We start from the raw sequence: 144,179 nt of genomic DNA on the forward strand, positions 1-144,179 counted from the left end.
CATTGTTGGTACGGATACTCTGGCCGAATACAGTCCAGTCACTTGGCGCCCAGAATCCACTGATCCAAGTTTCTTTAATATAATCCATTAAATCCCGGTGTTACACTTCCTGTGTTGCCAGCGTTCACAGTTATCGCCCTGAATGGCATGCTGACGAGGCCGAACTTCACTCGCCCAAACAACAGGGGCATATTCCATGATGGAGAATGATAACAGAAATGGATAATCATGAATTGTAGGGTTACTTTTGAAGCATTTTGAAGCTTCATTTTAATGAGTCCCACACGAAGCAGACGAGTATCAACCCGTCACCCAAAATTGAGGCTCGCCACTAAGTGTATAATTGCTAGTGATCGTGAAAATATTTAACTGAGCTTCTTCTTTGTTTCTTGAGAGAGAGAGAGATATTGACACGTGCTCTCTCTCTCTCTCTCTCTCTCTCTCTCTCTCTCTCTCTCAAGAAACAAAGAAAGCAAAGAGAGAGAGAGAGAGAGAGAGAGAGAGAGAAAGCAAAGGAGAGAGAGAGAGAGAGAGAGAGAAAGCAAAGAAGGAGAGAGAGAGAGAGAAAGCAAAGGGGAGAGAGAGAGAGAGAGAGAGAGAGAGAGAGAGAGAGAGAGAGAGACAAAGGAAGCAAAGAAGAAGGAGAGAGAGAGAGAGAGAGAGAGGGGGGGGTACCACTGTAGTTCTTATATTTAAGTTATCATCTTGGGAGGCCGTAGTGACTAGGGTCGACGGTGAGAGAGGCCGTAGTGTCTAGGGACGTAGTGACTAGGGCCAAAGTGACTGGGGCCGTAGTGGTTGAGGGCCGTAGCAATGCTTATTGGAAACTATTCCAAATCTGATCTCTTCCCTGTCTTGGAAAAGACTCTCCTAACCATGTTTCATAGAGATCTCCATGCTTTCTTCTTAACCAGAAGAGGATGTACAGAACACTTACTAGCTGCTGCTACGATCAGGCATGAACCTAGAAAGCTGATCGATTCCAATATCTGGAGAGAAAACCTCTTCCCCAAGAAATTGGTTAAGGTAGTCATGGACAAAAATTTGCATCAGGACAACATGGCTATCTCACCAAAAAATAGATTTTTCCTATGTCAAAATCTGTTATTTGGGTCATAAGGCAAAGCCCTAGGGCCTGGGGGACAATTCAGCACCCACGTGCTATGAAATAAGGAAAAAAAAAAGATAAAAAGACATGTTTCCAGAGTTAAAAATGAGGAACTGAATAGGTCTCCTTGTAATATGCTTACCCGTTTTGTTGAAGCCAGAGCAAATAGAGACAATTTTCAGGGTAAGGCCCTAATACAAGGCTACTTACTTACTTTGATGACTGCTTTCCTGGTCCCATACAGCAGGAGAACCCTACTCTCTACAGGACCACCGCTGTTGTTTTACCTTGTTCGTTCTGAGTATTTATCGTTTCAGATCATGTATTGTTCATTTGCTTTTAAATCGTCACTGTTGTAGGATTTTTTAAACAAGTCTTCAGTTTCCTCTTGAAAGCCTTAATGTCTTCAATCATTCGAATGTTCCGTGGGAGCTTATTACATAGGCTTGGGGCCGCATATTTAAAGACTCTAGAGCTAAAGTAGACATATATCTAGGTTCCAATAGTTTGAAGCCGTCTGTAACTATTCTCGTGTCGACACGATTTGTTGGCTGCGCAATATGTGGCAATTCTCTAAAGTATTTTGGACGACCGGTTCTGATATCTTGGTGGGTTATTGTACATATTTTAAATTCAATTCTCACTTTAATCGGCAGCCTGTGTAAATCGATTAGTATAGGGGTGATCATTTCCTTAGGTGGGACACCTTTTATCAGTCTTGCTTCTTTGTTTATCATGTTTTGTAATTTCTTAAGTTGCACTTTTGGTAAATTGTAATAGTTGCAGTAATCAATCCTTGTAATAACAGTTTATCACAAGTTTATTTACAGAATTTTCGTCCAGGTACTTTTTTTTATAAACGCACTATTTCTTAGATGATAACCAGCATTTGTTATTACATATTTATTTGGGCATTTAGAGACAGGTTACGGTCAAGAAATACACCTGAATCTCGAACTTTACTAGATATCGGCACCGAGTCATTATTTATGTTCATTTGAATATCACCCAAGTTTCTCACGCTGTTTCTCTTATCCACCACCATGAATTCAGTTTTGTTCTCATTTAATTTTAGTTGTTTAAATGCCATCCATTCTCTAACACTGTCAAGGATTCGGTTTAGAGTTTCAGAAGCGTCATGTATATCATTTATGAAAAAGTAAAATTTTGTGTCTTCTGCAAATAGTTTCAACTTCACACCATGCCTTTGTAGTATTTTTGATAGACCAATAGTATAGATGCAGAATAAGATTAGGCCAAGTACACTCCCCTGGGATACCCCTCTGTTTAAGGGTTCATATAATGAATAAGAGTTTCCGATTTGTACACAGTAATTTCTACCAACTAAGTAGTCTTTTAGGTATTCGAAGGCTTGATCTTCAACACCGATGGACCGTAGATAATTTAGTAGTTGTTCATGTACAACTGTATCAAAAGCAGCACTGATATCGAGTAGTATCAAGATCCAGTTTTCTGTAAGCAGATTGGTTGTCAGGCAGAGCTTCTATTACTTCTAAGTGACTTACTAGTTGTTCAAGAATTACATATTCAAGAACTTTTGAGACAATGGATAGATTTGAAATAGGTCTATATGAGCTTAATTCCTGGTAGTTCAGTGCATTTTTCAGAACTGGTGTGACTATAGCCATTTTTTCAGATTTAAGAAACTTTCATTCATCAATGCTTGTATTTGCTTTTCTCATTATTATTTCGGCTAGAGTAGAAAAGTCTCTCTATCCAATTACTTGAGATACTGGCTTAGGATCGATCGCGCTGTTTTTCTTTGCTCTCCTGCTAATTCTGGTGATGTCATCTTGTGTTATATTGTTAAATTGTATTAAGTTTTTCTGTGTGCCTGGTGTATCATTAATCTGATGTTGAGTATTTACAAATGACCTGGTTATATTTTCTCTTTTTTTATTAAAGAATACTAGAAAATTATTTGCTAGTTCCTGGTCACTGTAGGCTATCCATCAGGTAGCTTCTTTTCTTTTACATTTCCCATTATACCATTCAGGAGACGATATAACTTATTTATGTCTGTTGCTGCTTCGAGGATCTTTCTCTTATAGTATTCACTTACTTTCCTTCTTAGTAGGTAGTTATATTGACACGCAGCAGTTTTGTATTCTGCCCAAGTACTTTCAGTTTTTAACCTATTCCAAAGTCTCTCCATCAAACCAAGGAGATTGGTCTTTAACAGTTAGTCTTTTCCATCGGTGAGCAAATGGTATACTCACTTTTACTCATTTTATTATAAGTGATCGTAAGAGAGTTAGCACACTTAGCTCCTAACAGACGTTGGTCATCATGATCACAGGGAATGTTGATAGCATCTTTTTTTTTCTTTGTAACTTCTTCAATAAATACAGTAAAAGAAAAATTTGATTTATGTCTAAAGTTTATTTACTTTACTAATTCATGTTTCTGTAGAGGTAGACTAAACGTAATAAGTTTGTGTATTGGGGAGATAGTACATTTCTCTTCAACTTTTTATATCAGATACAATATTATTCATGTCATCCCTTAGAACAAAGTCTAAGCGTCAGGATTTGATGCGTCATCCATCCAAAAATTGAAGTCTCCACAGATAACTAATTCGTTTTTCTCCAAGATAATCATCTCAATGAGAGCACCGAATTCTTCAAAGAAGAAAAAAAAATACTAGTGTTTGTTCTAGGAGGTTTGTAGATTGTTACAAAGGATATTCTTTTTTTGGGGGGGGGGGCGTAAATTTTATTATATTCAAAGCTTATTACACTAATTCTTTTCAACATTTTGAGATTTGAGTAACTTATATGAATGAGTCCGACACCCCCACCAGACCTACCTTCTCTTGGTATGTGAAAGAAGGCATGTGGGGGGGGGGGCGTTATTTCAGTGATCTTTGCCTTTTTCCAAGTTATTTAACCATGTTTCAGATAATGCTAGCATATCCAAATATTCCTCGTTTATCAATTCTCGAATTTGAACAGTCTTATTACCTACAGATTGTATATTTACATAGCCCCAGTTTATGACATCCCTAGTAACTATGATCAGTATTTTCCGCTAGTCTTTTCAATTCCAAGTCATAAGCTTTGCAGTCTCTAGAATTTACTGTGTGGTCACTTGGTTTCTTTAACTTTGTGCAGTTAATACACTTTGACACTTGCGAATTACTCTCCCTGGTAGAATGTCTCCCTGAACATTTCCCGCAGACTTTATCATCATTCTTAGACTTGCAATCTTTTTCAAAATGTCCATACCTCTGACAGTGGTAGAAGGTGATCATGTGGTACCTATCACGTATGTTATAGATTCCCCATCGTAACTAAACTTTGTCCCCATTATCATGAATAGCCCTCCGAACTTCAGGATCCCATTTCAGCACTTAGTGGGTGGTCCCCCCATCCGAGGCATTTTTGCTTCAGGACTACACTTATCTTATCTTCTATATTTTGGATTTGGTCCAGGCAGCGATTTCTTTGAATCAAAGCATTTACTACAGCATCTTCATCATTATATACATTGCATATCATTATTTTTGGTTTTAGTTTTCCGATTTTTCTCGTTCCAGTGTCAGCCACCAATGTCTGAATTTTGTTTGCCACCTCTTCTCTGATCATATTGTTTGCAAAGTTTACAACAACATTTCCATTAGTAGTTAACCTCGTGTTAAGTATAGGAATGTCTTTAAGTGCTTGTTCAACCTCACGTTTTCTTTCAGTATTTTAGTTATGTTAGTTAATTTAATTATCAACAGATTTTTCCTTAACTTTGTCAGCAAATGTCGGTTTCTCAGGTTTTGGGTCTATAAATGTTTGAAGTGTTGCTTTAATTGATTCCATATTCATGGCAAGAATATCCACTTTCTCGGTGAGGTCGGTATTACTAAATTGTTTTGTCTGGCTTCAAGTACGCAGTGTGGACATAACCAGTCTAGGTTATTCTGTTCATTTTCAGTGATGGCTGTCACTATATGCGAAGTGTAAAGAAAGAAATCTGCCGGTGCGCTGATTAAAATTTAAAGGTCGCGGTCAGTGACGTCAGTCTAGCCATCCCAAAAGTTGTATTCAGTATCCAGTAAACAATATTCAGGGACTGAGTCCAAGAGTTAAAGATCTACTTATTATATTTGTCTCCCAGGGATATTGTTTTATCATTATTCTGTTACTTTTTCTACGAAAATACCCAACAGCTGTTGAGTCTTTGGGTGTTCTAGTAAAAACTTGAAACAAAATGTTGAGACATCGATTATTTCAATTTTCTAAAAGATGGCAATTTTCGAGTGCGCTGGAAACAAGCATGTCGTCGAGCTCATAAAATGAATTCTTGAAATGATGTGGTTTGTTCTGTTCATTTTGCAAACAGTGATTTCATGAATGATATGAAGTCTCATTTACTGCAAATTTAAGTTAAAGTAAGACTTCTGACAAAAGACGCAATGCCTTCTTTTTTTCCTGTATGGAGGTAACTTTTTTGTTACAAATTATTCTCCACTGCTTCTCAATGGAAAAAAATATGAAAAAAAGAATCAAATCTATTATCATCATTACGAATGATAATTGTTAACTGATTAGTTAGCACATTGCGTAAAAGAAAAACTTGGTAAAGAATGTAGATTATATTTGAATTCACGGTGGTGTTTTTTTTTTTTTTTTTTTTTTTTGTCAAAACAAACCAAGATGACAAACTATCTAAGGAAAAGTATTTGAAAATAAATGATTTGATAAAAGAAGTGTAATATGCAGGTTATTTAGAGCATGATCTGGGGCCTTTTAATCTTAGGTTGTGAAAAAAAAATTTAATTGACCTTTTGTGAGTAAACTTCAACCCAGAATCTTAGTGCAGACATACAGATATTCCTTTCTACAGATGATATCATTTACTCAAGTTGGTCAGGACTAACCTAATAGATTCTGGGGTTATGTTGCCAAACGGAGATCATCGGATAAGGATGATCTGAAATGCTTAAGACGTCTTATCCCAACGCAGTAAATTTCAAGTAGTCAAAGAATATTTACTAAGGAAAGAAGTAACCCAGATAAGTGAAAAATGTAATAGTAATACATGCAATGAAAATCAAGACTGCCTACCTCATACATTATTGGTAATAAAACGAATAAAGTACGATGAATTGCCATGGACTTAAGTCTCGGAAAAGAATGATGTGACGATTTGTGCTACCCCAAGACAGTGGAAGACCATGGTACAAAGGCTATGGCACTACCCAAGACTAAATCTAGGACAATGGTTTGATTTTGGAGTGTCCTTCTAGAAGGGCTCTTTACCATAGCTAAGGAGTCTCTTTTACCCTTGTCAAGAGGAAAGTAGCCACTGAACAATTACCGTGCAGTAGTTAACCCCTTGAGTGAGGTAGAATTGTTTGATAATCTCAGTATTGTTAGGTGTATGAGGACAGAGGAGAAAGTGGAAAAGATACAGACTGTTTGGTGTCTGTATAGGCATAAGAAAAAGAGCAGTAATCAGAGAGAGGGGTCCAATGTACTACTGTTGGGCTAGTCAAAGGACCTAATTACCATCTCTAGTGGTAGTATCCCAACGGGTAGCTGGTGCCCTGACCAACCTACTACCTATGAATATTGATGTGTGTATGTATACGTATATTGATGTATGTATACGTTTATTGGTGAATGTAGAGTTGGTAACTGTGTTACAGATCACCTAGCCTGACAGAAAAAAAATCTTCATTTCCAAGATTCGATGGTAAATATTAAGGGGATCCCTAGATGAAATCCCTATCTATGTCTGTTTCCTTTTATGGATCAGGTATGACTCGGAATCTTAAGAATAGCTAAGTTGGAAATTATGCACTTCATTCAAGTGTTTTCCGATAGGCGAAGGTGCCCATCAAATTGATGAAAAAAAAAAAAAAAAAAACTACTGCGGGTTCACCTTATTTCAAAAATATTAACGCATTACTGTTCAATCAAGGCAATGATATGTCATTAACTTACTGATGGCGTCTTTATCCAAGCATGATCCCAGTTGTCTTTGAAAAGTTCTTAAATGTCAGGAAATGTACTGTAGTATGTATGTTCAAGACGTATAAGTATACGTACATTATATGCATGCATACCAGATTCAACCCCACCCCTCCCCGCCCCTCCCCGCCCCTCCCTTGAAGTCCCGCGACTCAATCAAGCCACCTCTTAGCCAATACTGGTTTGTTAGCCGGAACGTTGGTGCCTTCGTGGTGAAAAGCTGGAATAGTATTTAAGCATTTGAAGCTGTAATTGTGAACTATTCCAACTGGAAGTGAGTAACTATTCGCCAAGAAAATGGAGTTTGAGTACAATGCCTATATGGATTACAGATAGTTTTTGAGAAGTTTAGTGAAGTTTGATATTCGCTGGTCAATACTGTAATAGCTTTATCGAGTAAGGTCCACCTTTGACTCTTATGTTTGAGAATTTTGATAGAAATTTTTAAAATGGTCTCGACATTTAGCAAAGGCTTTAGATAAAGGTTTATAAACACATACAATAACTAGAGGGGCACTCAATATAGAGCATACTTTCGCCACGGCAGCTTATTTCTCGAAACCCTTTTGCCTTAGCGTTAATGCGGTCGACCTTGACATTGACCTCTGACCTAAGACTTTCAAAATTGAATCACTTCCACGTCTCGACGCTACAATTAATCCCTGAAAGTTTCACTACTCTGAGTAACATTATGGCCAGTAAGTTGTCACAAACAAACATCGGACGAAAACATAGCCTCATCTCCAACTTCGTTGGCGGAGGTAATTGACAAATGATGTACTGCATAGGTGCAACTCGTCACCGGTATTATGTTTGGAACTTGTAGTTTCCCCTCATTGAATGTTGCTCATTATCACGCTAATTGATATTTTATATTTTTTATGAAAAGCTAGTAGTCGCCAGAACTACAAAAGTTTTGATAGGAATAATTTGAAATAAAACGCACACAAGGTAAAACATTTTAATTATCTGGAGCCAAGTTGAAATCCGAAATAGAAAAGTATAATATATATATATATATATATATATATATATATATATATATATATATATATATATATATATTATATATATAGTGTGTGTGTGTATATGTGTATATGTATATTTATCTGACAACTGTATTTTCTATTGCAGATATCAAAATCAAAATTGGCAGGGTCAGAGAAAATGTTTTATATCAATCCCTGAAACTTTCATTTATATGTAAATAATTTAGGAGCCATTCTCTACGTCGCCGAAAATAACCATTACACTCATGAGAAAAAAAAAAAAAAAACTTCTGCTATGGCTGTTCTATAGGAGATACAAACGTTAAAGTTGGCATAGACAAATTAAATGTCGGTCTGATAAATTCCTGAAAATTTCATTTAGATATGTGAATTAGTCTAGGAGATATTTACATCACCGCCAAAAATCGGCATCCCGACCGTACCGAAAATGGCTGCTGTGACTTTTCTATAGTATATATCAATATAAAAATTGAAATTCAAGCAGTTCACATAACTCCCAATGAACCCTGTGAAAATCATTTTGATATCTGTAAAAATTTAGCAGTTTATTGCCCCACACGTTCTTTTTTTTCCCAGCGAAAAATTACCACCAAGACATGACTATAGCAGGTATGAACATGAAATTTGTCAGAAACAATTATGTAGCCTAACAATCCCTGAAAATTTCACATGGATATCCGTATTAGTATAGGAGTTCTTGACCCCGCTGTTGATAATATCAGCTTCCCCCACCCCCGCCCTCCTTCCGAATTCTACAGCGAAAAGGAATGACCGGGCGATGGGGTGGGGTGAGTTCTAGTAGTTATTTTTCCTCCAAGGACGAGTTAAAAAAAATGGTGCTTCATATAGGGTCACTCGCTTCATTCGCTACAACAAACTTATGATTTTTTGGGTTGTTTTTAAATTGAGTGACGGTAGAAATGAATCTTTCCAAGTAGACCTACTTGGAAGGTTCAGTTTTAACTTCTTTATAAATCATATAAAAAAAACCCAAGTGATAAACACTAGGATTTTGTAGAGTATGTCTGTCGATGCTAATCTACATTCCTTTCCCTACTTGGCCAACTAGTGATTACAAATTAACAGACATTTCACTGTGGAATCTCGTATGGCCTGGTTGGTGGTGAGTCCAACTATCATAAACCCAAGTTATTCTGGCCTTACATACACAAGCCATACCCGGTGTGGAGAAATTCTATCTTGCTTTCATGAGTCTTAGCTCAAATCTACCAAGTTGGGCATTACTGGCCCGATTGCAAGACTTTACATATGGATGTTCCCTTTTATCACCATGTGGGAAATGGCAAATATGTCAACAGTAAATCATTCTGTTGTAATCGAAAGGATGTTTAGAAAATCAATCAACAGCAGTTGAATCATAGAGATTTGGGGCGTTACAAATTAACTCTCCTCACAGTCTTGCCCATTCCAAGATTGGACGGCAAAATGATGCAAGTGAAAGCTAAAAACCATGATTTTTATAATTTTTCCTTTCTTTGGTATGACCATAATTGTTTCGCAGATGCCAGTGGAATTTTGTTATACAGAGAACAGAATTTTTTGTTTTCTTTAAATATTTTGACTGTTTTGATTCTAGTGAACGTTTACTCAATGATGTGCCACTACGACGAATAATAAGACAGCTCGATGTTTATGTTGACATAAGAACTTTTATGAGGACGGAGTAATCTGTCGAAATTAAAGGATGGAACGTATAGGTTTCCTATTTGACTGTTTGAATATAGAAATTTTACTTTTAAAAACCAGTTGGTAGCTGGTGCAAACACATCTTGGATCCCTTAAATGATTTACCGTTATATTTTGAGGAAATTGGTGGTGAAACCAGTTCAACTTGAGCATCTCTTCAACAGTTGGGTCAGTGGTGGAGAGTTGTGTTAAGTTACCAAAGTTTATCTATATTTCGACAAGAAGAAAAAAAAATTCTTCCTTGGAGGATTAGATTTTTTTAGCGACTTGCTCATCTAGTCAATGAAAGGCCAATTGCCTTCATATAAGCCATACGTGGAAACATTGACGAATTATTTCCTCAACTTAATACTCTAACGAACATAGTTCGGGGATTTGACCTTTCTGTCGATGTAATTCCAGATTTGTGTAAAACTCCAGATAATGTATAGATCCAACTCGGAGGGTTGAAGACAGCTATTGCTAACTGTGAAAGGTTAGAAATAACCTAGTAGATTTGTATCATTCAGTTTCTAGTTACTTTATCACACTAGGCAGTTAATACTAAACATGGGTATATTTGTTAGGCATAGGGATATTATAGTACTGATAATGGAACCATATAGCAAATTCACTTAGTATCATATGGGAGTGGTAAACGAAATTGTAATAAATTATTTGGTTAAAGTTGAGGGTATTAAAGTGTGAAGGATGGCTACAAAGTGACATATCTAACTTTATATTTAGTCATTAAAAGACTAACGAGGAGTTTCAGGGTTACAGAACTTTAGATGTTGAGATTATCGAACAACCTCGAAGCGCCGCTAGAATGAGCTGCGGCCGAAGTTTGCGATAAGAAAAACATGAAAATTTAGCATACTTGTTCATTGTTCTTTTATGTATCTGTTTTATATAAAATCTAAGAATTTTTGTTAATCGATTTGTGGTTACTTAGGTGATTTTGCTGGGAGTGAACAGAAATGTTATTTAAATATTTCACACACGTGCACATGAATTTTCTTTAGGTATTTCCTTTTCCTATTTTCAGTGGGGGAGCTTACGAATTTGTCTTGTCAATAAATATATATTTCCAGTAAATGAAAAAAAATATTTATGTATATACAGTATCTTCTGTAAATTTAGCTTCAGTAAAATAAAGGATCTTGCTGTATTTCACTAAGCAATTATACAAATGTGCCTTTATAACCTGTAACTACCATTTACTGTCATTCCGAGCGTAACTATCCTGCTTACTGGTTACTCTTGAAATTTCCTTACGAGGTGAAAACAATATTCACGTTTAAAGTTATCCCAAACTAGCTGACTAGGTAGCAGATTACTTTCTGCCTCCACTTCGAACGTTGCAGAATTCTAGCCATTTGCCGTAAGTTTACTTACAGTGACGCAATAATATTTCATATATTCCTAGCTTGGACAAACATTCGGGGCCCTTATTCTGGATTGATAGATGGCGTGTAAGGTGGACCCCAATAACTTTGTTCATGGAAAACCTAACTGCCAAACATGAACCTTCTCATGGCGAGGATAGAAGCTTTACAAAAGGCACCTGCATCTTAGGCTCCTGCAGCTGCGAGCCTACTAGAATGCACAGTTAAGAACCCTTGGCATTATGCTGAGCACATGGCCTTAAGTGAGGAGTACCTCCACATCGGACGGTGTTTGGGTTCCAAGCCAGTCTTGGAATTGGAATTCTTCCCATCGATCGATAGTTATCCCTACTGCCATGTAAGGCTTAACTCAGAAGCATCCTTTACAGTTGTACGATCCTTAAGGAAACAATCATCTTGGACCATAGCAGGGCTCAGTCTCTCTTGGTTAAGAAGCTGAAGACGGCCGAATTCACTAATACCCAACTTTCTGGTTTTGGTAGGAAGCAGGCCACTTGAGTAGCCCATAAGGATACAGTCTTCCCTTTGCCCTCTCAAAGCTTATAGGCTGTAAAGAAAGCTGTAGTGGAGGGTAGACCATTGCCAGTTCTAGATGAATACAAACCCGTCTCCCTAGCCTTTCCTTATGATTCGGACAGTTAGGAGGATGTCCAACATACCTTTACTGTCGGAAAATTAGATAAGACATCGGAGGCAAGCAGTTAAATGAGAAACTGCCTTGAATTCCCGAACCCCTTTTAAGGAAAGAATTAGAAGCTAAAGAGAGACTAGCTGTCTCTTTATCCTTCCAATCTTATCTAGTGATGCTTATTGGAAACTGTTCCAAATCTGATCTCTTCCCTGTCTTGGAGAAGACTCGCCTAACCATGTTTCATAGAGATCTCCATGCTTTCTTCCTAGCCAGAAGAGGATGTACAGAACACATACTAGCTGCTGCTACGATCATGCATGAACCTAGAAAGCAGATCCATTCCAATATCTGGAGAAAAGACCTCTTCCCCAAGAAATTAGTTAAGGTAGTTATGAACAAAAATTTCCATCAGGACAACATGACTATCTCACCAAAAAGTAGATTTGTCCTATGTCAAAATCTGTTATTTGGGTCATAAGGCAAAGCCCTAGGGCCTGGGGGACAATTCAGCACCCACGTGCTATGAAATAAGGAGAAAAAAAGATAAAAAGACATGTCTCCTTGTAACATGCTTACCCGTTTTGTTGAAGCCAGAGCAAATGGAGACAATTTTCAGGGTAAGGTCCTAATACAAGGTTACTTACTTACTTTGATGACTGCTTTTCCGATCCCCAAACAGCAAGAGAACCCTACTCTCTACAGGACCTCCGCTGTTGTTTTATCTTGTTCGTTCTGAGCATTTATCGTTTCAGATCATGTTTTGTTCATTTGCTGTTAAATCGTCACTGTGGTAGGATTTTTTAAACAATTGTGCCTTCAGTTTCCTCTTGAAAGCCTTAATGTCTTCAATCATTCGAATGTTTCGTGGGAGCTTATTATATAGTCTCGGGGCCGCATATTTAAAAGCTCTAGAGCCTAAAGTAGACATATATCTAGGTTCCAACTGTTTGAAGCCGTCTGTAACCATTCTTGTGACACGATTTGTTGGCTGTGCAATATGTGGCAATTCTCTTAAGTAATTTGGACGACCGGTTCTGATAACTTGGTGGGTTATTGTACATATTTTTAATTCAATTCTCACTTTAATCGGCAGCCAGGTGTAAATCGATTAGTATAGGGGTGATCATTTCCCTAAGTGGGACACCTTTTATCAGTCTTGCTCCTTTGTTTATCATGTTTTGTAATTTCTTAAGTTGCACTTATGGTAAATTGTAATAGAGTTGCAGTAATCAATCCTTGTAATAACATAGTTTATCAAAAGTTTATTTACAGAATTTTCGTCCAGGTACTTTTTTATAAACTCACTATTTCTTAGATGATAACCAGCATTTTTTATTACATTATTTATTTGGGCATTTAGAGACAGGTTACGGTCAAGAAATACACCTAAATCTCGAACTTTACTAGATATCGGCACCGAGTCATTATTTATGTTCATTTGAATATCGCCCAAGTTTCTCACGCTGTTTCTCTTATACACCACCATGAATTCAGTTTTGTTCTCATTTAATTTTAGTTGTTTAAATGTCATCCATTCTCTAACACTGTCAAGGATTCGGTTTAGAGTTTCAAAAGTGTCATGTATATCATTTATGAAAAAGTAAAATTTTGTGCCATCTGCAAATAGTTTGAACTTCACGCCATGCCTTTGTAGTATTTTTGATAGACCAATAGTATAGATGCAGAATAAGATTAGGCCAAGTACACTCCCCTGGGATACCCCTCTGTTTAAGGGTTCATATGATGAATAAGAGCTTCCAATTTGTACACAGTAATTTCTACCAACTAAGTAATCTTTAAGGTATTCGAAGGCTTGATCTTCAACGCCGATGGACCGTAGATCATTTAGTAGTAGTTCATGTACAACTGTATCAAAAGCAGCACTGATATTGAGCAGTACCAAGATCCAGTTTTCTGTAAGCTGATTGGTTGTCAGGCAGAGCTTCTATTACTTCTAAGTGACTTACTAGTTGTTCCAGAATTACATATTCAAGCACTTTTGAGACAAAGGATAGATTTTAAATAGCTCTATATGAGCTTAATTCCTGGTAGTTCAGTGCATTTTTCAGAACTGGTGTGACTATAGCCATTTTTTCAGATTTAGGAAACTTACATTCATCAATGCTTGCATTTGCTATTCTCATTATTATTTCGGCTAGACTAGAAGTCTCTCTCCAATTACTTCAGATATTGGCATAGGATCGATCGCGCAGTTTGTTTCCTTTGCTCTCCTGCTAATTCTGGTGATGTCATCTTGTGTTATATTGTTAAATTGTATAAAGTTTTTCTGTGTGCCTGGTGTATCATTAATTTGATGTTGAGTATTTACAAATGACCTGGTTATATTTTTTCTTTATTTTTTAAAGAATACTAGAAAATTATTTGCTAGTTCCTGGTCACTCTAGGCTGTCAATCAGGTAGCTGCTTTTGTTTCACATTTCCCATTATACCATTCAGGAGACGATATACCTTATTTATGTCTGTTGCTGGTTCAAGGATCTTTCTCTTATAGTATTCACCTATTTTCCTTCTTAGTAGGTAGTTATATCGACACGCAGCAGTTTTGTATTCTACCCAAGTACTTTCAGTTTTTAACCTATTCCAAAGAGTCTCCATCAAACCAAGGAGATTGGTCTTTAACAGTTAGTCTTTTCCACCGGTGGGCACATGGTATCATATTCACTTTTACTCATTTTATTATAAGTGGTCGTAAGACAGTTAGCACACTTAGCTCCTAACAGACGTTGGTCATCATGATCACAGAGAATGTTTATAGCATCATTTATTTTCTTTAACTTCTTCAATAAATACAGAAAGAAAAATTTTATTTATGTCTAAAGTTTATTTACTTTACTAATTCATGTTTCTGTAGAGGTAGACTAAACGTAATAAGTTTGTGTATTGAGGAGATAATACATTTCTCTTCAACTTTTATATCAGATACAATATTATCCATGTCATCACTTAGAACTAAGTCTAACGTATGCCCAGTTAAAGTAGTTGTACAGTCGACATAATTCAATAGTCGATATGATTCTAGTAACTCACTAAGTGCCAAAGCATCAGGATTTGATGCGTCATCCATCCAAAAATTGAAGTCTCCGCAGATAACTAATTCGTATTTCTCCAAGATAATCATCTCAATGAGAGCACCGAATTCTTCTAAAAAAAGGGGAAAAAATTACTATTGTTTGTTCAAGAAGGTTTGTAGATTGTTACAAAGGATATATATTTTATTTTTTTTGGCGTAAATTTTATTTCTATATATTCAAAGCTTATTACACTAATTCTTTTCAACGTTTTGAGATTTGAGTAACTTTTATGAATAAGGAGTCCGACACCCCCATCAGACTTTCCTTCTCTTGGTATGTGAAAGTAGTCATGTGTGGGGGGCGTCATTTCAGTGGCCTTTGCCTTGTCCAAGTTATTTAACCATGTTTCAGATAATGCTAGCATATCCAAATATTTCTCGTTTATCAATTCTCGAATTTGAACAGTCTTATTACCGACAGATTGTATATTTACATAGCCACAGTTTATGACATCCCTAGAAACCATGATCAGTATTTTCCGCTAGTCTTTTCAATTCCAAGTCATAAGCTTTGCAGTCAATAGAATTTACTATGTGGTCACTTGGTTTCTTTAACTTTGTGCAGTTTATACACTTTGACACTTGCGAATTACACTCCCTGGTAGAATGTCTCCCTGAACATTTACCGAAGACTTTATCATCATTCTTAGACTTGCAATCTTTTTCAAAATGTCCATACCTCTGACAGTGGTAGAAGGTGATCATGTGATACCTATCACGTATGTTATAGATACCCCATCGTAACGAAACTGTGTCCCCATTATCATGAATAGCCCTCCGAACTTCAGGATCACATTTCAGCACTTCGTGGGTGGTCCCCCCATCCGAGGCATTTTTCTTCAGGACTACATTTATCTTCTATATTTTGGATTTGGTCCAGGCAGCGATTTCTTTGAATCAAAGTATTTACTACAGCATCTTCATCTTTGTATTCATTGCATATCATTATTTTTGGTTTTAGTTTAACGATTTTTCTCGTTTCAGTGTCGGCCACCAATGTCTGAATTTTGTTTGCCACCTCTTCTCTGATCATATTGTTTGCAAAGTTTACAACAACATTTCCATTAGTAGTTAACCTCGTGTTAAGTATAGGAATGTCTTTTAAGTGGTTGTTCAACCTCACGTTTTCCTTCAGTACTTTTAGTTGTTGTGTTTTTTTCCTTAACTTGTCAGCAAATGTCGGTTTCTCCGGTTTTGGGATTTTCAATGTTTGAAGTGTTGCTTTAATTGATTCCATATTCATGGCAAGAATGTCAACTTTCTCAGTGAGGTCGGTAGTCTGGGTGGAATTTGCTGCGTCTGCGCTAAGGTCCCCAATTTTGTTTTCCAAGTTCGTTCAGGGCCTGATCTCTCACGTTCACATCTTCCTTTAATTTTGATATTACTAAATTGTTTTATCTGGCTTCAAGTACGCAGTGTGGGCATAACCAATCTAGGTTATTCTGTTCATTTTCAGTGATGGCTGTCATTATATGCAAAGTCCAAAGAAAGAAGTCAACCGGCGCTCAGATTAAAATTTAAAGGTCTCGGTCAGTGACGTCAGTCTAGCCATCCCAAAGGTTGTATTCAGTATCCAGTAAACAATATTCAGGGACTGAGTCCAAGAGTTAAAGATGTACTTATTATATTTGTCTTCCAGGGATATTGTTTTATTATCATTATTCTGTTACCTTTTCTACGAAAATGGCCAACAACTGTTCAGTCTTTGGGTGTTCTAGTACAAAACTTAAAACAAAATGTTCAGACATCAATTATTTCAATTTTCTAAAAGATGGCAATTTTCGAGTGCACTGGAAACAAGCACGTCGTCGAGCTCATAAAATGAATTTTTAAAAATGTGGTTTGTTCTGTTCATTTTGCAAACGGTGATTTCATGGATGATATGAAGTCTCATTTACTGCAAATTTAAGTTAAAGTAAGACTTCGGACAAAAGACGCAATGCCTTCTTTTTTTCCTTTATGGAAGCAACTTTTTTGTTACAAATTATTCTCTCCTGCTTCTCAATGGAAATAAAATGATGAAAAAAAAAATCAAATTTATCATCATCATTACGAATGATAATTGTTGACTGATTGGTTATCACATTGCGTAAAAGAAAAACCCGGTAAAGAATGTAGATTATATTTGATCACTTTTTTTTTTTTTTTTAAACAAACCAAGAGGACAAACTATCTGAGGAATAGTATTTGAAAATAAATGATTTGATAAAATAAGTGGAATATGCAGGTTATTTAGAGCATAATTTGGGGCCCTGTAATCTTAGGTTGTGGGAAAAATTGTAATTGACCCTTTATGTGAGAAAACGTCAACCCAGAATCTTAGTGCAGACATACAGATATTCCTTTCTACAGGTGATCCTCATTTACTCAAGTTGGTCAGGACTAACCTAATAGATTCTGGGTTTATGTTGCCAAACAGAGATCATCCGATCTGAAATGCTTAAGACGTTTTATCCCGACGCAGTAAATTTCAAGTACAGTCTAAAAGAATGTTTACTAAGGAAAGAAGTAGCCCCGATAAATGAAAAATGTAATAGTAATACATTCAATGAAAATCAAGACTGCCTGTCTCATACATTATTGGTCAAGTGTTCATCTACACAGGGGAATAAAACAAATAAAGTACGATGAATTGCCATGGAAATTTGTCTTACTAGTCTCGGAAAAGAATGATGTGACGATTTGTGCTGCCATGCTTACCAGTACCCTATGCAGTGCAAAAGTTGTATCCAAGATGAGGGATAGGGCATGACAAAAACTTACTTACTTTTAGGGGTTTATTTCTCGCCCTCCACCAAACACTAAAGGTCTGTTCAGGCGGGCCTTGGTGTGTGAAAAAATAATTTCTTTCCAGTTAATATTTTGCTCTGTATCGTTATCAGTTATTTCGCTAGCATTTGTATTCGGGCTTAATAGTTTTCAGGTCACTATTATAACACTTTCTAAAAAGATAAGTCTTCAGGTTTTTCTTGAAAGCTGCCACATTATTGGTATTCTTGACATCGAGTGGAAGGTCGTTAAAGAGTCTCGGTGCAGCATAACTGAACGTTCTTCCTCCTATTGCATGATTCACACTAATTTCGAATAGTCTATGTGGGTCATCAGCATGTCTAACTCTTACAGCGGCGCTGGTAGCTTCAGGGTAGGGGACCAAGCAATCACGAAGATATTTAGACTTATCACTTGTAAGTGCTTTGCGAGTCAACAAGCAAATTTTAAATTCAATTCTAGCCTTAACAGGTAACCAATGTAGATCGATCAATGCAGGAGTTATTCTCTCCCTTAGTTTAATGCCTTTTATCAGTCTAGCCGACCGGTTTTGCACATTTTGAAGCTTTTTTAGTAGTGTATTGGGCAATTTGTAGTACAGAGAATTGCAATAATCAAGCCTTGATATTACATGACTCATCACTAAAATTTTTGTACTGCCCTCTGTTAAATATTTTCTAATAAATGCTATGTTTCTCAGGTGATAGTTACACACTTTCACTGTGTTCACAATTTGGTCCCTCATTGACAAATTACAGTCTATCAGTACACCCAAATTTTTCACAAAAGGCACAATCCCAACATCACCAATTTTTATACTTTGAATTAACTGGTAATTCTTCAAAGCCACCTTTGTGCCAAAGAACATACATTCTGTTTTATCATCATTTAATTTAAGCTTTTTCCTCTGCATCCATGTTTTTATTTCAGTCATTATCTCATCAATTTTCTTCTCTATCTTGTGTTGTTGAAATTGAGAGGTAAAACTGAGTATCATCTGCATATAGTTTAAAACCCACTTTTTGTTTTTTCAAGATGTGTGATAGCTCGATAGTATATATGTTAAACAAGATAGGGCCCAGAACACTACCCTGTGGTACACCCTTCATAAGAATTCTCTCATTGGATCGGTTTCCAGAAACTTCTACAATAGTCTTCCTATTCACTAAGTAACTTCGCAAAAATTTCAGTGCTTCTTCTCAGTCACTCCAATAGACTCTAAGTCGTCAAGTAAGTACTCGTGCACAACAGTGTCAAAAGCAGCACTAAGATCTAACATAATCAAAATTCCACACTTTCCCCCATCAAGAAGACCTATCACATCATTCATTATTGAGCACAAAGTAGTTTCTGTAGAATGATTAGCTCTGTAGGCCGATTGATTTTCCGGGAATACCTCTAACTCGTCAATATGCGCCCATAATTGCTCACTTATGACTTTTTCAATAATCTTTGACATGTAAGATAAATTTGAAATGGGCCTATATGAAATTAGCTCGTTTACATCACCTTTCCCTTTGTAAATTGGTTTGATCAACGCAGTTTTTTCACAGCTAGGAAAACAGGATTGTGATATACTTAAGTTAATTATGTTCAGGTAAATATTATATACAACTTGCTTGTTTGGAGCTTCACTTATTGAACTGTTTGGGAAAGGGTCGTTTCCACAATATGTATTCTTCATCTCTCTCATAACCTTTAACAAGTCGCACATATTTATTTCCTTAAATTTTATTAACTTTTCCCTCCTTCACTGGCATAGCTGACTGTCCTTCCAAGTGATTTTGGGGAAAACCTCTATAGATTTTATCAATTTTTTCATTAAAGAATATAGCAAAACTCTCTGCACAAACATTGTCAGGCAAGACATTTTTTCTTTAATCCCATCAAATCGTCAAGATTTTTGTGAAAGTCCTTCATGTTATTGGTTTTTTTTACATTCGCCGTTGTAGAATTTTCTTTTTGTTTTTTCTAACAGGATGTTATAGTCATTTCTGGCCTTATTATATAGATTTCTGGCTTGTAAGGATTTGGCTCTTTTCCATCTACCTTCCATCTTACGTCTGTGTCTTTTTGCCTCTAATAGCTCACTATTATACCATCTAACATTTTCGCGTACCACTATTTGTTTGTTCTTTATGGGACACATGGTATCGTACATTTTTCCAAAATTGTCGTTGTATTTCTTGGTATAGCACCCAATACATTCTATGTCTACCATATGTTCACATTGTGTGTTCACACAAGACATTTGCGCTACACTAGCTTCAATAAAATTCTCAGCATCAAAATTTTCCCGTTCCCTATATGTGATCCATTTTTTCAATACTCTGGTGCAATTTATATTAACATTAAAGGTGATGAGTTTGTGTTTTTGAGATCTCAAAGTCTGGTTCCACTTCAAGGTTTTTTATTAGGTCTGAGTCTTTTCCACATATGACCAAGTCGAGTGTATGACCACCTACTGACGTTGATACCCAAACACTGTTTATTAAATTAAACATCTCAAATACTTCCTTGAGTTCTTTAGCCTTATTATCATTTTCATTATCTACCCAACAGTTGAAGTCTCCACCAATTAATGTATTTTTAATATCGTCCACCACACCCAGAAATGGAAAATGTCTTATTTCTGTGGATCGAGGATCAGCATAAAAAAGGAATTGCCATTGACACGTGCCATACAGGGAAAAGCAAAGTCTTTGCTCCGCTCTTTCACAGAAGATGATACAAGCATCCATCAGCCAAGATGCCACATCCCTGCATGCGCCTCTCCAAGTGATAAGTTTAAACAGGATTTTGGCCTAAAAAACGTGAGAATTACGGAGGAGTCGGCCGGATGAGCTTCAAAAGCTGCTTGTGGAGAAGCGGAAGCCAGAACATCTGGAATATGGATGAAACTAATTTTAACATTTTCATAGTATAGTTCACCTTATTAATGTTTATATCTTGTTTAATTTGAATTAGAATTTGGTACTTAGAGTACCTGTATATGATTTATTATTTAAATATTTTAATTTCTAGTGTATGTACGCTTAGCGTAAATGTTAATTAGTGTGCGTACTTTTTTCTTTTAGAATTAGAAAATGTAGTGTACCCTAGGGATGCGTGTCCATGGTACAAAACTATGGTTTTGAAAGTTGAATTGGTTTTTGGTACATACAGTAACTATTTTATGATTATAATTATTATTATTATTTTTTTTTTTTTGCATTATTAGTGTGTGTACGCTTAATTTATATGTTAATTAGTATACGTAGCTTTTACTTAAATTTACATCTATAGTGCAGCAAATTACACTGTATTTTACTGCACAGTACATAGCATATGCTGTATTGTACATGTTTTAATATGTATAAGTTTTTTATTGCTAACAGGTTTATTTTGGAAGATGTTCCAAAAACGTTCATTGCCAAGGAAGAATGACGTGCTCCTGATTTTAAGGCAGCAAAGAACAGGTAGGCTAATGGCATAATTTTTTTTTTCCAAGTCTAATTTACGTGTAAGATGCATCTTTTATTAAAGATTTTTTTTATTGATCACTTATACACAGCAGTAATTTTGGGTGTCTCGTCAAAAAATAGTTCTGTATGAGGGCCGGTATGGTACAGTATTTAGTATTGAGTGCAATTTTCTATAAAATATTACTTACAAAACCCTATTCTAGTAACTATTCTAGTAACTGTGCCTTTTCTGTCTTCCGCATGTGTACGCTGATTATGTGTGGATACGCCGCCGGCCACATTATTAAACGCAGTTTCATTTATAAGTCGGCAAGGTCAAGTGCACTTCATCGCAACATGAATTTGCTGCCTATGTACTGTACTGTATGTATAACACATGGCACGGACGACGAAGGAGCTCTTCCAGAGTTGGTTTCAGTACTGCTGCTCGTTAGAGGTGAAGGATTACCACGAGAGAAACAGCATGGAGATTTAGGTCCTCCTTATCCTTGACAATGCTCCTTGACATCCATTCTCTGTTGGGCTACCATAATGAGCAAGTGGATGTTCTTTCCTCTGCATGCCATTGCTCTAATCCAGTCTATGGACCAGGGGATCATCAAGAACTTCAAGGCCCACTACAGCCGACGAGTGATGGCGTGACTCCCAGTAGCCGGTGATAATGACCCTGACCTTAACATAATGGAGTATTGGAAGAAGTTCACGATTTCAGAGTGTCTGTCTGTTGTCAAGGATTCCTGCCACGACATCAAGCCAGAGACCATCAATGCATGCTGGAAACGTGTGGCTATGGTGCATGAAGGACTTTGGCGGCTTCAGTTCTAGTGAAACCTTCAAGAGACTGTAGAGAAGATCGTGACTTTTGCTTGGGCAGTTAAAGTCGAAAGCTTCACTGAAGTGGCTGAGGGTGATGTCTTGGAGTTACTAAGTGGTTATGACAAGGAGCTGACTGACAAGGACCCGACTGAATTAGTCCAGTCTTAAAATGAGGACAAGGAGGATGAAGGCATCCCGCTTGAGAAGATGGCAGAGATGTCATGGTTAGTGTTAGATTTGAAGCAAAGCAAGTACAGCATTCATTGGTACAGTATGTGTCCGGAAGTTTATCCGTTCCATGGATGAAACTTTCTCCAGTTACAAACAAGAGCATTTTGGATGAGATTAAGAATTCATTGAAGCAGCTGCCCATACCAATGTTCTTCCCCCATCATGAGAAACTGCCACCACCACCGCCTCCAATCGCCAAGCCTGAGCTTGAGCCTCTGTCATCGCTTCCACCATTTCCAACCCCAGATTCTCCTGATCCACTGCCACCACCACCACCGCCTCCAATCGCCAAGCCTGAGCTTGAGCCTCTTGTCATCGCTTCCACGTTTTCCAACCCCAGATTCTCCTGAGCCACTGCCACCACCACCGCCTCCAATCGCCAAGCCTGAGCTTGAGCCTCTGTCATCGCCTCCACTATTTCCAACCCCAGATTCTCCTGAGCCGGAAACCACTCTTCTGGAAACTATGATGGAGCTCAATAAAGATGATGGCGTAGATGATCCTCCTCCTGTTACATAAGGACGATATATATTTCTGTAAATTTTCTAAATGAACTTTTCTTTTAATTTTACATTAAAAAATTAATTATTTAGTAATCTATGGTTTTTAACAGTTTTAATTTTTCTCCATGCTGTTTAGTGTTAAAATTACTGTAAATATGGGTACAGCTTTTATTTTTGTACTGTACAGTTGAGTATCCTAGTTTATTTTTTTCTTATACTGTACATGCATATACTTACACAGTATGTACAGTTCTATATATACTATACTGTATATAGTTTTTATATACTGTATTATCTTAGACTAATCCATTTTAAATATTTTTTTCCTTTGCAACAGTGATGGCTTGTCTGCATAGATGTGTTATGCTATGCAGTTATGTCCCTTCATCGTTCATAGTGTTGTTCATTAATTTGTAACTGCATGACATGTCCTCCATCCACCTTATCAACTGTTCCTTTTTGCAGAATATTTTCCGGTAAGTTATGTACTATTATGTACTGTACTTTAAGGGGCCAAGCCGGTATGACAATATATGGGGGTATAGGACGAAAAACAAAATAGCCTTAAATAAATTAACTGAACTTCGTATGGCAATGGAGAATGCGTATACAAAATATTTTGTCAAAATTCCTCTTACTTTCATAGTTACAGGGTAATTAGTAAAAGTAACTTTATAAACCGAAAACATGATCCCTACAAGAAAATGCAATATTTTGTTATCGTAAATTTTGATAATTATTCAGTATCGCCGAAAGGGCGAGCCATTTAAATTTAGCCAGGGTTAACTACCCATAATGCTAGTTAGCAGGGTTGCGGGGTAGCTTGCTACCCCTCCCACTAACACCTGTGATTGATTGTTTTCACATTTATTGTTTACTTGATAGTATGTTATTTCTCTCTTATTTACATAAACTCCCGGATACCCTTTAAAATATTTTGTTTCTTGTTAAGCAGGGGGTTTAGGAGTTTGTTTTGAGTTCCTTCTACTTCTCATGAATCGTAATCACCAAGTTGTAATTAGATATTCAAATTTACTATTATTACTTTATTGTGGCTAATGTTTATGTTCATAAAGTTAATTTGGCTGATTCATGGTAAATGTTTTCTTGACTTACCTTTTCAAACCCAAAGCTATAGACGAAATAACAAAGTTTAGCATAGGCGACCATATAATGTCTTGAAGAAGAGGCGATGATATAACTGCCAAAAGTTTCAGAAGAGCAGTTGTGACTCGAAGACCAGAACGACAACACCTATAGTTGAACCATCCTACACTTTTTTCTTTATCAGCCGATCTGCTTTATAGTTTTCATGGATCACAGAGCTTAATAGTATCATTAATATGAAGATTTACTATTAAAAAGTTTGTCGAGGACAGCTGCCATTGACGATGAAGGAGAAATTCAACGTAAGTACCGAACGATTTGGGGAGAGAAGGGTGACGGGTTTTTAGCAGTTTGGAGGTAAGAATCGAGTTAGATTTACGCGTGTTTCAGTCGATTTTCAAATTGCTCATATTTGAACTTGGTCAGTTCATTAACCTAACTTGCACGTCCTATAAAATATTACCTGATAGTTCGTGATATTTAGAAGGACCTTGATGATTGTCATTTCACTGTTATTATCTCGTTAACTTTGGCAAAACTTACTGAGGTTTAAGTATGACAATTTAAGCTAATGAGTAACTCAGTTCTTTCATATATACGTTAAAAACATTCTAAAAACTTTAGACTGGGTTATTGAGCTTGCTTACATGATGGCTAAGTAGACTAAGCACTGGAAAAAACTTATACTAGATTTTAAGCTAGCCACTTAACCTAGTAAGGAACTTTAAATTTGTATCAGGCTAGCCTAAAACTTAGCTATCCTACAAAGCTAAATACTAAGAATATTACGGTCTTTGCTATCAAACTTATTACATTTAAGTAAAAACATTAAAGGCTTACACCTTAGAAACCATAGATGGGTATGACCTTTATTACAGGTATTTCATTGTAATTGTCAGGTTATGGAAACCTTCAGTGGTGACCATGTTGTGCTGGAGTGGTATCTGGCGTAAGGTCACCTCTCCAAGAATAGCACGGTTTGGAAGGTTTACAGTGCACAAAGGACAAGGATTCTATCAAGCAAAGGGATTACATTTAATTTTCCTAAGTTATAAATTTTTTATTTCATTTTGACTGTTGTAATTAGATATAAATTAAATGATTTCTTTAATTTACCCTGTCACCATTAAATTGTATAGCATTGCATGATTCAAATAAAAAAAATTTTCCATAAGGCGACCGTGGTAGGATACGTGCAATCCTTAACCTCCCTGTCCTTTGTGTTGTAAGCCTTTTATTGTGGGTGGGGCTGTCCTCGGATTCTTTATTTTTCATATTTGATATAGGATTATTGGTATATGTAGTGAAAGCATCAAATTTGTGCTCGGTATTAGAATATTTTTATTGAAGTGAATATATCTGTCTTCTGTAACACAGCCAAATATTCGTAATTGTTAGAAACTTTGATTTGTGTTTATCTAGGCCTGGTATTAGATTAACTTTGTAGAATTATTAACATGTCTGAGGATGTATTGAAGAAACGGCGTTCTTACGCTCGGCAAAGAGTAACAATGATATATAATACAGTTCAATCGAATCTCGAAGGATTGTCTGAACAAGGTAGACTTTTGCACATTCACAAACTTGAACAGTTAGAAAAAACTGTTAGGGTTAGACCAGGAAATATTGAACTAGTCATAGATAAGGAAGACGAAAGATCTATTGAACCAAAGATTAACACAGATGAAGACTACCAGAAAAAGATAATGTCGCCTTTAAGTTTACAAAGGCAACAGGCTTCTAGTTTAGAAACTGTAGCCACGCCTACCCGGTAGTTAACCTTAAGAACGAGTTAGATGCCTCAAGTTCCTTTACCTGAATATGACAACACCAAGGGTCAGTGTTTAGTCAAGTTCTTTTATGAATTTGAAAAATTGACTGACAAACAAAATTGGTCAAATCACTTAAAGTTTATGTATCTACGAAATCAGTTGTCAAGGTCTCAAAAGGCACTTGTGGATTCTCTTGATATTGATAACTAGTCATATGAAGAGGCAAAGAAATTATTACTGCAAGCATTTGCAACTCCATTAACACAAAAATATGATGCAATTAAGAAACTTGTAGAATTGAAGTTAACTCTATCAGGTGATAAATATGCCTTTTTAGCCTCAATTAAAACTTATGAATGCATTCAAAAAGCTTAACGTCATAGTTGACGATTTTCTCCAGTACTTCATATGGCATGGTCTTAATGATCGCTTTCAATCTTTACTAATTCAGATAACAAATGAAAGCAAACCCTCATTAAATGAAACTGAAAGTAACATATTTGAGGCTGTTGCGAGGTATAACAGAACAAAAAGAAATTTTGAGCAAAAGAAGAAAACTAGGACTAAGAATATAGAATCAAGCAAAACTCTCGCTACCAAAGTTAGTGTTAGCCCTAAATATAAGTCACGTATCCTATGTACAAAAAGGATGGTAAGCAAGATACCGCACATTTGCTCGTAAATTGCCCAGTTTTTGAGAATCCTAACATGAAAGTAGAGAAACTTGAAGAGCTGAATGCTTGTTAGGTGTGGCTATCATAATCATGTGACTCGTCAGTGTAAATTTGTTTACTCAGTTATAGAAATTGCAGTGGATGGCATTTTACATACTGTGTGTTGCTAAGGAGAGGCTTAATAGTCCCAGTACTAAAGCTTCTGATTCTAGTAATACTGAATCCACTGAAACCTCTGTGCATACTAGCGGGAAAAAGCCTGAACCAAAGCATACTTTAAATAGCCTCACATTAGCTGAAATTTATCAAAATGTTACTGGTGGTGCTGCAATTTTACCAACTTTTACATGTTCTTTGGCTGAAGAAGATAATGTTGTGCGAGTTTTACGAGATTGTGGTAGCCAGCGAAATTTTATTTGTGGTAAGCATGTAAACAATATGAAGTTCCCTGTCCTAGCAAAACACTTCTATATGACCATCCATGGTTTTAATTCTACTAGGGATCTTGTAACTGATATTGTAAATGTACTTCTGAAGTTAAGTAGGGAATGGCATTCCATCGAAGCAGTTGTTGTACCCAGTATTGATATATAGTTGAAACTGGAGGGCTTGAATGTCATTGTTAAAGAATTTCAAGATAGGCATTACATTTTAGCAGATCAGTTTCTTAGTGGCAGTGTGGACATTATTGGTAACATTGGTCTTATCTTGGGAAATGATGCTGACTTTTTGCTGTCACTAACTACACACAAGTTTGGATTAAGCAATCCCTCTGTGTATCTTGACACTCCAGTTGGCCTCATGCTCACAGGTAATATTAACAGAATGATGAAAAACTTGGACTATTGACCTAACTTGAATATTGGAAATATTTCACATACTGCGGTTAGCACTCGAGGAAACACACTTTGTATGGTAGGGGAAGCTGCCCAGACTAATAAGCAATTACAATTCCTCGATAGACATAGCTTTTGGGCAGTCTCTCAGTCTGAGCTTCGAGATGACGATGTTGACTTTATTTCCAATAGATTACCGGCGAGTATCAAAGTTCAAGAAGCCAACACTAATTCAACCTATGCTATTTTTAACGAAAAGGGTAAGCTAAAGCAGTCTGAATTGATTAAAGCTACGGAAGAAATGCTTGAAAAGCAATGCATTGAATATCTGGACTATGAAAAATCGCAGCTCTCTGACGATGACACAGAAACCAGTAAAAAGCTAGTTGAGTATGTTCTTGATAATACAGAAAGAGGTGAAGAAGGTAGATTAGTAATGCCACTGATGTGGAACAACAAGATATCCTATTTGTTAGGGAAGAACGTCAATTTATCCCGGATGGTACTGAAGTCTTAACTTAACACTTATGAAGAATAAACCTGAGCATTTAATGATGATTAATGATGTATTTAAAGAGAAACAAAATCTAGGAATTATAGAGTAAATTGAAGATATTAATTCTTTCATACATGAACATCCAGAAGCTAGTTTCTTGCCACATATGCCTGTGTTCAAAATGGTCAGAGACACGACTAAGTGTCGAGTCTTGTTTCTGTCTAACTTGTGTGAGAAAAACAAATCTGCGAAAAGCACTTATAGTCACAATCAATGTATTCTTCCAGGCCCTTGTCTGATTCACAAATTTACAACTTCCCTGATTATGCAGAGGTTTGACTCCCATCTGATTTGTTTTGACTTTAAAAAAGGCATTTTTGATGATAGGACTCGAGGAAGAGGATCAGAATAGATTGTTGTTTTTATGGTATCGAAATATTTTTAAAGGTGACTTTACTGTTGTGGGCTATAGGAACAAGCGTTTTAAGTTTTGGCCTAAGGCCTAGCCCTTGTCATCTCATGCTAGCTTTGCTCAAAATCTTGATATTGGATGTTGAGAGTGACAACGAGGAAATGGTTAACTTAAAGAAATCACTTTATAATACCATTTACATGGATAATGGGTCATATTCTTGTAACTCTGCCAAGGCTTTATATGAAGCGTACTACTATCTCTCTAATATCTTTGGACCATACAAATTTGAATTGCAACAATTCGTAACAAACAATGCAGAACTGCAAAAAATAATTGACCTAGATTTTGATTGTGAAACACCCAAAGAGGTAAAGTTGCTCGGCATGGTTTGGGATAGGGAAGCAGACACACTAGGCCCTGGTAAGATTTTCCTTGATATGCAAGCCAGCACAAAGAGGTCAATTTTGTCAACATTAAATAGTATCTATGATATATTTAATATCTATGGACCAATTTTGAACAGGGCCAGGCTGTTCCTTAAAAAGCTTCAAGAAGACAAGACTATCACATGGGATAGCCGTCTCTCGGAAACATTATAAAGGGAGTGGACACTTATTGGAAAACAGGTGAATTCTACTCCTAAGGTTGTAATTCCTAGATTCCTGGGTAGGAGAGATGGTACTTATAAACTATTGGCATTTTCAGATGCAAGTAAGGATATCTATGGAACTGTAGTGTACATTGTAAATATCTTCAATGGTAATACAAGTTGGACATCCAAGAGCAGGGTCGTTAACAAACAGTAAGAGAAGAAAACCATTCTCGTGATTGAATTTCAAGCTTTGGGACTAGCCACAGAGACAGTAATCAGTTTATTTCGAGAACTTGCGGGCGGGTCAATCAGTCGTTACACCAATCAAAATTGTGAGCATGGCGATATATTCAAACAGTATGGTTGCTCTTAATTGGCTTTACCCATACATATAAGTATGATAAATTGCAGAAGAAATTAGTTTTTATTCTAAATAGGTTGAAAGCTGTAGGTGACTTGTGCCAAGTCTTCCCAATGAAATTTTCATTTGTGATGCATATGATAATCCTGCAGATTATAGAAGTAGATGTGTCTCATACAGGAGACTTCTGAAGACTGCGTATCATAGTCGACCTGAGTTTCTTAAAGAAACCTAATAAAGATGAGGTTCAGTTTAGTTTCAAGGTGCCAAACCCCCTTGAAAAGAGATGGAGTACCCGACCCTGAAAGGGAAGATACTTCCTTAATCACTGTCTCAACAGTTCTGAAAGTAAATAAAATAACAGGAAAGACATTAATAGCATTGAACACTTGATACCCCTGACTAATTTTTCCAGTTTCCATAAGCTAGCAACTGTTCATAGGATGGTGATAAAATTCACCAAGAACATCAGAGAAAAACTAACAAATAGAGGAATCGACATTCATTGGGGATATTGTGGCAAGGAGAAAAATCTTTATGCTTTAGCTTGTAGGCAGATAATAGGTAGAAGAACATCAGGGCGTTAGGGGTCTTCATTCACGAGATAGCAGACTTCCTGGCCTATCTCAGTGACGAAGTGGGCACGTTCATCCCAGCCATTAAAGGAATCCGGGCAGTGCTGGGCCAAGTCTTCCTCCTGAAGGGCATCGACCTAGGTGCCGCCAGACATATCTCAATGCTCATCAAGAGCTTCGAGCAGTCATGTTCCCCCCAAGCCGCCAGAGTGCCCCAGTGGGATGTGGCTAGGGTAGACGATGCTTTCGGAACCTCCCTTCGAGCCTCTCAAAGACATTCTAGACAAGGAGCTCACCTTCAAGACAGTCTTTCTGTTAGCTCTGGCATCGGCAAAAAGAGTAGGTGAGATTCACGGCCTGTCTTACGAGATCTCACACTCGAAGGGCTGGCGAGAAGCTACCTTCAGATTCTTACCCTCCTTCGTAGCCAAGACGGAATCCAGCTGTTTGGGACCCCAAGTTTGAAGGGTTCTCAGTGCCAGCTATCGCGCGTTCGGACAACCCGCAGGACTTGCTTCCGTGTCCAGTCAGGGCAGTACAGAAGTACCTAGAGAGGACGGCCAAACTTCGCCCCGAAACCAAGTCTGTTCGTCTCCTCAGGACTGGTGAAGAAGCCGGTCTCCAAAAATACGATCTCCTTCTGGCTATGCCAGGTGATCATGTAAGCCTACAGCAGTGCAGGGGGTCCCTCTTCCAGGAAGGCCTAGACCCCACGACATTAGAGGACTGAGTACTTCGGTGGCCGTTGAAAGAAACATGGCAGTGGGCCAAATCCTGAGGGTAGGTATATGGTCTAGACAGTCTACCTTTACGGCTCAATACTTAAGGATTGTTCGAGGAGATCCTTGGACGTGATCTCTCTGTCCCGCCATTTCCACGCTCCAAAAGATTTAAAGGTGTAGCCCCGGGGAAGCCGCGGGCGGTAAGTCCAAGAGACACAGGTTCCTTCCTTAACCCTTTTTTCCCCCTATCACCTTTCCCTATATGACCCTTAAATCCTTTTACTGCCATGAGGTACAATGTCAGTGGAAGAATGCATCTCCAAGGATTTTTGCAGAGGTGGGTAACTTAGACACTAGAGAGTTTTTTGCGTAGTTTTCCCTATTTTCTTGTGTTTCCTTTGGGCTCAGCAGAACCTAGCCTCCTATCTAGGTTCCTTTTCTCTCCTCAAAACGGTCTCTAGGTCCGGAAGGCCACTCCCACCTCCTAAGGTGTAAGTCTCCTAAGAAAGTAGTTCGAGGTAAGTACTTCATGTTGGAACAAATAATAAATTTTAAGTAATTTGTATTTTTCCTAACAGTACTTACCTCGAACTACTTTCGGGTTATGGCCCGCCCATCCTGCCCTGAGTACCTTACAGGACTTTGTAGAAACCTATCTGGCAAAAACTTACTGGAGATCGAGACCTGAGCAAGCATGCTCTCTGACCCCAGGTCACCTCATGGTGCGTATCACTCTGCATAGAAAACGGGAGTAGGGTAAACTACACAAAATTCTGGTCGGTTGGGAGGCGATCCCAGATACTCCTAAAAAAGTAGTTCGAGGTAAGTACTGTTAGGAAAAATACAAATTACTTAAAATTTGTGATTTTCATAATAATCATTCTAAGTTTGCTAAGCATGCTTATTTGTTTTTATTTACAGAACTTCTTGACCTAGCGATCTCGACCGAAATCTGTTTTTAAAGTTTTCAATTGTTCTGTAAACAATGAATTTTCTCACCGTTTTTAATGTACAGTATAATTTTTCATATTTTCATCTGTATGACATATGATACTGTAAAAACAGTATATGCCCTACAGTATCATTTTCTGCAAGATATCTATTGGAAATGTAGTGAAATAACCTTTATTCCAAAGTAATTATCCTTCATATTTAATGAAACAGAAGTACTGGAATTTAGAAATCACCTAGCTACTTTGTATTGTTACAAATCTTTATTTTAGTTGCTTTAAAAAATATATTGGTAAAATATTAAGAATTATGTCAAAAGGTTAAATAAATAATCATATAAACAAAACATAAAAATTTAATAATCAATTACTTATAGAGAATGGTAAAAATAAACAAAAAATATACATTTAACAACCTGTACATTTTACCCTTCAGTAAAGATCCATTGTGTTAGTAAGTGCATTAATGATAAAAATGTCCAACAAAACTGAAATAGTAACCTCTTTAGTAGCATTTTACTACTGCATATGAGAATTGAGACTCTAAAAAACATATAGGCAATTTGCTGAATTTCATTCTTAATTAAGATTTTAACATTGATTATATGCATATAAGTTCTCATTACCTTCGCATAAATTAAAGATGTATTATAAAAACTTGAAATAGTTGGAGTATGAAAATTTTGTACCTTTGTTTACGCACAGCAATCATGGACGTTGGTATTGAGCAAAATTAATGTTTTATCTGTTGTCTATCCACAATTTTAAAACTTCTATAATTGTCCATATATTTTCTAAAAAAGAAAAAAAACCAAACAAGTCAACACATTCAAAAAAACATTTTTCCAATATAGGTTTACGCTTGAAGTCCTTTACTGCGAAGGAATGGTTCCAGACTAGGATCTCTACCCAAGAAGTCTCTAAGGAGAACGGCTGCATCTTTCGATCCACCTGGCTGAAGAATAAGCTTACGATAGTCTGCACCAATGACTGGATTCAGTATTCCTTCCTTTTTGAATCGGCTGTCATACATGTCCATTGAGAAAACTTCACTCCACTGAAAATTAAGGATTAAGAGGCTAGTAAAAATTTAAATATTTTATTGTATTTGTTACCAGAACAGGTTCAAAATCTTACTTATTCTATGAGACTCATGGCTAAATGCGGAGTAGATTTGGCATGGGGATAGAATTGTGGGGAAAATTCATGAAGTAGGTTGAGGCAGCCGGCCAACAAGATCAGATGAAGGGAAGTGAGAACAGAGGTAATGCAAGAAGCTGAAAATATGCTGTAAAAATAAGTTTCGTTTAGCCTACAGTACATATCAAAGTGAATAATGCTAGACATTTTTTTTTTTTTACTTAAACAAAAATTCCAATGATTATATTACAGTAGAATTCTTTTCACAACGTACATTTCACTATTTGGTCATTTATATTATTCTATTTACAACATACATTTTACTTTTTGCTCATACACTATATGTAAACCATAGTCCTTAACCTTAGAGAATACATAACTGTATATCTCTAACAAGGCTGTTAATAACAAGGTTTTATGTAAACAACCAGCAGGTAGTTACATCTTATAGCTGGGAGGCAACAGTCCCTTCCCCGCTCACTGACAAACCATATAGAAAATCTAACTACTGTATTTTTATTTTCAGCATGTTTGGTTTGAGGGTGCCACTTGTTATGCATTAATGTCTGAGAGAGTTGCCGAAGACCTGCATCACTTTTACGAATTCTCCTGCGACTGATCCTAATCGGTTGTGCCCTTCAAGCTGAGGAAATGCTTGCTCTCAAGTATGTCAAGAGGAGGAAGAAGCACAAAAGGAAATCAACATCAGGGGCATCCTTGAAGACGAAGCAACTGTCCAGGCTTCTTCCAACCCTGGTACTGTCTACCTTCTGACTCATCTCTTAGCTTCCTACGGGTGTCCGTTTAACTTCAGGTCAATCCCAGGGGGCAAGGAGGTCATTCCAATGTCCCTAGTGACCCTACTTTGATATTCAAGGTTCCTCATCTCCCCATTGAAGGAGAGACTGCAGCAAACCCTTAAGACACTTACCAGAGATCATCGCCCTTCAGTGTCTCCTGAGAAGTCCCCAGTTAGACCTACTTCACCGGAACTTTATTCCCACCCTTCTGAAATTTGAAAGCCTTCAGTGCAAGTGGATGACCCTTGACATTCCAGCATGTTAATTCCTGTTGAGCACTATAGCTCTTCAGTGTGTGTTCTCTGGGCTGCTCCGCAACTTTGGTCTGAGATCCTTCCTCTCCCAAATTAAGTCGTAGACCTCTCTCTCTATCCAAGACAACAGACTCCTAGGATTACAGTTTCCAGACCGGGAGCCTCTTTCATGAGTACCTCCCCTCTCACATAGTGGAGCCTCCTCGCAGCCCCAGAAGCAATTCTTCTAGATAAGCTTGTTCAAGCACTTTTCCCATCCCTACTCTTTATTAATGCAGAGCAATCTCCATGTACACATCTCCAGGAATCTCTACTTCTTGTCATGCTATGCTTGATCTAAACACAACAGCTACACGTGCTTTGAGACCCATCTACTCATCGGTCTTCGGATCAACGCCACTGTCTTCTGGACAATCTCCTGCAAGCTCTTTTCTGGGTTATCTCGCTACTAAACTCCTCGTGATGCCCATCAGTCCAGGTACTCTTCCTCTAGCCATCCATTCTCTACAAAGCAAGGTTCTTCAAGGCGTTCACCACCTCACAAGCACTCTTTTCCTCACGTGTGGTAGCAAAGCTGTCTTTGGTCCATTCCTCTTTAGAGGATAATGATCATTCCAGTCGTGGACGATTTAGACCTCCCAACTGATTGCACCTAGCTTTCATCACAGTGCACTTTTTCATAGCTCTTTACACCTATCTTTGTAGATGCTCATCTCTTTTAAAGGTAAATTGGAGAAAAGGGATCATTCTAATCCATTTTCACCTAACAGGTCTTAAAGATCATGTGCTCTGGTCATACAAGGGCTTTTCTTCTGGCCACATTAGGCTCTTATCAGCATCAGCCTATTGATGCCAAATGCCTTGGTTAAATCTTGGGCTTTTGTACAGAGGATCAAACGAGGCTTACCAGTACAGACCAGTCTCCAAATCGTGCGAGACACCTCGGGTAAGCAATCGTCTTAGGATCTCTAAAGCAGCACTCCACAGCTAGAATAGTATTGTATAAGTGGGAGAATCCAGTTTCTACACTTTTATCCCTCATTAAGCTCAACTCCAGATTACATAATAGGGGTCAGGTTCTGGTTACACCCTGCCCAGAGGTGTGACCCACACGCGATTGGGGGGGAACACACTTTCCTAGTTGAACAAATATCAAATTTTTGGTAATTTGAATTTTTCCTTGCATACTTACCACGGACTACTCTCTCAGGAGTTATTTTTTGGTTTAAACTTGCAACCAGAAAATTTTTCCCCCAACCAGGACTTCCATTCCAGGTTAGAAGCATTAAAACCTCAGGCCGGTAACATGCCCAGGGTATGTTCCCTGCACAAAGCGACCTTCCACTGTCTTTGACCCACAATGCACCAAGAAGAAGGACGTGTCAGGCCTTGTAAGGACAAGGCAAATTGCCATTCGTACTCAATCCAGGTGCCACCGTTGTCTCAGTACCTGCTACTTCTGGGAACTAGCGGGGTATGTAGGGTGGGACATACCTTCAAGAGTAGTCCGTGGTAAGTATGCTAGGAAAAATGCAAATTACCAATTATTTGATATTTGTTTCGATGCATTGTAACCACAGACTACTCTCACAGAGATTTAGGCTTAGGAGGTGGGAACTGAAATGAGGAAGGGGCAGAAGACAAGGTGATATGGAAGGCCTGTTAGGGACAAAACTTCAAGAAACCTGCAATAATACTCGCTCAAGTTGGGGGACATCCATCAACGTAAAACTGTCATACATGCCATGTAGCAGGAGAGGGGGGTATGGAACTCACCGCATCTCCCAAACCGGACGTTAACACCTAGTGCAAGTCGTGGCATTAATTCCCCTGTTGTGCCACCACGATGGGGACGAGTCTGTACTCATCGCGAGACACTTAAGGAGCAGTCTTTCAGGTAATGGGAAGTGAAGGTGTTCTGTCTCTTCCACACACCTGTGCCACTGACATACTTTGAAAAGGCCATCGATGTACTGATGGACCTGATATCATGGGGCCTGGCAGACGAGGGCACCGGCCTGCCTTTCGCTACATACGCCCTTCGAAATACCTCCTTAAGCCAGTAGGAAATAGTGTTCTTCGAAATCGCCTTCCTCACTTTGCCCGTGAATACAAACAAATATTTCACGGCGGCCCTCAAGCGGGACGTCGATGCCAGGTACTTTCGGAGAACCCTAACCGGACACAGCAGAAGATCATACGAGTCGTCTGACTTAAAGATGGCTGGGATCACCACCTCCGAGAACCTCGGATCTGAGACAGCTGGGTTCTGGGTCTTGGCTACGAAGGAGGGAACAAAGTATAGCCTCCTTCCAGCTGGAGTGACTAACATTAGCTGCCAGCCCATGCTATTCTCCCACCTGTTTGGAAGAGGCCAGGGCGAGGAGGAACACTGTCTCCAGGGTCAATTCTCTGTCCAGAGCCTGCCGCAAGGGCTCAAACGGTGGTTTCTTGAGGAAGTCCAAGACCAAGAGAACATCCTACTCCGGAGCCTTCAAGGAGTGAGGAGGGCAGGTATGCTCAAAACTCCTGATAGCATGGACAGTTGCCTGGAACCACCCAGGTCTATTCCTTCCAACCATGCGATCTGTCCTAAGGCGGCTCCGACCCTTTGATGATGGCACCGGCATGTTTCTATCTAGGTGAACCAAGTAATCTGCTATTGTTGGGATGGAGGCTCCTATGGGCTTATGATCGTTCTTCGACACCACTTGTACACAAGCCAGTTAACTTGGTATATGGCCCTCGAGGAGGAGCGTAGGAAGCCCGTCATCTGGGAAGCCGCCCTTGGGGAGAATCCTTCCCACACGTGAAGGAATAGGTTTCCGAGCCCCTCATGAAACTTCAGAAAGTAAGGCTGCCTGAGAAGATCTCCTCTGATGTGAAGGGGCCACGGCTGGGCCACTGCTAGGTCTCGTAGGTCGGGGAACTACTCCTATTCCGGCCACCAGGGGGCGATTAGAGTCGGCTGAGCCTTTTTGGAGGTCCTTAGTCTGTTTAGGGTCTGCCGCAAGGGTTCGAACGGAGGGAACACGTAGGCATCCACGCCATCCCACGGATCTTGAAAGGCGTCTTCCATGACTGCTGTTGGATCCGGGACTGGAGAGCAAGAACCTGGTAGCTTGGCGTTCAGCCTGGTTGCAAAGAGGTCCAGGGAGGGAGACCCCCCCCCCTCGCTATGACACTCCTTGCTACTTCTGAATGAAGGGACCACTCGGTGCATAGGACTTGGCCTCTCCTGCTCAAGCTGTTCGCCACTACGTTCCTTTTTCCCGGAATGAATCACGCCATCAGGGTAGTCCCATTTCCCTCGACCCAGGTCCTGCAGAAAACAGAACCTCAGGCCGCCCTGTTTCTTGATGTAGGCGTCCACCGTGGAGTTGTCCAAGATTAGGGAAATTTTTCTGCCCGTGACTTCGTCTGCCAGGGACAGTAGGACCTTATGCGCTGCCAGGAGTTCTAGCTCCCTCCACAGTCCCGATACCGAGTTGTTCTGCAGGTGAGCTCCCCAGTCCTCCTTGGACGTGTCCGTGAATAGTAATACCTCCGGAGGAGAGTCCAGGAGGGATACCCACGCCAGCATATTCTTCTTGTCCAGCCACCACTGGAGAGCCTCGCTTGATGCTTGCGATAGGGACAGCTCCTTTGGTCGATCCCTGGTCTGAGGAGCTAACAATCTCTCCATGTCTCACTGGAATGGACGTAGACGTACCCTGCCCAGAGGGATCAGCTTTTCCCAGGACACCAGGTGCCCCACAAGCCTCTGCCACTGACAAAAGTTGGCCGTTTCCCCCCTGAGGAACGGTTGACTGACTTCTTCCAGGCGTTCAAGCCTCTCTGACGTGGGGAAGGCCTTGTTGGCCTGGACCGAACATAAATGCATTCCCAGGTACACTGTCCTCGTGGAGGGGGATAGGTGGGACTCCTCGCAGTTCACGACAATCCAACACTTGGGGGGGGGGGGGGCTGTGGAGAGACCAGGCAGCGGGTGCAGAACTGGAAGACCTTTTCTCCCCACTTGAACTTGACGAACTTCCTGCTGGAGGGGTGTAATGGGATCTGGAAATAAGCATCCTCTAGATCTATGGACAGCATGAAGTTTCCCTGCCTGATACCAGCCAGGACAGTGCGAGGGGTTTCCATCTTGAAAGGCATCTTCCTGATGTATTTGTTGAGGAAGGAAAGGTCTATCACCTGTCTCCAACCTCCTGTGGCTTTCTCTACCAGGAAGAGCCGACTGAAGAACACCAATTCTTGTAGGGATGCTCGTTGGACAGCGCCTTTCTGTAATAATTCCCATATCTCCTCTCCTAGCCTTGTCCTTGTGGGTAGTAGCCTGGGCCTGTAAGCCCGTTATCAACGGGGGTAGGGCGTCCTCGAAGGGCATCTGTACCCATCACGAAGGACTTGAAGAATCCCATAGGTCTGCACCCTGGGCGGCCCATGCTCCCCACCGATGATCGAGGCATCGCCCCACAGAAGGGAGCGTGGAAGAGGAGGGGGGGGGGAAACTTGTTGGTGCGTGGTCGTCAGTTCTGTCCGAACCCCGGCCGACCGTTAGGAGGGGCGCTTCTGCCTGGGACGGAAGAGGGCTGTGGTGGAAGCTTGTGAAGAGGGAGGAGGAGGCCTGTTAACTGCTGTAGGAGGCCTTGGCCTTGGAGCCTCCCTATTCCCATGATTATTATGTCTGGAGGAGGAGCTGGAAGCCCTATGGAGAACAGCATCTCGGTTGTCCCTACCCCACTTATTGAGGGCTTCTTCAATCAACCTGTCATCAAACAGCACCTCGTTTGAAAACGGCGAGTTTCGCAGGTTCCTTTATTTCCCTCGAGTGAAGCCTCCTCGGCATCCTGTGAAGAACTGTGTCCCTCCAACGAAGGACGATGTTGGAAGTGGCTACCAGGGGCTATTCCGCTAGGAAGGAGATGAACCTCCTGACACTGCAAGTTCCATAAACTGTTCCTTGGCCTGGTCTGACCAACCCAGCTCTTGCAGAGCCAAGGAACCCATGGCCAACCACAAGGAGACAGAGAATGAAGACCACAGTGCTGACTTGAGAGCAACGATCTCCTGGATAGAAAAAGCCTCTAAACTCCCTGTAACCTTATCTTCCAATAATCCTCGGGACAGGGATGCCAAGTTCCCCTCCACAGGTCTAGCTGTCTGTGGAATATCCTCCGGGGCATAGAATCTTCGATGCCTTACCCTCAGGTAAGGCAACAACTTCATTGACCCCGAGGCCTTCAGAGAATTCTTGGGGTCGGCGACGGCTACCCTAATCCACCCCAGCTTTCTGCCCAGAGATGGGGCCAAGGGGAGAGACATAGGGGGACAAGCTTCTCGAAGGTTGCCAAACTGCTCCTCAAAAAGGAAACTTCCCCTGGAGGAACAACAGGGTTTGGCTCAGGCAGGTTATGGAGGTGCCTGATGAGTGCCAACACCCTGGAGAAGGAGGAAGAGTCTTCCACCAAAGGGTTCTCTTCTGCCAGACCCTCCGATGACTGGTGGACATAGTCTACGAAGAGTCTCCCCTCCGGAGGTCCTGTCCACGAAGGGGAGGATGAGCCCTGGGAAGAGCCTCTGCTCTACGTCCACTTGATGAGGTATGATGGTCTAGGGGACCTCTACAACCTTGGGAGCCCCTTGAAGAATTTGATGAAATGGTGACAGCCTGTCGCATCCTCCAACCTTCTCTTCTTGAGGTCGGGGTCCACCACGACCGATGCGAGAGGGGGAGAATCTGTAAAGGTCCTCGAAGAGCGTGTCCCCCCCCTTCTCTCCTCTCTCTCCTATGGTCCTGCGAGGGAGGTTTGAATGACGACAAGGGCATCCCCTGAAGGGTTTGCTCTTCCCATGGTGGCAAAGGATCCTTTGTAGGGGACTTGAATGGGGTCCTTGGAGTGTCTTCCCAGTGTTCCTGATCCAAAGGGGAAGGATCCGAGAACAGGTCGCCCCAATGGTGAGAGACGTCTTCCGATGATGGGCGGCAGTCGCCAGTTTGGCGGATGCAGCAGGCGCCGGGTTGGCAGCGGCGCAGTGGCGTGAGCCCATGACGAGGCGTATGAGGTAGCTCCAATAGATGGCGCTGGTGGCTGAGGGGGTGCCCGGTATCCCCGAGATTGTCATGAGGTAGGGGGGAGGCTGTGCACACGTGTGGGAAGACCAAGATGGTGCTCTGGCAGCCGGTCGGAGAGCACCTCGTGTGAGCCACGTGGGGCGGTCGACTCGCTCATCCTGTTGATCTTTTCCTCCAAGGGATATGAGTGCCGAACTCACTGAAGGGGATGGGGGGGGGGGAGCCGATAACAACGGAGAGTCTGGTCGAATCGGCGTAGTCCCTTCTCCCTCGCTGATTTGCTGTAGTGATGGCGACATCGATGGAAGGGAAGGAATTACCGAAGAACAGCTCGACGAAGGTCTCAAACCACTGCCTTTCTTCAAGGAAGAACGTTCCTTTTTCCCTTTCTTTTTCCTCTTCGTGGCCACAAGAGCCCATTGGATTTCAGCCGACTCGATACACTCACTACACGTATCGCTCTGAGTACAGGCACGACCACGTCATGAGGTACACAAAGAATGGAGATCAATTTCCAAATGTCAAAGGAAAGCCGAACATGCTTTCCCATTCACACCTGGACAACGACATTGAACACGAGTGTTATCCATCTTAAACACTTAGCACACACAAGTTGAAAACGCAAACGCAGGTCACAGTGTGAGTCGCGAGCGAAAACTATGGGTCTACACTGGGCAATGACCAGAGTACCAATATCGACCATTGCCCTGTCCTTACCAGGCCTGACATAGCCTTCTTCTCAGTCCACTGTGAGTCAGTCAAAGACAGTGGAAGGTCGCTTTGCACAGGGAACATACCCTGGGGCATGATACCGGCCTGAGGCTTTGCCTCTCGCCTGGAATGGAATCCTGGTTAGGGGAAAAATTTTCTGGTCGCAGGCTTAAACTAAAAAGTAACCCCTGAGAGAGTAGTCTGTGGTTACAATGCATCGGAACAACAATCAATTATTCCCAATTGAGTTCACAGCAGAATATCCTCCTTCGAAGAAGCTGATGATGAACCTTCAACCTAGTTATCCCCCTCAAGACTGTATTGCTCCAGGAAGATTTTAGAATTTCAACTAGCTAACTCTCTCCCTTTGCAGCTGGTGCCCGCAGGAAGGAGAGCAAGCACTGGAAGGCTGTCCAGGAAGTTTAACCACTATCCGGATCCATGACTGGTTCAACAGCTTTAGGTTGTCAGGATCTCAGACCAGGCCACGGACACATCAACTGGCTGCACCTTTCATCTATCCTGAAAGGACAACCCATCTTGTGATTGGACAGTGGTGTTCCTAGAGTTAGTCAGAGAATTCCAAAGGGTAATTTTCTCAACCAGCTGTGCCAAAACTCAGATGCGGAAGTCGAGACAGATTTGACATTTTAAGGTGTTACTCTGTATCAAAAAGGTCATCGGCCTACGAGACGTCTTCCCACCCTAGAAGGGGAGGAAGGTAGCCATTGATCTTCTGTCCTACCCACTAGCAGCGCGAGCTCTAAACTCGCACTCCCTTGGTCAGCCTTAGCCAGAAAATAGAGTTTCTGGTCTCTTTGAGGGTGGGGGGAGATATTCCTGCTTGATTCTTGCAGTCTTTACGAAGTAAATGAAACATTATCGTACAAAGGAGAGAATACCTTCCTCTCTTCCACTAGACCCCGCAGTTGTAGACTTGTTACCATGTTGCTCAGCGGAACGTCTTACAATGGTTCCAGTTAACCTCGTAAGTGACAGAGACACCTGGTGTGTACCAAAAGTCATGGCCATGGGTAATTATGTAAGCAGCCTCTTGGACGGACCACTGGTCTACTACTTAACTTACCTTAATATTAAAGAAGCAGGCCAATCAGTGGGCCAATACGGTACTAAGCTGCCGTGAAGGATAATTTACGTAACTCGTCGTTGAAGGAGCCTCTTCTCTCCGCCAGCAAAAGTGGGGTGACAGCGTAAAAAAGGAGGATAGAGACTTGGCACACTATCCTTCAATGTGTTGCCCTTTCGACAACTTCAACCTTCCACATCAGGACAGAACAAAACATCTACTCAATTGATACGGCCTCAATAGCCAACTCGGCTAAGGCCTTGAATCCATCCTTAAGAATGTGTCGATGCAATCTTAATCCTCTTCCTGCCAGAACCAGGGTCTCAGTAGTGATAGGGGGAAAGGCAGATGAAAAAGTCTGTTTGGAAGGATGTTCCCCTGTCTCTCACCACCAGTGGCAGAATGTGTGCTGGTCAACTGGAGGAGTTTAAAGTTTCCATGGTGCAGAGAGATGGAGGGTGGAGGTCCTTCGATCCACTTACCTCCTCCTCCTCTGATTCCCTGCATGGTGACACCGTCATCGTATCACCATGGGTTAGCATAAGATCTTCTTGCCCTGCAAATGTAAGTTCAAGCCATGTTGAAAGAATAGCACCCTTCTGGAGGTTGGCAATGGCTCCCCAGGCCTCTTCAATTGAAGCTTTTTGTTTTTTTATAAGGAAGAAGCTTTCTTGTAAGCAAGGCACCTGGAGGCTAGAGACTGGCCATAGACCTCTCTGCTTAGAATGTGTTCATCTGACATCCCCACTTCAGGATGGAGACTACAGCCATGGTCAGACAACGAATCAGGCCTCAGGATTTAATGGTCACCTTGTATTTGAACGAAACATACTTCTAAATCCCATCTACCCTCCTCCAGCTAGTACAGCCGGAAAGCTGCTTCAAATTCAATGACTTTTACTTCAGCTTGTCAATGGGACCCCAAGTCAGAAAGATCTTCGAACTGGTATCCACATGACCACAAGACAATGGATAATTGGATGATCCTAGTGGAGTTGTAGGACGACCTTCTCCTCCTAGAAAAGTCTCTGTTTTGTCAAGAACTGAGGTTGTGATAAATCGAGAAGTCTGTCCTAACTCCCATTCTCCCAGGAGACAATTTCAAGTAAGCAAAAGATTGCTCCTCCCTTCCACTAGAAGTTCCTTCTTCCAGCAAGCCAATAGCAGAAACTTCTGGGCCACTTAACATCATTAGGACGGTTAGTTCCAAGGTACGGGAAACCACTGAAATAAAGAAAGGGAAAACCCCCTCCCCTCACATTCGGCAGTAGTAAAAACTCCTACCAGAGACAAGCACAACAGTGTGCAATGAACCAACTTCCTCAGGGTTATTACATGGACACCATCAAGCCACACTCATTAGGAAATAAACAAATCCTCCAACAGTCAGAACAATGTGGTAGGTTGCACAGACAACTGTCGTCAGTTACAGTTATCAGGAAAAAACTACAAAAATTCACTTCTTCCTTAACAACACTTACATACGACAATCTGCCAATTAATTTACCTAAAAAAGAAAAAGGATAAAATGCCCAATTGGAGATGACACAAGAATGTATCTTGTATACTGGTGACTGAAATCAGTGAGGGGAGGGAGGTACTTCCCGGTCACCACATTTAAGTTTTCAACAGCCAAATTCCAACTATATTTTTCTAAAATCCAACTGTCAAAAGGACAAGGGTTTGTATACGTGTAAGAACAGCTCTTCTTATTTTGTTTTTTTTAAGTGAACAATTAATTTTCTTTATTTGTATGACACTACAGGACCAGTTCATCTGAAATATTGGCCATAAAAGCCAGCACATGATGAAGGGAAGACTATATTATTGACTATACTTATATTAAATTCTCCATATTGTAAAAAAAAATTGTGTTATGATTTTATGAGAATAATCTCAAAGAGGCCTTAAGCTTCTCGACTAGATTAATCAATTGTGAGAAGTTCTTATGTTACCCTATTATTTTTTGGCGTTGGGTTATTTCTATCATGCTTTCTTAATAGAGAATCATTTAGTACTTACTAGATATCCGTAATACTGAGCATCATAGCCACCAGCTAAATGACCAAAATTAGCAGGCATGTTTGTGTTGGGTATTGGTTCAATGTCCATTATATCTCTGTATGTCTGGGCAAAGAGAGACTTTGTATCGGCCTTCCCTGTCCTATGAATTGATTGATCAAATGTACTCAAGATAATCTGACGAAGGTTGAATCCACCAGCATTTGCTTTTCTTGACTTTGCCAACTTTTCAACAATCTCATCAGGAAGAGTTTTGCCTGTCTGGAAACGAAATAATAAAATCACGAAAAGGTTACTAAAGAATAATTCCATTATTTGTATTTAATTCATAACCCTTTCCTTAACTTGCATGATGCAAATCTACTTCACTATCTTAACCTAATGAATAATTTTAATACAACACACATTCTAGCTCGCAACAGCAGGAAAACCTCTTCCATTAAAACTGTATTCTGTCTCCATGAAAATAAGCAAAATAAAATGACAAAATATATAGCCAACAATAATTGAAGAAGAAACACAGTTCACACACCTCATAATGGGCTGACATGAGAGCAAGAGGCTCTTTTTCCCAAACCCAATTCTCCAGCATTTGTGATGGTGCTTCTAAGAAATCTCTTTCAACTCTTGTGCCTGCAAACATGGCAAATGTTGCTCGTGAACATATGTGATGCATGACATGGCCAAATTCATGGAAGTAAGTTTCCACCTAAAAATAAACAGATGAATTAGTAAGCAGTCAATTGCAAACAGTATATACTTGTTCAATCATTTACCAATACCAAAGTATGCAAAACTAGATTGTTAGTAACATACCTCTGAATGATCCAATAGAGCTGGTTTATCTTTGGTAGGCTTTGTAAAATTGCACATCATTGCACACACTGCAACCTGTTATAGAATAAAACCTTATTATTACTAGCTGGAAAAACAGGATATAAGCCCATGGACTCCAACAGGGAAAAATAGCCCAGTGAGGAAAGGAAATGAATAAACAACAAGAGAAGTAATGAACAATTAAAACAAAATATTTTAAGAACAGTACAGTAACCACGTCAAAACATACCTTTCATACACTATACTATAAAAAGATACTCAAGTCAGCCTGTTCAACAATTTGATAATTGCTAAAAATTCTTAGTAGTCATACTGAATCTCTTTAAATCCACGAAGTACATATGTCAAACCCCCAAAGAAAAATTGATACTTCTTCAGCATTCTAACATGGCTATTGCAATAATACTCTAACCCGACTTAGAAATCACACAGTACCAATTAAAAAAAATTTAATTTTTAGTTAACTATCATTTGTATTTTTCCTTGCATACAAACTATGGTCTTTTTGCATGGATACTCTTTCAGTGAAACTGGAGCAGCCGTGTAAATTGTTAACAAGAAATTCAGTACATTTAGTAGTAACTGATGAGGGTAACTGGAAAACCCGCTAAATTGAACATTTCCCTGACCATTTTCGTTTAACATAGGTATAAAAAACATATGGTTGATTTAAGGCAGTATTTGTTATACTGTCGACGACTCTGGTTTGTGTTCGACGATCAATGCAAATCCTTTTCAAGGTTTGCAAATTATCCTTACCATGATATATAATTCTTTGTCATTTATAAGGAAACTCCCTACTTAATGGGATGTTAACTTCCAGAACATATTTAAGGGCAGTGGATAGATAATTAATGTAACTACTTGGATAGCTTTCGATGCGATACCCAAGTGTGGTGTATGTGCAAATATGAGTATACTTCAGGATATCTCAAGAGAATTTGGCTATCTTAATGAATTATGAGACACTGACATCTTACCAAGAAGGGTCAAGAAGTCCCCTGTCTTATTGTCTCCCTTTCCCCATTGTTAAGAGAAAGAATTGAGGGAAATTAATTCCTTTGACACACAACCATCTTAAAACATGTTCCATCTGGTCTGATCAAAGATAAAGAAGTGTGCCTGTGAAAAAGGACAAGTCAGAAATAGGAAAGACCAATTTATAACTATCATCCAACATTTTAATATAATAATATAGATGATATACTGTTCAGCCCAAACAGCTGCTCAGTTTGACCCAACATAGGAGCAACTACCACACATAGCAGGAATAACAAGTCTCCAGACTTGTGGGCACTGTCCTGAGATAGATAGATGACAAGGTAACCTGGCAAGACTACCTTGTCCCCAGTAGTACCCAGAGTCCACAGGGAAGAGCTCAAGAGTAAGCAGAGCTTTTGGCTAATGAATGAACACACCCGACTCCCGAGTAAGAACATAGTTTAAGGTTTAGAGGTTTAAAGGCTGCTCATGAATGGCAGAGTCAAGGGACATTAACGTTCCTCTATCAAGCAGGACTATGCCCTAGAGACTGACCATATGTATGATCAGCACCCAAGTCCCCTCACCACCCAAGCTAGGACCAACGATGGCTGCTGATCTCAGCAGATAGACCTATAGGCTTCCTGAACCCCCCATCCTTAGCTCACAAGGATATTGAGGTTGCAGTGACCAAAGGAACTAACGAGTTTGAGGACTCGAACCCCAGTCTGGTGATCACCATTAAGAAGTAGTGTGTCACACCCCCCAAAGCATGCACCTATCTCTCCTACTCAAAAACAAAAAGACACTGATTCAGCAACCGACTCCAATAATTGCAAAGCAAGCACAATCGACGAGAATTTTGATTGGTCACAAGTCCACATTCCTTAGATGAACACGTCGTCTTGGTAAACCCCACCCATCTTAGATCATGTCATCAGAAGTCTTGAAGGATAAGTCACATCCCACTTTAAGGGTCAAGTTCAAGAGATGGCCAGGACTGTTCAAAGCTTTAAGCTTTAAAAGACCTTGGATACTTCTGAAGAGTAGAGATCTAGTCATTTAGCCAGAATACCTGTTAAGTTATGCATGATAAACCTTCAGTGCAGACAGAAGAAAATGTCTCGGAAAGAAAACTATGAATGCTGTGATCCAGTGAGCAGATGCTGAAAAAAAAAATCACTTTCAAACATTGACAACAAAAGATGGCCTACTTTCATCGATATAAACTTAAAAAAGTACATCTACAGTACTGTGGAACTCTGAATATCTGAAATCTCCCATGACATTCTGCAGGAAAATTCTTCCATGCATTAGTGGTACTTCAGTTGGTGTGGCTGACACAGGAGTATGTGCTACAGGATAACTCTTGGCACATCAACACGAAGGCTTAACAGATTGGCATAGCACTGCCTCTAACCAACTGGAAGCCAACACAATTACCTTGAGATAGTGTGGACAATACACTAATGATCATCTGACAAAACATGCTGAACAGTGGGAAGCCACAAATATCGTCAAAACTCTCACAAGGGTGTTAGAATGTTTCATCCATGCAGCCCATTAATCTACTGGTACAGGAGTGCAGAATATATGGAATCTGTTCAGAAGTGTGACACAGGTAAATCAACAAAGTTATCAAGACCTTGAAAAGCTGCCTGATTATTTCTGGGTGTAGAGGTCTTTCTGTGTCTCATAACTGTCTCTTTTGAGATAGAGTTATCCTATATTACAGTGCAATCTCTAACATCACTTTCACATCTAATCCGAAACACAGGGTTTCCGTCTATGTTGGATGTTCCTCTTACTTTCATAGTTACAGGGTAATTAGTAAAAGTAACTCAATAAACCAAAAACATTGTTCCCTACAGGAAAATGCATCTGTATAGATTCCATGAGTCACAAGACAATGTATTACAAGTCATTACACCCTTCGGCCCTCTCAGTCCTAGCACAAACCTCATAGAGTACACGTTTGCGTTTGACCTCTGACATTCACTCGTTTTTCGTCATGCCTAAGAGGGAAAGACAATTTCAACATCTCACTAACATAAGGAAGAAGAAAATTCACTCTAATAAGAGTTCAAAAGTGGGTAACATTAATGAAGGCAGTTAAGTGAAGGAGAGAGATGATGACGGTGCGACCGTCTCGCCTAAAGAAGCAAGATATTGAACAAAAGGATCTTCATTTATGATTAAATTAATGATAAATAACTTTGTTTTGGTTTATTAATATCCAAAAAGGAACATAAAATTCATAATAATCATGATTTATTAATATTGTCTTTGTAAAATTACAAACAAACTTTATACGCCCCCTCGTATCTCAAAACTATACTTATTGACCTTCAAATGCTATCTTATCCCTTAGTTTTAAAGATATAGCACTGAGATTTGGTATATAACATAGAAAGACATTATAAAAAAATGAAGCCCTACGGAATTCCAAGCAATCCTTAGGTCAAACTCTCTGTCAACAGCCTCATATAAGAAAACCCTTCAGCCTTTGAAGGGGAGTGGAGAACACCTGCAATTCCCAGCACACCAACAGAGCCTGAAAAGGATGTTGATGTCTAATTGCTCTCTCACAAACCCTGTGGAATATCTCCAAGAGGTGTAAGCACGGAGGCGGCACCAGCAGACCACCTCCTGAAGTGACAGCAGCAGTAACCTTCACCATTGTCTTTTTGGGCGTTGCCCATTCCAGCTCCAACAAACGCATACCGCGCCTCTTGCTCTTCAGGGCACACCACTGCCACTGCATGGAGGCTACCATCGCCACTCAAACTAAGGGGATACCTACAATCAGACATGCCCCAAACAAAATAAGAGGGAGTGCGGATCCACAGCCGGTTTCGCCATGAAGCATCTGCAGCGACCGCCCATTCCCCGACCACACAAAGTTCTTATTTACATTTCATTATTCATCAACCACACACCGTTATGCAAAAAGAATCAACAGTTTTGACAAGTGCTGTAAAGTACGTGCGAACGCCACAGCGGTCAAAGTAAAAAGTGAGTTATGATCCTACTGGAAGGGGGCTGGACTCCTCGCCCCGTACCCTCTCCAATCGGATAAGCATTTGAATACACGATTCCAGCTCAAGCCCAAGCAATCTCCCGAATTAAAGAACGAGAGTTTGTATGATGTCTAGTAACAGTATTGTCAAGCATAATGGAAATACCATCTTCAACAGTGTAAGCATATGATCAAATATGTGACATGTTTTCCAAAAGACTATATCCAAACCATTGAAAGTGATATCTGAAAATTCAAAAACAAAATCCAAATGCTAACCTGACGTTCGCCATCATTTCTGACACATGATGGCTGAAGAGGGAAAATTGCAGCATGGCCAAACTTTCCATCACGTGGATATAAATCTAAAAAGAAGTAACCCATCTTCTCGTCAGTTTTGGCATCATTAACTCTGTACTGGAGAAAAAAAGAAACATTAAAAGTTGGCACATACAGTAAGTTCCATCAAAAAAACTTTTGAAATACAAAAATATTACGTAACAAACCCCAGCTTGGTATAAAGAAAAAATTTATCACTTAAGTTTACATTTCAAAGTCAAGAAGTTGTCTCTTTGGAATGTTCATAAAAATAAGATAAATTTAAAAGTAAAATCTATTTTCATCATACTTGTCTTCAAATAGTACAATACTATTAATTCAGATTTTCAACTTCCTGACCACAGAAGAGATATAATGTAACTTCAAAAAAATTTATCCCTCTCTGTAGTGTGTAAACCCCCTCCGACTATTATATTGCCCCTCACTTGCCATGTACAGAGAAGGGAGTGGAGAAAAACAAGTCTCCTGAGTACAAAGAAAAGAACAAGATTCAGATTAACGGATAGGATCATCAACAAAAACATGATTCTGATTAAACAAGTTGTGACATCTAAGCTATCGTATCACCTTAACTAAAGTTTGGATGAGGGCAGGAAGGTATAAATGGATATAACACATTTTAGTTTAAAAATCAGAGATGAAGCAAAGTGAACTGGTAGATGGAGTCCATGCATAAATCAACTTTTAGATTAGTGATAAATGGGATGCAGAAATAAGCACCTGCTAATTCTATTGTAAACATCAAAATCCTTTTTCTAACTGACGAAACGACTGAAGCGGGTGATTCTGTCTAACAACAATAATCAAGGAATCAATATAGATCTAGAAGCATCAAGGTTACAAGAATTAGATACTTGCTCCAAAATTGCAGAAACCTTACGAGTCTGTTACTGATACTCTGAAGCACCTTTTGATGCCTGCTTTTTATCCCTACTATAATAACACTTTTTATATGGAATCACTGATTGGATGTCTTAGCATACTGTGCATAGATTCTAGTTAGTTTCCATTCACTTTAACCAATTATTATTATTATTATCATTATTAGCTAAGCTACAACCCTAGTTGGAAAAGCAAGTTGCTATAATCCCAAGGGCTCTAACAGGGAAAAATAGCCCAGTGAGAAAAGGAAATAAGGAAATAAATAAATATGACAAATAATTGACAATTAATAAAAATTCTAAAAAACAGTAACATCAAAACAGATATTTCATATATTACATATAAAAAGATTTATGTCAGTCTGTTCAACATAAAAACATTTGCTGGAAGTTTGAACTTTTGAAGTTCTATCAATTCTAGAATAAAACTTCTAGAATACTGTTTAGTATTGAGCCTCATCATGCATTAGGCCTGACTATTAGAATTAACTGCATGCCTAGTATTACGAACAGGCTAGAACTGTCCGGGAAGATCAGAATGTAAAGGATGGTCAGAATTATGAAAAATCTTATGCAACATGCATAACGAACTAATTGAACGACGGTGTCAGAGATTAAAATCTACATCAGGAATAGGAAATTTAATAGACCGTAAGTTCCTGTCCAACAAATTAAGATGAGAAATCAGTACTCAAAACAAGGTAGAATGAAAATTAAAACACTTCTTCAGAATAAATTGATCACCAAAAATCTTGAAAGACTTTCTCAATAAGCCAATTTTTTGTGCAATTGAAGAAGACAGACATAATGTGTTTCTCAAAAGTAAATTTGTTGTTGATTCTCACACCTAAAATTTTAAGTCATACAGAGTTAAAGAAACAATCATTCTTTGAGTTTTGTTAGGATTCAACTTCATGCCCTATAATTTGCACCATGAACTAACTTTAGCTAGAATATATTAAGGGATTCAGCAACCCCAGATCTACATTCAGGAGATGCAATTGATGCAAAGAGTGTAGCATCATCTGTTTTCTGAGCCAAATCACACGTGTAAATACTTTTAAAAAGTAATGGGCCGAGAACACTACCCTGAGAAACATCAGATATCAGATTCCTATACTCACTATGGTGCCCATCATCAACAAACTCTGCGATCTATTTCTTAAAAATTCAATAATGATGCTAAGAAACGACCAACTCACTCCCAACTGTTTGAGTTTGAAGACAAGGGCCTCATGATACGATTAACTTGGTCAAAGGCAGCACTAAAATCAAGGCCAATCATACAAACTTCCTGACCACAATCAAGGGATTTCTGTACAGCATTGGAGATTGTAAGAAGGGCATCACATGCTCCAAGACCTTTATAAAACCAAATTGCTAACTAGGGAACAAATAATTACCTTCTGCAAACCTATTAAGAAGTTTTGCCAAAGATGTTCAAAAACTTGATAATATGGAAGTTATGGAAATTGGGCGGTAATCCGTTGTACTTGAGCTACCAAAATCACATTTATAATGGAGCAAAATTACCCATTCTCCAAGTGCTAAAATCATGAATGAAAGTGGTGAATTCTTAATGGCCTAAAATTTCATGTCCCCACTAGATAGCTTTGGAGACAACATGAAGATTTTATCAGACAATTCAAAATGGCCTTCCTCTATATAACGCATATTGATCATCCTACATGTCTTTATAATTGGGACCTGGCATGAAGATCTTAGGAAATGGATCTGTTGGTCTAACTCATTCTCAAGACATGATGACTGATGGAAATATATGGGACAGGAAACGAGGAGGAAATTAATTTTTTCATTGCGTCCTATATAAAACTGAGAATTGGAACTCCATGCGATGGGAAACAGCAGCACTATGTCACCAACAACATAGTAACATTGTCTTGAGACAAAGGAGAGAGAGATTTTGTTGTGACATCCATACAGAGGACAGCATACTTTTGTTTTAACAGTTATTCTACTAATATTATTAGAGAAGAATTAGTACTTACTGTATAAAAACTTAGACTAATACTTATATTTGTATCTACAGCTGATAAAGCCAAGAAATTTTTAAAAACATCAAGGTAATAAAGCAAAAACTACTTAGAAATATAAAACTGAGCCCATTTGTCCCTAGTCTATTTGAAAGATCTAAATTTACTAGCCAGGCAACCAAGTCATTAGCAAATCTTCCACCAGTCACTTCAACAATATTTGCAGATGACAAACCACTAAAATCAAAAGCAGTACTCCAACCCAAAACATCTCTCCTTGGGCTTTGCATCATTTTCCATTATCCTAATTAATAAATTTAAGGTAATTATATTTTTGTCATCATTGACAACTACATGATAGCAGCAATAAGCAAAAGTAACAACTGAAACCCACAGAATAGAGCAAACAAGTGATGATCAAATGTGTAATGCTCAAGTGCAAATATACAGTACACTACTGTATTATAAATTGTTAACTGATTTTCATCGCTGTTAATATGGCACTATAAAATAAATTAAAAACTAATGGACACATGCCTGTGTAATGCTGAAACAGTAATAGACAGTACACAATTACAAACTGTATACAGCTTTCCACTGGTGTTAATAAGGCACTAAAAAAGTTATAAACTAAAAATGACAAAGAAATATTTGTGAACTTGAGGCACAAACCAAATAATCTGGATCAAGATCTTTGTTGATGTCTTAATCACTTATGCTCTACTCTCTTAGCAAACGACAAGTGGGTTATTGGCAGCATATAGAGGCACCACGGATAAGGGGGGATGGCTGTGAATATTTTTTTTTTATTTTTTATTTTCATTGAAGGTTTGGGTGGATGGATGGAGTAAAGGAAGCTCTGGGTGATAGGAGGATAGATGTGAGCGAGGCAAGAGAGCGTGCTAGAAATAGGAATGAATGGCGAGCGATTGTGACGCAGTTCCGGTAGGCCCTGCTGCTGTCTCCGATGCCTTAGATGACCGCGGAGGTAGCAGCAGTAGGGGATTCAGCATTATGAAGCTTCATCTGTGGTGGATAATGTGGGAGGGTGGGCTGTGACACCCTAGCAGTACCAGCTGAACTCGGTTGAGTCCCTTGTTAGGGTGGGAGGAACGTAGAGAGTAGAGGTCCCCTTTTTGTTTTTGTTTCTTTGTTGATGTCGGCTACCCCCCAAAATTGGGGGAAGTGCCTTGGTATATGTATGTATGTATGTATTAATGGTTCATTAAGTTGTCACTCCTGAATTAATAGCATTTTACTATTTTAAGGCAAGATTTATGGAAATCATTCCTAAATAGTATTACTGACAAAAAAATAATTTTCAAAAGTTATAATAAAAAAAAAAAGGATAAGCAACACTCGATTTTGAAAAGGTAAAAATACTTACCAATTTAACATCATCATGCCAGGTGTCAGCATCGGGTTCCTGAGTAAATTTGAGACCTAAAAGAGTTTGATATATTCCAAGGAGGCCTGATGTTACCTTTTCCAAAGGGAAGTACTGCCGGACCTAAGTGGAATAAAAAGATGTTGCATACTCTATTAAATTTAATATTATGAATGAACTTTATCAGAATATACCAAACATCAGTGATGGAGAAGCAAAGAAAACAAATCTTATATGTTGTCATAGACTTTAAACTACAAGTATTTAAAAAAAAAAACTTTTGGATTCCTGTTGTTATTCCTAAAGTATACGGTAACACATTCATAAGAAAATCATGGTTGCAACCATTTTCAAAAATATAACATAACATGAATAAGACGTTTGCCATGGAAGTTCACCATTCCCACTTGCCCAAATATCAAAACTTATTCCATAAAAATCCTTCTTGTAGCTTACCTCATTTTGATCAACTGCATAAAGTTTCTCTTCAACTTGATTCATGTAATATCTGAAGTCCCAAAAGTCGAGTTTACCAGAGTATTCATAATTAAATTTTTCACACTGTAAAAAGAAAGATGAACTTATAAAACAATGTTAAATTGCTATGTTCAATGTAAATAAAAATACAAATTTTCTATTAGCAGTCATTCACTAATTTCAATTTTCAACCAATTGTCAAATGAATTGCAGTTGAGATCTCAAAATTTTCATTATTTAAATGCTTATTTCTCCTCAATCAAACATTGATGGTATGTTGAATAAAAAAATACTAGGAAGGGGTTGCTTCTTTAAGAGTGCTCAGTGCTACAAACTGTAGATAGTACAAGAGATTCTTTGCAGTAAATTCTTGGTTCCCAACAGAACTACATTGCATATTCTTATACATTCCATTTGATCTCTACCCACCTAAAGATTCAATTTAAATTTTGCTTTGCTTCCTTTTTCATACTCATTAAAAAACAAATCCTTTGGGCAAGCCTATCAAGGTCTCAAAATGTGACTTCAAGTTGTTTCCAACAAAAATTGAAATAAATGACCAAAAATGGAATAATGATAAAAAAAATTGAGAAAATAAATTAATTTCAACTTGTTTGTAAGCATGATAATTAGGATTTTGCCATAAAAAATTTTTCACACTAAACGTCATAATGTAATCATAACACCAAAACACAGTCAATTAATGTAAACTGATGCTAAGAATTACCAGTAATTGCTTGGATTTTGCAATTGCATGATAATAAATTCCCTCCTACCTGTGGGTAAAGTGTTTGTCACTCCCAAGATAAAGAATTCCAAATGTGTTTTGCCTGTTACATAAAACATGCCCCTTAGTAATGTAATTGTACATTAGATGTATAATACAGTGTAGTATACTAAAGCAATACAATGTACAATACTGTACTTTACTAATAACATACTGTTATGCAATACAGTACTGTATATTTCGAATTATAAAACGACCTAAAGATAGACGAGGTAAAAAATATGTCAATTTTAATTAATTTAGGTCATATCTGTTATATAAGACTACTTGTGAATTAAAAAAAATCATCAGTGTACAGGCTAGATTTTGCTGTATCTTTAAAATCCAAAATAAATTAAATAAAGGCAATTTTATATCATCTTTTCCCTAAACACTGTCTAAAACAAAAACCCTCATTTTGTTCAAGTCTTATCACCTGTATAGGTTAGCTTTAGCAGCAACAAATTCTTACCAAGAACTGGTTATGTAATGATTTATGTTATTACTGATCTTGTTTTACTTACTTTATCCTTAAAAAATTAAGAATAAATGAAATGAGTTATCTTATATCATGGTTTTTCTAAACATGTTAACCAAACCAGAAAACAAGGTTTTGCTTACATTTCATCGTCGATCATAACGAATGCAGTTACACATCCAAGTGATAAGTAATGATACCAAGAGCTTTAAGTAAAGATGTGCTGCCACTAGACGCTCAAAGTGACAAAGATGATAATGCAAGATTGGAGAAAAAGTGAGGGAGTGAGGATAATTTGAGTCATGATGGATTTTTGATGAAAAATAATTATACCAATGTAAACTTCATTACTACCATTATTAACGCTACCATTAAAATTATCGAAAGGTTAGATAAAGATAAAGGTTGCTAAGAAGAGAACGCAACATTAACTCGATATTTACATCTTGTCAGCTATTCTCGCATAGATAAAAGTTGATTTCATTGCTTATGTGGAATATTTCCTCAAATGGGCTATTTATCATGAACTTATGCCAATAACATGTAAGGTAAATAAAGTTTGGTTACCTTTATTTTCGGTTATCGTACCCATGCCTAGGATAGCCTACCAATAAACATAATTTGGAATTCAAGGGGGTGGCTTGAGGGTTATTTGGATAAAGACAAGCTATGGTGAGCACTAAGGAAGGTAGGGACAGGATAGCCATACATGAAAGTAGAGGAGCTGATATAAAAGAGGTAGAACAATTTAGATACTTGGGATCTACTATAAAGCAGGAGGGAGCATGTGAAAAAAAGTAGACAGGTAGCAGGAGTGGTACATAAGAAAATATTAATCAAGGTAAAAGTTAAGGTCTATAGCACAATATTATGACCAGTGTTAATGTATGGATCAGAAACTTGGGTTTTAAAACAAAGAGGAAGCAAAGCTTGAGAGAACAGAGATGAGAATGCTAAGGGGGATTATGGGAATATCACTGCTTGAAAGACAGGGAAATTATGAAAAAAGAAGAATGGTAGGTGGAGTAAAGATTACAGAGATGATAGGCGTATCACGAATGAAATGGTGTGGGCACATGTTGAGGATGGAAGGTGGGGAGGGAGCAAGGAGGGAGGAACCTGTTAGGAGGAGTGGGCACATGTTGAGGATGGATGGTGGGGAGGGAGCAAGGAGGGAGGAACCTGTTAGGAGGAGTGGGCACATGTTGAGGATGGATGGTGGGGAGGGAGCAAGGAGGGAGGAACCTGTTAGGAGGAGTGGGCACATGTTGAGGATGGATGGTGGGGAGGGAGCAAGGAGGGAGGAACCTGTTAGGAGGAGTGGGCACATGTTGAGGATGGATGGTGGGGAGGGAGCAAGGAGGGAGGAACCTGTTAGGAGGAGAAGAGAATTAGATAGAGATAAGGTGAAGGATTATATGGAGAGAAGAGGTTTGGTGGAAGAGGATGCCTTTGATAGAAGACATTGGTGAAGGTGCATCAGGCAATCGATCCCTTAACGTAGGGATAACGGTGGGGAAGAAATAGTTTAATATTCATATAGGCTGTATACGACGACCTATAATTTTTTGGGGTGAATTTTCAAATTTAAGGTTTGTCTTATATGCAGAAATATACGGTACATTAATTTTATGATAACTATATCAAAATTTTCTCTTACCTCTGGTACATTAATTTTATGATAACTATATCAAAATTTTCTCTTACCTCTGGTACATTAATTTTATGATAACTATATCAAAATTTTCTCTTACCTCTACCTTCTTACATCCCTACCCATGAAAAGTTCAGTTCCTTAAATGCATATGCATTCTAAAGCACAGCACTAGACTGGTTAGTATGAAAAAAATCTAGAATACTGTATAATGCTGTAGTAATAAAATAATACTGCCCAGTATTAAAAACTTAACATTCACCAAATTTAGGACGTTTATGCACACAGGTTTAACTGTTACTGTAAGTGTTAACCTTCATTCCTTAATAAAGGAGATTAGGTCCTGTTGACTTTTCTTCAGTAATCACAGATAAAAGAAGTGTGACAACTTCTATGTAATAAATATTTACTCTGGCACTCTCTTGGGCTTTTAAAATGTCACAACTGAAAAATGGGTTTGATATGTCATAGTTTATAACTATGATCATTATTCTATAAAGTCAACCATTTATTATAGATAATGGGCTTTAGGCAGGATATTATCATGAAGAATTCTTAATTGCATTGTATTTATGAAATTAGGTCACAAGGCCCTTGACAGGGACTTGGAGATCATTCAGCAGTTATGTGCAACTGGAGGACAACCTCACAGTAGCATTATAGAGTGCTAGGAGGTTGGGCAGCAAAGTGGAAGAAAGGAAGTAAGAATGAAGGTATGGCACATCACATAAGTGATGTATTCATAAACTCACTTTGATCACACGAACAATTTCAATTCAACGCTGAAAGTAATACAGGTAGAACTAAATGTGAAATGCTCTAAGCTGGCAAATACTTTAGTGATGGTGCCTTCCTTCTTTGCATCTACCGGATGAAAAGGTCAACAATAAATAAAGTACTCTATTTTCCACACGCTGTCTGACCTGTCCAGAATATCAAATACTTCTATAATTTAAATTCATAAATACTTTGATGCATTAATGAATAGATACAAAAGCTACGCAGATCAAGTAGAGTACAGTAACCACTTAATGTGAATACACAGAAACTAAATAAATAAATTTAAACATACCTCTTCCTTTTTCAGGTTGAGCATATCAACTCTTTCTTGCTTCCATAGAACTTGAAGTTTATCTGATAAATTGGTTAAAAATTTTTCCACATTTGCAGGAGTGCTTGCCATTCTCTCTTCTAAAATATAAGCTGCATGGTTTGGATATCCTAAAAGATCGGCTTGCTTCTGACGTAAAGTAATCAATTCTTCTAGTATAGGGGTATTTTCATCCATGCATCTGTATAAAAAACCCAAGATAGTAGTCTTTAGGATGTACTTTTTAAACCAAAGTCTCACACACTAGAAAGTGGAATTTATATTAGCTCAGCACACTGTACTTTACAAAATGCCTACTAAATATACTGATGACTTTGCTTGAAAAACTAGTTTTGTGTGATAAAAATTATTACAAAAGCTGAAAAGCTTTACCTAATACCAAAACCTGAAAAATACAAACAAACTTATATAAAACTTGCAAAACCAATAAATAATAAATGTATAGTAGTATGGGTCCCTTAAAAAAAGAATTATAAGGTATGTGTTAACTAGTGACAGTTGGCTTTCACCATGAAACTGGAAAAACAGATAAGGACAGCGGTACACCTAAAGGTGCATTCATAATCTTGTAATAGTCGATACATCTAAAATCAAGACATTTATTGACAATAAGATGTCACCATGAAACTAAAAAAACAGATATGGACACTACACAAAAAAGCATCGAGTTATATAAGACATAATACACCAAAACATACAAAAGTTAAATAACCACGGACAGTATGCCAAGACTGATAGTTATGAAAAAATATAACGGGGGACAGTATGCCGAGATTGATAGTTATAAAAAAAAATATTTCATGCCCTTGTGTAATATTGTAATGGTTTTATGTCTTTACTATAAAATAGGACTGTTCTGTATTTGTGTTATATAATTGTGAATAAATACCCTCAAAAGTTACCTATGGAATTCCTGAGCCTTTCCACAAATAATCAAATTACAGTAGTGAATCTTATTGTCTAGCCATATTGTTATTTCTCTTCAACATCACAATTGTGAAAAATAATCTGTGTTCCTATCTATACAAACCTGAATCCTTTAATAGGAGTATGATTTCAGAGAAACTGGAAATTTGGCTGTTTTTATAATGAGGTTTTGGTAGTTACTGGTGGGTGGCAAAGAAGCTCCCTCCCCTTAACAGTTCAGTGAGTAGTCACTTTGAACTTCACCAAGGAATTGCAAGGTGGATGAGGCAGGAAGTTTCATTAAAAGACTCATGTTTGTATAGTTAGGAAAAATACAAATTATTTCTAAAATTTTCCTCTGTACGTACAAAGCTTTGTCCTTAACCAAGACATCCTTAGGAGCAAGATAGTTCCTATTACCAAACTGGCTGGTGTAAAATCCCGGGAGGTAGGTATACTCGAACCTGAAAGGTTGTAGGAATGAAGACTTTCATCCTCATCTATTAGCCCAGAAGTGTATATAGATTAGGGTTCTGCTGTCAGGCAGACGGTCACTGTGGGAACCTATATCCACACTGGGATATCTCGTCAGAGTGTAAGCCTATCACAATTGATGGACTTACATTGTATAAATCCTCCCCCTACTTAGAAGGATGGAGGATAACTTCTATTTTAGGTAAATTAGAATAGTGATCAGAACTGTGTTGTAGCTTAAAGCATATCAAGAATCCATTCCAGTAACTTGTTACACCACAAGGGAGGGGAAGAAAAGAGGAAAAAGACCAGATATTCTCACTCTTATCCTAGACTGATATCATAACCCTTATATAGACATGTTGCACCTCGTCCTATGAGGAGCTAAAATGGTACGCTACTCGCTGTGCAACTACCACAGGACACAGGGGGAAAGTGTTCAAAGATTTACGGGTACAATCTCCTAGGTAATGAGTAATGAAGGTTGTCTGGCAATTCAAGACTCATGTTTCCAAAATTTCTCCTACTGACAGAGAGTACGATTGCTAGCGGGTTGCATTTTTAAAGAATTGCCTGTGATCCACAGTGTGTACACTGACGGGGGAGTCTGTATATGCCAGGTCCATTGAGCGAGTACCACATAACAAGCGCTCACGAACTAGAGATTGTTGAATTCTTGCTAGCAACATAGTTTCTGGTGTTTAAAAAGATAGTCATACTGTTCATATGAAAAACAACACACAAGAGAATGGGTATACTTACGCATGAAATTCGGAGTTTTTAAATGCTATCTACCAAAAAGGCGATAAGTGGGTGCAATACTGATAGTGCGTAACCATAGAGCTTGACCTTAGAGAATAACCTTAGTTTAAGCCATGAGCACTCAGATGTGAATGCATGTCTGGAAGGGGGAGATTTAACTGCTGTGAGAGATTCTGCAGGAGATAACAAACATGAGTAATCTAGGATATGTCTCCTAATATGTGGATCAGCCTCTCACAAGGGTTCATTAACCAAAGACTAAATACACTTTACCGGTATGCGAGCGCAAAGGAGAGCTTTTGTTCCTGGGAGACATACGTTACTTGGGGAGTGCGAATACATAGAAATTTCAAGCACTACAGAAAGTTCCTACCGAAGGCTGCCGCACAAGTACAATTCACTTGTATAAATATAAGGACGAGAGTCCAGAGCAAAGCGCTTACGCATCAAAATAGCTCTCTGATTTTCTACAAGAGAACCTTGCCAAGTTGAATCTATTTCATTACCTGATGTGCGCTGATAAAATGAAGAGCACAGGCACTAAGAGAACAGGTAATGTCCTAGAAGACTGTGCCTCAGTGCTACCAAGAGAGCATTAGAAACCTCTTGCAGTCAAGAGTACAAATATGCAATTACAAAAGCACCAAAGCGGTCGTGGACCTGAGTGCTTACAAGTGATTGCATATGAGTACTAAGAGGTGAGCTTAAGAATGCAAATAAAGGGATGTGCTTGAGAATGATCGCGATCCCACAAGGTAAAAGGTACATAATATTTTCAAAGGGCAGGATTTTGGCAATCGCAAACAGGAGAGGTGGCTCCTGTAGGAGCGCACAACTGCAAACATGTAAGGTTGGGCTTCCTTAGGAGATTGCAATCATAAACAAGTGAGGTGGAGAGAGATCATGAACAGGCGAGATAACGCTCCCTTAGGAGCATGCAATCACAAACAAGTGAAGAGACACTCCTGTAGGAAAATGGAATCCCTAGCAGGTGAGATTGCTCCCGTTAAATGGGCACAATCGCAAACAGGTGAGATGGCACTCCCATAGGAATGCTTACTTGCGAACAGGTGATATAGCCCTCCCGTAGGAACGTGCAATCAAGAACAAGTTATGTGGAGCTACCATAGGAGAATGTTCATGCATAATAGAGAACTAATGGGCACTTGCAGACAGGCAAGGTGCAAAGAAGAGTATGAGCTCGTCGTCTTTGCCTTCATCCTCGGTGAAGAATTGGGTAATGATGTCTCTCCAACAAAGAGAGAAATGGTAGCAAACTCAAAAATTTGACTCCAATGAAAATTTAACTCCTATCAATCAATCACAAAGAACTAATCTTCCAATTATTATTATTATTATTACTAGCCAAGCTACATCCATAGTTGGAAAAGCAAGATGCTATAAGCCCAAGGGTTCCAACAGGGAAAAATAGCCTAGTGAGGCAAGGAATTAAGGAAATAAATAAATGATGAGAATAAATTAACAATAAATCATTCTAAAAACAGTAACAACGTCAAAACAGATATGTCCTATATAAACTATTAACAACGTCAAAAACAGATATGTCATATATAAACTATAAAGACTCATGTCAGCCTGGTCAACATAAAAACATTTGCTCCAACTTTGAACTTTTGAAGTTCTACTGATTCAACTACCCGATTAGGAAGATCATTCCACAACTTGGTAACAGCTGGAACAAAACTTTTAGAATATTGTGTAGTGTTGGGCCTCATGATGGAGAAAGCCTGGCTATTAGAATTAACTGCCTGCCTAGTATTACGAACAGGATAGAATTGTCCAGGAAGATCTGAATGTAAAGGATGGTCAGAGTTATGAAAACTCTTGTGCAACATGCATAATGAACTAATTGAACGACGTTGCCAAAGATTAATATCTAGATCAGGAATAAGAAATTTAATAGACCGTAAGTTTCTGTCCAAAAGGGGAAAAAGAACAGCCCTTTTTTCCTTATGACTGGCAAGTGTGCTCTAAGACTGATGAAAGTGTGGATATGCTGTTGGCAATAAGGGACAATGTTCTGACTGAGGTGCAGGAATAACTAAGCTTTTCTTCTATCAATGGTGTAACTATGTTTCCCTCCTCAGTTATGTACATTGTCGTCACTAGCACATAACTTGCAAAGGAAAAAACACCAGGAATCCTCTTAAACAAGAACAAAAGTAGCAAATCGACAGATTACACATAAACTGTCAGTCAGCTACAGTTATTGGGAAATTACAACAATACTACTACTTTCCCACCATTATCCCCAACATTATGAGGTAGGTTGGCCAAATCACAATGTTCTATCAAAGGCGCACTCTTCCACCTAACTTTTTCCTTACATATCTTCCTACATCTTATCTCACCATCTAATTATCTGCAAAATTCTTAACAATAAACATCTTGAATAAAAACTAGTAGAAAGTAAAACAGACAAGTGAGGGTGCTAGTTTCAGATCTGTACTATCCGGCGACTGAAACTAAAGTACCTGCTCAGTGAAAAGGAAAGGGGCGAGACTTCTCCTCTATTCCCCCTTCCCCCGGGAACTACAGACACCTCATTATAAAATTTTAACAGTTCAATTTCCAGCTTGGCTGAAATCATATTCCTAATAAAGAGTGAATGGTTGTATCCCTATAAGAACAAATATATTTTACTATTTTTTCTGTATTTCACTATTTTCATAATCTCTAAAAAGTTACAGCTTGCTTTCAATAATAACATTGATAATACAGTAATAATAATAAAAGTAACCATTCACTCCCGTAATAAAATATTTTACAATCCCCTTTAATTTCTCTAAATAGGTTTATAACAGATTGCTTGAATGCTTGATATTTAACCTTCAATTTACATTCAATTTTTTCTTTCTTTTTTACATCACACTTCTGTGTGATCTATCACAGAATACAAGGATCATCTGTGTAGTACTATGAATGCAACATGAAAAATTAGCTTAGGACCTTAACCACATACAGGACATCAGATCTCATTTAACTCTACACATATGCAACCATGTGCTATACTCTTTTGCAAGCCATACGACTAATTTTAATTTGCACACAGTTTACATTTGTACATGACGTATTCGGTACTGTATTGTAGTAACGGGCACGTTTTAACATCAATCAGACATCGCAGCAAAGGGGTTAAGACAAACTTAAGAACTAAAGTGATAGGAAAGCAATTCTTGGGCATGAAAAAAACTTATGTAAGAGATGGATATAGGAGTCCTATCTAAATTCAATCACATTTTCCCACTAGTAAATATCAAATAAAGTTGATAGGGGAGCAATGTGGAATGTGATGAGGTTATATGGAGTTGGTGGAATCTTGTTGCAAGCAGTGAAAAGTTTCTACAAAGGTAGTACAGCATGTGTTAGGATATGAAATGAAGTGAGCGATTGGTTTCCGGTGAGAGTGGGGCTGAGACAGGGATGTGTGATGTCGCCGTGGTTGTTTAACTTGTATGTTGATGGAGTGGTGAGAGAGGTGAATGCTCAAGTGCTTGGATGAGGATTGAAACTGGTAGACGAGAATGACCCTGAATGGGAGATAAATCAGTTGTTGTTTGCGGATGATACTGTACTGGTTGCAGACGCGGAAGAGAAGCTTGGCCGATTAGTGACAGAATTTGGAAGGGTGTGTGAGAGAAGGAAGTTGAGAGTTAATGTGGGTAAGAGTAAGGTTATGAGATGTACGAGAAGGGAGGGTGGTGCGAGGTTGAATGTCAAGTTGAATGGAGAGTTGCTTGAGGAGGTGTATCAGTTTAAGTACTTGGGGTCTGTTGTTGCAGCAAATGGTGGAGTGGAAGCAGATGTACGTCAGAGAGTGAATGAAGGATGCAGTGTTGGGGCCAGTTAAGGGAGTAGTAAAAAATAGAGGGTTGGGCATGAATGTAAACAGAGTTCTATATGAGAAAGTGATTGTACCAACTATGATGTATAGATCGGAGTTGTGGGGAATGAAAGTGACGGAGAGACAGAAATTGAATGTGTTTGAGAGGAAATGTCTAAGAAGTATGGCTGGTGTATCTCGAGTAGATAGGGTTAGGAACGAAGTAGTGATGGTGAGAACGGTGTAAGAAATGAGTTAGCAGCTAGAGTGGATAAGAATGTGTTGAGGTGGTTTGGCCATGTTGAGAGAATGGAAAATGGCTGTCTGCTAAAGAAGGTGATTAATGCAAGAGTTGATGGGAGAAGTACAAGAGGAAGGCCAAGGTTTGGGTGGATGGATGGAGTGAAGGAAGCTCTGGGTGATAGGAAGATAGATGTGAGTGTCAAGAGAGCGTGCTAGAAATAGGAATGAATGGCGAGCGATTGTGACGCAGTTCTGGTAGGCTCTGCTGCTTTCTCCAGTGCCTTGGAAGACCGCAGAAGTAGCAACAGTAGGGGATTCAGCGTTATGAAGCTTCATCTGTGGTGGACAACGAGGGAGGGTGGGCTGTGGCACCCCTAGCAGTACCAGCCGAACTCGGTTGAGTCCCTTGTCAGGCTGGGAGGAACGTAGAGAGGAGAGGTCCCCTTTTCTGTTTCATTTGTTTGATGTCGGCTACCCCCCAAAATTGGGGGAAGTGTCTTGGTGTATGTATGCATGTAAATATCAAATTAGTTATATTGAAATTACTATCTCATATATCTTGGGATGCTGCTATAAGTAAAATTATTAACAAACCAGAAGGGCACTCAAAACTTCTTTCTATTATGCTCAACAAATAACACAAGATCCTCACAAAACATGTTACCACTTACTTGCCTATGATACAGTAACTATAATCAAACTACAGCTATAGAAAAAGAAATTTTCTGAATAAAGAAATAATAGAAAACCAGTGTGATTATTGTACCCTTTAGATATTTATCTAACAAGCTTTAAATTTCAAATATTTCTTCAACTAACGCCTATTTAAGACCCAAACTTCATCATCGGCTTTAATTTGGATAAAATTCTGTGGATAAGTTTTAGAACCTGATTGAGAAGAGCAGGAAAGAAATCCATGAGGAAGAAAATCAACAACATTCAAACAGGAAAGATCAGAAAAAAAAAAAATTAGGGAAAAGACTCAGTCCCAACATACCAACAGTAGTATAAATTAAAGCATAGAAAAAAGAAAAAGTTCCTGCATAGCAATTGTATTAACATGAATGGTCTGCATCCCTGAAATCCTAAGCTACAACTTACTTCGCTTGGCTGGCAGTGACCATCAGCTGTCTTGTTCGTGGTACTCGACACTTTTTAGTAACTGGGAATAAATGAGGGTATTTCATAGTAACTTCCAGTTTACCATCTTCGCCCTGGAAAAATCAAAAGAAATGATTAACAATATTATACCCTACTGTGCACCTAACCAAATTACAATACATTTCAACCATACTATGACAGTCACAAGTACCTATGTTGGATATTTTGAGTATGAACATTTTACATACAATATTTACTTTGTAACAATAATTCAAGTAGATGCTACTGGAGTATAATGCATTGTACACTATTTTCATATTTGAAAATTCAGTAAAAGATTTTTATGAGTTTACCTAAATAAATATACCAAAGTATTTAAGATGAAATAAGTTTCATAAAGTTTAAAATAAGATTTTTGCAACAATAGAGGCTGGTCAGAAAATTTCAATGAGTCACCAAACTGTTAGTTTTACTTTTTTCCAGAGTATAGAAACTTTCTAAACAAGATGGTTTCATTATAGACAAAATGAACTAGAAACTAAACTGCATAATAGTGGTATACAGTACTTAAAAGACAGGTATAATTTTCATGAAAATTGTTTGAAATATATATAAAATGTTCTTGTTTTACAGAATGACTATATAACATACACAATGTATGAAATCTATTTGAAGTAAATGCTGTCACAAACACAAATACTTCTGCAACAATAGGAATGAGAATCTTAAGAAATACATTCATATCTTTCGCATAACTAATGCATTCTGTAAATTCAAATCCTTCTCTCAACAGATTAAAGGATACAACTGTCATAACTAGGGTGTTTTAGAATTGAAAAATATTGTTAAAGACCATACCTATTTCTATTCCCCTTAAACATTATTATCATTATCATAATTAAAAGGGATGGGATTTACCAGCCCAATGAGTCAATTTCGACTCATACAGAACTGGCCCAAGTTATTAGGGATGGAAATATATAATATTTAACAATTTTTTACATAAAAAAATAATTATTATAAGCAGTAAAATCACAAATTTTAAGTAATTTGTATTTTTCCTAACAATACTTACCTCGAACTACTTTCTTAGGAGTATCTGGGATCTCCTCCCAACCGACCAGAGTTTTGTGTAGTTTACCCCTAGTCCCGTTTTCTATGAGGGGTAACCTCAGGTGGAGTGGAACCTACCCTGAGGCTATCCCCCGGGTCACAGAGCATGCTTGCTCAGGTCTCGATCTCCAGTAAGTTCTTGATAGCTTAGGTATCTATGAAGTCCAGCAAGGCACTCGGGGTAGGATGGGCGGGCCATTACCCGAAAGTAGTTCGAGGTAAGTATTGTTAGGAAAAATACAAATTACTTAAAATTTATGATTTGTTCCAACACAGAATACTTACCTTGAACTACTTTCTTAGGAGACTTATACCTTAGGAGGTGGGAGTGTCCTTCAGGACCTAGAGACCGTGACGAGAATAGGAGAGGAACCTAGGTAGGAGATTAAGTTTTGCTGACCTCAAAGAAAACACGAGAACAAAGGAAAACTACGCAAAAAACCATCTTAGTGTCTATATAACTCACTTCTGCAAGAATCCTAGGAGACATGTCCTTCCAATGATAGTGTATCCCATGTCAGTTTCAGGGGGCTACCCGAGCCATTTCTGGTAAGGAAATAGGGGAAGGAAGAACAAGGGCTCAGGAAGGAACCTGTGTCTCTTGGACTCGCTACCCGCAGTTACCACTGGGGCTACGCCCTTAAACCATTTGGAGCGCGGAAATGACGGGACCGCGCGAGAAACTGTCCAGGGACTTTCTCGAGTAGTCCTTCAAGCAGTGAGCCGTAAAGGTCGACTGGTTAGACCAAGTACCTGCCCGCAGGCTTTGGCCCACTGCCATGTTCTTCTCAAATGTCAAAGAAGCATTTAGACTCCTAATGCTGTGGGGTCTGGGCTTTCTTGGAAAGGGGACCCCTGCACTACTGTAGGGTCTGACGATCACTTGCCTTATCCAGAAGAAGAAAGTGTTCTTGGAGACTGGCTCCTTCACAGTCCCGAGGAAAATGAACAGACTCTTGATCTCGGGATGAAGTCTAGCTGTCCTTTCTAAATACTGCCATACTGCAAGTCCCTCGGGTTGTCCGAGCGAGGGATAGCTGGCACTGGGAACAATTCCATTTTGGGGTCCCAAACAACTGGATTCTGAGTCTTGGCTACGAAGGAGGGTAAGAATCTGAAAGTAGAATCTCGCCAACCCTTCGAGTGTGAGATCTCGTACGACAGGCCAGGAATCTCACCTACTCTTTGCTGATGCCAGAGCTAAACGAAAGACTGCCTCGAGGGTGAGCTCCTTGTCTAGAATGTCTTTTAGAGGCTCGAAGGGAGGTTCCAAAATCAACTTCAAGTACCCTAGCCACATCCCCCTGGGGCACTCAAACGGCTTGAGGGAAAAACGACTGCTCGAAGCTCCTGAAGAGCGTAGAGATCTACTTGGAGGCACCCAGACCTATGAACTTCAGGAGGAAGACTTGGGATGGACATGCCCACTTCGTCCCTGAGATAGACCAGGAAGTCTGCTATCTCGTGAATGGAGGCCCCTAATGGCCTGATGTTCTTCAAGGAGCACCCCTTAGAAAAGGTAGCCCACTACGTCAGGTACACCTCGATTGACGAACGCTTCAGGTACCCTGCCATCCTTGATGCTGGCCTCGACGGAAATCCTTCCTTTTCAGGAGACGCTCGATAACCTCCACACGTGAAGGAGTGACCAAGGGTTTTCATGGAACCTCTGGAAGTGAGGCTGCCGGAGAAGGTCTGGTCTGTCTGGAAGTGTCCCAGGTGTAAGGCATGCCAGTTCCTTTAGATCTGCGAACCACTCCCTCTCTGGCCACCAGGGCGCTACCAAAGTCACCCACAGGTTGGCCGTCCGTCTCATTGGAAGGCATCCTCGAACGCTGCCGCTGGATCTGGCACAGGAAAACAGAACACGGGGAGCCCCACTTCAGGGAGAGGGTTTTGACCACTTCTGGGTGTAGGGACCACTCGGGCCCTACCACTCGACCCTTCCAGTTGAGGCCACCAGCCAGGACGTTCCTCTTCCCCGGAGAGAACCTGGCTGAAAAATTTAATTTTTTCCACTTCAGCCCATCCTAGGAACTCCATCGTGAGATTGCACCGTTCCTTCGACTTTAGTCCTCCTTGCTCTTTCACGTAGGCCACCACCGTGGCGTTGTCGCACCCCGGATACCCGGAGCTTCCCTGGGGTAGATGGACGATCCTCATCTCCAGCACGTACATGTGCAGGTTCGTCTCCTCGACTTCCCATTTACCTTTTGCCCTTTTGTCGAGAAGATGAGCACCCCATCTCTCCTTGGACACGCCAGTGAACAGGAGCATCTCCGGAGGGTCGGCAGAAAACGGCATTCCCTTGAGGGTGTTCGTTCCGATTGCTACCACCCAAGGACCTCCTTCGTCTCTGGAGACACCAGGACTATCTAGCGCGGGGAGTCCTCTCAGTCTTTGCCAGACCTTGGCTCTCCTGGGTTGGCCCGACAGGAAGGGCCAGAGTATCTGTTTCAGGGTGTCCAGTTTCTCCGCGGAGGGGAAGGCCCTCGCCATCCGGGAATCTAGAACCAACCCTAGGTAGGTCATCCTGGTGGAGGAAATCGGCCGGGACTTCTCCAGGTTGATGATGATACTCAAGACGTTGCAGAACTGCAGGAGCTTCTCGTCTTGCTCCCTCAGTACTTCCTCTGGGACTGAAAGCAACAACCAGTCACCTAAGTACCGAATCTGGCAGACGTCCTGTTCGTACGCCCAGCCTGAAACTGTTGAGAAGACCTTCGTGAAGCCCTGAGGACTGTCGACAGTCTGAAGCATAGGGTTTTGAACTGCCATGTTTTGGTACTCCAATTTACCCTTAGGAACCTCCTGTTGGAGGGATGAACAGGGACCTGGAAGTAGACGGCTTTGAGGCCTATGGACCTCAGCCGTCCTCCTCCTTCAAGGTCGCTAGGACCGACTTCGGAGTGTCCATCTTGAAGCCGGTGTTGTACACGAATTGTTGAGGGCTGAAAGGTCTCCAGAACTCTGTTGCCTTTTCCACCAGGAAGAGGCTGTTGTAGAACCCTGGACTCGGTTCTCGACTGGTTCTACTGCCCATTTTGCCAGCATTGCCGAGCCTTCTTCCTGCAATACTGCTACTCTCCAGGGGTCTCTGGATGCCAACCACTCCGCCTGTTGATCTGGGATCCGAGGTGGAGGTCTGCTAGGAAGGGAAGCTTGTACCCCTCCTTTAGTACTGCTACGGTCCCCGGATCTGCTCCGTGGTCCCGCCATGCTTGCCAATATCGTTTGAGGCATCCCCCCACCTGAGGCGCCTAACTCCTTCGAGAGCCGCGGCCTGAACGCCCTCTCCTGGAGTCTGAGTAGGAGGGTATGAAGGTTAACCGAGGAGTCGAAGCTCCCCTACGGGGGGCAAGGCAAGGGAAAGATTACGTGTGCCAACTTCTACATCCGACAGGGGAACGGAGCCGAAGAGGCACTGGGCAAAAGTGCGGGACTCCCTCTCCAGCGGTCACCAAGACAGGCACTGGAGAGGCAATAGCCCCGTTCGACCCGCTCGGGGAAAAACCAATCTGCCTTCGTCACGGATGGAGCCGTCATAGGCCTACCCCCTCCCGGGGAAATCCGTGGGTTTTAAGCACCCTGCCATGTCAGAGGCCTCTTCTGATGCTTGGATGGGGCTGGCCGGGACAATGGCACGGCTGGCCCCATCACGGATGGAGCCGCCGGAACGGAGGTATCCGTCATGGGTGCGTCAGCGGCCACCTCCAATGCTTGGATGGGACTGGCCGGGACGATCGAGCGGCTATCTCCATCACGGATGAAGCCACTGGGACGGGGGTACCCGTCATGGGTCTACCCCTTCCCGGGGAGATCTGTGGGGTTTAAGTACCCTGCCATGTCAGCGGCCTTCTCCGATGCTTGGATGGGGCTGGCCGGGACGATGGCACGGCTGGCTCCATCACGGATGGACCGTGATGGAGCCGCCAGGACGGAGGTAGCCGTCATGGGAGTGTCAGCGGCCACCTCCAATGCTTGGATGGGGCTGACCAGGAAGATGGCATGGCTGGCTCATCACGGATGGAGCCGCCGGGGCGGAGGGAGCCCTCATGGGTGTGTCAGTGGCCACCTCCAATGCTTGGATCATGGGTCTACCCCCTCCCGGGAAATCCGTGGGGTGTGAGTACTCTGGCCTACCAGCGGTTGACCACGAATCCTGAATGGAGCAGTCGTGGTACCGGGTATGGAAGCCATGCTGCCGGGTCAATCCAGCGGCTACCTCCGCTGGAAGGATGGAGCTACTGCGGATATCCATGGAGCCACGGGCTTCCCCATGCTGGCTGGTTGGTTCCTCCATTCAGGGCTGGCCACCGAAGGACCGGAGGCCGGGACAAGGCTGCCAGTCCGAAGAGGAGACTCTCTCCACTGGGCGGGAGAAGTCAGAACCTTCGCGGGCTTATGCCTGTCGGAACGGGGGCCTCTGTTCTGGGTCCAAAGCGCTCGTGCCGAGCTAGGTGGCCTTTGGAGGTCAGAACTCGACTGCCAGACCGAAGGGGCGACTCTCTCCGCTGGGGGGATGGAGCCGGACCCTTCGCGGACTTACGCCTGTCGACTGGTATCACCGTCGGAACGGGGGCCTCCGTCCTGGGTCCACTGCGCTCGTGCTGAGCTAGGTGGCCTTTGGAGGACTTATGCCGGTCTGCCAGAGCCTGCTGTAGGGTTGTCGGGGTTCACGTCGAAGGACGGGCATCACCGTCGGAACGAACGAACCTTCTCTACCATCCACAGAACCTACGGCCTGATCCCGAGGAGCCGGGTCACCGGGCACTCCCACCGGGCGCTTCGGTTCTGGAATAACAGGCACTCCCCTGCGGTGGTACCGGTCTTCCCTGGCGGGAGCCTCCGCGCCAGGTTCGGGGGTCAGAACTGGCATCGCCGTGCCGGCGAGGACTACCGTTCGTGTATTCTCTCTGGGGGACGAGGACGCGGATCCCGTGGGCTGACCCGACGGAGGGAACCGTTCCTTCAAGTCCGAGGGCCGAACCAGCTGTGCTGATTCGGCCAGGCTGCCCGTAAGGAAGCACGGTTCCCCCCGCTGGCGGGGTGAACTGGAAGCTTCGCGGCCTTACGCCTGCCTGAAGCGGGCTTCCTGCATTTCTCCCTGCGAGGGTTATATCTGCGTTTGGAGGATGGCCTTCGTGGCGAGAAATCCCTGGACTGCCGGTCCGGGGAACGCTGCAACTCAGACTTGGGAGGCTCCTTCTCGGCGACGTCCTCGGCTGCAGAAGTGACTGAAAAACACGCCAAAGAGGCTGGAGAAGAATTAGGGACATTTTTCCCCCACCATGGGGTCATCAGAGGAGACGTGGCCTGCTTGCACCAGGACTCCGTCTCCCAACACACTCCCACAACCCCACTATCCTGAAGATCAGACTCTTGGGGAAGGGCCTCAGCCCTCTTCCCCACAACGGACTTACCTCGTCTCCTACTCTGGGTAGGGGAGGGTGGTAGGGAAGCTCTGTTAGACGAGACGCCCGGCGAAGCTAGTCTTCTTAGGCGACCTCTTCGTCGCCTACTTCTTCTTGGTGCTATACCGCACCCACTCAGTCTCCTAGGGAAGAGCAATGGGCACTTCCCCACAACTGACTTACCTCGTCCCCTACTCTGGGTAGGGGAAGATGGCTGTATAAAGAAGCTCCATTCGACGAGGCATCGGGAGAAGTAAGCGGCGAGGAGAGGCTCGTCTTCCTATGAGACCTCTTGGATGCATTCTTCCTCTTGGTGCCGAAGCGCACCCACTGCACTACGTTCCAGGACTCGCACTCCGGACACGTGGCTGTAGGAGAACATAAGCTGCCCCTACACGACGAACATAGAGGATAAGGGGAGGAAGGATGATTTATTGTTAAATTGTTCTCTTCAGCTATTTATTCCTTATTTCATTTCCTCACTGGGCTATTCTTCCTTATTGGAGCCCCTGGCCTAAAGCATCTTGCTTTTCCAAATAGGGCTGTAGCTAGGATAGTAATAATAATAATAATAATAAGTCCACGTGGGGACCTCGAAAGACACAAAAAGGGGGGACGGGGACACAGGGTCGCACTGGGTAAGAGAGAGCGCCGAGATGTTATCACGGCGCGACCAGAGAACTTACTGGAGATCGAGACCTGAGCAAGCATGCTCTCTGACCTGGGGGATAGCCTCAGGGCAGGTTCCACTCCACCTGAGGTTACCCCTCATAGAAAACGGGACTAGGGGTAAACTACACAAAACTCTGGTCGGTTGGGAGGAGATCCCAGATACTCCTAAGAAAGTAGTTCGAGGTAAGTATTCTGTGTTGGAACAAATATAAATTACAGATAAAAATCTGCAAATCATAAGACCTTCAGGCTTATAAACATCAGAATAAATTAAGTTGGTTATTTAAGAAGTAAAAGTTATAATTCAAATACACCTAGTTTACCTGAGTAGGCTATGAAGAATTTTTTTTCCTTGAGAAATACTTTTTATTTAGAATAGAAAGTGATAGCAAGAAAATATAAAATATTAATTGCTGCATTATATAGTTATTTACTAGGGAAGAATCATGTGTCAAAATATAAATGAAGAATAACAAAACATGAGACATGAACAACTCAACCAACTACTATTTTTCTAAGATTTAGAGCATAATTTCCCATCTTTGAAACAAGAAGTCTCAGAGCGGGGAAAGGGTGTAGAAGGGAGGGTTCCTTAAGCAGTGGGAGGAAGGATAGTAATCTCTAATTTTGTCTTTTTTTTAGCCTAATAATATCAAAATTTTGTTTCCTACAATGGTAACAATTTGGATGGCACCAGATAAGTGAAGACACTGATGGTGAGTACTTGGATAAGGGGCTCCTGTATTGCAATTCAATTTGAAGTTTTGTTGAGGAAAAATACTTTAGGTAGTAATGTCTTAATTCCAATATAGAAAATATTTATTTCTTGAATTTGAGAGGTTCATTTTTCTGGTTTCCTTATCTGTGTTCTTTCAACACTGGTACAATAATAGTCACAAAGATTTGAAGCTAACCAAAGACTAAATTTGTCAACATACATTATAACATAACAAATCCTACAAAACCTTCTGGCTCACGGATAGCATTTACCAATGTAAATTTTCAAAAATGAAAAAAGGTTAGGGAAATAGTTTCAATATGTATCCACTCGTATGCTATAGTGAAGTTAAAATTCTCTACTACTCACCTCTGTAAGTTCACTAACAAAGTCATCGGGCATTCCTGCTAGTTCCTCCTTGGTGAAAAACAGCTTAGTGTTATCCTCATTTAGATTGCGTTGAAACTTTATACTGAGTTCTGACATTCGCTTTTTAATGGCCTTGACTTCGGTTTGAATTTCTTGAGCCAAGTGCAGCCCTAAAATAACAATCACCATGTTAAGATATAAAGTTAATACAGTGAGTTAAAGTAGTAAAAGACTAAAATGTAATACCTTCCTTTGTAGCATAAAAATCGGATTAAAGGATGAGTCTAGGTTCATTCTCCAGCAAAGAGTTTGTGATAACCAAACTTTCGAGTTCCCAAAAGTGGACATCGCAACCCATAATGGAACTCTCTATATCAGATAGTTTAAAGGTTACAGGCAATTTTGAAATGTAATGGCAAGGTTACACAGTTGAGAAAAGCTTTATTTGTTACTATTCACTGTCTATCTGAAATCTACAAACACAATACAATGCTCTTCTAACATACATATCCATGTTACAAAGAAAAATGGAAAGAGCAACATTTTTTAAAGATAATAGCAACCAGTTTCTCCCTTGTCACACAGCCTGATGCATACACACACTACCACATACAATACCCAGTCTACTGTACCATGATGTTAACAGAACAATTCATGCATAATGAAATACTGTATTAAATTGGTTTGAATATTCATATTTATATCTCTTTCCTATGCTATTTCGATAAAATTGACTAACTAGTGCAATGAAGTCGAGACCCCAAAAATAGATATATCAATTTCCAGAGTTGTATCGACAAAGTAGAACTCAACAAAATAGAAGAAAAAAAAAAAAAAAAAAAATTTTCACTACAAATGTTAAGCTCATACTGTACAGTACTTTCAAATGACAAATTTGGAAATAATTTGCATTTTTCCAAACTATACAAACCTGAAGCTCTTTAGTGGAGATAAATTTCGGTGATTGCTGAAACTAGCCGTTAAGCTTTTAACGGGGTGTAACTACCCTCCAATAGTTAGCAAAGGGGGGAGCAGTAGTAGACCAACCACCCTGCTCACACTGCAGGAATTCCAGGGGAAAGGTGATGGCAGGACCAGTATGTGTAAAGAGCTCCAGGTTTGTAGTTAGGAAAAATACAAAGTTTTTCCAAATTTATCATTTGTTCCGGCACTAAATACAAACTCTTACACTCTTTACAATGAAGACTCACTCCATGGTGGGTGGAAGTCTAACAACCAACTAGCGGGTGACTGACCCAGGGTGTTACTCTCTGCTTTGCGTGAGCTGTATAGAGCCTCCCTAACAACTCGTTAACTCTTGGGAGTTAACGGCCAGGGCAATTTTTGCTAAGTGACTTTGACAGGTAAGCATAAAATTGGAGTAAAACTCCACACTTAACCAAGACATTGCCCGACTCTCCCTCGCTTGTATATCAGGGACATAACAAATATATACAAATATGGGGCTACACAAAGGACAATGGTGCCTGCCCACATTTAGAGGAGGTCAGCTTGCAAAGTTCCTCAAATGCTGAAACCCCAAGAGAGGGGAGAATGAAATAAGAAGTGGTCAGTCACTCACACATTCATTCCAGTCTTACTCGCGGGTAACGTCTACACACAACCACCTGCTACTTGTCTTGTAAAGGAGCTGAGGTGTTACTGACCACATTTTGTACAGCTACCACAGGTTCTAATGTAAAAACAAAGTACCTAGGTTCCTGTGGGTTGTGTCTTGCAAGTAGTGAGCAATGAATGTGATTTGCCATTTCCACATGACCACTTGTAGTACCTGCAACAGAGAAATTCTATTTGAATGCCAGGGATATACTGACACCAATGATGTCCTGAGGTCAGGGTCGATGGCTGGAAGGAGAAGAACCTGGTTGTATGGCTCACTCAATTGCCTGTCTGATCCAGGAAGAGATGGAGTTCTTCATTATCTTCCTTTTGACCATTCCTGTGCTCACAAAGAACCTGCTGATCTGAGAGCGAGCTCTGGAGGTTCTTGCAAGACATTCCCTCAGCACCCTTACAGGGCAGAGTAAAAGCTGAGCTGGATCATCTGTTAAGGAACAGATATCAAATCCAGAAGGGGCCGATCTAGGATCTGCTACAGCTGGATTTTGGGTCTTTGTCCTCCCTGAGTTTTGTGCTCAGTGTCACTTGCCCTCATCTCCCTGAATGGGCGATGACATTGAACAGACCCTGTAGCTCTCACACTCTCTTTGTGGAGGCCAACGTTACCAGAAAAATCATCTTCAAGGTCAAGTCATCAAGGTCTGATGACTGACTAGCAGTTTGAAAGGCAATCCTTTCAGAGAATGTAATACATGAAACTGCATTCCAAGGCGTAGGTACGACTTCCGATTAATGGCAAGTGCGCTTCAAACTTCATATGAGTTGATGGGAGAAGTGCAAGAGGAAGGCCATGGTTTGGGTGGATAGATGGAGTGAAGAAAGCCCAAGGTAACATGAAGGTAAATTTGAGACCCAAAAGAGCATGCTAGAAATAGGAATGAATGAAGAGCGATTGGGACAGTTCCGACAGGACCTGCTGCTACCTCAGATCACCTTGGTGAATGCTGAGATAGCAGCAGTAGGGGAGTCAGCATACGAAGCTTCATTTGAGGTGGAAAACAGGGAAAGGCGGGCTGTGGCAACTTAGCAATACCAACCAAACTCGGCTAAGTCAGTCGGGCAAAAAGGAACGATTAGAAAAGATATCCACTGGTTTCTTTTTTGATGCCAGCACCTCCCAGAATTTGAGGGAAGTGCCATGGTAAACAGAATACAGTAGCCTAATAAGAATAGTGCGAAAAATGTTATTTTCCTTAGTAAAATAAATTTTTGAATATACTTACCCGATGATCATGTAGCTGCAACTCTGTTGCCCGACAGAAAAAACCTACGGTCGGGATTCGCCAGCGATCGCTATACAGGTGGGGGTGTACAACAACAGCGCCATCTGTCGAGTAGGTACTCAGGTACTTCTTGTCAACAAAAACCAATTTTCTCCTCGGTCCACTGGGTCTCTATGGGGAGGAAGGGAGGGTCCTTAAATTCATGATCATCGGGTAAGTATATTCAAAAATTTATTTTACTAAGGAAAATAACATTTTTCAATATTAATCTTACCCGATGATCATGTAGCTGATTCACACCCAGGGGGGTGGGTGGAGACCAGCATACATGTTAACATTAGAAGCTAAGTATCCCATATTTCATTTTAGCAGTTATTCAAAATAACAAACATAAAATAAATAAGTACCTGGTAAGGAAGTCGACTTGAACCATTACTCTGCCTTTTTAAGTACGTCTTCCTTACTGAGCCTCGCGATCCTCTTAGGATGCTGAGCGACTCCTAGGTGCTGAAGTATGAAGGACTGCAACCCATACTAAAGGACCTCATCACAACCTCTAATCTAGGCACTTCTCAAGAAAGAATTTGACCACCCGCCAAATCAACCAGGATGCGAAAGGCTTCTTAGCCTTCCGTACAACCCAAAAACAACAATAAAAAGCATTTCAAGAGAAAGATTAAAAAAGGTTATGGGATTATGGGAATGTAGTGGTTGAGCCCTCACCTACTACTGCACTCGCTGCTACGAATGGTCCCAGGGTGTAGCAGTTCTCGTAAAGAGACTGGACATCTTTAAGGTAAAATGATGCGAACACTGACTTGCTTCTCCAATAGGTTGCATCCATTACACTCTGCAGAGAACGGTTCTGTTTGAAGGCCACTAAAGTAGCGACAGCTCTAACTTCATGTGTCCTTACCTTCAGCAAAGCATGGTCTTCCTCATTCAGATGAGAATGGGCTTCTCTAATCAAAAGTCTGATGTAATAAGAAACTGCGTTCTTCGACATCGGTAAAGAAGGTTTCTTAATAGAACACCATAAAGCTTCTGATTGTCCTCGTAATGGCTTTGTACGTCTTAAATAGTACTTAAGAGCTCTTACTGGGCATAGTACTCTCTCTTGTTCGTTTCCAACCAAACTGGACAGGCTTGGAATCTCGAACGATTTGGGCCAAGGACGAGAAGGGAGCTCGTTTTTAGCTAAAAAACCAAGCTGTAAGGAACATGTAGCCGTTTCAGATGTAAAACCTATGTTCCTGCTGAAGGCGTGTATCTCACTGACTCTTTTAGCTGTTGCTAAGCAAACGAGGAAAAGTCTTCAAAAGTGAGATCTTTAAAAGAGGCTGTTTGAAGCGGTTCGAACCTTGCTGACATCAGGAACCTTAAAACCACGTCTAAGTTCCAACCTGGTGTGGCTAACCGACGCTCCTTTGAGGTCTCAAAAGACTTAAGGAGGTCCTGTAGATCTTTGTTGGTGGAAAGATCTAAGCCTCTGTGGCGGAAGACTGCTGCCAACATGCTTCTGTAACCTTTGATCGTAGGAGCTGATAGGGATCTTACATTCCTTAGGTGTAAAAGGAAGTCAGCTATCTGTGTTACAGAGGTACTAGTTGAGGAAACTGAATTCGCCTTGCACCAGCTTCGGAAGACTTCCCATTTTGACTGGTAGACCTTGAGAGTGGATGTCCTCCTTGCTCTGGCAATCGCTCTGGCTGCCTCCTTCGAAAAGCCTCTAGCTCTTGAGAGTCTTTCGATAGTCTGAAGGCAGTCAGACGAAGAGCGTGGAGGCTTGGGTGTACCTTCTTTACGTGCGGCTGACGCAGAAGGTCCACTCTTAGAGGAAGAGTCCTGGGAACGTCTACTAGCCATTGCAGTACCTCGGTGAACCATTCTCTCGCGGGCCAGAGGGGAGCAACCAACGTCAACCGTGTCCCTTCGTGAGAGGCGAACTTCTGCAGTACCTTGTTGACAATCTTGAACGGGGAGAACGCATACAGGTCTAGATGGGACCAATCCAGAAGAAAGGCATCTACGTGAACTGCTGCTGGGTCCGGAATCGGTGAGCAATAATTTGGGAGCCTCTTGGTCATCGAGGTAGCGAACAGATCTATGGTGGGCTGACCCCACAGGGCCCATAGTCTGCTGCAAACATTCTTGTGAAGGGTCCACTCTGTAGGGATGACCTGACCCTTCCGGCTGAGGCGGTCTGCCATGACTTTCATGTCGCCTTGAATGAACCTCGTTACAAGCGATATCTTTCGATCTCTTGACCAGGTGAGGAGGTCCCTTGCGATCTCGAACAACTTCCTCGAATGAGTCCCTCCTTGCTTGGAGATGTACGCCAAGGCTGTAGTGTTGTCGGAGTTCACCTCCACCATCTTGCCTAGAAGGAGGGACTTGAAGCTTCTCAAGGCCAGATGAACTGCCAGTAGCTCCTTGCAGTTGATGTGAAGTGCTCTTTGATCCGGATTCCACGTGCCCGAGCATTCCCGACCGTCCAGTGTCGCACCCCAGCCCGTGTCCGATGCGTCCGAGAAGAGAAGGTGGTCGGGGGTCTGAACAGCCAGTGGTAGACCTTCCTTGAGAAGAATGCTGTTCTTCCACCAAGTCAGTGCAGACTTCATCTCTTCGGATATAGGAACTGAGACTGCTTCTAGCGTCATGTCCTTTCTCCAGTGAGCAGCTAGATGATACTGAAGGGGTCGGAGGTGGAGTCTCCCTAACGCGATGAACTGGTCCAGCGATGAAAGCGTCCCTATTAGACTCATCCACTGTCTGACTGAACATCGGTTCCTTTTCAGCATGCTCTGGATGCATTCTTGGGCTTGACTGATTCTGGGGGCCGACGGAAAAGCCCGAAAAGCTCGACTCTGAATCTCCATACCTAGATAGACTATAGTTTGGGATGGGACGAGTTGGGACTTTTCTATATTGACCAGGAGACCCAATTCCTTGGTCAGATCCATAGTCCATTTGAGATTCTCCAGACAGCGACGACTTGACGGAGCTCTTAAAAGCCAGTCGTCCAAATAGAGGGAGGCTCTGATGTCTGCCAAATGCAGGAATTTGGCAATATTCCTCATCAGTTTGGTAAACACTAGAGGTGCCGTGCTTAGGCCAAAGCACAGGGCTTGGAACTGGTAAACGACCTTTCCAAAGACGAACCTTAGGAAAGGTTGGGAGTCTGGATGGACGGGGACGTGAAAGTACGCGTCCTTTAGGTCCAACGAGACCATCCAGTCTTCCTTCCTGACCGATGCTAGCACCGACTTCGTCGTCTCCATGGTGAACGTCTGCTTGGTGACAAAAGCATTTAGAGCACTGACGTCCAGCACCGGTCTCCACCCTCCTGTCTTCTTCGCTACTAAGAAGAGACGGTTGTAGAAGCCCGGGGATTGATGGTCCCGGACTATGACTACCGCTCCCTTTTGTAGCAAGAGAGACACCTCTTGCTGTAAAGCTAGCCTCTTGTCCTCCTCTCTGTACCTGGGAGAGAGGTCGATGGGAGTAGTTGCTAGAGGGGGCTTGCGCAAGAATGGAATCCTGTACCCCTCTCTGAGCAACTTCACAGACTGTGCGTCTGCACCCCTGTTCTCCCAGGCCTGCCAGTAGTTCTTGAGCCTGGCTCCCACTGCTGTCTGGAGAGGTTGGCAGTCAGACTCTGCCTTTTGAGGACTTGGAACCCTTCTTCTTTTTGCCGCGTTGACTATCGGCACGGGTACCTCCTCTGCTGGAGGTTCTGCCACGAAAGGGCGGAATGAACCTAGACGCTGGTGTGTCCATCCTAGGTCTAGGCACGGAAGGTAAAGCTGTGACTTTACGTGCGGATGACGCCACCAGGTCATGGGTATCCTTCTGGATCAACGAGGCAGCAATCCCCTTGATCAGCTCTTCCGGAAAGAGACACTTGGAAAGCGGAGCAAACATCAACTCCGACTTCTGACATGGTGTGATCCCCGCCGACAAGAAGGAGCAAAGGTGATCTCGCTTCTTAAGAACTCCCTTCAAAAGATGGTCCATGTCCGAAAAGGTCCAGCAAATCTTGGAGCGTCTCATAGCCAGTCTGCGGGGAGAGTCTACCAGACTTGAGAAGTCGCCCTGGGCAGAGGCAGGAACTCCCAAGCCGGGATCTTCTCCCGTGGCATACCAGACGCTAGATTTGGAAGCAAGCTTGGTCGGTGGAAAGATGAAGGATGTCTTCCCAAGTTGCTTCTTGGACTGCAACCACTCTCCCAGTACCCTTAAAGCTCTCTTGGATGAGCGCGCGAGTACGAGCTTCGTAAAGGCAGGAGCTGCTGACTGCATGCCTAAAGCGAACTCAGAGGGAGGTGAGCGCGGGGTTGCAGACACAAACTGGTCCGGATACAACTCCCTAAACAGGGCAAGGACTTTCCTAAAGTCTAAGGAGGGAGGATAATCTTGGGTTCCTCTATGTCGGAGTGTTGATCGTCCAAATGCGCAGCTTCGTCGTCATCAGAGACTCCTTCATCCGAATGCTGAGGAGGAAGCAGCAAAGGAGGAGAAGAAAGCTGAACGGCTGAATCCCGCAGCACGGGTGCATGCGTAGCTGCACAGGATCCAACATCATGCCGCTGCTGGTCAGTCTGAGAGCTGGCAACAACAAAAGCGGAGTGATGGTGCGTGGTGGGGACTGCCATGGGTTGCGGAGACTGCCGCATTGCGTCAAAACACGGCAGCTTGACAGCACCTTCCCACTGCTGATGCGGTAGCTCACGCATGTCAACGGAGGGTGCCGCACGTCGGCTAACGTCAACATGCGTCTGGCAGGGTCGACTGCGCATCGGTGGTGGAGCTCTCACAGCCGGAGTGTGGGAGCAGGCAGCCGCAGTGTCTGCTGAGCGCACAACCGTGGCAGGTTGTAGGTTAACAGGTGCAGTGTCAACCTTCTCAGCACGATACTCCTGCATGAATGAAGCTAGCTGAGTCTGCATAGACTGCAGCATAGACCACTTAGGGTCTACAGTGGTTGGTGCGGCAACAGACGGAGTGATTGCCTGCTGCGGAACCACTCTACCTCTCTTGGGAGGTGTGCAGTCTTCGGAAGACTGCGGCGAGTCCGAACTGACCCAGTGGCTACACCTAGGCCGTTGGACTCGCTCGGAAGGGACCTTGCGCTTGAGAGGTCGTGAGACCTTGGTCCAGCGTTTCTGCCGAGAAACTTCTTCCACAGACGAGGAATGAATGGGCTCACTCGTCTGTTTGTGGATGGGACGATCTCTGCAAGATACGTCCGCAACCACTGAGGGTACATCTGTACGCTGATCAAGGCCTGTCAAACCCTTTGGTCCTTCGACATTGCTTCTCCCCTGGGCTTGGGAGCTTGCAAGAGGTCCCGGACTGGGAGGACGACTGGCACGAACAGATGCACCCTCATGCGTAACACTGACACTGACACTTTTCACCGCACTTGCACTCACTACACTTCCCACTGCACTTTTCTCCTTCAACTCTTTGACATCGGCCAAGAGTTGATTGCGGTCATTAGCTAATGACTCCACTCTGTCACCAAGAGCCTGAATGGCACGCATCATGTCCGCCATCGAGGGTTGCTGAGAGCTAGTAGAAGGGTCGGGAGTCACCACTACAGGGGAAGGAATAGGTTGAGGGGCATGGGGAGAGGAAAAATCCAAAGAGCGAGACGAACTCCTCCTGATCCTATCCTTCTCTAGCCTACGTGCATTCTTAAGGAATTCATTAAAATCGAATTCCGAAAGCCCAGCGCATTCCTCACATTGATCTTCCAATTGACAGGATTTACCCCTACAATTGGAACAAACGGTGTGAGGATCTATAGAGGCCTTCGGAAGACGCCTAGAACAGTCCCTAGCGCTACACTGCCTGTACTTGGGGACTTGAGTATGGTCAGACATCTTGAATTAGCCAAGGGGGGAATCCAAAATCTATCCAAGTCGTCAACAAATAATCCAAAACTAATCAGAAAAGCTTGATAAGGTAATGATAATAGCTCCTGTACAGCGAAAGCTAATATCTAGAGAGAATACATCACCAAAAAGCGTGAAATCAACTCCAGAAACAACAGCGTATCAAGTAGGTCTTGCCGGTGGCACGACAGAGGAAAAATTGGTTCTTGTTGACAAGAAGTACCTGAGTACCTACTCGACAGATGGCGCTGTTGTTGTACACCCCCACCTGTATAGCAATCGCTGGCGTATCCCGACCGTAGGTTTTTTCTGTCGGGCAACAGAGTTGCAGCTACATGATCATCGGGTAAGATTAATATTGAAAAAAACGTGGCTTTCCAACATCAATGGCATATTCAGCGTGTAACTATACAAATCCTTCATCCGCAAGCGAGGGGAAGGAAAAAAGCAAAAGAACCAGTCATTCAAACTTGTATCAAACCCATTGTCATAATCAAGAAGCTTTATATCCTGTATGGGAGATGGGATGGCTAAACAAATACTTGAGCTGCTACCACAGTGGCAAGAACAAAAGACCATAGACTTGTGGGTATACTTCCTTGAATAAAAAAACTTTGAAGGTTGTTTGGCACTTGTTTATCACCTGTCAGACAGGAAGATTCTTTGGAGTCTTAAGCAGGACTAATAACAGACTTCATGAGCTCTAGTTCAAGCCAATACTTCAAAACCCCTCTAAGGTATAAACGTATGCTATGATTGTCTAACGAGGCCAGAAAGTCTAGAGATTGGGTACTTCAACATCTCTGTCTTGGTTCTGCCAGTGGTAAGGAATAGTTGATAACACTTAAACCTGAGATGTCAAGTCCTTTTCAGATAGCAGAGCAGAACTCTCATAGGACACAGCAGCTCCAGCTATCGGCAAATTCAATAGGGTGAACAAAGTGCTAAACAGACTCTCCACCATTGTCTCATCCTTCATGCACCTCTAGGATAACATCCATCCCAAACGGGTGATTGTGAATCTACCACCGATTTAGTTATAAACTCCCAAATTTCCATCCCCTCCCAAGCACACAAATTCCTCATAACAACAATTCAAACAAAATAGTATGAGAAAAAGATTAAACCCCCCTGGACAGGATGCAACAGTACTGTATCTGTACGTCTGTACAGGGTACTTTGTGTGCCTGAAGACAAAAATGAAGTCTATTAACAGTAGACAGGGCAGGGCTACTCGCCCACACTTACCACATATAGTTAAAGTTCTCATTTACTATTTCAATGTCCACTCCAGTTCCACTGAAAATATTCCCTATTTTAAAGGACAAAAGGTTTGTATAATTGTAAAAATAAACAATAACTCAATATACTGTATATATTTCAACTAACCATTTTATGTAAATACATAAACAGAATGGTAAGGTACACAGAAAACTCTCCTAAAATTGATCAAATAACAGTGCCTTCTAATCAGTCCATATCTGATTAAGAAAAAGTTTTATGAAGTTAAACTCACCATTCCGCTTCCCGTGTAATATAAGTTTATCAACTAGTCTTTTTTGCTCATCTGTGAGATCATCTGTTTTCTTGAATGATATAACTCTGTCGAATATCTCCTTTCTCATACTGCAATAAAATACATACCAGTTAGTATTAAAGGTCCATATTACATGTGTGCAAAAGTTTGTAGCCGGCAGCAATTAAAGGATTACTGTACAGTACTATAATTCAACTAAAGGGATACTGTACAGGCAAATAAAAAAAGAAATTATAAAACTAAATTTGTTAAAAATCATTTTTTGATTATAAAATAAATTTTTGAATATACTTACCCGGTGAATATATAATAGCTGACGTCTCCGACTGCTCGACAGATTCCAAAAACTCGCGAGCGATCGCCATGAAGGTTGCGGGTGTGACCACCAGCGCCGACTATCGGCCAGATACCGCATATACTTGTCAACATCTCCAGTTCTTCTCAGTCCCCTAGGTCTCTATCGGGGAGGAAGGGAGGGCCTTTAATTTATATATTCACCGGGTAAGTATATTCAAAAATTTATTCTATAATGAAAATATCATTTTTAAATATTAAACTTAGCCGGTGAATATACAATAGCTGATTCACACCCATGGTGGTGGGTAGAGACCAGTATTAATACAATAAAGGCGTATATGCTCAAGAGTTTTTGACAACTATTCAAAAAACAGACTTAAGTATAGATACCTGGTAAGGAAGCAGACTCTGATTATTACTCTGCCTCATTAGTCCGCTATCCTCACGAAGCCTAGCGATCCTCTTAGGATGCTGAAAGACTCCCAGGAGCTGCTATAACCAGGGTGAACACCCCTATAACAGGACCTCATCAATACCCTTAATCTGGGCGCTCTCCAGAAACAATATTTTGACCACCCGCCAAATCAAAAAGATTGCGAAAGACTTCTTAGTCTCCCGTACAACCCAAAATAAGATTAAAAATTTCGAGAGTAGATTAAAAGGATATTGGGATTAAGGGAATGTAGTGGTAGAACCTTCACCCACTACTGCACTCGCTGCTACGAATGGTCCCAGTGTGTAGCAGTCCTCATAAAGAGTCTGGACATCTTTCAAGTAATATGAAGCGAAAACCGACTTGCCTCTCCAAAAGGTCGCGTCCATAATACTTTTAATGGGTCTATTTTGCTTAAACGCTACAGAAGTTGCTATCGCTCTAACTTCATGAGCCTTGACTTTAAGTAAATTATGATCCTTCTCACTTAATTGAGTGTGCGCCTCCCGAATCAAAAGTCTAATAAAATAAGACCACGCATTCTTAGACATGGGCAAAGAGGGCTTTCTAACGGAGCACCATAAAGCCTCTGAACAACCTCGTCGCGGTTTAGTTCTGGATAAACAAAATTTAAGAGCTCTAACGGGGCACAGCACTCTTTCAACTTCATTCCCCACAATCTCAGAAAGACTGGGGATTTCAAATGATTTAGGCCAAGGACGAGACGGAAGTTCATTCTTGGCCAAAAAAAACCAAGTTGAAGAGCGCATACTGCTTCATTAGCGGAGAAGCCGATGTTCTTGCTAAAAGCATGTATCTCACTAACCCTTTTAGCCGAAGCCAAGCTCACCAAAAAAGTGTCTTGAGGGTAAGATCCTTCAGGGAGGCTGAATTTAATGGTTCAAACCTGTCTGACATAAGGAACTGTAGGACCACGTCCAAGTTCCAAGCAGGAGTCGAAATATGACGCTCCTTGGAAGTCTCGAAAGACTTAAGCAGGTCTTGGAGATCTTTGTTATTAGAAAGATCTAAACCCTTATGCCTGAAAACAGAAGCTAACATGCTTCTGTAGCCTTTAATGGTGGATGCAGAGAGGGAGCGACCGTTTCTCAGATAAGGCAGAAAATCCGCAATCTGCGCTACAGAGGCACTTGGAAGAGGAAATAGAGGAGGACTTGCACCAGTCTCTAAATACCTCCCATTTCGACTGATAGATCTTGATGGTAGAGGATCTTCTAGCCCTCACGCTCGCTCTAGCTGCCTCCTTCGAAAACCCTCGAGCTCAAGAGAGTCTTTCGATAGTTTGAAGGCAGTTAGACGAAGCGTGGGGAGGCTTTGATGAAATCTCTTTACGTGAGGCTGTCGCAAGAGATCCATCAGTAACGGCAGACTTCTTGGAACGTCTACCAGCCATAGAAGTACCTCTGTGAACCACTCTCTCGCGGGCCAGAGTGGAGCAACCAATGTCAACCTGGTCCCTTCGTGAGAGGTGAACTTCTGCAGCACCTTGTTAAGGATCTTGAAAGGTGGAAAGGCATAAACGTCCAGGTGAGACCAGTCCAGCAGGAAAGCGTCTATGTGGGCTGCCTCTGGATCTGGAACTGGAAAGCAGTTAGTCGAGAGCCTCTTTGTCATTGAAGTCGCAAAAAGATCTATGGTGGGTTGACCCCATGTCATCCATAGCTTCTCGCACACAATCTTATGCAACGTCCACTCCATGGAGATGACTTGTCCTCTTCTGCTGAGGCAGTCCGCCAAGACATTCATTTTTCCTTGCACAAATCTCGCCAAAGGAGAGATGTTACTTGCCTTAAATGGAGTTCCTTCTGATCCGTGGATCAAAGACCCGAGCATTCCAGACTGTCCAGTGGAGCTCCCTAACCCAAATCCGATGCATCTGAATACAACACATGGTTTGGGTTCTTGATCGCAAGAGAAAGACCTTCTCGAAGTCTGATGTTGCTGTCCCACCAAGTCAGACATGTCTAGACTGAGTTGGAGATTGGGAAAGAGATACTCTCTAAGCCCTTCTCCTTGTTCCAATGGTTTAGGTGAAATTGGAAAGGGCATAGGTTGAGTCTCCCCAGAGAGATAAACTACTCCAGCGATGAAAGAGTTCCCACGAGGCTAGTTCAAACTCTTACAGAGCAACTGTTTTTCTCTTGCAAGTGAAGGACTTTTAACAGAGCTTGTTCCATTCTTGTGGGAGACGAAAAGGCCCGAAAAATCAGACACTGTATCTCCATTCCCAAATAAAGAATAGTCTGGGATGGGGTACTGTAAGTTACGACTTCTCTACGTTCACTATGAGACCTAGCTCCTTGGTTAGGTCTAATGTCCATTAGAGGCTCTCCAGACAGCGATATAATGACGACGCCCTGATTAGCCAGTCGTCAAAATAAAGGGAGGCTCTGAATCCTCAAAAAATGTAGAAAGCTTGCTACATTTTGCAAGGGCCTTGTAAAAACAAGAGGAGCAGGAATGAGGCCGAAGTACAGTGCTCGAAATTGGTACATTACTTTCCCGTCCACAAACCTCAGATGTTGTTGAAAGTTTGGATGAATCGGGATGTGGAAGTATACATCCTGAAGGTCAAGAGAGACCATCCAGTCGCCTTCCCTTACTGCTGCAAAGACAGATTTGGTAGTCTTCATCGTGAAGTTTGTCTTGGCAATGAACACATTGAGCGCACTTACATCTTAAGTACTCCTGCAGTGAACGTGGCTGCCAGATCATTGGAGCCATCCCTGATAGCCTTGTTCCTGCAGTGAACGTGGCTGTCAGATCATTGGAGCCATCCCTGATAGCCTTGTTCATGCATGACATAATTGTACAGCAATACATTGACAGCTGGAGAGACCTTCTTACTTAAGGCTCCCAGGGACCAATCCAACAAATAAAAACTTCAAACGCTCGAAAAAACTCCTAACAGGAGATGGACTAGCTCTGAAGCCGACCATAAAATCCTGGAGCGTCTCATGGCTAGACGACGAGGAGAGTCCACAAGGCTTAAGAAGTCTCCCTGGGCAGAGGCAGGTACTCCCAAGCCGAGAACTTCTCCTCGAGCTTCTCCTGTGTCACACCAGATGCCCGAGCGAGAAGCTAATTAAGAAGGAGGAAAAGCAAAAGCAGACTTTCCTAAACTTCTCCTGGATTCTAACCAGTCTCCCAGTAAGAGCATGGCCCTCTTGGAAGAACAAGAGAGAAATGACTTCGTAAAAGCAGGCGTCGAAGAAAGTCTAGGACAAAATTTCACTAAAGAAATTCATAACTAAAATACAAGGGATTGTTGGACCACCCTAGGTTACTCCTCTTCTGAATGACTCCCCAAAGGTACATTAGTTGAAAGGGGGTCATCAACTCCTTCAGAAGGCACATCATCTGATAAAACTAAAGTCTTGCGAGAAGGAGATTTATATTCAGAATGACGTGAAGGAAAAGCCTGACAGGCTACATCCACTTGTATATGAACAGAAGTTAAAGTTGGAGGGTCGATGTCACGTTGTGACTGCAGAGAATGTTATTCTACTACACGTCGTGACAGAAGTAACTGACGTTCAAACGTCCCGTAGTAACAGCGGTGACTGCTGTTCGATGCTATATCGTGACTACGATGACTGACCCTCGACGTCACGTCATGTCTACGGCGTCCACCGCTCAACGTCACGTTCTGCATCTCAACGTCACGCTGTGACTGCGGTGGCTGACGTTCAAAGCGATCAAAGTTACATCGAGATTTATGCTCCGCATCTCGCTTAACAGCAAAGCTGTCACTAGAGATAACGTCAGCGTGGCGTAACAAAGCTCGTCTAGAAGGTTGAAGACCCGAATCACGTATCCCAGAACCGTGATGTACAAAAAGCAAAGGATCCTTTCGCACAGGAACAGGATCGAAAGCCTTTATTGAAGAAGAAAGCTTTAACAGCATATCTAACTTCGGATCAACCTGTGACTGCAGTGGCTGACGTTCAAACGTCACGTAGTAAACAGCAGTGACTGCTGATCGATGCTATATCGAGACTACGGTGACTGACACTCGACGTCACGTTGTGTCCACGGCGTCCACCGCTCAACGTCACGTCGAGTCTGTGGCAGAAACGTCTGTACATGAACGTCATCGCTATGAACGGGACTCTTATTATGACTACAGCTAGGACGTTGAACTTGTTCTGAAGGAACTAATAAACGTTTCAACCGTCTCGAAACTATACGCCCAGGCTTTTAAAGAGACGAATCATCGGAAGACGAGGAGAAACTTCGTCTCTCCTGTCTTATGGCAAGGACGTGCTTGCCGAGCAACGTCTGATACCTTTGAGGGAACGTCTGTTCGTTGGTTTACACTCCTCACTCCCTTAGGTCCTACGACATTCCTTCTCCCTGGTGCAGGGGAGCCTGAAAGAGGTCTCGGATTAGGCAAGTGACAAGCACGAACAAACGAACCCTCCGCAACACAGAACATGTTTTTTGCACTTACTTCACTGATATCGTATTTTTCAATAATTTCACATTAGACATGAATAAAACTGATTTCTACCTGAAGCACGCAATTCTCCCTTACATCAAAAGGTTAGAATTGCGAAATGAGTCGTATAATGTAAGCACATTAGTACAAAATGAAACACACATGCAAAAATCAATAAACATATACATATATATCGAATAAAACGGAAATATATAACGTTAAAAAGATCAGTGACTGGGGAGGAGACTAAACACTAGTTCACTAAGGACTAGGTTTTCAATCTCTCACCGTACAGTGCCTTGGGACGAGAATAAAAACTAAAACATTTTATCCTCTCTCCCCGTACAGAGACTTGGGACGAGAGTAAAAAACTGAATCGAGAACAACGTTACTCGCTCCCAAACTCCTTGTACAGAGACTTGGGACGAGAATAAAGATCGGATCGTTCTCTCTTTCCCTATCTCTCTCCGTCTCTCTCTCTCTCTCTCTCTTGTCACACACAAGAGAATGGCCCACTCACCCTTCGTCAATAACAGGTTATTTGACCTAAGGAAAAATCTGAAAGGACTAAGAAATTGAAAATTAACAAGTTCCTTTAAATTAGTATCTAAAACACTTCAGTTTGAAAGAAGAATGAACAAAACGTCAAAATCGATTTACTCTTTCTGCAAAGTGAAACCGTGATTCTCTCTTTCTCTATCGTAACGATAGAGCGCAAACTGCGTAGCATAAATAAACCAAACGTTAGTTCATCTTTGAAAAAACAGCACGAAGACTATTCAAAGAATATATTTCTTAAAATATTTTCTAAAAAAATATTCATATCATAACTCTTACAGAGCAATTGATTTAAACTTAACAAAAATAAAAGTTGAATGGGCTCAACGTTGTTTAACTTCGTTTTCCAAGTTAGGACCGCCTACAAGGAATAGGTAAAGGCCGCATATAAACAAAACATAAAATTTATCTTGATGTTTAGTATAAATGGAAAGCTAATCGAAGAGGCCTAATAAAGGCGGGTGAGATATAAAATATATAGAGGAAAATCTATAAATATCAATAATAATTTATAAAGTGATAAAATAATTACTAAAAGCCTTAAACACACTTCCGTACACTGAGGGAAGGGTCGGCCATCTTTTCTCTATGGAAAAACCAGAGATTAAAAAAAAAGCACGGGCAAAACACTTTTCCTCTCCTTTCAAAAGCATTTCTTTTGAAAATAGTATTGAATAATCCAACACGGCGAAAGCAATAAACCCAAAACCAAGTACTTCACCAATTCAGTAGAAAACTCGAGGTCATAAAGCGAGCGGAACCAACTTGTCGACAAGACCGACAGAGAAGAACTGGAGATGTTGACAAGTATATGCGGTATCTGGCCGATAGTCGGCGCTGGTGGTCACACCCGCAACCTTCACGGCGATCGCTCGCGAGTTTTTGGAATCTGTCGAGCCGTCGGAGACGTCAGCTATTATATATTCACCGGCTAAGTTTAATATTTAAAAATATCTTTAATTTGATTTCATGTAATTTACTCTACAGTAATCAGACATACAGTACACTAATATGAAATCTAAATTACTTATGGTAATTGCTAAATGAACCAACCTTCTGGGATGAAGTATGTACAGTTGGATGTTAACATTAAAAAATGTTATTTTCATTAGTAAAATAAATTTTTGAATATACTTACCCGATGATCATGTAGCTGTCAACTCTGTTGCCCGACAGAAATCTACGGTCGGGATACGCCAGCGATCGCTATACAGGTGGGGGTGTACACAACAGCGCTATCTGTGAGCAGGTACTCAAGTACTTCTTGTCAACAAGAACTCAATTTTCTCCTCGGTCCACTGGTTCTCTATGGGGAGGAAGGGCGGGTCCTTAAATTCATGATCATCGGGTAAGTATATTCAAAAATTTATTTTACTAATGAAAATAACATTTTTCAATATTAATCTTACCCGATGATCATGTAGCTGATTCACACCCAGGGTGGTGGGTGGAGACCAGCATACATGTTAACAAAGAAGCTAAGTATCCCGTATTTCATTTTATTAGTTATTCAAAAATAACATAAAATAAATAAGTACCTGGTAAGGAAGTCGACTTGAACCATTACTCTGCCTTTATTAAGTACGTCTTCCTTACTGAGCGTAGCGGTCCTCTTAGGATGCTGAACGACTCTTAGGTGCTGAAGTATAAATGGCTGCAACCCATACTAAAGGACCTCATCACAACCTCTAACCTCGGCGCTTCTCAAGAAAGAATTGACCACCCGCCAAATCAACAAGGATGCGGAAGGCTTCTTAGCCGACCGTACAACCCATAAAAAGTATTCAAGAGAAAGGTTAAAAAGGTTATGGGATTATGGGAATGTAGTGGCTGAGCCCTCACCTACTACTGCACTCGCTGCTACGAATGGTCCCAGGGTGTAGCAGTTCTCGTAAAGAGACTGGACATCTTTGAGATAGAATGATGCGAACACTGACTTGCTTCTCCAATAGGTTGCATCCATAACACTCTGCAGAGAACGGTTCTGTTTGAAGGCCACTGAAGTAGCCACAGCTCTCACTTCATGTGTCCTTACCTTCAGCAAAGCAAGGTCTTCTTCCTTCAGATGAGAATGTGCTTCCCTAATCAGAAGCCTGATGTAGTAAGAAACTGAGTTCTTAGACATTGGAAGAGAAGGCTTCTTGATAGCACACCATAAGGCTTCTGATTGTCCTCGTAAAGGTTTTGACCTTTTGAGATAGTACCTAAGAGCTCTAACTGGGCAAAGTACTCTCTCCAGTTCATTCCCCACCAAGTTGGACAGGCTTGGGATCTCGAACGACTTAGGCCAAGGACGTGAAGGAAGCTCGTTTTTTAGCAAAAAACGGAGCTGCAAGGAACATGTAGCCGTTTCAGATGTGAAAACTATGTTCCTGCTGAAGGCGTGGATCTCACTTACTCTTTTAGCTGTTGCCGAGCACACGAGGAAAAGAGTTTTTAATGTGAGGTCCTTAAAAGAGGCTGATTGGAGAGGTTCAATTCTTGATGACATAAGGAACCTTAGGACCACGTCTAGATTCCAGCCTGGAGTGGACAACCGACGTTCCTTTGAGGTCTCAAAAGACCTAAGGAGGTCCTGTAGATCTTTGTTGGTGGAAAGATCCAAGCCTCTGTGGCGGAAAACCGCTGCCAACATACTTCTGTAACCCTTGATCGTAGGAGCTGAAAGGGATCTTACGTTCCTTAGATGTAACAGGAAGTCAGCAATCTGGGTTACAGTGGTACTGGTTGAGGAAACTGCATTGGCCTTGCACCAGCTTCGGAAGACTTCCCATTAGACTGATAGACTCTGAGAGTGGATGTCCTCCTTGCTCTGGCAATCGCTCTGGCTGCCTCCTTCGAAAAGCCTCTAGCTCTTGAGAGTCTTTCGATAGTCTGAAGGCAGTCAGACGAAGAGCGTGGAGGTTTGGGTGTACCTTCTTTACGTGAGGTTGACGTAGAAGGTCCACTCTTAGAGGAAGAGTCCTGGGAAAGTCGACCAGCCATTGCAGTACCTCTGTGAACCATTCTCTCGCGGGCCAGAGGGGAGCAACCAACGTCAGCCGTGTCCCTTTGTGAGAGGCGAACTTCTGAAGTACCCTGTTGACAATCTTGAACGGCGGGAATGCATACAGGTCGAGATGGGACCAATCCAGCAGAAAAGCATCCACGTGAACTGCTGCTGGGTCTGGAATCGGAGAACAATACAACGGGAGCCTCTAGGTCATCGAGGTAGCGAACAGATCTATGGTTGGCTGACCCCACAGGGCCCAAAGTCTGCTGCAAACATTCTTGTGAAGGGTCCACTCTGTGGGGATGACCTGACCCTTCCGGCTGAGGCGATCTGCCATGACATTCATATCGCCCTGAATGAACCTCGTTACCAGCGTGAGCTTTCGATCTTTTGACCAGATGAGGAGGTCCCTTGCGATCTAGAACAACTTCCTCGTATGAGTCCCTCCCTGCTTGGAGATGTAAGCCAAGGCTGTGGTGTTGTCGGAGTCCACCTCCACCACCTTGTTTAGCTGGAGGGACTTGAAGTTTATCAAGGCCAGATGAACCGCCAACAACTCCTTGCAATTGATGTGAAGTGTCCTTTGCTCTTGATTCCATGTTCCCGAGCATTCCTGTCCGTCCAATGTCGCACCCCAGCCCGTGTCTGATGCGTCCGAGAAGAGACGGCGGTCGGGGTTCTGAACAGCCAAAGGTAGACCTTCCTTGAGAAGAAAGCTGTTCTTCCACCACGTTAGAGTAGACCTCATCTCTTCGGAAACAGGAACTGAGACCGTCTCATGCGTCATGTCCTTTATCCAGTGAGCAGCTAGATGATACTGAAGGGGGCGGAGGTGGAGTCTCCCTAACTTGATGAACAGGGCCAGCAATGAAAGTGTCCCTGTTAGACTCATCCACTGCCTGACTGAGCATCGGTTCCTTCTCAGCATGCTCTGGATGCATTCTAGGGCTTGGTTGATCCTTGGGGCAGACGGAAAAGCCCGAAAAGCTCGACTCTGAATCTCCATACCCAGGTAGACAATGGTCTGGGATGGGACGAGCTGGGACTTCTCTAAATTGACCAGGAGGCCCAGTTCCTTGGTCAGATCCATAGTCCATCTGAGATTCTCCAGACAACGACGACTTGTGGGAGCTCTTAAAAGCCAGTCGTCTGACGGAGCCGGACACCAGATCATGGTACTGCTGCAGTCTGTGAACTGTCAACCAAGGGGAAGCGAGGAAGTACAGCGACAACCCGAAACTGTCTAGACTGTCTGGGTAGTACAGACAACTCCTTATCGGGTTGCTGAGGATGCCGCACTGCGTCACAACAAGTCACCTCTGCTGGTTGTTGAACGTCTTCCCAGTGACACACTGACTCCGTAAAAAGAGAGAAAAAAAAAAAAAAAAAAATATCCTCTATCAAGGACTAAGCTTGGACTGCATGTCTTGCAACAAAGCTCAAGGTCTATGGGAGCAGGTGTGGCAACAGACGGGGTTAGCGACTGAAGCGGAACCATTTACCCTCCCTGGAAGCATGTTATGCTTAAATAAAAGTCCAAAGGAGGCTAAGCAGCTTAAGGCTCCTCTCCAAATGACAGAGTCCTCAAGGGAATATCAGAAGGAGGGAGAACAGCACTTTCTCATCTACAGGAACCATATCCGAGAAAAGCTAAGTTCTCTCAGAGAGGGTTTCACTGGTGCAAAAGCAGCAGACCAGAAGGCAACGTTATGAAACTGCTTGACAGTCTGTGAACTGTCAAAAACTGAACTGTCAACCACAACAGGAGCGTGAGGACATACAGCACTGGTGTATAAGTAGCAGACCAGAAGGCAACGTCATGTAACTGTATGACAGTTTGTGAGTTGGCAACAACCAAAGTTGTGTGGGGAAGCCTCAACTCCTGCCTGACTAGTTTGCTGCTGGCGAGTGGCGGTAACCACAGTGTGTTGCGGAGGCTGACATACCGTGTCAAAACACGGCAGCTTGTGGTAGCTCCTGCACGGCAACGGAGTGCTCTGTGTGTGGGAGTCTGCTAGTGCGTGGGAGGGGCTGCGGTGGGTTGAGGAGCATGCGGTATGGTATGCAGAGCATGCTGTAAGGTATGCAGAGCCTGCTGTAAGGTATGCAGAGCCTGCTGTAAGGTATGCAGAGCCTGCTGTAAGGTATGCAGAGCCTGCTGTAAGGTATGCAGAGCCTGCTGTAAGGTATGCAGAGCCTGCTGCATGGTATGCGGCTCATGCTGCATGGTATGCGGCTCATGCCGCATGGGATGCGGCTCATGCTGTAAGGCATGCGGCTCATGCTGCATGGGATGCGGCTCATGCCGCATGGGATGCGGCTCATGCTGCATGGTATGCGGCTCATGCTGCATGGTATGCGGCTCATGCTGCATGGTATGCGGCTCATGCTGTAAGGTCTGCAGAGCATGCTGCATGGGCTGAGGAGAATGCCGCATAGTGCTGGAACCCGGCAACTCCTGATGCGGCAGCTCACGCATGTTAGCAGATGGTGCAGCAAGAACATGCGTCTGGCAGGGTGGACTGCACATCGGTGGTGGAGCTCTCACAGGTGGAGGGAGCAGGCAGCCGCAGTATCTGCTGAGCGCGCAACCTCGGCGGGTTGTAGGTTAACAGGCTGCATTGTCAACCTTCCAGCATGATACTCCTGCATGAAGGAGCAAGCTGAGACTATAGTCTGCAGCATGGACCACTAGGGTCTATGAAAGACAACCACAAACGGAGCTACTGTCCGTTGTGACTGAGGGTCTAAAACAGCTGGTGCGGCAACAGACGGAGTTACTGCCTGTTGCGGTACCACCTAGCCTCTCTTGGGAGGTGTGCAGTTGTCGTACTGCAGCGAGTCCGAACTGACCCAGTGGCTACACCTAGGCCGTTGGACTTGCGCGGAAGGGACCGACTTGCACTTAAAAGCTGCAAGATTTGGTCCATGGTTTCTGCTAGAAACCTCTTCCGCAGACGAGGAATAAATGGGCTCTCTCGTCTTTGTGTGGGTGGGGTGATCACGTTGGCAACGTGTGTAGATACACCCGAAACCACGGAGGGAAACGTCTGTTCGTCGATCAAGGCCTGTGGAACCCATAAGTCCTTCGACATTACTTCTCCCCTGGGCTTGGGAGCTTGTAAGAGGTATCGGACTAGGTGAACAACTGGCACGAACAAACGAACCCTCGAACGCAACACTGTAACACTTTGCACATATCACTTTATCACTTTTGATTTTCTGTTTGCACTTATTTCACTGAACTCGAAACTTTAAGTGGTTTGTACCTGAAACACGCAATCCTATCCTTCATTAAAAGGTAGTAATTGCGAAAACAGTATTACAATGTAACAGAAAAACATAATGAAAGATAAAGAATTCAGTGGCTGGAAAAGAGACTAAACACTAGATCAAATAAACTACGTTTAAAATCTCTCACCGCATAAAGCCTGGGAACAAGAATAAAACTCTAGAAACGTTTTACCTTCTTCCCCTAAATCGACTAGGGAGAAGAGCAAAAACGAGAACAACGTTACCCGCTTGAACGAAACGTTTATCCTCCTCTCTCTCCCTCCGTCTCTATCTCTCTCTCTTGACTTAGAACCTGAGAGATGAGCCCAATTATATATATCGTTAAAACATATTATTTGTTAAAGGAAAAAAACTGAAAGGTTTCCCAAATAAAAAGTTCCTTTATTAGAATTAAAACCATTTAAGCTAAGAAAGAATGAACGAAACGTTAGAATCGGTTTACTCTTACTGCAACGTGAACCGTGAAATACTCTCTCTCTATCGTAACGATAGAGCGCAAGTTGAACGTTCTGAACGTCAACAACTGCAGAGACTAAAAACGTTAGTTCAACTTTGAAAACAGTACGAGACTATCAAAGAAATTCTTTCAAAAACATTAAAATTAAAATAGCATAAATTCTTAACAGGAAAAACGATATGACGAGCTCAATGTTAATTAACTTCGGTTCCAAGTAAGGACCGCCTATTATTAGGAAAGGTCGCATATAAACAAACATAAAAATTAATTTTTATAAGTTTATAATAAAAGGAAAGTTAAACGAAGAGGCCTATAAATGGCGGAGAGATATAAAAAAGAGAAAGAGAGTCTATACTCTCTTCGACACCAACACTTCCGTCTAAGGGAAGGGTCGGCCATTAAAAAGTGAAAGAGAGTCCATACTCTCTTCGTCATTATAATTAAATCAAATTAATTCCAAAAGCTTGCTAAGCTAATGATAAAGCTTCCTGAATAGCGAAGGCTAAACTCTAGAGCAAATACATCACCAAATCGTGAACAATAACTCCAGAATCAACAGCGTATCCAAGTAGGTCTAGCCGGTGGCACGACAGAGGAAAAATTGAGTTCTTGTTGACAAGAAGTACTTGAGTACCTGCTCACAGATGGCGCTGTTGTGTACACCCCCACCTGTATAGCGATCGCTGGCGTATCCCGACCGTAGATTTCTGTCGGGCAACAGAGTTGACAGCTACATGATCATCAGGTAAGATTAATATTGAAAAATGCGATGCAAATTACTTGTAATATTTTTGGGTATTAACTGGATTCCCATTTCTATATGGGTGAATACGGGAGAGCATTTTCAATATAAAGAGGGAAAGGAGTCAAAAAACTTGAAAAATCACTTAAATAGCATATTCGTCTCCTTAAATTGACTTTCCTCCAAGAAGTTTTCAGGCATATATTATTATACAGGACAAATACAAGACAGTGTCTTACTTGAAGAGACTAAAAGCAATAAGTAGTATTTACAGTTAAACAAGAGCAAATACTTAACATTCACTGATGTATAACAGGGGAGTTGGCTTGAAACTTGATGCCATTATATTAGTGAATTTTGATAGCCTTGTGGGTTATGGTTTTGTCTTTACTTATCACGCATGGGTCTGTATTTGACATATTATACACTAACTGTGCACACTTCCAATGGGTGGTGTTATATAGCTATGAATACAGTATTACAGTACTATATTGTGTTTGGCAGGTTTTTTTTCAGTTATATAAGGAAATAATGGTCTGGTAGTGTTATTTTGAGGACAGCATATATTTACAGATTGTTAAGACTTGCTAGTGTAGCTTACCTAACCCCAATGAATGTTACGGGGCAACTACATTACCACCCCCATTACTGATTATAATAGTCACGAAAATCTATCTTTAAGAGCATTAAAATGGCAACCACAAAACTTGCCTCATTTCTACATCAAACTCCTCAAGCTTCTGTTCTGCTTTACTTGACGCTTCCCGCACTTCCTTGTCAGTTGCTGCATGCTGTGGAAAATCTAGAGGTGATCCTAAGGTGGAACGTTCAGCCATCAATTCTGCTAGTTGCTGTAGAAAAAGGTCACGTAAAATATATGCATATATTTGGTGTATCCATACTTTGTCAAAATAATACATAAAACATATTTAATCTATAAAGTAAAAAATTAAATTCATATCATCAATGTTAGCATGTAAGATACGGAAACCTTTATATTTACAAACAATGCTAAAGCTTACCTTAATAACATTATCATAGGTGACATTTTCAATTGGAAGTTCTGCAATTTGGTCGTAAACAGCTCTTTGTTGAGTAATGAGTGCATCTGTGTCCTTGATTATACCTTCCGGCGTAGCTCGCCGGAAATCATATAACCCATGGATTCCCTGAGGTGTTGGCATTGTGGTGCTCACCTGTAATGAAAATAACATGATCAGCTCAGGAAAAGCATTTGTTTAAATCGTAAAGCTTAACTTTGTTAAAAATATTTCATTAAAAATAAAATATGGTTAGTATCATTTTGATATTTTCATCTTGAACTTGACAGAAAACCACTAATTGTTTTTTTTTTTTTGGGGGGGGGGAAACCTGATATAACAATACTTGAAAGATACTAAATTTGACTTGAAGCTAAATTTTCAAAGTTAGCCACACCTTAAGGAACTAATAGCATTTACTATTAAAACTAGACTAATTTTCTGATGCAAATGTGTTAGGCCTTGCCTTTCCATCAAAATAAAGCACTGGCAACCCTGTATGATTTCCTCCGTGACCAGGTAGGGTAGGAACTAGGCAAGGCCTAACAGTCTAGGAACAAACATATTTTTGTTATTAGGAAAATTTAAATAAATGATAACCAAGAGATGAAGTCTTTTCATTTGTTAGCTCTAATTTGTTTACATGATGCCATATTTTGCTTTTATCTCTTCTCTTTGGCAGTACTGAAAAAGTCTCATCTGTTCTCACAGATCTTACTTCTTGTTACTGCACATGCAATGTTTACCATCATAATTCTTTTTGAAAAAAAAAATAATAATTTTTCAAAATCATAAAATTTGTGAGGTGATGACCAAAAGTATTGCCTGTGTTTGTACTCAGTTAATGATTATAACTGAAGTTTTTTAAACAAACGAAAAACTTGACAGCCTTGGAAAATATTGCTATTTAACTTACTTTACCACAACTGGGATCACCAAACTGTACAGTAATTGACAATCTTAAATTTTTCTTTGACGTCTTTGTGGATTGAGGATCTTCTGCTCCAAGGTGACGGACGATTAGTTTAAGAACCAAGTTACAATTGAAGGCCCTGTCATTGAAGTAGAGATTGATGAGACACTTGTTTGGTGGAATTAAAAGTGTCTCTAAACATCGCTTCATTGTTGCCTTAGTCAACAGGTGGTTCATAAACCTTATGACCATGATACACTGCTACCCGTTGTTTAGCACTTAGTTTTGCTCAGGCTAACAACTTAATCCGACATATGGGTCACTTATCATAACCTGCATTTGCATGGGTACAGCTGTCTGACAATGAATCACTCCATAGAGTTTGTGTCCTCCAAGAATCATGATATGGGCAAATTGTAACTGATTTCATACTAGTTTTCTTAGAGCTTGTCCACAAGAAATGCCAATACAGTGCAACATCTTTGCTTGCAGACGAATGTAACACTCTTAACCAAATTAAAATTTATATGCTCATCTCCCAATTTGCTGGTATTTAGAGTTCCTTGTAACCTGAGGTACATCTGCACACACCCGTTCCCCTACTATTAAGTGTACAGTATATATCATGGGGAGATACATTGCAACAATGTCAATATTATAGAAATTATGTTAAATAAGGATAGGTTTGTCTTGATTGGCTATAATGAAAACACAGGGTTAATATATCTTTAAAGATAAGATTTGTAAGCCTACACTAGATGGGAGATTTGAATTTGGTTTATTGCATGCCAAAGTTGGCCTATTGTAGGTCACCCCATAGGCCTTCACGCTTTTTAAAAGACTAATCAGACCCTTTAACATAATCTACACCTTAGAATAGACTTTCAGTACATCTAATTAAGGTCTTCTTTAGCCTTTCAGCTGCCAGAATGGAGGAGCTTCAAAATCTTAAGCATCACTTCAACTTGAAACAAATATACTGTAATGCAAAAGAAAGAATCAATATTTCCAACTTGGTATAATTTTCAAAGCACACCGAAGATTTTACAGGTATTTATACAATCATTATTTATTATTCTTATTTTACTTATGCAACAACCTTAGGGGCCCAATAGGGAAAATAGCCCAATGGGAAAAGCAAATGAGGAAACAGATAGAATAGTGTGCCTGAGTGTACCCTCAAGCAAGAGAACTCTAACCCCAGACAGTGGAAGACCAGGATACAGAGCTATGACACTACTCAAGATTAGAGAACAATGGTTTGATTTTGGAATGCCCACTTCCTAGAAGACCTCTTACCATAGCTAAAGTGTCTCTTCTACCCTTACCAAGTAGAAAGTAGCCACTGAACAATTACAGTTCAGTAGTTAACCCCTTCAGTGCAGAAGAATTTTTTGGTTATCTTAGTGTTGTCATGTGTATGGGGTAAAAGAAGAATGTGTAATAAATAGACCAGACTATTTGGTGTATGTGTAGGCAAAGGAAAAAGGAGCCATTACCAGAGAGAGAGATCCAATTTAGTACTCTCTGGCCAGTCAAAAGGACCCAATAACACTCGAGCTGTAGTATCTCAATGGGTGGCACTAACTAGACTACTGGATTTTTTCAGACTTTGTAATGAGTGTACTGAAGGCCAGGTTGTGTTTAACAGTGATCGTATTTAATGTCAATGTTGGGGAATCCATGTTTGTCGTCGATTTAGATATTGCTCTTACAGAGAAAAAAAGTATAAGAGGAGGCTAAACCCAGAGGAATTCCAATTTAATGACCAATTAAGATAACAATGTACTGTATCAACAACTTTTAGTACGGCAACTTTTTTATTTTGGCAATAATTTGAATTAAAAGCTGAGAGGGAAGTACATGTGTAATTTGCAATTTATGTACATGAAGGGAAAGGTAAGAGGCACCCAAAGTCAAGGTACAGTAATTGTTCTGACGCAGAAGTCTCATTGTAATTTATATTTACCGCTGCATGTCGGTAATGAATTTTTGAAATACACGGTACATTTACCGTTTCAGTGGAGACGATGGTTGGCTTTTCAAGGAAACAACGGGGGTTGGTGGCAAGCCCCACTTAGGAAAAAATAAACATGTTCGAACTGAAGTTTAGATCGTTCATATAATAGATTTCCAATACCATAAAACACCATGTCAAGTTATATTGATTGCTGAATGTTGGGGTTTTTCCCAGGAAAACATATCAAACTAGAGGAGCACTCAGTAAAGCCCATACCTCCGCTGCGGCAGCTTATTTCTCAACCACAACCTTGACCTTTGACCTTAACGTGTATTAATTGGCATGGATTTTTATACACTCAAATATGAACCAAGTCTGAAGCCTCTGTGACAACGATGTCTTAACTTATGGCTGAAATCGTGAATTGGACATTTTGCTTGATTGTGACCTTGATCTTGCAAAATTTAATCATTTCCAGCTTCTTGCATAACAGTTAATCCCTGCAAGTGTCATTACTCTACGATTAAAATTATGGCCAGGGTAAAACATAACCTCCTTCTAACTTCAATGGCAGAGGTATATATCCATAAGAATAGGTTTCTTAAAATAACCAAAGGGCACATCCCTGTTCCTGCCTTTTGTTATTGATGATTGCATTAACATTTCCTCATTCACAATGAATGGAATGCATTATTGTGCATTTCCCAATTGTTTGGAATACTGTAGTTACCATGCCATTTTACCTTGCTAAAATCACCATATGTGATGAATGGAGCAAACTTACTGAAATCAAGAAATGGCTGTTATCTAAGAGAAACAAGTGGGTATGAGGGCAAAGATACCATTAAATAATAAAACACAGAGCATTTGTAAGAGGTAGTGCCCCAGTACAAAAATTGAATTGAAATCTTCTCACTTCTCCTAACTTAACCTAACCTTACCATAAACTAATAAAAAAAAATTAAAATCTGTTTCGACATTATACAATGTACTTCTCTAAAACTCTAGTTGCTACCCTGATTCATACATTTCCACAATTTAGTTGACTGTGTAGAACATGGTGGATTTACAATGCATTCCCAAGAATAATGTACAGAGAAGAAAAGATTAGTTTAAACATTATTTATCGATTCCCCAGTAAATTTTCCACAACCAAAACCCCTGGTTCCCACTGGGTGGCCCACACTACCGAAGGATATAATAGGGTATATCTTGTTACCCATTTATTTGAAGGAAATAAAGGTCATTTTAGCAGAAACCAGAAGTTTTTCTATATAAAACCCCATTACTTTATTAGTAAAGTTTTCCCATGTTGTTCTAAAATAATACCCTTATATCTACAATTAACGATATTTCAATATTTTTAACCTGGTTCTGAGCTGGAGAACTACTGTCCTATGTACCAATGTTATAAATACATGAGTCATCCTATATCAAGATGGTAGTAAGTGTACATATTTACCAATTTCTCTGGGTTATTTTATTTTTTCAGTTATTTTCATCATTCTAGTTCTAGATGTGACAGTTTTACCAACATAATTGAATATATCTCTACTAAAGCTAGTTTGAACCTCATAACCTATACTCAGCAGTTAAGAATAACTTAAAATACCTATTTTCCTCACTATTCCCTTTTTACTTCTTTTGTTTTAATTGCTGTGGCACATGAAGCTCATGAGAAGAGTTAAATAAAATACCTGACAGGTGGTTCTCCAGTCCAAACATTAATTTCCCAATCTCCTACCAGTTCAATTATAGAATGGTGCAATATTAGTTAGGATATTGAAACTGGCATAATTGAATAGATCTTTGCAAATACACTATTTTGAATACCATATACTACTGGCAGGAAACCTCTATTAACCAAGTTACAGATTTTAATAAGAAATACCCATTTGACAGAGGCCTCCTTCCAGCCGGTTGTTCAGAAAAGCACTGATAGGTGGTGCTTCTGCCTGGCTAGTGGTTGAGACCTGGGAACTTCTAGGTTAGGTTAGGTGGGTTGGTTAGGTTCTGTACCCTTGTGTACCCTTTTTTATATATTGTGTAAATGGTATATGGAAAAATGCTTTAAAATACACATGCCAATAATAGCGTAGCATTGGTAACGTTGCGTAACATTGTTAATGTTGGCGTTCGCAGTACATACGTTCTTGATGAGTGAAGCGACACGAAATTTGAGTAAGTCATTATATTTAAACATTTTAACAGAAAATATATAACAAGAGACATATTTAAATATTTTAACAGAAAATATATGGTTTTCTGTAGAAAATAACGTGATTAAACTGGTTTTCACCTTCATTTCAGCCAAAATAACAGCAAACAGTTTGGCTACTTAAAGTTAGTCGAACTGGTTATTCTGTTTGCTTGCGGTTGAAATGAAGGTCCAATTCGGTCAAATCACGTTATTTACTACAGGAAAACATATTTTCTGTTCGAAAGGAAAATCTGTAATAGAGTATAACTTTACCACTTTTTCTTTAAATTTGCATCAAATGTACGCTCAGTAATAGGTATTTATTTTATGTCCGAATAAACCAACCATGAAGGGCCGAATTGGCCTTAATACTAGTACGAAAGAGCCAGAAAAAGGTTCGAATCAGCCTGGTCCGAAAAATCCATACCTAAACCCTGTGATACCTCCAAAGGTATAATTCTCTGGTATAACACTCACAAGAAATATCCCAAGTTAAAGCTGACTAGAGGAACTTCCATCTGGACAACATGACTATCTCCCCCCAAAATACAAATTTTTCCCATGTCAAAATCCAGTTTTTCCCTGGAGTTCCCAAAATTACAGTTGGGTGGTGATAATCCTAAAACGATACATTTGCTGAAGGTAATAACATCACACAACATAAAAAGAAAAGTAACGAAAATAATGTTTTGCCACGCAAAAAAAAAAAAAAAAAAAAATGGCTGAGACTCGAAATATTACCTCTTATTTCATGTGCCCTGCTTACATACTTTAATTTTCATTATTAGTACTTTATCGTATACCTTATAGGTAAAAGCTCATCTAATTCAAGGTAAAGCCAATATATAAAGATAGTCACAGCTTAGACCCGTCTCCCACAAACATGACATACATCACCTAAACAAGGTTTCAAAATAAAGAATAAAACCAAATCTTTGATTACAGTTCAATAATACACTAACCACGAGCTAAAGTCTGTCATGCTATGCCGGTAACATACCGCAGACTTGACTAAAAGTGGCAGCTGGACATTAGACTTACACTAAATAACCTAATTCGATGGCACAAAGAAGTATTCGCGTTCCTCTTCAGCACACTGTGTGTTATCCGACTAAACACAGTAAAAGAACGGGCCTTGTAACAGATCTTGAAGAAGGCACTCGTTGTGTTCATGGCACTATTACAAAGCAATTTAGACACTCTTCCCGACCCCGATGGGTGAATTCTGTGTCCGAATGCCGTACATGTGTAGTCATTACTTTAGCTCATAACATACTTGTTTCATAATTAACGTTTCAGACGACATACAAATATTCATGGAGTGAATACTAGAGTAGTTAATGTTCTATTAACATGTTCCAAAAGGGTATATTTAAATACCAAAAATAATATTATTCATGTAAAGTCGATGCCGGTTTTATTAATGAAGGAATTAGGATACATTGTTATTACCAAACAGTGGCCTTACGGGAGGCGCAATTTAAATGTTTCCAACTAGTGGTTCCAACAAATTGCCCTACTCAAAATTAAGTTCTTTCACATGGGGCAATACATTCAAATATTTTACAAAATAAATATTGTTAACATTAAGTATTATAAAATTAGGGTTATTGAAGGCAGCATAAATACTATATGAATTTAAGTAGTTGATTCCAAGTTATTGAGTGCTCATTGCTCAGAAAATAATTCACAGCACATACTGTACTATTAAGCAGGTGCAAAGGTTTGGTACCTGACAGTGAATCTATAATAACTATTTCCCGTTACCTTCGGTGTGTACATTGCTTCTACTTTTGCTGGGGTTATCTAAAGTTTCATGTTTTTAATGTTGAACACTCCATCGACATTTTACATCCAAATATGATTGCACAGGATCAGATAGCGCAACAGTTCGTTTGTATAGTAGTAGTAATGGTAGTTAGTAAAAATAAAAATAATAGTCTAGGAAAAAAAAAAAACAGGAAATAGTTACCCAATATGTAAGGCAGAGGTTGGAACTATTAAATAAATTTAAGCAAACTGTACCATATGTCTAGAGGGTAACTACTGTCGAACTCTCTGTAGATTACATCGATCGGCCCTACACTTGTAGAGTGTCAACAATAATAGTCTTGTGGTCTGAGCCTAAGAGACGGGGAACCAGAAACCATATTTTTTTCACGCTTTGACCTACATAGCTTACTGGTCATAAACTCGCTCTTTCTTTTATAGCTGCATTTTAGGTCTAGCATATCTAAAACAATCTTGCCCCCATCACGATTGCCAAGAATCTTTATGCGGTTTTTTGCTTAACTCCGTCGCTAATATTTTTCTTTCTGGTGTTTCGATATTGTGTTAGAGCCATTATATTTAATTCAAAACCATTAACCACAATATGTAGTCGATAGTCGTCCCAGTATAACTTTCCCGATTTTATGTTATATGAATTGCAATTCCTTTATTTCGTTTTACTTTATTTTCCCCTACGTTTCTGTATTATTTCTCTTCCTCTTTTTTTTGTTAAAGATTTTATAGTTTATATAGGAAATATCTATTTTAATGTTGTCACTGTTTTCAAAATATTTCATTTTTCCTTGTTTCCTTTCCTCACTGGGCTATTTTCCCTGTTGGAGCCCCTGGAATTGTAGTATCCTGCTTTTCCAACTAGAGTTGTAGTTTAGCAAGTGATAATAATAATAATAATAATAATAATAATAATAATAATAATAATAATAATAATCGGTTACTCTGACGCCTTCCATTAAACGCATCCTCTTCCAACAAAACTCTTCTCTCTAGATCATCCTTTACCTTATCTCATCATCTAATTCTCCGCCGCCTTATCGATCTTCCGCCCTCACTAAACGGTTCCTCCCAAGGCCTGCTCACTCTCTCCCCTCCAATCATCCTCAACACGTGTCCACACCATCTCCGTCGTGATACCCTAATCGACTATCTTTACTAAGCCTGCCATTCTTCTTATTAATCCTTTTCCAATTTTTCAAGCAGTGATATTCCCACAATCCACTTCAGGATTCTCAATTCTGTTTTCACAAGCTTTGCTTCCTATTTGCGTCTTAAATCTCAAGTTTCCGATCCATATTATCATCATCATCATTATTATTATTATCATTATTATTATTATTATTATTATTATTAGCCAAGTTACAACCCTAGTTGGAAAAGCAAGATGCTATAAGCCCAAGGGCTCCAATAGGGAAAAATAGCCCAGTGAGGAAAGTAAATGAGGAAATAAATAAATGATGAGAATAAATTAACAATAAATCATTCTAAAAACAGTAACAACGCCAAAACAGATATGTCCTATATAAACTATTTACAACGTCAAAAACAGATACGTCATATATAAACTATAAAAAGACTCATGTCAGCCTGGCCAACAAAAAAGCATTTGCTCCAACTTTGAACTTTTGAAGTTCTACTGATTCAACTACCCGATTAGGAAGGTCATTTCACAACTTGGTAACAGCTAGAATAAAACTTCTAGAATACTGTGTAGTATTGAGCCTCATGATGGGGAAAGCCTGGCTATTAGAATTAACTGCCTGCCTAGTATTACGAACAGGATAGAATTGTCCAGGGAGATCTGAATGTAAAGGATGGTCAGAGTTATGAAAAATCTTATGCAACATGCATAATGAACTAATTGAACGACGGTGCCAAAGATTAATATCTAAGTTTCTGTCCAACAAATTAAGATGAGAATCAGCAGCTGAAGACCAGACAGGAGAACAATACTCAAAACAAAGTAGAATGAAAGAATTTAAAATTTCAAGAGTCATACAAGTTTAAAGAAACATTATCAATACTGAGATCCGGATGTTGAGGAGCCACCGTCCTTGACCTACTTACAATCATACTTTGAGTTTTGTTAGGATTCAACTTCATACCCCATAACTTGCACCATGCACTAATTTTAGCTAAATCTCTATTAAGGGATTCACCAACCCCAGATCTACATTCGGGGGATGGAATTGATGCAAAGAGAGTAACATCATCTGCATATGCAACAAGCTTGTTTTCTAGGCCAAACCACATGTCATGTGTATATAGTATGAAAAGTAATGGGCCAAGAACACTACCCTGTGGAACACCGGATATCACATTCCTATACTCACTATGGTGCCCATCAACCACAACTCTTTGAAATCTATTACTTAAAAAATCAATAATAATGCTAAGAAACGACCCACCCACTCCCAACTGTTTGAGTTTGAAAACAAGGGCCTCATGATTTACACGGTCAAAGGCAGCACTAAAATCAAGGCAAATCATACGAACTTCCTGACCACAATCAAGGGATTTCTGTACAGCTTTAGAGATTGTAAGAAGGGCATCACATGCTCCAAGGCATGTAAAGATAGGGAAGAGTGGAGGAGTCTTGCAGAGGCAGGTAAGGAGCACATGGGCCCGGAGCCAGTAGCGTGGGTGATCTTTCCATGTGAGTCAGTCATTTTTGAAAACAGGTTATGTGAAAAAGTTCCGTTTTCTGGAGATGTTGTTGATGAAGCCATGCCTCTGTACCAAAGAGGAGTGTTGAGATACACAGTGCTATATCCTTGGATTTTAGTGGTAAGTTTCAGGTGTTTGTTTTGAAAAAAAACCTGGTCCTCTGCTTGCCTAAAGCACAAGGAGCTCTGTTTACTTCATCCAGCACATCTTTCATCGATCTCAGTAGTGGGTGAAATGATGTTATTGAGGTATTTAAAAAATTATCCCATCTGCAGTTGTGCATCATCAACAGTGAAGATGAGCATATTCTGATATGGTTTAATTTATTGTACTATGACTTCTGTTTTTTTTCTTTTTTTACTATACCTGTCTGTAAACCAAGGGCTTTATGTATTGAAGATAGGATGTCTAATTTGCGTTTCATTGACTCTCGAGTGTGGACCAAAATGGCAGCATTATTAACATGGTGCAGATCAACCAAATATCATGCTGGAGTTTTTATATTGAGCTTGTAATTGCTTGATGTGGAACAGGCTACCATTCAGTATTCTATTTTAGACCTTGTCTTCATATCATCATACAATACAATAATTTAGCCATTCACTTCTTAGTTTTCAAAGAGTTATCATAATTATTGGCTGCGTAGTGGTGCACAGACCAGGAACAATTTTTGGCAGATGATGCAAGTAGAAAAGTTAGGAAGGCACAGACTCACTTTGCTAAATAAAAACTTGAAGTGAGCTCCTATTAGCTGAAACAATAAGGAGCAATACACACCCCAGATGTGGCATTAATTAGACTTGTAAATATAAAGAAAAAAGTATCCTTTATGAGTTACTTGTCCTCTAAAAGGTTAAAGTAAAATATACTAGTGATGGATCCCATTTCCTTCCAAAAACGCACTGGATCTTCGGTAGTACATATTCGGATATACATTAAGTTAAACACCAGAATATAATGTTAGTATTTCACCAGCTACAGATAGAAAAAAATACCTCTGCCGATGTTACAGTTTCTTCCCTGTCTTTTGTTCTTAGAAATGAGAATTATTATGGAATATATCCAGAATTTTGGTACTAGCTCTCCCTTCCATATGTCATAGATAATTTTGTACAGCTGCTTTTTGAGAAGGTAGCCTCTTTGCTTGAAAAGGTGATCCAAAATACTGTTAGGAGCATATATTTTACTTCCCTTAATGGTTTTTATTACGTTCAGAACTTCATGAAATTCTGAAAATTTGTAAAAGTCCTGGATGGGTGGCAAATAAGGCAGAGTGTCCATAACAGACTCGTCAATGACTTCATATGGTTCAGTGTAGCATTGAGATGATGAGACCATTGGTTTTGAATCTTAATTTTTAAAGGTTATCACTAAGCAGGTAGACCCATAGGCTTCCATAAACCCGCATCGCTAGCTCAAAATGATTGTGAGGTTGCAGACTTGAGCAGGGCTCTCCTGTTCAAGAGATTGCAAGACAAGGAAATTTCCAATAGGCTACCATCAAGTTTGCTGATTGGAGTGGCTATGATTTCCTTAGGCCCATAAATGAATCTGATGGCATTATAAAAACCTTGCATGTTGTTTTGGTCACCAAAGGCTTATTTTTTCTTAGCCTTTTCTATCCATCAGCAGTCCAATAGTATACATATTCAATATTGTGCCTTCAACCTTAGGACCCTCCATTTAGCCAGTGCAGATGATAGGGGTTTACAAGATATGTATCATGTGCTTATTGCTTTTTGTTCAAGTTATCTGCATATGGTGTCAGAGCTCTCATTATACCAGTCTGCATCAGAACGCTTAGTGAAACAAATTGTAGCTTCCACAGTATTTCTTACCAGCTTGCAGATCTTTTACATTCAGTTTCAGCATCTTCCTCAGGAATGGAAGTTAAAGAAGATAGGCCCTAAGCAATTTGAGGATGAAAAGGACCTCGTCTCCTGCTTTTATAGGGAAGCACTATTTGATTTCTCTGATGAGATCTGCTTACAGATTTGAGGACGAATTTTTGAACTTGAAGATGACTCTCATCAGTTGATGATCTGTTCAGCACACTAACTTGTGCATAATTTGAGTTATGCTTACATCATGTGTGTGACTCTGCGGTGTTATGGCATAGTCTAGTACTGTATGAGGCCATGTGTTTTTTTATCTTGTCCTTGAACTGGAATAGTATGTTTGTAAAAACAAGATCATACTCAGTCAATAGCAAAAATAGTGTTGAGGCCATTAGCATTCATATTACCTGCGTCATGATGACCTTGTTTTCCAAACAAAAACATTGAAGTCTCCCAACTAAACTAACCTGTCATTTTTTTCTGCTACAGTATTTTGTAGCACTGCATTAAAGAATAGTAAAATTCATCTTTAGTTGTTTCATCAGCGTCCAATGTTGGGGTATAAGCACTGATGAGCATCATGAAACATCCTTTGGTTAGTAGTATACACCAGGTAATAAGTCTTTCATTGATGCCTTTTGGACCTTCAGGTAGGTTTCCAAGCAATTTGGTTTTAACGGGAAAATCTGCATTGGGAGTCCTAGAATTGTTTGGTAAGCCTTTCCAGAAGAAGGTGTAGCCCTCATCCACTTTGGTAAGAGTCATTACCCAGGAGGCATGTCTCATTTAGTGCAGCAATGTCTATTGTACCTACAATGTTTGTTGGTAACTCTTACAGTTCTGAATGGTCTTGTAGTTTTACCAGCAGTCTGATACTGGAGCGTCCTTAGGTTCCTATGAATGCAGTTTATATTAATTTTTTTATGACCACAAAGTACGCTATTAGAATGCCTGTTGTAAAACATCTATATCAAGTTTGGAATACAGTAAATAATGTTTGAGCCACATTTTCTAGGCCCTCCCTTTAAAAGGGTGAGCTGTGCAGTATCTTAAATGGGTAGCTGCTAAAGAGTGCCATTCCAAAATTTTCACACACACCAATGTTAATATTAAACCTTAAACCATTCATGCAGGACTAGGGCTGGCAGTCCCAACGGGGAACTGCTCCTACAGCCTTAGGGACTTGATAACTGATAATGGTGTGTTGGTAAGGATGCCCTGTGAAATTATCAACGTGAGATGGAGGCCTGGGCATGGGCCTAAAAGCAAAAATTATACCGAGTTACCTAATGGAGAAACCTTGATGACATAAAGGGCGACCAGACTGAAAGATGTTTTTGAAGTCACAAAAGTAAGTATCATGACTCTCACCTCAATGTCTGTCCCAAGTGCATGCTTCATCCTTAGACTGGAACTCATAGCCTTTGTGTCACGAGATTAACCCATAGGCAGTGGTAACACTCACTTGGTTTGGCCCATCAGTCAAGATGGCATGCCTGGATGTGGCAGCTGGAGCCAACAGCAAGAGTTGAGGTGTCAATGGTGAACTGTGCTTTTGGGCGCATCCTGAAAGGATGTAACAGCTCTACTAACAAAGGAACACACCTCCTAACACCTGCAAATAATATAGGAAAATACACTATTGAATATCATATCACCCTGTAGCTTCTTAACTACACTCTTAAACCCTCTATTGTAAAGATTAACCTTGGAACTAGCTACAAAATAACTACAATATACCTACACCCAGAGAGGTTGCAAATTAAGAGATGGTTAGTAGTATATACCAGAGCATTCATATTGTAATATACACAAAACAGGAAAAACATTATATGATGTATTAAGGGACTACTGTTAAGGTATACTCACCAAATACGTAGATACTTAAGTATTAATTTTTGTCTACTAATGACTTCTCAGCTAATATTGCACCATCCTGACCAACTGAGCTCAAGTAAAATATAAGGTATACAGTAATGCATCAAGATACACCAAATAATTCGTTCCAGAGTGGCTTTTGTTTCATGAATTTCTTGTATAATGAGTCACGTTTTAATGTAAATCCTTCCAAACCCTACAAAAAACACCACATTAAATTTTATAATACTATAAAGCTATAACTACAAAGAAATACAACCAAATACATTTGAATCATTCAATATACCTAACCTAACTGTTAATAACTGTAAATTAAGTAGTATTTAGAACATAAATCACTACAATGAAACCCATAACATAAGGCAATAATAAATAGAAAATAATACAATACATATAGTAAAATACTATACATATATGAAATATACAGTATCATACGTACTGTACTAATATTATAGTTATCCTTACTATACAGGTACGTTTTCTATTATGTATAGACAACCTGTTTTCTTCAGCTGGCTCATATTTTTAACAGTAACTATTTTATTCTCGGCCTGGCTGGTGAATTTTTTTCCTTATCATGTTTTTTTTGTTTTTTTTTTTTTTTTTCATAATATGAGGAGAAAACTTCGCATCTTGTTTCGCATCATGAAAATTTCGTATGGAGAAACATCCGTATCAAGAGGTATCACTTTTTCGTACTATATGAGCTGAGGTAAGGTCTACATAGTATATGAGCACATCATCTTGAAAGCTTATCTATATGTAAAGGCTTGCAAGTTTTGAATGGACAACTCAAAATACATAATCAGAATGGGAGCTTAAAATGCAAGCCTATTGTGATACAGCAGGGAAAATGGGAATTTTAAAAATTTTCTGTCTACAGTATTTTGCAATTAAATTACCTGTATGTCTTTTCCACATCATAAAAATAATTACTTTTAAGAGAGAATTCTTCAGTAAGCTTCTGGGATAAGTTTTTCAAATGTCTTTAGCTAAACCCTTGGGCATCCAAGCTGCTAGTTTGACATAAGTTTATAAATGGCAGTGAATTAAGTCTAGTTTGAAAGGTACCTTCACAAAAAGGCTCTATATTTTTTATTTTTTTAGACGTACTGTTATATAAAACCTTCCAAATCCATAGAGAACCTTCATTATTTTCATGATGGTAAGTAGGTCAGGACAGTAGCACCTCAACATCCAGATCTTTGCATCGACGATGTCTCTTTAACTATATAGTATGTAGTATAACTCCTTTAAAATTCTAGATGTAATTCTTGATTGCTAATTTACTTTTGAGGAACACTTTGTCTCTTTCTTCTACAATTGCACTAAAACAGGTTAATTGAGAAAGTATTTTAAGATTTTTGGTGATCAGTCTATCCTTTGGAAATGTTTTTATGGTCTATTAAATTTCTTATTCCTGATCTGCATATTAATCTCGGAACTGTCATTCAGTTAGTTATTTATGCATGTTACGTAAGATTTTTTTTCTAATTCAGGTCCTCCATTACACTCAAATCTTCCCAGACTGTACCATCATGTGTGTAGTAGCCTACTAGGTATGCAGTTAACTCTAGCAGCCTTGCCCTCTCCATTATAAGGCACACCAGTATACAATATTCTATTAGTTTTATTCCAGATGTAATAAGATTGTGAAATGATCTTAATCAGGCAGTTGAATCAGTTGAACTTCAGGTTCAAACTTTTTGTAAATGCTTTACTGTTAAGAAGGTTAACATAAGTCTTGTTTTATAGTCAATATATAACTGATATATTTTAATGTTACTGATTTTAAAATATTGTATACTTTTTATAATTTGCTTATTTATGGTTTATTTACAATTCCCTTATTTCCTCACTGGGCTACTTTCCCTATTGAAACCCTGGGGCTTGTAGCATTCTGCTTTTTCCAACCAGGGTTGCATCTTGGCTAATAATAATAATAATAATAATAATAATAATAATAATAATAATAATAATAATAATAATAATAATAATAATTTAATCTTGAATTCTGTAATACTTTCACATTGACCTTTCTTGAAAGACTAATACTAAACTGACTGGTTCTTCAGTGTCTTTCTTGTATCTATATGATTTTCTTAACAACTGTGGTCTTGCAAATTATAAGAACATTTGTACAACATAATGTAAAAAAAAAAATATAAAAAATTGATTATTTAAATACTTACTCAACCATCGTGAACTATTACCCTTTTGAAGCAAATTAAACAAAATAAATTCTGGCTTTATTGTACAATAATACTGGTTTCTCACTGATAGTCAACACCTCAGTTATCATACTAGGACTCAATCTATAGCCCCTGCCATTAATGCTTATTTCTGTATCATGTAAGTAGCATGGTTGGACATTCTGTGCACTCTTGTTGTGGATTTATCTACCCTTCCAGTAGTTTAGAACATTTGTACAACATAATGTAAAAAAAAAATTATAAAAAAATTAATTATTCAAATACTTACTCAACCATCGTGAACTATTACCCTTTTGAAGCAAATTAAACAAAATAAATTCTGGCTTTATTGTACAATAATACTGGTTTCTCACTGATAGTCAACACCTCGGTTATCATACTAGGACTCAATCCATAGCCCGTGCCATTAATGCTTATTTCTGTATCATGTAAGTAGCATGGTTGGACATTCTGTGCACTCTTGTTGTAGATTTATCTACCTTTCCAGTAGTTTATTTGTCAGGTTGGCCATGCTTACTTCTAGGATAATTGCAGGTACTGTATGCATTTACAATTTACTAAAGGGCATTTATGTGAGCAATGCCATGTTAAGAGATTTTTTGGGCTCGAGCCATATCGTTCTGATGGAAGTTCCTTAATGGCAGCTTTCTACTAGGGATATTTCTGCAAGTGATATACCAGAGAATTTTACCTGTACAGATAGCACGGAGTTCTAACCTCCGGAGCGAATATCACGAGAGTCATTGTGTATACACCAGGGACGTGTATAAAACAAGCCAAAGCTATTCTTCCCCTAATAGAGTTGACCTTGTCTCGATGGATATGGGATAAAATTGGATACGTGGGCGAGAGAGCTGTTACAACTCCTGATCCCAGTGTGCTACACCTAACACGTTTCCTGTCGAACCATTCCTTTTTGCAGACGCCATCTTGATGGTGGCTTTGGGTTTCTTTTTCTAATTGTTTGCGCAGCTTTTTGTGTGATTAAGCGATCATGGTTGTTTCAGCTTCTTCCTCATCGATTAAATTGAGTACCCTTTTCTTGTGTGTTGGAGAATTTTGCGTATCCACCTCATTTTTTATGCGATGTGCATGCTTTTTTATTGGTTGTGGCCGGCATGCGGTCGGCGCTGGCGATTCATGCATCCAAATCACTCAGAAATGCTTAGTTATTTTGTTATATTATTGCAGGAATGTGTTTACGATTATTCTTTTACAAGTGTGGTATGATTATGGGGTATAACCCCCGTTTTACTGATGTTACATGTGCGTTTCTTATCAGTCTTAACTTAGGCTAGGTTTACCTTGGCCGGTAGCCATGGCTGGTGAATTTTCACTTGTGCAACATCCCCTTCTTTAACCTAACCTTACTGGTTCCGTGAGACTGCCCATACTCCCATGCTGTTGATTCATCATAGTGAGGAGCTGCAGTCCTGAAGGTCCCTCTCGGAGTTGGATAGTGTTTTACAGTTGTCCTAGGGTGACTGTCTTCACTTTCCACACAGCCTATATGTTTGGTAAGGCGGTACAGGTCTTGGGAAATTGTTCCTTGTGTCTACTTCTTGTTTACCCATTGGACCTCATCACCCCTGTTCTAATGCTGACAGGTAGACGCCCTTGTGCTGTCTTACCCATTCTTAGGCTTCCTTCTTAGTTTTTGGTAGGCCATGGCTGGTTGTGAGGACTTGTCCTCTGTTCCCTATCACTGCAGATTCCTTAGAACAATATTCTTGTTCTAATGTGGCAGTTAGGCCTTCCTGTCCTGCCGCCTTACCAATTTCTGAGTCTCTCATCACCACCATTTTCTCTCCTCCTTGTGCCTGCTAGTGTGACTACCTGCTGTGGAACTTTCTTTCCATCTCTGTCTAGTCCCATGGCAACTGAAGTACTCTTCGTTGCCACTTTTGGACAGGATAGCTTGTAGGCTATCTAACCTGGATTAATTCTCTCTGCTGCCTTAGAGACCACTCTTGGGTGGTTTCTCTGCCCCTTCCCCTTCCTGGTTAGGCCATAACCTGACTGTACTGGGAACTACAGTTCCTCTTGTCTAGTCATCTTACCCTAGCATTTGAGTTTTTCCCTCCCCTGCTAGGTGGGCTAGGCTTGCCTGCACAGTTTTTCCTATGGCCTAACCCAATCTAGGCGAAGAGTTGGTACCCCTTGGGGTTCTCCTCTGTCGCCTTAGCAGTTGCCTATTCTATGACTGCAGCTTTTCATCTAAAGATATATACCTCTTGCTGCAGAGTCTTGACTCCTTTGCCTGGTTAGTCTGTCTTGGCAGAAGTGTGGCCTTCTGTCCCAGCTTCCGGTCTTGTCAGGTTGAGTTCTTCTAGCATTGGATGTGTGTTGGTTTTGGGACATTCCCTCTGCTGCCTTAGCTACAGCCTTAGACTGGTCATTTGCTCCTTCTTCTCCTTTCCCATATCTGAGGAATATTGTCCTCTGAAGTTGGTCGATTGGATCCCACCTGGTTGTCATAATATCCTTTGAATTACCAATACTTGGCATCTAGGCCTTCCTGTACAACTCTCAGTATATTACGGGCTAAAACCTATCTTTTCATGAGTTAATGATAATGACCAGGTCTTGGCAGGTTTCCTTATTCGCTGCCTTTCATTTCTGTACCTCTCCTCCTGATTGTGGACCCTTCCCTGTGGGATTGTCCCATCTTTCCTTGACAACTTGACAATGCCTCTGCCACGTTGTGTCGACATTCCTGGGGTGTTGAAAGGTCAGTTTATAACATGGTTGCTAGAAATAGCTGCTGCCTTAAACCAGATAAATTCCACTTTGGGGGCAGTTGTTACTGGCTTAGGCAGTATGATAAGTGAATTTGCCATCTTAGGTTGTCTAAAAGACCGACTTTGGAGATACTGGTGTTCCTTTGATGTGGCCCTTTCCTCCATATTCCTACCACACTGACATTGATAGTTTATCATAAATCCCAATGATTTCTGAGCTGTTTGGTATGAGTCTTCATTTCTTCAGTCTTGGCCATATTATAGCAGGTAGGAATATTCATGCTAGGATTATTTTTAGGCATAATTTTTCTGTAAAATTTTTACATCTCCTTAATCTAAGACTAAGAAAGAAAATTTTTTAATGATTTGTACTCAATGAAATTTTTCCTTCTTTACAGGTTGCTGATGAAATGGAGTGTTCAACGGTCACCTGTACCAGGCAAGTCAAGTTGCCTTGTGGCCATAAGACTTGCTGGAAACTTGTGGACTGTCCTGTTTCCATAGAGTCTCTTGCAATCTCGGAACCTACTAACTGTCAGATTTGCAAGGACTTGCTACACACCGGCCTCCACGCCTCCGACGTCTCCCTAGATGTGCAAGGGTGGAGTTGTAAGACAATTCGTCACTGGGTTAGAGGCTTCCAGAAGAGCTCTCAACAAGGTGCCCCTTTCTTCCTCTATGGAACTGAAGGACCTCTTTCCCAAGGCCGAGGTGACCGCTGTTTTAGGTCACCAGTTACCGACAGTTCAACCCTAACCGGTACCAGTAGATCATGCGGATGATGAAGTTCGGGACGCTCTACAAGTATTGAGCCTAGACGCCGACAACATGTTGACGACTTCTTCTGTGACGTCAGAGAGGGAGAGGATTCTGCTGACCACAGAAGCCTCTGAGGAGTCATTGGATGTACATGAGGTGAGTACAGTTCCCAGTATTTCTTCATCTTGCTGCCCCATCCCTGCAGCTCAGGCCCCACCTTCTACTTCGACCCCTGTTCCTACGCCAGATAAACCTTTATTTCCAGGTCAAATGGAATTTATGGTGTCCATCAAAGCTTTTATGGAAAACCTAAACGCCAAACATAAACGTGCTCAAGCGTCCCTAATGGCAAAAATAGAAGCTTTACAAAAGGCACCTACTTCTAAGGCTGCCCCAGCTTCGAGGCTACCTTAATGCACAGTTAAGAACCCCTGGCATTATGCTGAGCATATGGCCTTAAGTGAAGGGTACCTCCACGTTGGAGAGGGTTTGGGTTTTAAGCCAGTCTCTGATTTGGAATAATTCTCATCGATCAATAGTTATCCTTACTGCTACGTAAGGTTTAACTCGGAAGCATCCATTAGGGATGATATGATCCCTAAGGAAACGATCATCCTGGACCACTGCAAGGTTCAGTCTCTTTTGGTTAAAGAACTAAAGACGGCTGAATTCACTGAAACCAAACTTTCTGCTTTTGGCAAGAAGTAGGCCACCTTTGTAGCTCCCAAGGATACAGTCTTTCCCTTTGCCTCTAAAAGCTTAGAGGCTGTAAAGACAGAAGTAATGGAGAGTAGACCATTACCAGTGCTATAGGAGTGCAAACCTGTCTCCCTAGCCCTTCCTTATGATTCGGACAGTTGGGAAGATGTCCAACATACTTTTACTGATGAAATACTAGATAAAGACATCAGAGGCAAGCAGTTTAACGAGAAACTGCTTAGAATTCCAGAAACCCTATTAAGGAAAGAATTGGAAGCTAAAGAGAGATTATCTGCCAATTTATCCTTCCAATCTTACCCGGGAATGCTAACTGGAAACTATTCCAAATCTGATCTATTCCCAGTCTAGGCAAAGACTCACCTGGCCATGTTCCATAGAGATCTTCATGCTTTCTTCCTAGCCAGAAGAGCACGTAGAGAACACGTCCTAGCCACTAATCGACTCCAACATCTGGAAGAAAGACCTTTTCCCCAAGAAATTGGACAAGGAAGTCATGGAAAAAGTGGCTCAGGAAAATAAGAGTCTTATAGAAAAGTGGGGTATGTCCTCTAAAAGGAAAATTACCCCTAAGGAAGGACCTCAACCCAAGGGCAAGAAGCCTAGAAGACACTTTAAGGGGAGGAAATCTTTAACTGTAATGACAGCCTCAGCTGCCGCCATTCCTCAGACTGTGTACACGGTTCCCCAGCAGTATCTATCACTGTCTCCAGCCTTCAACCCTGTGTATGAAAGAGCCACCACTGCATTTCACCCTGTCAGTTCAAAAGAAGAGTGCCAGTGGCAGGGGAAGATCTGGAAAGGCCGATCAGTCTAGGGGCTGAGGAAGTATGGACAAGGCGGTTAAAGAAGCAGGTCCTCCACAACAACAATGAAGAACTACTCATAGGGGGACGATTTTACCTTTTCAGGGATCGACTGAAATTCGATCCCTGTGCTTACACCATAGTCTCAAAAGGAATAGGCTGGAAATGGAGACAGAAACCATCCCAGTCCAAGAGGTTCTTCCAACCCACAACCCCATTCTTGGAGGATTATGTGCAAGATCTTTTCCGGAAGGGAGTCATCCGTTGCACAAAATCCATAAACTTTCAAAGGTGGCTATTCTGCGTGCCCAAGAAACGGATTTTGAAGCAAAGCAAAAAATCTATTTTTGGGTGAGATGGCCATGTCGTCCTGATGGAAGCTTCCTACTGGCAGCTTTCTAAGGGATATTTGGCTACAGTGATACTCCCAGAGAACTGACCATAGGTCTACAGAATTCTAACTCCTGGCACGAGTATCCTTAAAATTTTTCTTAAGGATATCGCATAATATCAGGGGACGTATTTCTTGATACGACACATGGCAATCTTCACCCTGAATAGAGTTTTTGCTCTGAGGGGGAAGAGTGGCGAAATTGAAGGGGAGCCGTCATCAAGGTTACCCAGTGGATCCCCTTCCCGTACTACTACAGGTTCCAATATGGCTACCCATTCCTTGTAGCAATTTAAGCATGGTGCTACAGATAGAGTAGTTTCGGGTGGGGATTGTTATATAATCCTTTTCTTAGAAAAGGAGGGTGGGTCCATCAGGATGACATGGCCATCTCACCCAAAAACAGATTTTTCGCTTTGCTTCAAAATCCGTTTTTTGGGCTCAAGCCATGTCGTCCTGATGGAAGTTTACCAGAGAATTACTTGAAAGTACTGTATCTGTGGGTTTGTATAAGTGCCTCAACCTTGGGTTAGCTTCTATATGGTCGTCCAGACCACAGAGATATATGACGATACCGTTATACGTCATCACCACTAAGCATGGAACAATGTTAGGGCCTCCTGCCCCCTGCAGGGAAATGTCGCACTCGATAGTAGAAGCAACAAGGTTTGTATTCATATAGGAACAAATCTAGATATTATTCAGTTCACAGAAGTGGGAGAACTGAATCTCTTTCCTGATCCTACATTTTATGAACTTTACTTAGGAAAATAAGTAAAAAACTCCGTCTAATTTTATTTGACTACATTTGGGGCGAATAAGACGCAAATACACATTTACATTTATTGAATAGACAAAGTAAATGTAACAAATGTTGTATTAAAATGTAACACCAGAATTATACATCCAACATATGAAAGATAAATATATTTTCTACCTGAAAGGGAAGAAAATTTATAAGCCAATCTAAATCAGTTGAAAAATTATTGAGATAATTTCACTGTAAATGTTGGATAATTATCAACACTGCATACAAGTGTACACATGGCACTGGTGTCATTGGTATAATTCTGCACCTATAAAGAACAGTCCTAGTGTCACCAGGGTGACACTCAATAGAAAGGATATTGCACTGCAAGGTGTCAACACCTTTCCACCCGAATTGAAACAGTCCCAAACATTTCTCTGTTCATCACAGTACTAGGCGACAGGTTTCACACTACCTGCCACCACCACAAAATGTTTTAAGGCGTGCACTTGCTTCGCATAATGTTTATAGAAGACTGGAGGATTTCCAACCAGTGTATGAGCGGAGTCGCGCAAAGTCCACATACTGAAAAAAGTTCAGTGAGGAAGCAATCTTTCTCGGATCATGACCTGCGGGTGTACTATCAGGATCCGCTCTGCGAATGAAGTAGGTGAGCTTCGCCCTCAGTTGTTTTAGGGATAAGTTTGATCCTGAGGTTTTGCCTTTGAAGAGCTGTCCTCCCCTGAAGTCTGAAGTTCTTCGAAGATAGACCTTTAGACACTACTGGACATAGAGAGACATCTTCCTTCAGAGGGCAGATTCTCCAGGGACCCCACCTTTTGGTGGGTAGCTCATTTTTGGCAAGAAATGTAGGATCAGGAAAGAGATTCAGTTCTCCCACTTCTGTGAACTGAATATGGCCCTCGTCTCTTGATAGGGCTACTATTTCACTAACTCTAGCCCCTGAGGCTATAGCGAACAGGAAAATCACTTTTTGTGTTAGATCCTTTAGAGAGCAATCTTCATTGTTCAGGGTTGAAGCATAGTGTAAGACTTTGTCCAAAGACCATGAAATGGGCTTCGGAAGGGCTGCTGGTTTAAGTCTAGGGCATGCCTTCGGAATCTTGTTGAAGATTTCGTTAGCCAGGTCCACTTGGAAGGCGTATAGAAGAGGTCTAGTCAAGGCTGACTTACACGTAGTTATCGTGGTGGCAGCCAAGCCCTGTTCGTGGAGGTGGATGAAGAAGGACAGGCAGAAGTCTACAGAGATTTCTTTCGGCTTCTTTGCTTTAACAAAAGCCACCCACTTCTTCCAGGATGATTTGTATTGTCTTCTGGATGACTTTGACTTGTATTCTTCTAGGAAGTCTATACTGTCTTTCGAGATCCCAAATCTTTTCTTGACTGCTAAGGCGAGAAAATTATGAGATGAAGGTTTTGGGTTCTCTGTGATGAAACGAAGACAGTCGACTTCTGAACCAATTGGGATAGAGGTGGGTTCAGTAGAGGGACCAGCCTCAGCTTCAGTTCCATCACCAGGGGGAACCAATTGCTCTTGGGCCACTTGGGGGCCACTACTGCTGCAGTTCCCTTGAAGGATCTCAGCTTGTTGAGGACCTTTAGCAGGAGATTCGTTGGAGGGAACAGGTAGATCCGGGTCCACCTGTTCCAATCGAGGGACATGGCGTCCATAGCCTCTGCCAGAGGGTCCTCGTATGGGGCTACGTATCGAGGTAGTTTCTTGTTGTCGCTCGTCGCGAAGAGGTCGATCTGCAGTTCTGGGACTTTTTCCAAGATGAAGGAGAATGAGTCTGCGTCTAGGGACCATTCTGACTCTATTGGCTTTAGCCTGGATAGAGCGTCCGCCGTCACATTGCGGAACCCTTGTAGGTGAACTGCCGATAAGTGCCATCTCTTCTTTTTCGCTAAACGAAAGATGGCTAACATCACATGGTTGATGTGGGGCGATCTCGAGCCTTGTCGGTTCAGACATCTCGCTATCACTTCGCTGTCCAAGACCAGCATGATGTGGGTTGATCTGCGAGGGGATAGTTTCTTCAGCGTCAAGAGGACCGCCATGGCCTCCAGAATATTGATGTGAAAGGTCTTGAACAGGGATGACCAGGTCCCTTGGGCTTTCCTTTGATGGGAGTGACCTCCCCATCCTTCCGTCGAGGCATCCGTGTGGATGGTTACCGATGGGGGAGGTGGTTGTAAGGGAACGGTCCTTGTTAGGCTCTTGATCTTCGACCACGGCTTGAGAAGTGATTGTAGTAAGGTCAGTACTGGTCTCTGTAGATCTCTTCGGGCGTTTGATGAGCATCTTCTCCAGACTCCTGACGCATCTTTCAGCTGTGCTCTTAGCACTGGGTCTGTTACTGCTGCAAACTGAAGAGAGCCCAGTACTCTTTCCTGTTGGCGTCTTGAGATCCTGTCGGATTTCAGTAGTCTCTTGACAGAACTCGCGATCTCTCTCCTCTTCTTTGGTGGAATGGAGAGGCGGTGTGACTTCAAGTTCCAGTGGATTCCCAGCCATTGAAACTCCTGAGCTGGAGAGAGGCGAGACTTTTTGTAGTTGATCTTGAATCCCAGATATTCCAGGAACTGTACAACTTTCTTGGATGCTTGCAGACAAGCAGTCTTGGATGCTGCCCACACCAGCCAGTCATCCAGGTATGCTGCTACCTGAATGCCTTCTAGGCATAATTGTTGTACGACTGCGTCCGCAAGTTTTGTGAAGACCCTTGGGGCTATGTTTAGTCCGAAGGGCATGGCTCTGAAGATGTACTTTGTCTTCTGTAGCTTGAATCCTAGGTAGGAGGAGAGGTGGCGGCTGACTGGAAGGTGCCAGTAAGCATCTGCCAGGACTATTGAGACTGTGTACGCCCCTTTCGGTAACAGGGTCCTGATGTGTTGAAGGGTTAACATCCTGAACTTGTTGTTCTCGATGAATTTGTTGAGTGGCGACAAGTCTAGAATGACTGAGTTTGTCTGAGTCCTTCTTGGGAATACAAAACAGCCTTCCCTGGAATTTGATGGACTTTGCTTTCCTTATAACCTTCTTGTTCAAGAGTTCTAAGGTATATTCTTCCAGTAAGGGGGTGGAGTGTTGGAAGAACTGAGGAAATGAAGGTGGAGATCTGTTCCATTTCCATCCTAGTCCATTTTTGATTAGGCTGTGGGCCCAGGGACCGAAGGTCCAACGATCCCGAAAGTGTTGGAATCTCCCTCCTACCTGAAGCATCTCATTGCTTAGATGATCCTGAGGGCTTGCCACCCTGACCGCGTCCTCCCCTTCCTTGTGAGGGGGGATTTCTTGAGGAGCCCCGTTGAGATCCTCTTCTTTTCGGGCGAAAGGTAGTGGTGTGCCTCTCAAACCCTGGGTTGAAGGCTGGTGACTGGGCTACCAGCTGTTGAGGCACCATCTGGAAGGTGGTCTGTGGTTGGGCGACCAGCTGGGGCATCGCGGTCATGGTGACCGTGGGATGTTGCTGAGCAGGCCGAGAAGGTAGACGAGGCTACTTTGTCTTCCTCCTGGGTTGGGGACCAGCATCCGGGGAAGATTTCCTCTTTAAGGAGATGCCCCACTTTTGGAGAAGGTTCCTAATCTCCGTGGCAGCTTTTTCTACTACTTCTTGGACAGCTTCCTTTGGGAAGAGGTCCTTACCCCAGATACAGGAAGTAATCAGCTTCCTGGGTTCGTGTTTCACCGTTGCACTGGCGAACACGAACTCCTACAGGCCCTCCTGGCCTTCACGAAGGCGTACAGGTCCTTGACGAGGGTGGCCATGTGCATCTTGGCTAGGACCATGTACATATCTGGGGTGCTGTTAATGCCTGCACACATCTCTATGCAGTTCTGGAGGGAAAGGGAGGTGGCTAGCCTCTCCTTTGTCTCTTGCTCCCTTCGCAAGAGAAAGTCCGATAGCGTCAGTAGGTTCTTGCTGAACTGCTGTCCCGCGATATCTGCAACCAGTTTTCCTACTGAGAATGTTAGGTGGACCTCCTTCCATTCCTTCTCATCTGTGGGCAAAGCCAGTGACAAAGGCCTACACTCCTCTAGTGTAGGGCATGGTTTGCCTGCATCAGCGGTCTTGAGGACGCTCTGGAAAGCCTTCGACGTGAAGGGGAAGGCTCTCAAAGAAGGAGCAAGAAGGGTAGGGTGTTTCTTGCCCAATGCAGAAACTCACGAGTTAGTGTATCCAGCCTTCTTCAGGCTACTTGTCAAGAGAGCCTGTGCCTTGTCGTGGTCGAATACCATGACCTCCTTTGGTTCCATCTCTTCTCTCGACGCTGGCTCATTCTTCAGCCGGATGAAGCACTCCGGATAAGCCGCAAAGTTAGGCCAAAACTCAATGTCGTCCAGGTGGACGGCTCCCAACTTCTCTGAGATGTAGAGTTTGCCGTTGCTGATTGGCATAAACTCCGTGTACCTCCAGGGACTGGTCTCGGAGCAGGGTGGTAGGTCCTTCACTTTGGGTCGCTTGTAAGACCCTCGGGAAGTGACGATCCGAGTTGCTTCGTGGATCTCTCTCATCATCTTTTCTTTCAAGTCTACGTTCTCCTTATGTAGACTTTCCATTAGAGTGGTAATGTGGGCCAAAATTGCATGACCCATCGAGTCTAATGGAGTGGTAGAAGCCGAAGACGTAGACGGTGTCGGTTCTATTGCCAGCACAGGCAGAAGGGGCTCCTCCGCTTCTGTCGAGTCGTAGTCCTCATCTTCTCCGGGTGGTAGAGTAGGCTCTTCCTCAGGATCGTCTCGAAGAAGATCCTTCTCCGTGTCTGTGGACACTTCAGACATCCTTTCCTCCTGGTGGATGTCCATGCCTTGCAAGGCTTCACTGACATAGCATCGACTGTGATCTGGACGCAGGGAGGCCCGGGTCGTACCTGGGGTACAACGGCATCAGCTGCTGCCTTTGGGAACAGCAAGCTTCGCATCCTATCGTTGGGGAGGTACGGTCCAGGAGAGCTCTTTTGGAACCCTCGTACCCATTTCCGAAGCTTCTCATGTGCTGCATCCCTCGACTCCGTCGACTTGGGGTTGCCGAAACCCTTGGTCACCATGGCCAAGCAGACGTTACAGACCTTGGGGTCCCAATACCTCAAGGTTTCGGTTGTCACTACGCAGGCGTCATGAGACCTGAGCATAGTGTGACCACAAAAGTTTCTACTTTTGTGGTTACAGTACATCACCTCACATTTCAGTTTCTGGTCCTGTAAAGAAAGGAAATTGAAATGAGTATGCGGTAATTTACTACACTTGATAAATTAAATGTTTTCTCATGCAAGAAAATTTTGGTATTATCTTAACCATTATAGCTTAAGATAGTAAGCTAGAAAGGAAATAGGAAAGACACATACTTGTGCTTCCTGTCCAGCCCATTGCTGTGATCTCCCTCAATATTAATATAGAATTTCCTTATTAAGGGAAAACTAGAGTAGAAGGGTTCTAACTTCTAGAGTTAAAATTAGTGCATACTAGCACTAAACTTTTCATAAAAGAGTATTAATATTGTGGGGAAAATATGATCTGATGACTATGATTCATCAGTGTATTGAAGGAATACTTCACTTCAATATTATGATTGGTTTCAGCAATGAACTAATAACGGATTTTGAGCGAAGCGAAAAATCTATTTTTGGGTGAGATAGCCATGGCGTCCTGATGGAAGGTTCCTTTTTGGTAGCTTCCTTGGGTAAATAACTACTAAGATATTCCCAGAGAATTTAACCACAGGTTATCACAGAATTCTAACTTCTGGAGCGAGTATCCTAAAGGTTTCCCTTTTAAGACATCGTATATCAACAGGGGACGCATGTATTAACGTGCCACATAACTATCTACACCCCGAACAGAGTTAATGCTTCGGTGTGTAAGGGCTGAGAATAGCTGGGAGCCGTTCCATAGCTAATCTCATCCGTGGCTACTTCTGGTACTCGAGACGTAAACAAACGGGCGCCATTGCTTAAATGACGTCACGACCGTCTTCATCCTGAAGCCAGTTGCTTGCCGATCACCATGATACAGCAGAGCAGGGTGGGACCTAAAAACTGGACGAAGTAGCAGGGAGGGTCCATCAGGACACCATGGCTATCTCACCCAAAAATAGATTTTTCGCTTCGCTCAAAATCCGTTTTTTGGGCTCAAGCCATGGCGTCCTGATGGAAGAATACCAGAGAATCAATGTATCGTGGTAGATTTTCCCCTATTAGTAAGTGCCAAGGGCATTGACAAAATAGCATAGTAATCTTAGTAAAGAACCGTAGGGAAGAATCTTCCTGCCCCCCTTGGCAGTGAAGTTCCCACGGGCCATGCCGACGTCAAAGTGGTATTGAAGGGCTATTCACCCTGATAGAAGAACTTGAAGAACTTGGAGACGAAGCTGAATGTTTGGCATTCGTATAGGAACATTCTGAAAGCAGACCAGTGGTGGTTGGACACTGTGTGCTGAGAAGGTTGGTTTCATCTCCAGGGTATGAAGAGTAAGTATTCGTATTGGAACATTACATAATCAGAGTGAATATAAATTAAGAGTTAGTATCTTAATTTCTCCATGAGCCATAAGGAAAGGGGATAATAAAACTATGACAGGCTATATTTCATAGTAAGTAGGAGCTGATTGAGACGCACAGGTAATAAAATAGAAATTTTATTTCACAAATGCAGAAATTAAATGAATTGCAGCAATAAGTAAAGTTCATTTACAGTAATTATAATGTACATAGTAATAAAGACTTGCTCTTGAATCTGAAAAGGAATTTCAAATTTATTAGTAGGCACTCGTTCTCGAGGAACGTTAGTCTTTGATTAAAACACATCATGCTCAGGGCATGCGGCACTTGTGTGACAACTATGACATTTCACCTGGGATAAGAACAGTTATAAAAGCACTAAGTGTTTTCGACATCACTATGTATCGCTCGAGGGTCAACATAGGCACCCGAAGAGTTAGAGTCCCAAGTAACTCACTGTTCTATGCAGAGTTAGGTGCAGGTTTCATAACACTACCTGCGGCTACCACAAAATGTTTGACTTCGTGCACTTGTTTCGCATAATGTTTAAAGAAAACGCGCGAGGACTTCCAGCCTGTGAAGCTTTTAAGGCTTTCAAAGTCCATACTCTGAAAGAAATTCAGAGATGATGCAACTTTCCTAGGATCATGACCGGCGGGTGTACTGTCAGGATCTGCTCTGCGAATGAAGTAGGTGATTTTCGCTCTTAATTGTTTCAGTGACAGGTCGCTGCCCGATGTTTCTCCTTTGAAGAGTTGGCCTCCACCAAAGTTCGAAGTTCTGCGAAGATAGACCTTGAGGCTCTCTACTGGGCATAAAGAGACATCTTCCTTCAGGGGGCATATTCTCCAGGGGCCCCATCTTTTGGTGGGTAATTCATTTTTGGCGAGAAACATCGGATCAGGGGAGAGGGTAATGTCTCCTGTATTAGTAAACAGGATGTGACCCTCTTCTCTTGATAATGCCACTATTTCGCTGACTCGGGCTCCCGAAGCAAGAGCAAAGAGAAATATAACTTTCTGAGTCAGATCCTTGAGAGGGCATGAATCATTATCCAAGTTGGAGGCGAAATGGAGCACCTTGTCTAATGACCAGGAGATCGGTTTCGGTGGGGGTGCTGGGCGTAGACGAGCACATGCTTTCGGTAGTTTATTGAAGATGTCGCTGGACAGATCAATTTGGAAGGCATACAGAATTGGTCTGGTCAAGGCCGATTTGCAGGTTGAAATCGTATTGGGTGCTAATCCTTGTCCATGAAGGAGAATGAAGAAGGACATGCAGAAATCAATTGTGATTTCTTTAGGATTTTTTGTCTTGACGAAAGAGACCCATTTTCTCCAAGATGATTCGTATTGCCGTCTTGTGGATTCGGTCTTGTATTCCTCGAGGAAGTCTAGACTTTTCTTCGAGATCCCAAACCTCTTCTTTGCGGCTAGGGAGAGAAAATCATGAGATGAAGGTCCTTGATTTTCGATGATGAAGCGAAGACAGTCGACTTCTGTACTTGTTGGGAGAGAACTGGGCCCGGGAGAGGGATCAGCTTGGGCTGCAGCTCCAGGACCAGGGGGTACCAGTTGCTCCGGGGCCACTTGGGAGCCACTAGGGCCGCTGTCCCTTTGAAGGTTCTCAGTTTGGAGAGGACTTTCAGCAGAAGGTTGGTGGGAGGGAACAGGTAGATCTTGGACCATCTGTTCCAGTCCAGTGACATGGCATCCACTGCTTCTGCCTTGGGGTCCTCGTACGGGGCCACATACCGAGGAAGTTGATTGTTGTCGCTCGTTGCGAAGAGATCTATCTGAAGTTCTGGGACTTGGTGAGAGATGAAGGAGAATGATCTTGCGTCTAGAGACCATTCCGACTCTATCGGGTTTGTTCGAGATAGAGCATCCGCTGTCACGTTGCGGAATCCTTGTAGGTGAACTGCAGACAGGTGCCACTTCTTCTTCTCTGCCAGACGGAAGATTGGGAGAAGCACCTGATTTATCTGGGGCGATCTTGAGCCTTGGCGATTGAGACATCGAACTACCACCGAGTTGTCTAGGGTTAGACGAATGTGGATCGAGGGAGGCGGGGATAGTTTCTTCAGAGTTAGAAGGACCGCCATGGCCTCCAAGATGTTGATGTGGAACGTCTTGAACAGGGGAGACCAGGTGCCTTGAGCCTGTTTTTGGTGGGAGTGACCTCCCCAACCCTCCAGCGAAGCGTCCGTGTGGATGTTGAGTGATGGAGGTGGGTGTTGAAGAGGAATGGACCTTTTCAGGGCCTTTGCTTCCGACCACGGCTTGAGGAGAAGTCGAAGTCTGTTTGGGAGCCGTCTCTTGAGGTCTCTTCAAGCGATGGATGCAGAACGTCTCCAGACTCCCGCGGCATCCTTTAGCTGTGCACGAAGCACTGGGTTTGTTACTGAGGCGAACTGTAGAGAGCCTAGAACTCGTTCCTGCTGGCGTCTTGAAATCCGTTTGGATTTTAGTAGTCGCTTGACAGACCCTGCTATTTCCTTCCTTTTCTTCTGGGGGATGGAAAGGCGGTGTGACTGAAGGTTCCATTGGATTCCTAACCACTGGAACTTCTGAGCTGGAGAGAGGCGAGATTTCTTCTCGTTTATCTTGAATCCCAGGTGTTCTAGGTACTGGGTGACTTTGTTGCAGGATTTTACACAATCCTCGGGCGATGGAGCCCAAACTAGCCAGTCGTCGAGGTAGGCCATCACCTGGACGTTTCGGAGGCGGAGCTGTTGTACTATGGCGTCCGCCAGCTTTGTGAAGATCCGAGGGGCCACATTGAGGCCGAAGGGCATGGCCCTGAAGGCGTAGCTTTTCCTTTGGAGTTGAAATCCTAGGTAGGAGGAAGCGTGATGGTTCATTGGAACGTGCCAGTAGGCATCCGAAAGGTCTATGGAGACCGTGTAGGAACCTCGAGGCAGAAGGGTCCTTATTTGTTGAAGAGTCAGCATCTTGAACTTGTCGTTCGCTATGAACTTGTTGAGGGGGGATAAGTCCAGAATGACTCTGAGTTTGTCGGAGTCTTTCTTGGGGACACAAAACAGTCTTCTTTGGAACCTGGTGGACTTTACCTTCCTTATCACCTTCTTGTTCAAGAGATCTAGGACATATTCTTCCAGAAGGGGGGTTGATTGTTGGAAGAACTGCTGGAATGTTGGGGGTGGTTGAGTCCAACTCCAGCCTAGACCCTTCTTGACGATGCTGTGTGCCCAGGGATCGAAGGTCCAACGATCCTGGAATTGGCGGAGTCTTCCTCCCACCGGAAGCACTTCATTGCTTCTGGTGTCCCGAGGGCTTGCTGCCTCGGCCGCTAGCTCCCTTTCCTCCTCTGCCTCTGGAGGGACGGCGAGACGCGTCTCTGCCTGCACCTCTGTTTGAGCCTCTACCTTTGGGACGAAAGGTAGTCGTCTGTTGCTCGAAAGCAGGGGTGAAGACCGGTGACTGTGACAACACCGGTTGGGTGACCAGTTGAAAGGTCTGTTGTGGCTGAGCTGCCACTTGGGAGGTAGCGGGTCCCGGAAACTGACGTCTTGGTTGACGTTGCTGGGGTTTCTGTTTCAAAGATTTCCTCTTAGGTTGAGGTCCGTCGTCCTGAGAGGATTTCCTCTTCTTTGACATGCCCCACTTGTGGAGAAGGTTCCTATTCTCCGTGGCGGCTTTGTCGGTGATCTCCTTCACAAGGTCAGAAGGAAAGAGGTGTTTGCCCCAGATGTTGGAGGAAATCAGCCTCCGGGGTTCGTGTTTCACAGTGGCACCTGCGAACACGAATTCACGACAGGCTCTCCGAGCCTTCATGAAGTGGTACATGTCCTTCACCAGGGTTGCCATGTGGGATTTGGCAAGTACCATGTAGTGGTCTGGTACTCAGGTGTCACAGGCCATAATGTCAAGTTGGACCTGGTGGGACATAGATGCTGCGAGCCTCTCCTTCGTATCTTGTTCCCGACGAAGGAGGTGATCGTTAAGTTTCGGGAGGTCTTCATTAAACTGACGTCCGGCGACGTCAGGATCTAGCTTTCCCACGACGAAAGTATGCTGGATGTCCTTCCAGTGTCGAGCGTCAGGGGGAGTAACTATGGAGAAGGGTCTGCACTCCTCCAGTGCAGGGCAGGCTTTCCCCTCTTCCACAGCTTTAAGGCACGCAGCGAAGGCCTTTTCCATGAATGGAAGGACTGCATTTTCAGGTGCGACGTAGGTAGGGTGCTTCTTGCTCAGGGCCGGAAGCTTAGAGCAGGTAAAACCCCTACTCTTGAACGTGTTGGCTAGCATAGCCTGGGCCTTCGCGAGATCGAACACTATCTCTTCTTTCGGTTCGGTCTCTTCTTTAGAGGCAGGTTCAGAGCGAAGTCGGACGTAACAGTCCGGGTAGGCCTCAAAATTTGGGAAGAATTCCACATCTTCCAGGGGGACCGAGCCGATCTTGTCGCTGACAAAGATTCTGCCGGTCGCTATCACCATATGCTCAGCATACCTCCATGGGTTGGCATGAGAGCAAGCGGGGAGATCCTTAACCGAGATCTTCTTCGGTTCTTTGGGTCCCATCATGGACCTGATGAACTCCTGATTCTCCTTTAACTTGTCGTCCATGACGGCTCTAATCAACCGGATCATTTCCTGAGTGGATGATGAGGGTTCCGGGGTCGTGGAGGTAGACGGGAGAGACACTTCCGTCGGTGTAGGAGTAGGGGCGGAGATGGAAGGAGGAGCGACCTCTTGCTCCGACTCGGCGTATTCCACCTGGTCTTCGTCATCTTCAGCTCCTTGAGCCATGAGGGTCTTCTCCATACCCTCCGAGACATCCGACATGTGTTCGTCATCATCGGAATCTAGGCGGCAATCGTGCATGGACTGGGCCATGACTACATCAGGTTCCACCGTAATTTGGACAGTGGGGATCAAATCCTTGGGCACCACAGAATCAGGGGAGGCCTTTGGGAACAGAAGTGACCTCAATTCTTCAGTGGCCAGGTACGGTCCGGTGGCATTCTTCTGGAAGCCACGCACCCATTTGCGTAGCTTCTCTCGAGCAATGTCCCTGATCTCCGCTGAGGGAGAGTTATGGAAGCCATCAGCTATGTGAGCCTGGCAGACCGTACAGTTCAGCGGGTCCCAGAATTTCAAATCCCCTTTCTTGTTAGCACAAGGGGCGTGAGTCCTGCAAGCCGTATGCCCGTAGAAGTGCGGGCGTTTCACAGCGCAGAAGTCGAAGTCACACTTCATCTGCTCCTCCTGTGGAAGAAAGAGAAAATGAGTATGGGGGGAGTCATAAGAATGGCTCTTAATCTAAGTTAATATTAATCAATAATTTTAACTTAATGAAGGGTGTGATGCATAGAGATTGAAGTAGTAAAGAAAACATACTCCATGCATCCCGCCCGGCTGGCTACCGCAAGCTTTATCCTTGGATAATCCGAGATGGCCGAAGGCACAGGATAGTATTTCTTAGAAGTCCATAGGGCAATGGAATTCCATGGAAAATGCCAAGGATAAGTTTGGGACCGAGGCCACTCAGTCCCAAATTAGGGGGCTAACAGGTCCCTTAGGGTAACTGCTTCCGGCAACCAGCCGCGCTAAGATACACGCAGCATGCTGGAATTTTGAAGAATGCAAAGAGACAGCATGATTACTAATAGAACAGTACCAAGGCACTGATCCAATAGCGTAAACAGGCCATCTGTTTGCAGTGTAGGGCTATCAGTATTCATATGATAGCTAGTAGAAGGGGGTGCAAGTAGTCTTGACGCCTCCGGGGGGTTCCGGCAGACCTCCGACACGCCGGAGGCCGCTCCAGCAGAGTTTCTGGCATTAGAACAGACAATATATAAGTCAAGAGTAATACCAGGGTGGCGGCCGCCGGCACAACGGCGGCACGCCGGAAGAGGAGCGGCGGCTCCGGCAGTCGGAGGATGCCGGATTGGTGACTGGGACAAGGATGGTTATAGCGGAACCAGGTTGCCGGCAATGGATGCCGGCACTCCGGTGGCCGACCGGCAGGCGGACGGCGAAGCTAAGAGGAAGGAGGAGAGCCATCGGCAGGAAGCCGGCGGCGGTCGGCAGTCCCCCGGCACGCGGGGGGCTGGCGGCATGAGGGTAAGGGGAGAGTCACCAAGGTAGGAGGCGGGTATCGCCGACAGTGGAGGCGGCAAGGGACCGGCACCCGGATAGTGAGAGAGACAGGGGGAGGGATGTAAGAAGTCCAGTCATGGACTCCCAGACATCCCCCCCTGAGAGGGTGTACCCATGATAGAGGCTGGCTCTATCCCCCAGAAGCAGGGGTCTCAGAGGACCGGGAGCTAGGGTAGCCCAAGGGAGGGCTAGGGGACACCCAAAGAGGGGGAGACCTCTACATACAGAACACATCCAGTGGCTAACCCCATAGGACACTATGAAGGGTATATGTACCAGAGAGGACTGCACATAGAAGCTCAAGGTAGCCCTATCACTCCACCCTAAGGAGGAGTTGTAGGACAGGGGACAGATGGGTATAGACTAACCTAAGTGTAGGCTAGGCTATACAAGAGATAGGTGGGGAGGGGAGAAGAGAAGAGTCTTCCATGGAAGGGGTTCTGTACCAGAGCGGCCACTAGGGAAAGGGAGGACACTCCCTAACCTAAGATAAGGCAGCCTGGCTGAAACGGTGCATGGGTACAGTTTCAGCAGGGGACAGAATAACCTTTCCAAAACCTAACCTAGAGCAGGGCTAAAAACCCTGAACTAGGAAAGAAGAAGACATATCGCTATCGCAGGACAGTCATAGACTAGTCCTAGCCATAGAGGAAGGGCTAGCCGTTCCTCACTCTCGGACGCAACCCTAAGGGGGGTTCATTCCCTTAGGGAGGACTGAGAGGCGATAATATACTCCGTTAGGCGCTTGATCCCTTTACTTAGTAAGGGAATCAAGGCTAAACAGAGGGAATGCCAAGGGCAGGGGGATGAAGGAAGCATATAGGGGTCCTACAAGTAGGTTAGGTTAGGAAGGGACACTAACTAACCAATCCCCTATATGGTCCCTGAAGGCGAAAAACACTTGCATCACAGTCGAAAGTATTGTAAAATAATGCCACTATCTTCATAACTTAGCCTAGGATCACTAATAAAATCATGCATGAACACTGATATATAGGCGCTCTGGCCTGGGGGCTATAGTAGCCTACTGGTATGAGGTCAATCGATGACCGATAAAAAGTGTCAAAACACGATATAAAAGTTCCTAGCTATGAAGACTAAATAAACTAATGTTATCGATTAGTAAATAAGGCCGGAAGCGTTGTTGTGGCTAACTAAATAAGGCATGCATAACAACAACGACGCCATAAAATGGCGGGTCCGGTAGAGGCACAGCTCTGCCACAAAACAACAATTATCTCGGAAAGTAATATTTACTTTACGGTCAGAGCTTAACTAAACAATACTGGAACCTTGTACTCAACTTTCCAGAAGAAGGCGAGGCCGAAGGTAGCGACATAACGTAGATGCAAAGCGATAAGTAAGGCACAGGGAAAATCCGTCTAAGTAGGGCGAGCTACTGAACAAAGGATGAAGACGGTCGTGACGTCATTTAAGCAATGGCGCCCGTTTGTTTACGTCTCGAGTACCAGAAGTAGCCACGGATGAGATTAGCTATGGAACGGCTCCCAGCTATTCTCAGCCCTTACACACCGAAGCATTAACTCTGTTCGGGGTGTAGATAGCTATGTGGCGCGTTAATACATGCGTCCCCTGTTGATATACGATGTCTTAAAAGGGAAACCTTTAGGATACTCGCTCCAGAAGTTAGAATTCTGTGATAACCTGTGGTTAAATTCTCTGGGAATATCTTAGTAGTTATTTACCCAAGGAAGCTACCAAAAAGGAACCTTCCATCAGGACGCCATGGCTTGAGCCCAAAAATAAGGATACACAGAGTATGTTGGAAAATATAAACTACTGTACAATATATACTATAGTTTTCTGTCTGCAATATGTACTATACTGCAGAAATACTGGCTACTGTATAAGTATATACTGTAGTTCAGTCGGCATGTTGCCGGTTAGGCTAGTACCTGGCGGCAGCGGTCCAGCCGGCAGCAGGTTAGTACCTGGCGGAACTAGCCGACAGAGAGAGAGAAAGCATGGAGAGAAGGGCTACCTTATTATTAAAGTTTAGTACAATAAATAAGGGTGTAGGTACTACTGTCTCTACTGCCTTCTTCCAGAATGAGGGATCAAATGGAAGGGGGGAATGACTCATTCTAGCTTCCACCCAGCCACACGATCTGTTGCCGGCAAATGCCAGTTCCAGGGATGTGGATGACAGTCCAAGGGAGGACTGAAGAACACTCAAAGACATTAGGGTCTCCCACCGGCAGCCGTCATGGCCGGCACAACCTTTCCCGGAGCCTTGCATCCGTAGGGGGAAGGTCATAGCAACTATCAAGCTGCCTATGTAGGAGCCCGGCCGGCACCACAGTCCACCCTGCAAGCGGGTAGATTGTAGAACACCGGCCAAAGACATGCAATGGCTAGGCTATCGCTAAAGGACAGAGAGGGGCAGGGAAAGGGTCTTGTGTGTTGTGTCAGGAGAAGGCGGCAGGGCTGCCGGCCATTCCAGTTACAAATCAGAAACATCGTTTCAATATCGGCGCCATCCTGGGCGGCAGAAGAATATCTTTTCTTCAGCCCAGGACCTTGCCGAAACAAGACTTGTCTTCTAGACCACAAGGGAGAAGGTGGTGGCATTGTACTACCACTTCGGATGCGGTCTAGGGAAGCTAGGCTTCCTATGCCTGCAACTGTAAGCCGGCAAGGGAGTGACTACTCCCCTGGCAGCCGAGTTGCCGGCATAAAGACTGAATACTCTGAGTTACTGTCGTAAAACCAAACCGGGATGCTTGCCGGCAAGGGGGAAGACAGGAAACAATAGCCTAGGTAAGCCGGAGTATACTACTCTATGGCAAGACCAAGATAGGGTTGTCGCCTAATGGCGGCACTCAGAGGGAAGGAGGGTTTACCCTTAAATCTCTAAAAGAGATGAGTATCGAATTATATAAATAATTCTAAGAGATATACTATCTCTTGTTGAATCGATAAAATGATACGCGAGGGTAAACGGGGATAATTTACAAAAGTATACTAAAGCGCGTAGGCTATGTTAGCCCAGCGCGGGGCGAGATCTCGGCTACGCTAAATCACCGAGACTCTAATGTATACGAACGTTACATTTAAGGTAGAGGAAATATATGTGCATGATCTTATCTTCACTAGTATAATTTTGCCTAAATAGCTATAATTCATTAAAGCTAAATACCGGGAACGTCGTTCTACTGACTAAATAAGGCATGTATGGTGAACGACAGCGTCCAAAATGGTGCCTCCGGTTACCGGCTACGCTCCGAAAAACACATCTAAATTATACTAATTTAACTGTGAGAAGGGAAAGATCAAATACTCAACTTTCCAGAGGCAGAAGATGCTGGAGAATGCATGATAAATCCTCGAAAATAGCGATCTAGAAGAGCAAGTGGGAGTACACCGTGCATAATTCGCTACAAAACAAGGAATGGGTAGCCATATTGGAACCTGTAGTAGTACGGGAAGGGGATCCACTGGGTAATCTTGATGATGGCTCCCCTTCAATTTCGCCACTCTTCCCCCTCAGAGCAAAAACTCTATTCGGGGTGAAGATTGCCATGTGTCGTATCAAGAAATACGTCCCCTGATATTATGCGATATCCTTAAGAAAAATTTTAAGGATACTCGTGCCAGGAGTTAGAATTCTGGAGACCTATGGTCAATTCTCTGGGAGTATCACTGTAGCCAAATATCCCTTAGAAAGCTGCCAATAGGAAGCTTCCATCAGGACGACGTGGTTTGAGCCCAAAAAAGATTCAAACTATTCTGGACTTGTCCCCACTAAACAAATTCATTCTGAACGACAAGTTCCAGATACTGACTATTTCGCAAATACGGACCTTACTACCCCAGGGGGCTCTACATAATCTCCATAGATCTTACAGATGCCTATTGGCATCTTCCAATAGGTCGGCGCTTCTCCCCCTATATTGGTTTCAGACTGGCAAGAAAGAGCTACGCCCTTAGGGTTCAGTATAGCTCCCAGGATTTTCATGAAGCTACTCGAGGCCATTGTCCAGCAATTACGGAACAGAGGCCGCCAGGTGATGGTGTACCTGGACGACTGGCTACTCCAGGCTGCAACGAAGTCGGAATGTCTTCTGACAGCTCAAAAAGTCAGGAAATTTCTAGTCTTTGGGTTTTCAAATTAACCTTCAGAAGTCCAGGCTGTCTCTGGCTCAGGAATTCCAGTGGCTAGGACTTATCTGGAATCTAAAGTCACACACCTTCTCCCTACCGCAAGGCAAGAGAAAGGAAATCACAAACTCTGTCAGGTGCCTACTTCGTTCAAGAGTACTCACCAGGTGGCAACAGGAAAGAGTCCTAGGTTCACTGCAGTTCGCTGCCATGACAGTCCCAATCTTAAAAGCAAGACTCAAAGATGCTAACAGAGTCTGGAGAAGAAAGGCATCAAATGCTCGGAGAGATTTTCGCCACAAAACCAGCAGCTCTTCTAAGAGAAGGACACTCCAAAATCAAAGCATTGTTCTCTAGTCTTGGGTAGTGCCATAGCCTCTATACCATGGCATTCCACTATCTTGGGTTAGAGTTCTCTTGCTTGCAGGTACACTCGGTCACACTATTCTATCATATTTCTCTTCCTCTTTATTTGTTAAAGTGTTTATAGTTTATATAGGAAATATTTATCTTAATGTTGTTACTGTTCTTAAAATATTTTATTTTTCCTTGTTTCCTTTCCTCACTGGGATATTTTCCCTGTTGGAGCCCCTGGCCTTATAGCATCTTTCTTTTCCAACTAAGGCTTGTGCTAAACTGAAACCTAATGCTCCTCCCAAAGCTATCTCATGGTCATTGAATAAGGTCCTGCACTTGCCTCTTCGATAGATAACACTTCTACCTCTCTCAGGGATCTTACTCAAGAGTCTATCTTTTTGCTTACTATGGCTTCTGGTGCTAGTCAGTGAGATTGTGGCCCTTTCAAGGGATAATGGCCACATTGAATTCTCAGAATCGGGGAGGTAAATTTTTATCCAGATCTAGCATTCTTGGTGAAAAGCGAACTTCCCACGAAATGCTAGGGGCCCTGGAAGATTGTTGCACTACAGGAGGATCCTTCTTTGTGCCCCGTGGAGTGTCTTAAGGCGTACCTGTTAAAGAGCCAAGCCTTTAAAGGCTGTCAACTCTTTCAAGGGGAGACGACAGGATCTAATCTTTCTCTGAAACAGCTAAGATCCAAACTCGCCTTTTTCATCAGAAGGGATGATCCTGATAGTATACCATCGGGTCATGATCCTAGAAAAGTTGCCTCCTCCTTAAATTTTTTCCAATCTATGTCCTTTGCAGGCTTACACAGGATGGAAATCTTCAAGAATTTTCTTCAAACATTACTTACATCAGCTGGAAGAGATTAAACACTTCATAGTGGCTGCATGTCATGTTGAATGTCATGTTGAATGGAGAGTTACTTGAGGAGGTGGATCAGTTTAAGTACTTGGGGTCTATTGTTGCAGCAAATGGTGGAGTGGAAGCAGATGTACGTCAAAGAGTGAATGAAGGTTGCAAAGTGTTGGGGGCAGTTAAGGGAGTAGTAAAAAATAGAGGGTTGGGCATGAATGTAAAGAGAGTTCTATATGAGAAAGTGATTGTACCAACTGTGATGTATGGATCGGAGTTGTGGGGAATGAAAGTGATGGAGAGACAGAAATTGAATGTGTTTGAGATGAAGTGTCTAAGGAGTATGGCTGGTGTATCTCGAGTAGATAGGGTTAGGAACGAAGTGGTGAGGGAGAGAACGGGTGTAAGAAATGAGTTAGCGGCTAGAGTGGATATGAATGTGTTGAGGTGGTTTGGCCATGTTGAGAGAATGGAAAATGGTTGTCTGCTAAAGAAGGTGATGAATGCAAGAGTTGATGGGAGAAGTACAAGAGGAAGGCCAAGGTTTGGGTGGATGGATGGTGTGAAGAAAGCTCTGGGTGATAGGAGGATAGATGTGAGAGAGGCAAGAGAGTGTGCTAGAAAAAAGTAATGAATGGCGAGCGATTGTGACGCAGTTCCAGTAGGCCCTGCTGCTTCCTCTGGTGCCTTAGATGACCGCGGAGGTAGCAGCAGTAGGGGAGTCAGCATTATGAGGCTTCATCTGTGGTGGAAATGTGGGAGGTTGGGCTGTGGCACCCTAGCAGTACCAGCTGAACTCGGTTGAGTCTCTGATTAGGCTGAAGGAACATAGAGAGTAGAGGTCCCCTTTGTGTTTTGTTTCATTGTTGGTGTCGGCTACCCCCCAAAATTGGGGGAAGTGCCTTGGTATATGGATGGATAGTGGCTGCTGGTAGTGTGATTAACCCAGCTTCTAAAGTGTTGTGCATGAACTCATGGACTGTATAGTTGGGACTTCTCAATCTACATTTTGCAAGGGAATTAATGTTCTTCTTTTCAATGTACTATTCATAATTGCAAAGATTCAAAGGTGATATTTTCCTTTTATGTCATTAGTGTTACTATTTTACTACTAGTACATAATTTTTTGGTCTGAAAACTTTGGTTTTCTGTACATATCTATTGTATATGTTGCATTGATTACTGTTACATTTATGAATCTTTGGAAACAATAAAAGACTACTGTTCCTTATGTGTTTCCTTTCATTGGACCTACGGTACTAAATAAAAGTAGTGTACCTCAGTTTTTAACCCTCCCTTTATAGACTTCGTTCTTTTCATCTACTGGAGACAAAGATCTATTCCCAGTAAGTGGGACTGTGATATTGATTTCTTTGCTCCTACTTTTTACAAACATATCGCTTGTGCTCATAGTTTGGTACCATAGTTATCAATGCTAAGGGAAGTATGGTTATGTCTATGAGGTGTAAAGGGTTGAAACTCTCCTGGCCACAACTGAGAATAATAATTATCTGGTACACTTCCATCGGGACAACATGGCTTGAGCCTAAAAAGGGATTTTGACAAAGGAAAAATCTATTTTTGGGTGAGATAGGCATGTCGTACTGATGGGCCCCTCGTTACTTTTCATCCCCACCTAATTCTCAGTGTGAGGCCTTGCGTCAGGTGATGGCTGCTCCTGGAATGGTTCGACAGCAAACGTGTTAGTTGTAGCACACTGGGATCGGGAGTTGTAACGGCTCTCTCACCCACATATCAAATCCTATCCCATATCCTTCGAGACAAAGTTAACCCTATTCGGGGAAGGATAGCTGTGGCTTGTTTTAAACACATCCCTGGTGTATAAACAATATCTCTCGGGATATTCGCTCCGGAGGTTAGAACTCTGTGATACCTTTACAGGTAAAATTCTCTGGTATATCACTAGCAGAAATATCCCAAGTAGAAAGCTGCTATTGAGAAACTTCCATCACGATGACATGGCTATCACACCCAAAAACAGAGTTTTCCTATGTCAAAATCCATTATTTTGACAGCTTCAAACAACATAGGCTTACTGTATGCAGACGATTCAAAGGTAAACAATACTCCAAGCTTGACTGATATATGGAGGGTGAAATCTATAGAGAGATAAGGATGGAGAAACTTTTAAAGCATAATTTAAGAAAAGGGAGGTGAGTGCTAGTTCCACAGTATTATCATATCAGGGTTCATTAGAACTGATTTCCCTTAATCACCCTAGAAGCCATCATGTTGTTTTAAAGGTAGGCCAGTGTCATATTCGCAATGGAAACTAGTCATACTAAAGTACTGTACAGTAGTTGCATTAGACAGTACAGTATAGAGAGTAAAATCTGACATATAATACTGTATTTCCTTCAAAGAAAATTAGTTTAGGCACTGAATTAAATGAAACTATAGCAGTACCTTGATTTACGAGTTTAATCAATTCTGAGAGCTTGCTCGTAAGGTAAAATGCTTGGAAACTAAAACAGATTGTCCAATAAGAAATAAAGGAAATTCACTTGATGTGTTCCAGTCCATAAATACAAATATACACTAATTATTAAAGGTTTACAATACTAATTATTCAACAATCTATAGCCCCCTAACATCAGAAATTAATAAAAATTAATTATTCATAATGAAAAATAGAAATACATAGTATAATGGATAATTCAACTGGCAGCGAAATGAGATGAAAAAGTTACTACTGAACAGGGCAACACACCCTCCTGGTCTCATGAGGTTGCTGGTGAAGCAGTAAAGGGCTGGATTAATGCCAGCCTGTTTGTGGAGCGTCCCAGCATAGTGCACTAGGAAGAGATTATAGCATTGTTGAATTACCACTGCAAATGCTATCATGGGCTGCCACTACATTTTTCAGTTGGTCTTACGAGCCAGTGTAGTACCTGTACAGTCATGTCTTTTCTGGACCTCAAAATAATCATAATTACCATAACACTGTCATTTTTCATTTTCCTTCTTCAAAAGCTTTGAACCGTTTCTCTTACAAAATACCTAATGTCGATTGTCCGTCCCCTCTATAAGAAAAATGAAAAAAAGATGCTACCATTGACCGATGTCCACTTTTTTTATACAGTCCTAGTTTAAACACTGAATGCAAACACACATATACCTCTTTGATGGCCTTCATGTACATCAGACTTTCTACTTGTTCCCAGAGAGCTAGCATATTCTCTTGGCTGTAGGAGTAATTTGGAAAGGCTATTGGAGAATCTGCTGCAAGAGGGAGGCTGTGCTCCTCCTTCTGTACTTGAAAAACCCAAAGTTCTGCATCTAACACCTCCCACTGCATCCAAAGAAGAGAGTCTTCCCCCTACAGGGAGTTGAAGGCTGATAGAGTCACTGATTAGATTCAAGTAATCATTGTAGGCTTTTTCCCCATTCCTCGCCCTCTGGTGGTACAAAAATGAAGTTTGAAGGGTCCTGACTTACCTTAGGTTTGAACATTCCTAGTTGTTGAGGGGCGCAGAAGCCATTGCCTGACTCAAAGCTACCTGGTTTAACTGTTAGAAGCCTTAGAAACTTGAGCAAAAAGGGAAAATTGGCCCTTATTTGAGACCTGCCCAAAATATTTGCAATGACTGAATCTATTACAGTACAGTATAGGACAAAATCTTTTATGACTACATCAGTAACTTACACCAATAGGAAAATAACTTTTCTTCTCTTGATTATTAAGTTAGAGAAAGCATTGATTACTTCACTGGTTCTCTCCAAGAACTTCAGAAAATACAATGCTCCTGACATTTCTGTTTTCATTAAAGGACCCTTCTCCAAGATCTTTACCACAAGATTACTGTACAGATAGCCCATATGTATTAGTGGTGTAAGATTCAAAGGAGTCATTAGCATGACAAATTCGTAGATAATTTGTATTTTTCCTAACTATACAAACCTTAGCTATTTACATGGGTAATTACTTCGGTGTAGCTGAATGACGAGCCATAAGAATTTTAACGAGGGTTTACTGCGGGGGGTAGGGAGGGGTAGCTAGCTACCCTCCCCACCCCACCCCCCCTCACACACACCGGTGAATGCTTCACTTTGCTTAGAGGTAGGACTTATCCCGGGGGACAGGGCTGGCGGGTAAATACGTGTAAATAGCTAAGGTTTGTATAGTTAGGAAAAATACAAATTATTTACAAATTTGTCATTTGTTCCGTAACTGAAATACAAACCACGCTATTTACATGGGGTGACTCAACTCTTAGGTAGGGAGGTAAGTCCCTGCCATACTGGTTTTGGCTTGCCCGGGGACTCCATATTCGAATGTGTAAGTACTCAAGAAATAAGGAGTCCCTACTGTTCGCTAGCATGCTGTGAAACTGCTGCGGCCTACATAACCTGTGTGTGAAGGTGAGAAGTGACTCGTCCTAGGAAGTTGACCTGGAGTTCTTCAGATGGAAATCTAGGCTAGGACTCTCCCAATACCACCTCGTCAGGGTATGGGGAAATGAAAGTATTACACTTAATACTAGGAACACAAGGGAGCATGGTTTACCTGCAGTGGTTCGAGGTCAGCTGTGCAGAGAACCCAGGATGCTGCTTTCTCCAGGGGAGGAGAGGATGAAGAAAAGAATAAGGGCCAGACAGATCTTTTCATTCACGATACTAAAACCGGGTAACAATGCCCTCAACCTTCTACTACTTGTCCATTAAGGAGCCTGAGGTTAGACCAGCTGTTGTGCAGCCACCACAGGGCCGATAGAAAACGTATCGAGCCTCCTGTGTGTCACGTCTTGCAGGTAGTGGGCCGTGAAGGTGGTCTGACGCTTCCACACACCAGCTTGAAGGACCTGCGTCACTGAATAATTTTTCTTGAAGGCCAGGGATGTAGCTATGCCCCTGACATCATGCGCTCTAGGGCGACGTGACGGAGAAGGGTCAGGATTCAAGGCCAGATGCATTACAGTACCTTGCGAATCCAGGCCGAGATAGTATTCCTGGTGACCCTCCTCTTCGTCTTCCCGGTGCTCACGAACAGGGCTTGCACCCGGGGCAAACTGCAGCTGTTCTTTTAAGATACAACCTCAGACTCCTCACTGGGCACAGTAGGAGATGGTCTGGGCATCTGTTACAGAACGGAGACTCGAAACCTGGAAAGAGTCAAGCCTAGGGTCCGGCACTCCCGGATTCTGAGTCTTGGCAACAAACTCAGGGACGAAGCTGAACGTTACCTCCCCCCATCCCCTTGAATGGGCGATGTCGTACGAGAGACCATGTAGCTCACTGACTCGCTTGGCCGAGGCCAATGCTAGCAGGAAAACCGTCTTCCAGGTAAGGTGGGGATCTGAAGCCTGGCGTAATGGTTCGTAGGGAGGTCTCTTCAGAGACCTGAGAACTCGAACCACGTTCCATGGAAGAGGTCTCACTTCCGACTGAGGGCAGGTAAGTTCATAACTCCGTATGAGAAGGGAAAGTTCCAGCGAGGAAGAAATGTCCATTCTTTTAAGCCTGAAGGCAAGACTTAAAGCTGAGCGATAGCCTTTCACTGCCGAGACTGAAAGGCGCATTTCCTCCCGCAGATACACGAGGAACTCCGCTATTGCTGGAATAGTGGCATCGAGGGGAGAGATACCCCTTCCACGACACCAACCACAGAAGACTCGCCACTTCGCCTAGTAGACCCCTGTGGATGACTTGCGCAGGTGACCAGACATCCTGTTCGCAACTTGTTGCGAAAATCCTCTCTGTGAGGAGATGCTGGATAGTCTCCAGGCGTGAAGTCGAAGCAAAGCTACGGCTTTGTGGAAGATGTTGGCGTGTGGCTGTTTGAGTAGCTCGTGACGTGGAGGGAGTTCTCTCGGAACCTCCGTGAGGAGTTGCAGAAGGTACGGGAACCATTCTGCGTGATGCCATACCGGAGCTATCAGGGTCATTGAAAGATTGACCGATATTCTGGTCTTGTTGAGCACCCTCCTCATCAGACAGAACGGGAGAAAGGCGTACACATCGACATTGTCCCACCGTTGTTGGAAGGCATCCTGCCAGAGAGCCTTGGGGTCCGAGACCGGGGAGCAGTACAGCGGGAGCTTGAAGTTCATCGCTGTAGTGAACAGATCCACCGTCAGGGAACCCCACAAAGTCAGGACTTTGTTGGCTACTTGAGGATCCAAAGACCACTCGGTACTCACTATCTGCGTCGCTCTGCTCTGACTGTCGGCGAGCACATTCCTTTTGCCTGGAATGAAGCGAGCCGTTAGTGTGATCGAGTGGACTTCGGACCATCTCAGAATCTCTACTGCAAGATGGGATTGCTGTTCTGAAAAGGTACCTCCCTGCTTGTTGATATAAGCCACCACTGTGGTGTTGTCGCTCATCACCACCACAGAGTGGCCCACCAGGACTTGGTGGAACTTCTGAAGTGCCAGGAACACGGCCTTCATTTCTAGCAGGTTTATGTGAAGGTACTTTTCTGATTCTGACAACAGGCCTGAGGTCCTGTGGTTCAGAACGTGGGCCCCCCACCCTTTCTTTGATGCGTCCAAGAACAACATCAAATCCGGGGGAAGGACGAGAAGATCCACTCCCTTTCGTAGGTTCTCGTCCCCCAACCACCACTGGAGGTCCGTCCGTTCCGCAGGACCCACGGGGACCAAAGTGTCCGGGGAATCGTGACCTTGATTCCACCGGGACTTGAGTCGCCACTGGAGAGATCTAATTCTGAGGCGACCGTTGGGAACGAGACGGGCCAGGGAGGAGAGGTGGCCGAGGAGACGCAGCCACGATTGGGCTGGGAGTTCTTCTCGATTGAGGAAAGGCCTCGCGACCTTCCTCAGCCTTGCTATCCTGTCGTCTGATGGGAAGGCTTTGTGGAGATTGGTGTCTATGACCATGCCTAGATATACCAGTTTCTGAGAGGGCTGCAGAGAAGACTTTTTGAGATTTACCATGATCCCTAGATCCTGGCAAACTTTGAGGAGCTTGTCTCGGTGGCGAAGAAGGGTTGCCTACGAGCCCGCTAGGATCAGCCAGTCGTCCAGATAACGAAGGAGACGGATGCCGATCCTGTGAGCCCACGAAGATATCAGGGTGACCACTCTGGTGAACACCTGAGGGGCTGTGGAGAGACCGAAACACAGCACCTTGAACTGGTAGATCTTGTTGTCTAGGCAAAATCTTAGGTACTTCCTTAAAG

The 144,179-nt window shown here is 41.8% G+C and overlaps 1 protein-coding gene across 2 annotated transcripts; it reads right to left on the reverse strand.

Annotated features, from left to right (window-relative positions):
- Positions 1-31,543: 31,543 nt before the first annotated feature.
- LOC137621514 (thimet oligopeptidase-like) lies at positions 31,544-103,727 on the reverse strand. 2 transcript variants are annotated; one of them, XM_068351867.1, is made up of 14 exons: positions 103,526-103,727; positions 97,394-97,567; positions 97,083-97,222; positions 83,116-83,225; positions 72,836-73,005; positions 64,550-64,662; positions 57,181-57,400; positions 53,190-53,294; positions 52,734-52,856; positions 48,412-48,549; positions 44,112-44,186; positions 43,828-44,004; positions 43,296-43,556; positions 31,544-32,262 (listed from the first exon to the last, which is right to left on the reverse strand). In XM_068351867.1, the coding sequence occupies exons 1-14, from the start codon at positions 103,655-103,657 to the stop codon at positions 32,062-32,064; spliced, it is 2,139 nt and encodes a 712-aa protein (XP_068207968.1). In that variant the 5' UTR covers positions 103,658-103,727; the 3' UTR covers positions 31,544-32,061. The 2 variants fall into 2 exon arrangements, with proteins under 2 accessions (XP_068207968.1, XP_068207969.1); XM_068351868.1 differs by having other exon boundaries at positions 103,447-103,584.
- Between the last annotated feature and the right edge of the window lie 40,452 nt (positions 103,728-144,179).

The sequence above is a fragment of the Palaemon carinicauda genome, chromosome 28, assembly GCF_036898095.1.
Source record: "Palaemon carinicauda isolate YSFRI2023 chromosome 28, ASM3689809v2, whole genome shotgun sequence".
Lineage (NCBI taxonomy): Eukaryota > Metazoa > Arthropoda > Malacostraca > Decapoda > Palaemonidae > Palaemon > Palaemon carinicauda.

Excerpts from the sequence above, each read along its gene's own strand:
- LOC137621514 (XM_068351867.1), bottom strand. The coding sequence starts at position 103,657 with ATGAACACAACGAGTGCCTTCTTCAAGATCTGTTACAAGGCCCGTTCT. Across the intron at positions 73,006-83,115 it reads ATTACACGGGAAGCGGAATG|GGCTGCACTTGGCTCAAGAA; the intron begins GTGAGTTTAACT and ends TTGTTATTTTAG. Across the intron at positions 44,005-44,111 it reads CTCTATTGGATCATTCAGAG|GTGGAAACTTACTTCCATGA; the intron begins GTATGTTACTAA and ends GTTTATTTTTAG.